The sequence below is a fragment of the Uloborus diversus genome, chromosome 10 (genome assembly GCF_026930045.1).
Source record: "Uloborus diversus isolate 005 chromosome 10, Udiv.v.3.1, whole genome shotgun sequence".
NCBI lineage: Eukaryota > Metazoa > Arthropoda > Arachnida > Araneae > Uloboridae > Uloborus > Uloborus diversus.
In genome coordinates this window covers 881,213-1,003,081 of record NC_072740.1, presented here as the reverse complement: position 1 = coordinate 1,003,081, position 121,869 = coordinate 881,213, and the positions used below count along the sequence as shown (strand labels likewise).

The 121,869-nt window shown below is 34.3% G+C and overlaps 1 protein-coding gene across 1 annotated transcript; it reads right to left on the bottom strand.

The window, feature by feature from the left end:
- Positions 1–29,951: 29,951 nt before the first annotated feature.
- Positions 29,952–120,829, bottom strand: LOC129230985 (cyclin-dependent kinase-like 4). Its single transcript, XM_054865229.1, has 9 exons — positions 120,626–120,829; positions 115,708–115,829; positions 114,013–114,085; positions 108,577–108,667; positions 96,952–97,149; positions 47,893–47,975; positions 43,202–43,261; positions 37,241–37,375; positions 29,952–30,201 (listed from the first exon to the last, which is right to left on the bottom strand). Exons 1-9 carry the CDS (start codon positions 120,794–120,796, stop codon positions 30,073–30,075), a joined length of 1,062 nt encoding a protein of 353 aa, XP_054721204.1. The 5' UTR covers positions 120,797–120,829; the 3' UTR covers positions 29,952–30,072.
- Between the last annotated feature and the right edge of the window lie 1,040 nt (positions 120,830–121,869).

Here is a 121,869-nt window from a genome sequence, read left to right as displayed (position 1 = left end):
TTGTTTTAAGATTTGGACAGCAGCCAAAAAATCTCTTTTAAAACATTTATTAGAATTTTTCTTGCTAGCGCATATGCCAAAATGGCAACAGGAAAGAAATAAAAATTCCTGAATAACGTTATGTTAATTAACGTCTTAATTAATATCTCTACTAATTAAAGTCGCACAATTACGAGATTGGTCCTATTGTTTTTCTTTGGAAAATTTCGAATTGATCGGTATCTCGTTTGACTCCAGATTCAACAGTGGTTCTAGAGAAGATAGATTTTCAGACAGACAGACAGACGGACGCGAACAGATTTTAATATTATAGTGGAAGTGGATATTGTTAAGGTATTGTCTCGCTGAAGAGTTTCCTTTAAAAAAAAATAACCACAAGCGGGAACAGCCTCTTGATAATCTGAATTTTAAAAAGCACATGTTGTCTTTGTTTTATTAGCATTATAAGCAATTTTTTCCTTAAAATAGAAACCTCGTTAATATGAATCTATACATATAATAAAATAAGATGTTTGTGTGTGTGTGTGTGTGGCGCGCTTCCCGGCAAAACGGTAAGGGCCTAGAAAGATGAAATTTGGTATACAGGTGCAATTTTTGCCGAAAATGTGCACCTCGGGCTTCGATTTTTGATATTTTAATTAGAAAAAAAGTTATTTAATGTTTCATGTGTTTTTTTGCGCTTTTTAGTACTTTTTACCTCACAGACCCCGAACCAATTGCACCAGACAATATTTTTTGTACTATAGTGTAGAAAATTTAATTTTAAATATGATGAATGAAAAAAGTTTGAAGATAGAACATTTTTTGTATTTTTGATGAATTTTTGAAAAAAACCTTTAATTTGCATTTTTTCTTGGGTTTTATTTTTTTTCTAATATCCTGCAAGAAGTATCAAAGCCTGATTTCTAAAATTTAACTTGGTAATAGTAAAAAACATTTCGTCCTCTTCAGAAGAAAAAAAGTTCTTAAAAATACCCAATAGTTTTTTTTTTTTTTTTACAATTTTTTTAATGCTGAACACATCATGTCTTTCCACGCATCGGTTGAAAAAAAAACGTTCTTCAATCTTTTATGCCTCTGAACGTCACTCCTTGGATTTCAATTCGATATTTACGATGGAAATCTTAATCGCAAACAATGTTAATCTTTTTTTTTTCTTACTATATAGCTTATTTCTACATTTTATGACGTGATGACCACATGTTTTTCCGGCAGCGCTTCCTTTTTTTCTTTTTTTTTTGTTTTATTTGGGGGATTGCATTTATTTCTTTTTCCATCCCCCCCCCCCCCAAGCTGGATGTTTTGCTGTATTACGTTACATTTCATAGTTGTGCGCATTTAATTGCAATAAAAACATTTTTTTTTTTCTTTGTCAAACGCTACTTTTTGCACACTACAAGGAATTTTGGAGATAACTTTTTTTTGTTCAACTTAAATTTAAAAAAATAAGCGGTTTTTTGAGTGATCTTTGTTTTTATTAGGAAATGGGCTGGGAGGTTAAAATAAATAGAGATGGATAAGACAATTTAGAGATAGATCGTAAAGGTAGATAGCCGCCGAAGTCGGCAATCTTGGCGTAAAATGTGAATGGCACAAAAAAAGATAAAGATGGATTAATACTGCTGCCAAGTTTATTTAAACAGCTGCCGAAGGCGGCAAACTTGAAGTAAAAAGGTAAATGACAAGTTAGCCAAACAGCCCGCGTAGGTGGTTGCTTGCATAGAAAGCGAATGGCGTAAGAAGGCGAACCAGCTGGTCGCCGCAGGCGGCTAGTAGTCCAATATAATAATCTTTTCTTCGGATTATCGTGTAATCTTAAGATCTTGAGGCATCGAAAATTATATTACACTGGTAGTTCAGTGCAGATATGTCAAAACACGTAAAACACTACTGATAATTTCGTATTCACACAGATGTATTTAGGGGCACCCCAAATACCGATGAGTGGTCATCTGGACCTTCCAAAATCGGCAAATTTGACTAACGATGCAGCGAATTAGGGACAACTTTGCAACTTTTATATAGGTATTTTTTATTCCAAAAACGGTTTTTATCCTTCGGTAAAAGGGAAATTTCGTTCGGCAAATTAAAAATTTCCCTCCATCATAATAATTTTTGTTCGAGGCGCCCCCTGAATGTATTGCTCAAAAGCATTATTTCCATATTTTGAATATCTATACAGACCCGTCATTTGGACGATCGAGAGTGGGAGTCAATGGACCACGGATTTCAGAAATATAATGAAACTGAATTTTGCTTGTAATTTGGAGCTTTTTTCCTTTTAAATACATTGATTGTATACCCTTGCCTTTGCCCCTTCCACCCTCCCTCCCTGGAAACTTTGAGCCGACGGGCCTGCATCTAGATAGACAAAAAGTAGTTCCGCTTTCGTTTAGAGGAACTAGCAAAGTCGTAAACAAGGGGAGCGTTTTAGGTTTGCAGTGTACCGCATACTGATCGAAAGAAGCCGCAAAATGAATAGACATAGCTCTCACCTAGCACAGTCAGAATTTAAAAGGAGGGTTCATCATAAGTCCTTTATTATATGCATATAAAATACCATACTAAGATTATTAATATTTTAAAAACCAAAGGTTCTGGAGCAAGTTTGATTTTTCAATGCCCCTACCCCCCTCGCTGCGTCACTGATTACGGTCATTATTGAGGCCCATGCCCAGATTTTCACAAACGGAGGGGTTTTTAATGCTTCTACTGTCTTACCTGAAGGAAGGGGGGTGTGCCGATCCCAGAATGGCATTTTTCACCTGGAAGGACTGCTCTACACCCCCTTCTTCCCAAAGATTGATTCTGGCTGCTCAAAAGTGACCGTAGTATTTTTTTTTTCATTCCACTTATTCTTTTTAATCCAACTTGTTCGTTAATTTTTAATCAAATCTGTTTACTATGCGGTATATTGCAATAAATACCAAAATCGGTCTGAAAATTCTTTTAAAATAAAGCATTATATCAGTTTCAATACTCTGAAATAATGCGTAATAAGCTAAACAAGAGCCTCTGTTGCAGATTCAATAGACAGTACCCAAAACAATCATGTATGCTTCTTCTTCATAGCTGCAACATATGCAAAATTCTTCATAAATCATTACGATAAGCAATAATACTTTATGTTGAAAGATCATTCAGCGGTTAAGAGTCTTAGGTTGCAGAAAAAGTTCAGAAATACTTTTTTTTTAAAGCGCTGCACACAAACTTTCATAATACATTTTCTTCTTTGGCTTATTATTTTACTCCTTAATGGGAGGAATTTACCCCTTAAAACCCTCCCCTTTGGATACGACCCTCAAGGAATTATTAAACACACCCTGCATGTTTTCTGAAAATGAGATGCAGAAATGGAAACTTATAACCCTTCCCTTTTCGAAATCATAGGCACGGTCCACGGTCATGTATACTAACGCCATCTATTACTTTTCAAATAAGTTAAAAACTCTCCATACGTCGTTTCTTCCTGTATGATTCTTGATAAGGTTAACGATTTAAAATTTTTCGAACTTTAGGTATACATTATGAATTTACACAATAACTAACTAGTTATGAGTCAGTTTTTATAAGAACCGGGCAAAATGAGATGGTCGGATATACACCATTTCTAATTTTGCTCAAATTTTTATGGTGTATTCTTTTCAAGATTTTAGAAGACACGTATTCTTTCTTTACGTCCTAAAAACGTTTTTCGGGACCTGTAAAATTTCGTAAAGTGGGAGCCTGACGTAGAGGGTTTTTCAATGTTTTTTTCAAATTCAATTATTTCTGTGTATTGAGCATCAGCCAAACAAATTCTTGTGTTGACAAAATGACGTTTAATACCTAAATTGATGAATATCGTAAATTTTGTGACAGACTTTTAGTACAGCCTTTCATGGGTCGCCAAACCTTTTCAAAAAAAAAAGTGCCATGTTTGAGGCCCTCTGGTTCCCTGCATTGAGGCTCAACCATGGTTTTTGTACGTAATTTGTGTAATAATATGTATAAATTATTTAATACCCTCATTAGTTGCATAGCTTACCCTCTGCACTCCCAAAAAGGGCAGTTTTTTGTATTGGAAAATGCTCAAAAGTGCAGTTCTCATAAGCCATTAACTCAGTGCACTGAGGGTCAGTGTAGAACTGGATAGCTGCAGTTCAAACTAAAGTATGTGTATTTTCACAAAAAAGTGACAGAATGATAGGCAAATTCTTTTTAAGAATATCATATGTATTTCAAAACAGTAAAATTAACTATTCAGTTAGAGATGTAAAATTTCCAGAAATTTTGAAGTGGTGGAAAAAACCGGGTTTTTTACCAGTTTTTTTTTCGGGGAAAAATTGGAAAAAATGGAAAATTTGATTTTTTTTATGAATAAAATTAGAATTTCTTAATAGCTCTGTGTTTCTTGGAATATATGAAGGGTTAAACATTAAGAAATGTATACTATCCTCACATCTTCTTTTTCTTCTTGTCAGAAATACACATAAAGATAAAATTAATTAGAAACAAAAAAAACCTTTTTGTTTTATAACTGAGAGCTTTCATGGTCGTCACCAGAAATAAGTCAAGGTCGTCATTCAACTAATAATATTGGGTAATTTGTGTCTAATCATAACAATTAGATTTTTTATTTTAGAATGCCTTTGAAACTTGAAATATTAACTGACATTTTCGACTTTCAAACATGTTTGATTTTTTTTTTTTTTTGAAAGAAAAATAATACAATGTAACTTTACTGTATGAAAATGAAAGCTATTGAGTTCTGGTTTTTTCCAATCCAGTCTAAGGTCCAAATCAAAACTAATCTGGTTTTTCTTCAGCTGAACCAAAACTTAAACTGAAGTTTCAGTTTATTCATACGGCCGTGCTAAGCACAGTAGTAAAAGTAGTCATACCAGCACTTTTGAACAAAACTGAATTATTATAACCAAGTTGTTCTCTGTTTCGTATTTTAATTAATAAAATGTTTTAGAGTCATTTTATCAAAAGCTATTTTTTTGAAAAATTCTAAAAAAAAAGAAAGAAAGAAAGAAAAAAAAAAAGGAATGTGAATCAAATATGTGGAAGAGCCAAACTGCAGATTACACTTTTTTGCTTAGCACGGCAGTATACAGGGTGCGGCAAAAAAAAAAAAAAAAAAATCGTACAAAAATTGTATTATCGAATGGAAGAAAGGTAATTTCATTTTAATGAGTGCCTTATTTATTTTTGGGGTTTGCAAAATCAAACTAAAAGTAATAAAAAATTAGTTTAAAACAACTTTTTTTATTAACTTATTATAAAACCATGAGACGAGAACTTTACGAAAACTTTTCTACTACTTTTTCGGGACAAACGGGAATATCCCGAAATACACTTAATAAAGTGAGCCCCGTCAATCACTCTTCTTTCGTCGCATTTCTCGTAGCTGTTTTCAGTCGTAAAGTAAAGTTGCATTTAAAATGCTTGTTTTAAATGAATGTATTGATAATTCTTGCACCAAAAATGTACTTGAAGTACCCCCCAAAAATATATCTACAGATCAACTACATACCTGATTAAGTACTTTTAAATATGTATCAACGTGAAATTTATCAGTAGTCAACTATATATATGCGTTATCCTAAGAACATGAAAGATAGCTTGCAAAGCTATGTTGACAATGAGTAAAGAGTCAGCATTTACCAAACGCACAAAACGATGATACCAAATGCTAAAGCGCTATTTTTTAGGGGGTGTTTAGGCGGTGAAATCAATGAAACATTCAACCCACCACGAACCTTGATGGTCCATCAGAGGACAGAGCGATTTTGGGAGGGCCATCAAGAAATCAGCCATGAATCCCGGCCTGGAAGTAAACTACCAGTTTTTATGCTAGCTGGAGGTACATATGTTTTTTAAAGCTCCAATCAACAATCACGGCGCAGGGCACCATCATCTGCATCTATTATTTCTCAAATAGGTTCCTGAATCCAAATCACTCTTTTATATGCGCCTACACATTAAAAAAAAAAATGTTATTTTTAGATTCCATCAAAGAAGAATTAGTGGACGAATAGCGATATTACGGTCCCTTGAATTCGAAACCAGTGAGTTAAATGTATTCTGAAACTCTGGATCTCTGACTCCAGTAATACTTCTTTAGCAAACAAACATGCTTTTCTTCAAAATATGCAGTGTGTGTTTTCTGTTCTTTTTAATTAACTACGTAAAAAAATGCAAAAGAAAGGTCAATTAAAAAGTAATAATTAAAATAGCAAAGTGAATTAATCCCTTAGGGGGGGCACGGGCCCCCTGTGCCTCCTAAAATCCGCTACTCGGGCAGAATTCACTAAAATAAGTGCTACTAAAATTTCGTGAACTGACTCGAACTACCAAACATTTTAAAGAGAGCTAAAAATCCCAAGTGGTATTAGATTTAACTTTGAACTATGCTGTCTGTGAAAAACGTGTTAATGCTTTTGTGTGTAGCGGATGGTGCTCATCATTTTTTCGGGAGAAAAGGGGTTAGCATATCATCTTACACATATGGGGGCGTGGGTATTTTGTTTTCCGATTAAATTTTCCTTGACTACTCACCCTTTGCCTCCCCCTCCCCTTTAAAATTTGAATTGACAGGACTTGATAGGCACTGTAAATATAAAAAAAAAAACTCCCCGGCTTTCGAGGCGAACGAGGGGGGGGGGGGTTCAATGGTCCAATCCTCTTTTTGGATCTCAAAACACATAACATAATTTGGCATTTTATCAATTTTTTCTCCCAAAAATTACATTAAACATCATGTGCCCTTTGTCTCCCCCCCCCCCCCACAACCTTGAACTTTTTAAAAAGAGGGGTCTGCTTTAGAGGCCTTGGTTTAAACACTATTTTTAATTCTAATACCGCAGTTTATATGTACTTGTAAAAGCACAGTTTTTATTAATAATCCTCCTGTAAGATAATTCTAGCCGTACTAGTGATGAAGTTAAAACTAAACTGACATTTCTAGAGGATCATACAGTTCCGATGCTAGAGAACGAATTCGAAAGAAATTTAAAATCCGTGTTTTGCAGGTCATGAGGCTTATTACTGTCACAGGGACGCTCGTTTTGTGCCCGAATAATTACACTTATGCCCCTAGATTGACTCATAACGATCCCTTCCAAAATAAGAAGTTGAATCGATCCTTGCTCTTAATGCTTCATTCTTTTCCCTACGTATTAAAACATTTTCTTAAGAGTTATTTTTTCATGCAAGCATCTTTGTTCTTCTCATTCTATAAAGACATGCTTTATTCAAAACATCAGTTGTTACACCCCAAAAATTCCGTTACTGGGCATTTTTAAAGGGTTCAATCGATTTTGGAAGGGGCCGTCAAGAAATTAGTGATGAAACCAAGCTTGGAAGTTAACTACCAGCTTTTATGCAAGCTGGAGGTAAATAAGTTACTAAAGTTCCGTTCATCGAGCACGGCGCAAGGTACCACCATCATTCGAACAATTATTAAGTAATTGCTGAATCGCACTCTCTGTGTGCGATTCAGCTCAAAAATCAAATTCTGCTTTTGCCGTTTATACTTTTTGCGACGGCATTTTTTGCTGTAGTTCTGAAACTATTCAAATATCTGATTACGAATTGAATACAAACTGCTTTTGAATACTTTCATTAGATGTCCATCTTAAACGAAGCAGCATTTTTGTTTTGTAATTTATTGTAAATTTTAAGAAGAGAGAAAAAAAAAAAGAATTTGTTACAGGGGGGAATAAATTTTGCATAATGCAAGAGTAAATTTTGAAACAGAATGAGCACCGAAAAAGTTAACCGATAATCTGTCCGAAATGTGCTCAACAGCAAAATTTTCTCATTGTTTCATGCTTAACAATAAAATGATATTACTAATATTACTGTTTGAACCCACGTACACAATTTAAAGTATACTCTCTTGTCACACATGAAGCAACCATTAACCTGGAGTTAAATTGTTTCTGTAATGCCAAAGAAATTTCATCTTCAGATTCGTCCTAAATAAAATGTGAAATTTATTTTTCAACTACTCTTGGAGCATAAAACAATAGAGAACTGTTCAGAGTGATTCATGATAAACTTATCATAACAACAAACTTTAACCCGATCTATTTATTAAGGTGAATAAAACGACCGTTGACTTCTCGTTGATCGAAGGTAAATACTAGTTCACTGTACAAAATCACGAAATGTCTTATTACTTGAACGACGCTATAGATAGCAATATTGCAGCACAGCCATTCCTTACACAAAGCGAATCATCCATGAAAGGTACAATGGTAAAGCCAATCAGAACAGGGAATCTCTACACAAGACGCCCCATCGCAGGTATCAAGGCATTATTGAAGAGAAGATATGTTAAGCATATTAGTGCCATCTAGTGACAGGCGAAAAAGTTAGTTTTCATTTTTAATTGTTGATTGCTAACTAATAAGCGAAAAAGGAAAATTGATTGAAATTTGTTGTCACTATTTTTTAATACGAAAATGTTCAACAATAAATTATTTTTTTTCTTTTCTCAACCTATTCACTTACTTTTGCAATAACCAATAATATAAAAATACAAGAGACCCCCCCCCCCCCGTATTAAGAGTAAAGGCGCCCCCCCCCCCCAAATATTGCGAAGACTCCCCCCCCCCCCCCAAAAAAAAGTAAAAAATATCCCTCAAAACCCATTCCTAAAAATTTCAATGGCGCAATCTTTGCCATGACCCCCCCCCCCCTACCCCTCAGGTGGGCACCCCTGAGAAATATGTTTTTAATGCTGCTTGTGAGTGTCGATTATAAGATTTTCGTCCGAATAAAGTTTTCAAAGTGTTCATCAGTGAGTCTATTTCTCTAGTTATTTTTGAAGAATTTCGTCTTAAAAAAAGAAATCTCATAGGATATATACTGAAGGATTCGTTTATTTAGACACTTTAGTTCATGAAGTCACATCTCTATTTTTTTACAACATTGCTTTTCGAAAGCAGAGGATATCTTTTCACAGTCTATACGTATACGTTTGAATGGAGCAAAGATAGGCAGAATCAGGGGAAGATACAGAAACATCTTTTGGAGCGGGCACGGGAAATTGTATAGCCCCGCCCCGACTATTTCCATGTTTAGTAACAAAGTTTTAATGAGTTTATTTTAAAATATGCGTGTTTTTTATTAATTTTTTATTATTTATTTATTTATTTATTTATTTTTTAGGATTCTTTCAGGTCAATGAATCTACTAAGTACATGAATTACGACTGACAAATTAGTACAGTCAGACGCAGCAAGAACTAGTGCTTGGCATGAGAGAAAACGTACGAGTGAAATGACAGTTTTGAATGTAAAAAAGAAGAAAAGATAAGTTTTACTTCTATCGTGAGTCTCTACCAACACACTTTTTTTTTTCTTAATCACTCACAAGCGGAAATTCGTTTTTCAGAAAACTATCAACAAATATAATCTTCTTTACGAGAACAAAATCAATTGTAAGGATCGTTTTTTCAAGAAGGCTTCTTCCAGGAACTTTTTGACTTTCATTTCTGTCACAGTAATTCCAAAATTATAATTATTATTTAGCAAGATAACATATAAGAGCCAATTTTTTTCCTGGGACTACTTGGAAGAGCATGCATTTTGAATCTTTTCGTACACTTCGCATGTTGAGAAAGGTGAAGTTGCATTATTTTTCGTATAACTCTATACACAAAGTTAGCTAACTAGCTTCCCTGCAATTGATTCTCATCTCTTGACCTCATTTTTGATTCCACAATATTCATGATTTTTTTTTATCGTTTATTTATTTAGTTATTTGTTTAAGTATTTATTTATTATTTTTTGATTCTTTGCCATAATATTCGCATACTCTCTACTCTTTTTTTCTTGTCATTTTCTTTTTGTTTACCTGCCATTCTTGCTCTGCTTTAACTATTTTTTTAGCTGCCGTTTTTCTTCAAAATACAACCCAAGAAAATTCCAGAGCTGTTGTGAGTCCTAGTTGTTGTGAAAATTACAAAATATTATGCAATGACATTTAAAAAATTAAATTATTTCAAAATATACATTTCATTTATTTGTTATGGAACTAAACGTTCGAAAGAGTTCGTTCCAAGCGTCTACGTTCGTCACAATCAATTTGTTACGTTCGTCACTTCGATAACTAATTGTTTAAATAATTTAATAAAAAATTAACATTTTAAATCCTTTCTAGCTAGCTCTTGGGAAGAGAATAAAGCATTTTTTTTTCTTTTTTTTAAATATAGTTCTATAAAAGGTGTGTAAGTGCGACGTTTCGTGACGAACGTAACAGGCCTTCGACACAGAATTCAAATTAGGCTCAACGAGAAAAAAATAAAGATTCGAGGAAAGAAATTAAGGAAACTAAAGTCTTAAAATAAAAGCAATGACTGAAAAAAAAAAAAAAAAAAACATAAAATGTATGTTAAAAAAATTACAGGTCGCGTTTCTTAAATGCTTTAAAGTTTAAATTTACATCTTGTTGTTGAGGAACTTCATCATCATCATTATCATCGTCAAGGATAAGGTATATTGCCTGTCAGGGGCGGATCCAGAAATATTTGGAAGGGGGATCAAGTTTTAATGACCAGCGTTATATATCCTACGTAAAAAAGCTTCTCTTATGTGCAGGGGCGTCCATCCCCCCCCCCCCCCGCCAATGAGATGAAAACTCATTCAAATACCTCCTCCCTACAATTTTTCAATGGTTAACTGATTAGAGATAATTGTGCTTTCGAAAATGAACAAAATAACTGAAAATAGCAGTAGCCCATTCAAACGAAACCAGTCAATTCTTTGAACTGTGACGCGCTGAAGAAGAAACATCTGACCGAACGAAGTAAAAAAAAAGTTAACATTGATTCCATGTACTATTTTTTCGAATCTAAAAATGTGAAAATTGGTAATATAATCATAACAAAATTCTTGTCACAGGGGGGTCAGCTGACCCTTTGACCCTCCCCTGAATCCGCCCCTGTTGCCTGTTCCTGCTTCTTGGTCGCCACACAGTTTCCTGGGCCTTCCACGGTCTCGTTTGCCCCTTGGTCTGTAATAAAAGGTAGCTCTTGGAAGTTTCCCTCGTGTCATACGTCGAACATAGTTTTTCAAATCTACGATATTCTGTAATTTTTCATTGAGGCAGAATATCTGCACTTCCCTTCAAATAGATTCATTCCTTATTTTGTCTAGGATAGTGCAGTTCTTCAGTGATCGCAAATACTTCATCTCTGCTGCTTGAATTCTACTAACTTCTTGAGTCTTCAAAGTCCATGTTTCGAAGTCATATAGTAAGGTTGGCACAGCCATAACCATATAGAACTTCAGTTGTATTTCCTTTCTCGCTTTTAACTTTAGGGTTCTTGTAAGGGTTCCACATAAGTGTTTAAACCAATGTAATTTGTTTCGAACATCATTGTCGTGGTCAAAGGTAATGTCACATCCAAGGCAGTTGAAGTGCTTCACCTGTTCAATAATTCCATTATCAATAACTATTTTATTTCTAATTGGATCTTTAACTCTAAATGTATTGTTTTAGTTTTCTGGATGGAGATATTCATATTATATTCTTGGCATATCTTGTGTAGTATGTTGGTGGATCTTTGAAGGGTCTTCATTTAAAAGGAAAATAATCTGGTGGACAGCAAAGAGTAATGTATTAACATAAGTTTACATATTGAGGTTTAATACCAGCATTAAATAGTGCTTTCCAAGTACGCATGACATCATTGAAAAGGGTTGGGGATAAACCGCAGCCTTGACGTACTCCTTGATTAGTCTTGATTTTCTCTGTATCAATCAGTATGTCTATATTTTGATAGAGAGACTGACAGGACTGTATAAGATGTCTAGGGATGCCTCTTTTTTTTTCATTATAGACCACAGTTATCTCTATCTACGTGATCAAAAGCCTTTTCATGGTGGATAAAAACCATATGCGTTTCTAGATTAAATTCTAAATTATTTGTTCTACTACAAACACATCATCCATACATGATCTGCCTTGCCTGAATCCAGATTGTTCGTCTGGAAGTAATGGATCCATAATCGTCCGTAGTCTATTATTAATTATTTTACTGCTTAATTTATAGGTGCTATTAAGTACGCTAATCCCTCTGTAGTTCTCACAGCAATTTCTACCTCCTTTTTTGAAGATAGATATAATTTTACTAGTTTTCCAATCCGTGGGAATCTCACAATTTTTCCAGCAAATATTAAACAGATAGAGCAGTAATTATTCTACGCATGGCATCTCATCTTGAAAAATGTTTTACCAGATTCGAAAATGTGGAATGTTATCTCTAAAATGATGTATAACACATTAATATAGATTAAGTTTGAAATTCTAGCCTACAGGTTGGCATTTTTGTGGAATGAACCAGCTGTAAAACTGATATTCGTAACTCTCATCTAACACAATTAGAATTTATACGGAGGGTTTATCATAAGTCCTTTTTTACATGCATGTAAAATATAACACTAGGATTAGTAATATTACATTAAACCATAGGTTCTGGAGCAAGTTTGATTCTTCAATGCCCATCCCCCTCGCTGCGTCATTGTTTATCGTCATTTTACTGAAAAGAATTATTAGACAAAATTGTATATTTTCTGAAAATGAGGTGCAGGAGCAGGGATAACAAATATCAAAACCCCTCCCTTTACGAAATCCTAGGCACGATCCTGGATACTAGCGCCATCTGTTACTATTCAATCGAATTAAAAGCTATTATCCCAACGTCAGTTGTTAATGTACGCTCCTTCATAAAATTGAAAGAGTGCTCACACAAGTGTGATGCCCAAACCAGATTTTGTATACTCAATCCAGAAAGGAATAAAAAAAAAGGACTGCTACGGCATTTGGTCGCGTGTAACGGAAAGCGGCTTTTTGGAAAACCTACACTAATTTGGCTCAGCTTTCACCCTCGCACACGGAGCAAGAGTGAGTGTTTAAATAAGTGCTCAATCGCTTTCCAATGCAAATGAAGAGCGGAGCTTTGAAAAAATATATTGGAGGACTGTTGAATAAAAACTGGTAGAGAAAAAATTTATTTACTAGTCAATGAAAACTGATTCAGACAGGTCGTTTGATTTCTAGTTTTAAGCAAGACTCATTTATTGAGCCAAAGATAACTGTAACTGATTTTTCTATAAAAACCAAAAACCATATTAGTAATGGGAATAAGATCATTAGAGGAAGTAACAGATTTTTTTTTGGTGGGAGGGGGAACAAAAAACATGCCTCTAACTTGCATTAAAAAAAAAAATAACGTATGTTAAATTCAAAATGTTTTCGAGACTATGAAAGAAGAGTATATGAAATAATTCTTCAGGAGGGGGGGGGAGTGCAAAGATCGAGGGTGGACACATAGCGAAAAACCACCTACAATAGTCAAAAAAAGAACGAAAACCAAATTAGACAACTGAATGTGCAAAGCCAGTCTGAAAGAGGACATATGAATTGCTCAATCGGCAGATTTATTGTACTGCAATGGGGAAAATGAAAAAGGAAAAAAAGGGTTTACAGGATATGTCTTCGAATATTATTGACGGACTCAATGGCGATCCAGAGGGGCTGATTTTGTGGGTAAATTTTGTGGGGGTGGAGGGGGGGTTGTGGTAATAAACAGGAGGGGGTGAGTTGACTGCCCCTTAAATTTTTCAAATATATACATATATATATATACAGTGAAACCCCTCTATTACGGACACTAACGGGACAAACTTTTTTGTCCGTAAGAGAGGGGTGTCCGCTTTACAAAGGTTTTTTTAATTTAATTAACTTTAGTTATTTGTTTATGTTTTTTGAAATCTTAAATGAAATATGTGTGAATTCTACTCTTTCATATGCATAGATTTTTTTTAATTTACTAGTTTTTACCAACATATATATAATAAACAATTATTTTATCAGGTTAAATTCAAATATTACAGTTTTGCACACTCAAAGAGATTTAAATAACAGGTTCGCATAAAAATTACATACCTAATTTGTACTTTTAAAGAATTGTTCGATTGATGTCTGTTGATATGTTTTGATCGATGAAAGTCTTTCATTTTCGAAATGTATCTTAAGTTCTTGTACCAAGTCTAGTCCTTTAGGATCGTTGTGTTTAATTGAAAATTCCCTGAGTCCATCTAATACGCTTAAAGCTTCGTTAACATTTTTAATTGTTTTAACGTCTTCTTTTACGGACAGTTCATCTTCATCGTCATCCTCAACTGTATGATCTTCGTTAATTTCGCGCACTATGCTTGCAATTTCTGTTTCGCTTTCTTCAGTGAAAACTTGGTCGTCGATGGGAGCATAGTCTTCAGCGGTCACATTTGTGAACCCTGCTTGTTGCATTAACCACTGCAAATCGGATCCATCATTGTCACAATCAACTTCGTTGTCAATTTCCTCTGTGGCAGATCCTTTTTTGAATCCAACGCGATTAAAGCAACTTACTATTGTTTCTTTTTTAACTTCCTTCCATGCGTGCTTAACCCAGCTGATTGCATCTAACACATCAATTGTTTTGGACAATTCGCTACTTGTTTTAGTTTCTTCCATTTTATTGATTAAATGCTTCATAACTAGTTGTCTGTATTGAATTTTAAATGCTTGAATTATCCCAGCATCCATAGGTTGGCATTTCGATGTTGTGTTTGCTGGCAAGAAGACTATTTCTATATTTTTCAAGTGAAAGTCTTTGGGATGGGAGGGCGCGTTGTCCATAAAAATAACAATATGCCTTTTTTCTCTCCCCAACTTCTTATCAAAAGTTACAAGCCAATCAGATATGACACTTGTTGTCATCCACGCTCTTCTATTTGAATACCAGTCTACAGGTAATTTTTTTATATCCAGTCCTTTAAAACACCGAGGTCTGGCTGCTTTTCCGATGACAACTGGTTTTAATTTTGTACCATCCATGCTGGCATCCAACAAAACTGTTAAGCGTTCTTTGGAGATTTTGCCACCAGAGCAGTTTTCTTTCCGTAAAGTTAAGGTTTTATCTGGCAGAGCTCTATAAAACAAACCGGTCTCATCAATGTTATAAATGTCACATGGCTCGTAATTTTCAATCAAACTAGGCACTTTCTCAAACCATTTCTCGCAAACGTCCGCATCCACATCCATGGATTCACCACATATTTTTTTAAAAACGATATCATGTCTCGTTCGAAAACGATCTAACCATCCATTGGAAGCTTTGAAATTTTCTACACCCATTTCAGTAGCTGCTTCTTTCGCCTTTTCTTGTAAAATAGGGCCAGAAATCGGAATATTTTTGCTTCTTGCGGACACAAACCATTTAAACACAATTTCATCCACTGCAAGGGCATTACTTTTAGGAAAATCTTTTTTCTTCTCTTGGTTTCCATTTATGAACCATTCTTTCTTAAACTTCTCTTTTCCTTTTAATATACAGCAAATTTGTGTGCGTCCCACACCAAACTTTTCAGCAATGTTCCGTATTCCAATTTTATTTTTTTCTGCGAAATCTATAACTTCAATTTTTTCTTTAAGAGAAAGAGTACGACGCTGACGATGAGTATTCAGAGCCATTTCAATGAGAACGATGAAACAACTGAATGCTTTTACCCTTAAGTTTACTTTATGATATTGCATTGGCTTTACTTTTACTCTCTATAAAATATTTTTGTTAGATGGCGCGTCAACTCGGCTCCACTTAGACACAACACGCCTGCTTGTTAGTCATCTGAAAAGGAACAAGGCAACGGGGGAGGGTGGGGGTATACAGACAGAAACTTGCAGAATAATCATTTTCTCTTTTCTTTTCTTTTATTTTTGACGATTTGATGATGTTTTTTGGAATGAAAAATGCATTTCAGTGTCAAGCTGAAAATTTTTTGCTACGCAGTAGATGCAAAGTAAAACTGCAAAGAAATATTTTTTTATCTCCGTATAAGCTGGTCGACTTTGCATTAAATGAAGCCTTTCAATGGAGTAGCTATTTAATTCTCAAGTTTTAAATACTATCCGCAAAAAAGGATATATCAATGTAAATGACTTCGAAAAGGGTGTCCGTGTCCGTATTTGAGGGTGTCCGTACGAGAGAGGTTCCTTATACATTAGGTTTAATGTCTCTCTGCCGGGGAATTAAAAACTGTCCGCATAAGAGGGGTGTCCGCATTAAAGGGGTGTCCGTTAGGAGGGGTTTCACTGTATATATATATATATATACACGCAGAGAGAGAGACATTTATAGAGGGCTTGCTACAAAAATGTTATCTCTCTGCAATGATGTTGTTTTGGAGAGAGTCATTACTAGATCCAAGTTTTATCAACACAAATTTAATCGAAAGTATAATAGCCATGGAGAAATTGCAGTTCTGGGGGAAGGGGTTCAAATCTAGTGATCTTAGGTACAGTTAGAAGGAGGAAGCGTTCAGCGGCACTTTCCTGATAGCTGTTTGAAATTGAAACTCCGAAAACGCAATTGGCGATTATTATTTTTTATTCGTCGCTTGGAGTTCTTTGAAACTGGATTTTAAAACGCAGTTTCAGGCGATCTTTACTGAGGCTAAGGTGGAGAGATTCGAGGATTTCTCCAGGAAATTTATAGAAATTGAAGTCTTAAAAACCAATTGTAGAATGCATACCATCTTTGGAAACATGGGCGGGCTCGGTAATTTTTAGAAATTGGAGCTCTAGGAACGTAATTTTAGCAGACTTTCGATACTTCGACATTGCAGCTCTAAAGACAAAATTTAATACGATTGTTGGCAAGAAGGGGAGGGGTTCTTCCCCAGAAAACTGTCGTTGCAACTTTAAACGCATTTATAGACTTTCTTTGGTAATGTAAGTGAGAAACATGATCGAATTTAGACAACGAGGCCCTAAACTAGTTCAGGTGTACCTTTTATAGTTCGGACAACTTCGTCGGAGGCAAAACAGGTTCCTTTCCTTCACTTTGTATGTTTTACTGATGTGACCCCATGTTTTTACTATTTTGTGTTGTACAATGCGTGTGATTTTTTTTTTTTTTTTTATTGTTCTTCGAGCGGAAAGGGTATCAATATAGTGGTGCAGCGTTTTCGGAAACAGTTGTGGCTCATAGCAATTTCCATGTCTTAAAAACTTTAACGTTTTTAATGTCGCACATTAACCTGTAGGGGTTCAAAGAAACGGAATTACTCAATTTAAAAAAAAATGGATTTAATCTTTTACGGGGGTAGGGTTTTTCAGTTTCAAAAATTTGATTTTCTTCTTTCTTGCTTCGTCTTGTAGTTAAACATTTCAAAAATATGTTCCCAAAATTTGAAGTCGTTTCGAGCAAAACTCTAAAAGTTGTCAAGTATTCAGTCTCGGCTCATTGAAACAGTAGCTCCGACAGCTGCCAAAGACTGCAGCAGTTCTGATAGCTGCGGACGCTCAGAATGTATATGCTACATGCTTAGAGTTAGTTAAATATAATATAATATAAATATATAACGAAAAAAGAAGAGGCTAAGGAGATCGAATCTACTGCAGGAACTGATGTTTTTTTACTTCTAAAACTTTAAACGCGTTTTTCTCAAAACCACTTTTTCAAAGTCTGTTTACTCCCATTTTAAAACCAAAAGACCGATTAATTTCAAATTTAGTACACACATTCTGCGTATAGAAAACCTCCCCCCTCCGTTGAGTTTGAGCTTCTTTTTAAAATTTTTTAATATGTATTTTACTATCAAAATAAGGGGAATTTTTTGTGAAAAATAGCACTTTTAAATTCAAATGGCCGCCAAAAATTTTACAGTCAAACAAAGGTTTGAGAACTTAGGGGGAAGAAGTAATTAATACTTTGACACTAGGTTAGATGTTCTACGTCATTGTCATGCTCATGTAACCGTGTTTGATCACAGTTTCTCTTGTGAATAGGGACGTTCTCATCTTGGAACACCAGACGTTCTCCTATAAAGAGAGTGTGAAGCGCAGAGGGAAGATATTGCTCCCCACTCCATCACAGAACCCCCTCCATGCTTCACGGTACGAACCAAGCGGTCAATATGATATGCTTTCGCCGGTTTAACACACGTCCAGTAGTCTCAAATAGTGTAAATGACGACTAGTCAGACCATATGGCTTATTCCCATTGCAGTTGTATCCAGTGAGGTGGTTTCTGTACCACTGTAGTCTCTTCAAAGCAAACTGCGTCGAAACTAACGGTTTTGGAATATTTCAATGATTGCGTAGTAACACAATCATGCTAAATTTGGTGGTACCTCATACGTTTAAAAAGTAGAACTGATATAGTATACGATGATTATATAAGATGTGGTTAAACTTTTCCCGTTGCAGTAAAATGGTTAAAAAAAAAAATCCAAATTATCTATGATATAACTTTTAATAGTAAATGCAAACTAAACTTGTAGTGGTTTTGGGATTTCTAAAGAGATGAAATTTTTAAGGAGAATTTTTATCATTAAATTAGAGATATTTTTGAGGAATTTGCAAAAATATCAAGTATAGCATTGTACTCTAGATTCTGAGTGAAATCATTAGTTATTTTTAATTATAAACTAAGGGGATTTTGGGCCTCCCCTGAAATCAAAAAGAAGTGGCCTGTGTCCCACATCCCTCTACGATAATCAGGCTCTGTGTGCAACATATCATTACCCAAACAGCACAAAGGAGTTCAAAGCTCGTTCTATAACACGTTCAGAGCACACCAACCGACACGTTCAAATTACGTTCTTCCAGAACGGTCTAAAAAGCGTCTATGTGTCTCGTCGATCGATGTCGTATAGCACGTCGAAATCTGGTGTTGTACCACCGCTTTTGCACCAATTTTGAACCTGGAATATTACGTTATATTAAAGTGGTAGGATGACGTTTCATTTTGGTGTTAACAAAGCAATACTGAATATTCTGCTTTCACAGGTAAAAAAATTAGAAAAAATGAAGGGTGTACCCCATGAGTGCGTTTTCCACTTACAAATGTGTTTTCGTCAGATCTCTGCTGAATTTCTTACTGAAATGTTTTGATGATCGAAAATTCCTCATAGATAGACCGCCCCCCCCCCCTCAAAGAACACCACAATGAGGATTTTTCTTTACAAAAAAATCCAGTTTTTGTCGGATGTTTGACAAATTTGGCACACTCAATTGCGTCAAGTCATTTGATGATCAAGAAGTCTCATAGGGGAGTGTTCGCCACATTTCTATGGTGTGCAGATGCCCACATACAGGACTTTTCCTTTTACAAATCGAGTTTACCAAATCTGACTCGTAGATACTTTAATGCTCAAGAACTTCCTTGGGGTTTTCGCCCCTGCCGATGGGAAACAATATATAGAGGATTTTTCCTTGTACACATTCAGTTTACGTCGGATCTTTACCAAATTTGGTTCATAGGTCTTTTGATGCTCAATAACTCACATAGAGTGTTTTCCTTCTCACAAAAATCTAGTTTACACTGGACCTTTGACAGATTTTGCACATAGCTTTCCTTGATGCTGAAAAATCCACATAGGGGAGTTTTCGCCTCCCTATGGAGGTGGAAACTCCCCCAAATAATATTTGCCCTTATGAAAAATTCAGTTTATGTTGAATCGTTTAAGAGGTCTTTTGATGTTCAGGAATTCACATAGGGGAGTTTTCTTCCCACCCTGAGGGAGGAAAAACCCCATAGAGCGTTTTCCTTTTTACAAATCGAGTTTATGATATTTGCAAAATTTGGCACATAGTTCCTTCGATGCACAAAAATTTACAAAGGGGGAGGGGGAGTTTGACCTCCCGTCATAAAGGGGTTTTCCTCGGGCAATTCTAGTTTACGATAGATCTTTTCCAAATTTAGTACAGAAGTGTTCTGATGTTCGAAAACTCAATTAGAGGAGTTTTTGCCCCTCTAGTAAAATGTAAAAATATCTTATACAAAAATTCAGGAAAAAAAAAAGCTTAGCCATATTTGGAAAATATAAATTAACGTTTTGCAAAATTTGGCATATTGAGAGGGGTCAAGGTCCTACTACTCCTCCCGTAAATACTACCTTGAATTACAATGCTCAGATTTTGTGCACTTTTTCGTAAACGTAGTTTTTTTTTAACCTTTTGTTTACAATATCTGTTAAACGTGTACAGTTTTTGTAAATTAGAGTTTTATATTTTTTGTTCTGCAGACTTAAATAATAACACAAAGTTTACAAAAATACCGATTAATTTACAGATTTTGATGAAATGAACACTTGTAGAGGCTTAACTGTCCTGAAATGCAACTCCCTAGAGCAGTTAATAGCAGTACGCCTTGCAGTCACACCACAATTTCGAGGTTCGACTCTTGGGCTCATTCAAGGTGTATTACAACATAACTTCAGAAGTAATTTCCCATGAATACATGAACAGGGTTTGAAGAAAAACCGGGGTAGTTTAAAAAACCTTAGCTACCCTAAATTTTTTTTAATCAAGTCCATATGCAGTTTTAATTCCTAAAACTTAAGAAGTTGTTCAGAAAGACAGATGCCAATTTTCGTATACTTGGTATTATTTATTTTAGATCTAATATGCAGTTTGTTTCTGAAATAAATGTTTCAATATGCGGCAAATTTTGAAAAAAAAAAAAAACATCAACTTTATCGAGATAGTCTATTTTTTTTCAAGTGGTCGTGTTAACAAACCCACGAGTTTTTTTTTCCGTACTGGACCCGGTTTGACGAATCCTGCACATTAATAAATTAAAATAGTTCAATAAATAAAATACATATTTTAAGGGGAGTTAGTACCCCCTATACCGTCAATGTTAATTTGCACATGTTCATGTACCTTTCTCTGAAAATCTATTAAAGATACAATTATGAATTTTTTCTGTACCTTAAGTAGACTTTTTTCTTTATACTAAAGAAAAATTTTACAGAAAGAAAGCTTTTTTTAAAAATTCTAATTAGATGTATGGAATTGGTGGCAAAAATTTCAAAGCCTAACACAATTCAGGTTCTGAGAAAAAGGAACATTTAGTTTCAAAAATACCATTTCTCGATATAACAATTTAAAGAAGAAAATCATACCTTATCAAAATATGTTTACATTTTTCAAAAGTTTATTTTAACTTACTTCTCATATGAGCACGATCAAGAAGTTTGTATCATTAAAAAGGTACTGAAATGGAGTATCAAAATATATAGAAATCAAAAAATCGAATTTTTGAAAGTATTTTTGGTACTGACTCCCCTTAAAGTTCTTACAATTTTCAAATGATGCTCTGTAATGGCTAAGATGTGTCTACTACATAATATGGAGAAATAAATTTAAAAATAAAATACAGCAACAGTAGTAAAACTATCACAAATGTAAAAAAACGCAAGGGATTTTTTTTTTTTTTTGAAGTGCCTGCTTCTTTTTAGTTGGTCTGTGATGAATAATATTTGGATGACAAAAAAAATTTACTTTAGTTGAATCATTTTATGATTCTACTTCAAAAGGGTCTCAAATTTTCCATGGACTTCCCTAGTAAAGCCATTTTACGGCATTAAATTTTTGATTGATTAAAGAATTTTATGGTTAAAACCCTGAATTTTCTCTACTTCCCCTTTTCTCTCTCTCTCTCTCAAAAATGCAAGATGTTTCTTAGCCCTCAGAAAAACTCATGTGAATTATATTCTTATATTCTTTAGTTAATTGCAAAAAGAAACACGCAAGTCACACAAAAAATTAATGAAGTAACGCATACAAGTTAATAAAAAATTTAATCACAAAATACCCTTCATTTTACATGATAAACTCTTACACATATTTTGAGTTTAGGAACAACCAATAAGAAATTAAAAAGAAAGGCGTTGATCGTTTTGTCCCATTAATGACCTTGGCTGCCTGAAATGAAAATACAAATAAAAAGACAAAAATTGCAGCTTATAATAAGATTAAGTGCGTAAAAAAATTTGAAGTACAGTCAATAATCATCACCTGACGTAAATATCCTTTTTTTTTTTGCTTAATACAAATTGAACTAAATAAGTTGGGAAAAAAATGTAACCCGAAGTGTTCAAATCTAATAGTACAATACAACCGTTGATCATACCTTGGGAGCCCAGTGGTTCATCATTTTTTAGAAATAGTCATAGAGGGGCAATACATTTTTTTTTAACATAAGAGACAATTTGACTTAGGATTTTCTTTAATGAAAAGTAAAAAATGTATGTAAAAAAAACATAAAATATGATTCTAGTTTTAATCACAGAAAAACCATGCTGCTTTAAAGGAATTTCAAAATCCAACTCGAGTACCCATGTTTGTGACCAGTCTTACATGATATAGACGAACGCGCGAACGGGGTTCGCAGAAAATTTTTGGCTCTGCAGAAATTTTTTTTAAAACTGCTACCGAACTGCTCAAACTGCTACTGTTGATTTAAAAAAATATATATTTTTTAAGAAAATTCCAGAATTTATTTCTGTTAAAGCCTTTCTCCAAAAGCCTTTTAAAGCACATGTGTAAAAAAAATAATGGTTTTGGCAGTTTTCTTCAGTTGGTGAAAAATAAGCAAACTATATGTTATTGTTTAAAAAAAATTAAATGATTTAATGATTTAAAGCACTATTATTTTTGTCTTTTTCATATTTGAATATAAATTTAATTTTTTATTCAAGGGTGAGTTAGGCAAAATAATTATTTGCAGAAAATTTTCCAGTTAGGATTTGTGTTCGCAGAAAGCTTTTCATTTTATCTAAGTCTGTTTGTGACTTTAGTGCTACATATCGAGCAAGACTCTTAATTTCTCCAAGCGAGGAAAAAAATCACTAAGAAAATTGTATGCGTTTTCTATGATAGTACTTTTTTTTCCACCATTTCATACTGCAAAAAACATATTTTCATTATTTTAAAAATAAATTGATGCTCTTTATTTCTGCATTTATGCATCATTTTTGCGTGTTTATTTGTTGTTTGATATGGAACCTGAATTGGTTAGTATTTTTAGTCTAATTGGGTAATAATTTTAAGTGTCATAATTTGATTCTACTTCTACATAGGAAAACCAGTTTGTACACATATAAAACATGACCTGCTGCTTTCAGGAGAAGATGCTAGTTGCATTACTTAAATTATCTATTTTGTGCAGTTCTCAGAGTAAATAATGAAGAAAGGTAAGAATCAATGTACCACACATATATTTAGAGACATTACTAGAATTATTTTCAAGATATGAAAATATTCATTGATATTTTTCCAAAATCGCGTTTATTAAGACTTATACCAAAGGATGAAATGGAAGTTGTCAGACAAAGAAAAGATGTGCACTAATTTGTTTTTTTCATTGTAAAAAAAAAAAAAAAAGCTTATTTCATGTGTTACTGTTTTAATTTCTTTGTGTTCTATTTCGTATTGGGTCACTCACATGTTAAATCAACTAGGCACTCAACCAGACCATTTCAGACAACATAAAACTTTCAGAAACTTTGCTCTTTTATATCATTAAGATGCATATGGTTTTTAAAAAAAATCTTTCATAATTTATCTTACATAATTAAAAACTGAGCGTATGTACCTATCTATCTATGCATTAATCTATCTATCTCTGTCCGAGTTACATCTCCCGAACGCCAGTAAACTGAACATCGAACCAGGTATTGATGTATTCGTATTTTTCCCGTATTTATGTTTGGCTATTCAAAATAATCCCCCGATAATAATTAACGGAGATATCAACTGAAAACAACTAATTATAATACATAGATTTCGACACAAAATCCCTATCTTTCGAGGGCTTTCCTCCATTCAAATTATCAGTGCTTGATCAACTTTCCGTAACAATGCTTTTATTGAAATTTGTAGCATGCAGGACATCATTGAGAAAAAAGATCTGTTGCATTTTTTTTTCTCAAACATGAACAAATAAAATTCTGAGTTTTGCTTTGAGAGTTTTCCTGTGATCGAGATGCTTAAAATGTTCCCTTTTTGGTTATTTTCCCGGAATCTGCCGCAAAATGTTACAGATTTTTTTAGTTTTTTGTTCAAGAGTGATTGCTGAACAATGGTCACTTGACATAACTTTTATTTTCGAGGTAGACCGTGCAAAGCCAGGCGACGCAACTAATGAGTAATTGATGTTTGTTAATATGCCTTCCTGCAGTGCTTTGAAATGATATCTCAAAACTATGGGAGCATCAGGATTGTGTAACGGCTGAAAATTACATGCACTTTAACTTGATCAGTAACTTAAATACGCTTCGAAAAAAATTTTTCACATAACTCAATATTTAGGAAAAAAAGTTCTCATTTTTTTTTTTTTTTTGAGATAATGTCTTTTACAGATTTTGAAAAAAAAAATACTTTCAGGGAGTACTTGAGTCCAAGTGAAGTACTTGAGTCCACCATCACCCACCATCACCAGGGGTGATGGTGGACTCAAGTACTTTGTTCTATAGACAGTGAAATTTATGGAAGTTGCCCCCTTTACATTTGTCATCATTTGAAAGGTACCACTTTAAAATTTTTTTAAAAATACTTTTTTAGTTTTAGATTGCGTCAGCCCAAAATTTTCGGAAATTTGGGATCAAAAACACCCCTGACTAGCACTAATTTTTTGAGATGAAAGACACTATCTCAAGTATTTTTGAAATTTCGTGAGAAACATATTTTTAAAAGGTTTTCAATTTACATATCGAACACGTAATTGTATTTCAAAAGGAGCTATTTTACAAGACTGAAGTTCTCATAGAAATGCACTTAAATATTTGAAAGCACTGCCGACCAGCAAATGCGTTTTAACGAATTTCAAAATCATAAGTTATGAATGATTGATTTTTTTTTCAAAATTATGTACAAATTTAAGAAGTGGAAGAGAAGATTTTTCAAAGTTTCATGAAAATATGAAAAGGTCAGGTTGAGGATTTATTTGCCCCTTGATTCGAAATAAATTCGATCCTATTTAAAAATGGCACAAAACATACTCTGCTCATAATTTAATACAATTTAATTCCACTTATAGTATGACGACTGATGCAAGAGTAAGGCTGGTTTTTCGTTAAAAAGACATTAAAAATTAAAAAGCCGAATCTAAAACTCGAAATAAAGACTTTAAAAAAAAAAATCTGTGTTCAAATAAACACTTTAAAATAAAGCATTTTAAATACATCAAAAACTGAGATTCGGCAAAAACAAAATATATATGTATACTCTATTGCAACTTAAAATTCATAGTCAAAACAAGAATAACTAAAACAACAACTTTAAGGAAAATAAATGTAGCAATCAATTCGAATTCAGATCAGAAATGAAAATTGCACCAAGAAACGTTAGAGAAAAATATATCTGTGATATAGCCATTGATACTAAATTATACAAATGGAACAATTAAGTTTTGCAGAATGTTCGAAGCTAAGAAAAAAAACCCAATTAAGTCAAAATTTAAATGAAATTCGATTTATAAACAAAATTAACATGTGAAAGATTTTAAAGTAATTATAATTTAATTAATCACTTACTTTTGATAAAAGAATAATCCTTTGCTCGGATTGTTTTTCAGCAGTTGCTCCGAAAGTGGTTGAAGTTGGCAAGCAAAGAAAGTTTCTGTAACTATTCCACGGTAAACAGATATAGAGGGCGCTCGGATGCGGTGACAGCTGAACGTCAAATATTACGTTATTTTAACACGGGAATAACAACGTGTCATTAGAACGTTTTTTGAACGTCTAATATGACGTCCCCTCAGAACTAGACTGGCACCGTGATAATATCACTGTTGCTGTACGTCTAATTTTACGTGCAAGTAACACTTAACACCGTCATTCGACCATTAACACGATTTCTGTACCAGATTTGAACGTTCTGGTGCTACTGGGGTAAGTAGTAGGGAAAAAAATAAGATTTGCACGTTGCAAACGAAGCGCGTGGCAGCGATTAGTAAAGAAGCGTTCCGCATTAATGATATTTATTAGAGTTACATTCAGATATGGTTAAGATTAAAAATGAAATTAAGTTTGTTTAGAATATGGCATCAATGGCATGTTTAGATTTCTCCCGTTGCACCGTTGTTTTAGAAGGTCAAAGATAATTATTTATCTGTGATCTTAATATTTTTTTTAAATGTCTAAAATATTTTAGAAAAACATTTTGCCTTTTTTTTTCTTATAAATAAAACAATGAATTAAAATGCGTGCATGTTCCCTATACAAATCCACAGTTTACGTCGGATTTCGACCAAATTTAGCAGGGGGGTACTTGGGCCCCCGAGAAGGAACATAGGGGGGGGGTTCGAACGCCAAAAAAGAACAGAACCGTTCGAATTTTAATTGTAGGACCCGAAAATGGTTCTTTCTACCCAAAATAATTATCCGATCAGTTCGATTTTAACGCCAATCGGAAGCCCGCGAGAAACACCCATAGATTTCAATCACTTCCTTCAAATTTCAAAAAAAAAAAAAAAGTTGCAAAATCACCGGGAAAAAATTAAAAGGCACTTTTAAGCCTAATTGAATTTTTATATCGGAAACTACCGTTTGAGCGATCTCATTTTAAATTAGCTATCAGATTTTTTTTTTTTTTTTTTGACTTTGTTTTGAAGTAAAAATTTCCCCCTTTGATTATTATTTGGCGCTTTATCTTCTTTATTTTTTCTTTTGGATTTTTGGTGTTTCGTTGAATTTTTTCGGGAATTTTTGATTTGCAATTTTCTTTCTTTAAGAATGATTATTTTAAAGGGAAATTTTATTTTCTCTGATTGAAGCCTTATTGTTGAACATGCGTCACTTGACAAAACTTTTATTTTCGAGGTAGACCGTGCAACGCCAGGCAACGCAGCTAGTACATATTATATAACACTAAATTGTTCGCCAACTATTTAGTAGTAAAAATTAATAAAATAAATAAATACAGTGAAGCACCGTTTATACGTTTTTGAAGGGACTATACGAAAAAAGCGTACAAAAGAAAAAACGTATAATAGGTATAAGTTAATGTGTATTAGGCTTTGCAGGGACCAATTTTTAAAACGTATAATTGATAAAAACGTATAGAAGAGAAACATATAAAAGAGAAACGTATAAACGGTGCTTCACTGTAACTATGAATTATAATGTAATAGTTATTAATAATAAATTTACGACCTGATAGTAACAGAATAATAATTATAAATCTTTACTTTTTTAAACAAGTATAATAACTCTACACAAATAATTATTTTAGGGAGATGACATGGGAAATATTCACATGTGCCCCTAGATGCTGTGTTCAAAAGTGCCCCGTTATCTTCCTTAGCATTTATTTTCAAAAATAAAGAATTCTTAATTTAATTTAAGTTTAAAAGTTTTCATAAATTTTCTTGAACGTTCATATAGTGGTTTTCAATCATTAAGTTTAGCTCTTTAGTTAAAAATATGTTTTCGCGTGACATCAATAAAATTACAAACAACAGCTGCTAAACTGAAGAAGTTGTCACCACAGAAATATAAACTTGATCATTGCTCTACAATTTAGGCCAAGAAGTAGGACCGGTACTGCTATTGGGAATTTTTCAAGAGTTTTTGCCTGACGTTATCCTAGTAAAACATACTATATTCACATGTGCCCCCCTTTCCCGTTCAAATAAATATGGAAATGCTGTACATTTGAGTTCATCACAGGAATTTGATAACAGTTGAAGATGAACTTGCTGAACGTAACTAATATATATGTTTCTCAACTTTACACAAAGATTCATCTCACAAAGCACACCAGTTTATTTAAATGCTAACAAGAAACTCAACAAAAATTTAACATTTTTTAACAAAAATGGAATAAAACTCAATAAATATTATATTTCGTTTTATATAATTGCAGACAAAGATCCTTCGGAAGCAACATGGAGTTTCAAACGTTTGTGCGCATTCACAGATCAAAATATTTACAAGTTCATTCTTGATCTCCAGTTCTTTTATCACTAACATTAACAGTTGATTTATGATAATAGGGTCACATAAGTTCGGTCGAGTTGAAGATCTAAAGCATTTCATAGTTCAACTCCTCGTTATTTACTTGGCATTTTAGAACGGACCCTTGCAATCTAATATCTGTAAGGAAGCATCGTTTCCAGACTTTTGTCTGGCTCACAGAAATCAAACCTGTGTAGTGCTATCTAGAACATTTGATGTTTCAGCGTTCTAGAACGCTTATCCTTTCAAGATGATGTTGTTAGTACTTTGATGTGTCCTTGGAAGAAAATGAATAATTTATTATTTCAAGATCAGAGAACTTGGAAGTGCAAACTGCTGTTTCAAACAGCGCTAACAGTTCGTAATACGCGATGTAATCATTTTCCTTCAAATGTTTCTTCAATATTCTCCTGGTATGAAGTTCAATGAATCTTCGAGGGTTTTTTCACCTTCCTATGATAATTTTCGATAATTTCCTTTTACTGTGAAATAGTTGTTTTATTCTGATGTTCTCAATGTTGATTTAACTGCTTAATATTAAACAACCGGATAAAGTATATAAATAAGTAAATGATTTATTTGAAACATCAGAAAGTATTTTCGTTCGTTTCAAATAAATATCATGAAGTTTTTATTTTCAACCAATGGCGTAAATACCCTCGTTATTACTGACTTTTTAATGTCGTCTAATCTGCAAATTTTCAATGCCGGATCCATAAAAATAAACAAATTTTGATGCGAAGTTTCGAGAGATGGAATTCCCAATATCATCCAGGTTTCCAAGTTCTTCTTTTATCACATAACAGTCAGAGTGAAAAAAAAAATCAGACGGAGAGATATCGGGGGATAATGGTGGATAATACAACCCACCGCAATTCACTTTTTTTTTCCAGAGCTCGTTTTGATTAGTGTGGTTAGCTTATTCAAGTCGTAAATCCACGCTTTCTCTGCTGGCAATCGCTGGGATAAACTCGTCCGACATTTCACCACCTGATTTCTCTTCATTCCGGGAGCTATATGAAAAAAAAAAAAAAATTAAAATTCGACTAATATCTAAAACGCCACCGCCTGATATTTGATTAAAAACTTTTGCGTTTTTTATCGATCCGGGACAGAATGTGTTCAAGATGGCAAAAGGTTTTTAACAACGAATGTCATTACATTATTGGTTAAAAATATAAAATGTTAAAAATTTTCGGATTGAAAGAAACGGCATTATGGTCTGATAACTTCTAACAGCAAAGCTCTTTTTGTTTTCTTTTCTTCTCTCTCTTTTTAAAATTTCCAACACAAATATCCTTCATGCATGCTAATTACAAAAATAAAAACGTTTTAACTTTGCTGAAAAATATTTGTAATGGTTTCTACTTCTAGTGTCATCAAAAATGTGGAAGAAACTTAAGAAACAAATGCTTCTGGTCTTCTTCTACCACTTGCTATAAAAAAAATCATTCTTCTTAAGCTCGTATCTTCAACACAAATATCCTATTTATGCAGCTCATTCAATTATCAAAATTTGTTAGCATGTTTTAAGCTAAAGTTTCATTGTATTCCTTTAATGCTCTTGATGTTGGTATCGAGTAGGTGTATAAAACTTTAATAAACAATTGCTTCTGACTTATTACTTTTTTTATTGTAATTTATCTTAGAATTATCTTCGGGTTAACTAGTTTTGGAATACAAAAAAACTGTTGTATTTGGAAGCCATTATATATTATTGATTCTTTATTATTCATTACGTTGATGTTAAGAATGTTTTTTATGCACAAAAGTATTTCTGTTCATTCATACCAATGCAATTAGTTTTCGATTAAAATTATTTTCATTTTGAATTAATTTACTTCTTAACAAATAGACCTGATATTCTTTTGTCATTTGTGTGGTGCCAGTGGAATGCACAGCTGACTTTATTCTCGTAACAGTGTGGTATAAATGTGGTATTTTTATGCAGTTGGTTATATCTAAGGAAGAACATTTGAAATTCTTAATAAAGTATTTTGCTTGTTTATCGTATTTTGACTATGATAACTGGAGCACAAAATGTTAACTTAGTCATGAATATTTAATACCTCTAATATTTGATATTTAAAGTGACACTCACTCGAGGCAAAAATCTGAAAAAAAATCAATATTGCTCATTTCATGAGTTTAGTTCTCATTAATTCAAAGACATATTTGTACGAACACTTGGTGAAGAACTGGTCGGGTGGAATGGAGACATACTTTATAATAGTCTGAATTTTCATTTAAAGTAGTAGGGATTTATTGAAGGGATGAACCGTCAGATATTTGGCAAATGGTCGAATCGATTTGTCGATCGAGATATGGGATAGTTTTTACACTCGGGTGAAGATAAATAGTTGGCTTGATTCGGTAGCTGTGGTAGCAACAGAGACTGATACTGTCCATACTGCAAAGAAAAAAAATATACATATAAGTGAAATTGAGTTTGATAATAGAATGAGCCGAAAAAAATGGAAATTTTCCATAAGCTCAAAAAGTATTAGCACAAAAAAAATTGTTTTGGCTTCCTATATGTGGAAAATAAAATTAAAAAAATAAATACTTATATCTTCGCGCATGATCCTCAAAGTTTAGAAAAAGGGATCAAAATGGCCACATTTCAGAAATTATGAAAGTAAAAATATTTATTCATTTTTTAATAAGAGAGTCGGAAAATAAGTTTCCCCTCTTGAAACCCTGTCGAAATTGAGTCCCTGTCAAAATTGGATTCAGAATTGAACCTTTGAAAAGAATTGAGAACATGGAGAAAACGGTTAAACTTATCAATTCTTGCTTTCTGATGTTCGCTGACAATGGGAATCTACACTCGGTGACGTCAACGCTAAATCATTTTTCAACTCTTGGTTCGAAATTCCCATACCATCCGGCATACAGTCCTGATGTCACACCGAGTGAGTCATCTGTTTGCGGCTTTGAGAAATCTTCTCGGTGGAAGACACTTTGGAAGCAATGCTGAAGTCAAACGAGCCGTTTAATACTTGAATTTTTCCTGGAAGGCCTTTTGAAGCTTATGAAGCGAAATGACAAGTGTCTCAATGTCCTTGTATTTATGTGAAAAAATAAAGTTATGTCTTATCTTTAATGTCTCATTTTATTTTATGACTTTCATACACCACTCTGACCACAGTAAACAGGAGAAACTTTAGGTTCTTCGTATGTTCTAAAAATTATCTACATTTCTCTACATTTTTTTGTCCTAGCATATAACGTAAAGTTTCTTGAAATGAACCAAAACTTGAATTTTTTGGTTATAGTAGCAATTTTTCTTCTACACTAGAGTTTTACATTTTACACAATAAATATGTACTGTTAAGCTCTTAACTGGTAAAACAATAAAATTTTGTTGTTTTAGCAGCCCAGTGTTCACTAAGAGGAGATGGCTGCTCTTCGCGTCTACCTTCCCATCCACTCAGTCAAGAAGGAGATTTATTTAGAACATCTACATATTTACAACATGTTTACAATTAATATGGGATTTTAAACAAGTTTCTACTTTTGGTTCGAGGTTTTAAGTTGAATTTGGATCTCAGCTTTGGATCGCAATAGGAAAATGTTCCTTTAACCATCTCCATACCACTGTGCCTATTCAAGTATCAACTCCATACCCCTTTGACAGCCTGAGTGTGACATGCAGCCATTTTGCGAAGTTGCTGAAAAAGCTTTTATTGCAACAAAAAAGGGGGGAGGGGGAGCGACTATTGTTAACTTCAAAAGCAGAAATCGAAGTTTCAAGAACTGACTTAAATAATGACCAAAAGTATTGAACGGATATTGCCACTGCAACACAAAAAGAAAAATGTGACCCTGATCTCACCCTCAAAAGAACTCAGAACCTTTAAATCATTAATGCTGAAATTGTGTGCCAATCGAGTTTGCAGCTATATACCAGGTGCTTCAGAAGAAAATGTATACATTCTTTGAACTTCCACAGAAAATTTATTTACCGTTCTACAAAGTTAAATTTCAGGATTTCCCGCTCTACAAGGCTAGGCCGCACTATCGAGCTTGCCTGGATCAAAACTTGCCGGGCCAGTCGACGGGACGCAGGGGGCTAATCGAGTTTCCAGCACGCTCTCCAGATTTTACACCACTGGATTTCTTCTTATGGGGCACAATAAAAGATGGGGTGTACAAACGTAAACCACGTAATCTAGACTTTCTTTGGAATGAGATTCACGTCATGTGTAGAGAAATCTCATGTGACGTTTTGATACGATGTACAGAATTAGTGGTAACTCGTACTCGGAATTGTATTAATGCTGCCGGTCACCAATTTGAACAGCATTAACATTTGCTATTTACTTTTTATTTACATTGGACTGTAAATAAATTTTCTATGGTAGTTCAAAATTTGTGTACATTATTTTCAAGCATCCTTAAGTTTTGAAACTGAACTACTTATGAAATGAATATTACTCATAAGTTATAACTCAAAAGAAACATGCTTCAGAATGCAAAAAATCAGTAATCCAACGTCAGAAAGCACAAATATTGCAAGATATTGCAGACACGTGTTTCGGTGTTACAAGGAACACCTTTTTCAATGCAAAGAAATGTAAGCTTCAGGATGAAAAATCCGAGAAAAGATGCTTTTCTCGGATGACTTTTCATCCAGAAGCTCACATTTCTTTGCATTGAAAAAGGTGTTCCTTGTAACACCGAAACACGTGTCTGCAATATCTTGCAATATTTGTGCTTTCTGACGTTGGATTACTGATTTTTTGAATTTTCAGCACAAAGGTATTTATTCGTTATTTATGCTTCAGAATGGTTCGATATTAAACTGAAATCTTCCGTGAAGCACAGACATGTACACTTATTGAAAGTTATAGAGTCTACAAGTCATATGCTTGATGATCTACTAAAAATCGTGGATCCAGTGATTCAAAGAAATGTCTAAAGTTCCTACCCTGTTAACTTGGGATTGGTCGTATAGCAGTAGACGACAGACCACATAAAAAGAATTGGCTTTCAAAAGAATACTGAAGGCAAGATATCAAACATTTAGACTGTAGGCTAAAACTGTATTTCTTCCATCAATTTTAAGTTTCGGAGTAGTAAACGTGTTAATTCTTCCCCTTTCGATGATGTGAAAAACATGGATATTTCTGAATTTCTAGAAACTAAACTATTGCCAAAGTTTGCGTTCTTAAAATTTCAATGTTACATTTTGGCGGTTAAAAGGATTGCAGTTAATGAATCTGTTGAATAGGTATTTGGGAAAGACGTAAGATGTGGATTACTGGGAACAACTTATGACTCAGGTTTGATTTTAATGGTCGTAAGTATAAGTCCAACATCAAATCTCAAAACATAGGATTGAGTAAATCATACAGTAATTGGAACTTTGTAGTAATTGATGTAAACCCTGCAAATAACAATCGTCCTTGCTAGGGTGGATGGGGAAAACAGGGTGGAACACGAAATGTAGACCCCTCGCAGTCAATTCCGTGTTGCTAATGTAATAAAATCTAATTGCATTGCATGGCAAAGAGCTGCACAATGCGCATTTATGACTAAAAACAATGCTGCAAAACTGGATTACAATGGAAAAAATGCTGTTACCTCCAAAAAAAAACCTAAAAAAGTCAGATTATATTTACTTTCAAAAAATGCGTAACCTAAAACTTATGCGTAAACTAAAAACTATAAGTAAATGTAAATAATTGTAAACAAGTAGAAGAAGACGGTTAAAAGAAAGCATTTTCATGGTGTTAAAATATAAAAAAAATGTTTAACTACACTTGTAATTTTTATTTAAAAAAATAATAATGTTGACCATTTTTTACCTTTTTCTCAATTTTTAGGACCATTCGCGATCTAAAACCACAAAAAAAAAAAAAAAAAAAAAAAAAAAACATTGAAAAGCTTTTCCATGATACTTCAAGTGCTAATACACAACTTCTTTTTGCTCTTAAAAGTCGCTTATGGAAAATATCAAATTTTCTGCTCACCCAAGTCAATAATAATATACACATAATTAATAATTCATAATGCTTAACACTTAAGAAATTGAAGCATTGTATATTTACATATAGATTAAAATAAAAACATTCGTACCATAAAAAAAATAACAGAAAAACAGAAAAAAAAAACCATTATTTTTAAAATCTGTATTTGGGGGAAAAGAGCTTTAAGTCACAAAAACAAAATTAGCTACAGGAAAAAAGTAAAAAGTTTTTTTTTTTTTTCTATGATGAAAGAAAAAATAAAAAGGTGATTATCAAAATCTTTGTGCTTTATAGCCCTGAATAGAAAGTTGAGTAAGATGGTACTTATGTCTCGTATTAATAAAAGTACAGAAATAAGTAGAAGCACAGATAGGTAAAACTAAACTAAAATGATATTACACATCAGGCAAGGTGGTAGGTATACGCAATTACTACTGGAGAAAATTTCAAGATAATAAAAAAATTTTGAAAAAAAAAAAAATAGAACCGACTTCAAAATTGCTCTAAATAGTGAAAAATAATTTTATTCTTTAAACACCATCGATAATGCTTTTAAAAATAATTTTTGAAGTTGGCGCAAAAACAAAACATAAAATCCAGTGTAACCATGCTTCGTTCATATTTTTTTCAGAAAAGCATCCAAAGTTACGAACGAAACATTTATATCGTTATTCAAATATGTTGTCATCAATGCATAATTTACGTGATAGTGAAGAAACTGGGCCTGGTTAAATTTAATGTTGTTGATGAGTTATGGCTGTGAATGATTTTATCTATCGTTTTTGCGCCAACTTCAAAAATTATGTTTAAAAGCATTACCGATGGTATTTAAAGAATAAAATTATTTTTCACTTTTTAGAGCAATTTTGAAGTCGGTTCTATTTTTTTTTTTTTTTTCAAAATTTTTTTATTTCATTCTTTTTTGTGTAAATGTAGGTATTTCAGAAAAAGTAAGAAGTTACCTAGTAAAAAGTTCGGCTCTATATCACTGTATTGCTTCAGAGAAGCCTTTATTCAAAATTTGCATTACAATTACTATTAATGTTACTGTTATATGGTACCAAACTTTTATAACAATGGGTTTCATATCATTTTAATCATTTAATAGGGAAATTTTCATAAAATTTACTGTTTTTTGCCCATAACTTTTTTTTCTAAAGAACAAATATGGTCAAACGAAGTGATGGGACCTAAGTTGAGCCATCCCCTATCCATTAAAAAAAAATCATTAAAATCGGTTCACTAGGTGAACATGTTCGTGTATAAACCTGAGGGAAAAAGAATAAAATGATAAAGATAGGATGGATATAGGAAATTATATATTTTATTATTTTACATTAAGATACATACACAATAAAAAAAAATCTAATAGAAAAAAAAATAGTTATAGTCTGGGGACGGCTGCAGCCTCATAGCCGCCCCCCTGGATTCGCCAATGATTACAGCATGTGTTCATTAAATTGCCTTAATCTCACTCCAAAAACTCGTCCCATTATATTGTGTAGTAGGGGAATGTGAGACTACGCGTAGTGGACAAGATAAATTACATTTTCCAAAATGAATCAATAGAAAATTTATCTTGGGAATTGCAGTACGTAAAAGTAGAACACTTTGTTTTGTGTTATAACTTGCATTGAATTCTAATTTTTGTATTTTTGGCCACAAATTTGTACCTTTAAATCAAAATAACTGAAATATTTTTGTGATGAAATATTTCGCATTCGATTGTTAAAATTACTTTCTTTGATTAAATGAATAAACTAATAAATACCAGGAGTAATTAATGAATGAAGGAATAAATAAATAAATTAATTATGATTATCCAAAATATTGAATGAATAAGTGAATGGAATGGCTGTGCAAGAATTAAGTAATTAATTTTTAAGTGACTTGAAAAATAAATGCATTCATAAATAATTAAATGAACTATTTATTTCAGTTTGCCCCACATGCACTCGACAAATTATTAAAATCATGTTTAACAACATTAAACAACTAAAATCAAAACATGTCAGATGTTAAATAAATTACTACATTGAACATCAGTAGGTCTCAATTTATATTTGAAATATTAGTAACAAGAACTTCTCTGATAATAAGAAAAACTATTTTTAATACATGTAGGTGGTTCAAAAAGTAAGGTAGCAAGAGCTCTGATGGGAATACAGATTCTCTGTATGAGTAAAAACACTCTGAAAATAAGGAAGATGATCAAAGCTTTCAAACGGTACCGGTGGATGGGGCACAGTGTCTAGGTACAGGAAAAAATATCAGTTAGAAGATGGCTGCGTTGTTGGGAGCATGGTCTGCCGTTGAACGACTGGGAGGCATTGGACATCCTTGCAGTCCTGACCTTGCACCAATGGATTTCTATATCTTCCGACCTTCAGATTACAAATTTCAATGTAGCAAAGGAACAGAGTTTTCTCCACATAGTCACCAGACTATTTATCGAGGCATTTGTTTGAGCGGTACAAAAACCATCGAAACCGGGCTGGAAGAAATCATTGTCAAGAATGGAACGACACCAAGACGGCTTGCTGAACCGCAACATCGGTTCTGAAATGCTGATCTTCCTAAGTGTTTATCTGAAGGTCGGAAGATTTTTTGTATATCCTGAGTAACTTTTATGCTGCGCCTTACTTTTTGAAACCCCCATTCCACAAAGAATTACGATGTGAACCTCAAATTTTGAAAGTAGTTTGGGTTTATACAAAGGTAGAATCTAAACTGTTGAGAAAAATCGTCTTCGGTGTAATGTGATATGTCATGCATCCGTCCCCCAGTGTCTGGCTTTGTTTTCACGTCATTGCGCTTGTTACCCTCTGTTCCTATGCGATTTTTTATGCTCGTGGCATGACTGATCTGCCATGTCATTTTTCCAGAATTTTTTTAATCATTACATACTTACGTATATATATATATATATATATATATATATATATATATATATATATATATATATATATATATATATATATATATATAGCTCTGATAATTAGATGTGTAAGATTATTCTATGAAGCTTTTAAATCATGTGTCGTAAAACAACACCATAAGTATGTATAACGACGACACGTGTTTGTGAGGTCTTTAGATGTGTGCCAAAATTGCAAAATCAAGTCCTTCAAGTTTTTTCATTTTATTCCTATGTTTCTTTTTACTCATGAATTGAAGGAAATGAGTGAAAAATATGAAAGTATTAAACAAAATTAAGGCTGTCCGTGAATAACGTCACGCTTTGAGTGGGTAAAGTTGTGACAGTATATGACAAAGGGGTAGGGAGGGGGTAAAAAGAGTGTGACATCAAGAATTTTTATAGGAATATGTTTATGAAAAATAGAGGGACATAGAACAAAGAGGGAGAGGGTTAGGTGAAGTGTGACAATGAGGGGGAGAGAAGGCTCAAGGATGTTGAAAAAAAGTGTGAAATCTTTTATGGATATTCCATAGCTGTAATCCCGAATAACCCACCTTTGATTTTTCTCTTTTGTATCTTTGAGGATCATCTATGGTATCTAATTCGGGGATTTTAAAATTGTCGAAATAAGGATGCTTTAAAAGTTGACCACATGTGTACCGCTTCTGTGGATCTTTGTCCAGGCACCTCTGAAAAACAATCTACTGTCAGAAAAAGTGTACATTATTCAAATTGTTTATTATTTAAAACGTAATCATATACAACTTATTATAAACACGTATTTCATAGTAATTTATCAGATAAAGAAACATTTTTAAACAAAATCTTGAAAAACAGTTTAGACGGTTGAAAAATGTCTGTGATTTGTAAAACTATAAATAAAAAAATATGTTTTCAAGAACCAAGACCTTAAAGGTTTAAATCAATGTAGTTAATTGAAAAGATTATAAATGTACAGTTTTTGGTGAATGTATCAACATACTCGTGAGTTATTTAAATCGCAGGAAAAGTTGAACAGTACAGTAAATAAAATGTTTCAAGTGCAAAAGTATAAAGGGTTCTAACAACATAAGATTCTTAACATAATACACTATATGACCAAAAGAATTGGGACACTTTCAAAAATTCACATTTTTACGGATTTCTCGATAGATAAAAGACCAATTGCTCTGTAATATTTTTCACATAAAAGGTATACTCCAGCTGCCACTTTCCAACAAAAATTAAGTCTACCATTAATTTAGGGAAGGGACAACAAATTGAGGAAACAAAAAAAGGTTTTTGATCATTTTTCGTTGTAAATAGCTGGGAGAATAATAATAAATTTCAGAAATAAATTAAATGCCTTCCTTGAATTTGTTTTTATGTTTTCATGAAAGTATCTGTTATACCTACGGAGATATAAGCATTTCTTTCAAAAATGCAAATTTTTTTTAAAGGTTTTCGGCTCGTATCACGCAGAGTCATCTATTAAACGTTACTAAACTTTTAGAATATTTGACAGCATATTTAGGCAGGCGCCAATACCTTTGAAAATGGTAAAAACTTTTTTAAAAAAAGAACAGGATGAAACCCATTGGAAAAGTAAGAAAATATAATAAAATTGATAGGAAACATAATTTACGGACGAGCTGAGTTCGGGAAGGGGGGAGTGGGGGGGGAGTTTAAGGGGGATGGAAACGGTTTATCACGATTAAAGTTCGAATTTGAAAAAAAAAAAATCATCATTACGTAAAATTTTAAGCTACTTATTAAAATTTACACTTTAATTTCTCAAAACATGTAAGTTTCTATGTTAAATTCTTAAATTGAAAAATTAAAAATTCATGGAACATAGAGATTGCAGAAAACACGCGAAAATAGTTATAAAAAGTCGACATACAAGCAGTATGATATTGCGCTTTTAGTGCAACTAAATCAGGCACATCTCAAACGAGCTATAATGTTTTTATCGAAATCATTCTGTGTTCTGTGTGTTTTGTTTTTGAACATATTATAATATATTATCTCTTCTATTGTTATTTTTAACCGATCGTATTTTTTCTTTTGAAATATTACCAAAAAAAAAAAAAAAAACATGCGCACACACACACACACAATGAGATTGGAAATTAAACGTGAGAGCGTCTTTTTTTATTTGGCAAGTTCGTTGAATAAAAGCTGATGTTAAATTCTCAAATTTTTTGTGTTTGTTATCGACACTTTTATTCAATGTGACGTCAGACTGTCAGTGATATTCGCTATTCTATATGTGAGGATAACTTATATACACTGCTTGACAATTGCTAAGGAACAGGGGTGGATTCAGGGGAGGGTCAAAGGGTCAGCTGACCCCCTGTGGCATGAATTTTATTATGATTGTTAATAAACTTCAATTTTCAGATTTGAAAAAATAGTACATGAAATCAATGTTAACCTTTTTTTGTTTGGTTCTATCTGCAAGGAATTTTTTTCTCAGCATGTCATATTTCAGAGGATTGACTCAGTTCGGTTACTAAGCTATTGCTCTTTCGAGATTTTTGTTCATTTTGAAAAGAAAAATATATTCAAAGTTAACGACAACGTGTCCAGCCTGTTTACCTAAAGAAGTATGACATTACTGAAAATTTAAGGCAATTATATTTTAAGGCAACTTGCGCCAAGATCTATGTCGCAAGTTGCACAAAATTTAGGGAAGGAAGGGGTGGGGTGGGAGGCAATTTGAAATAAGAAATTTGATCCCATTTGGGGGGGAGGGGGCTGTATAGCATATGAGGAGGTCTGCCATCCTCCTTGCCCCCCCCCCTTAACTGATACTTTTTCATGTTGGAAGTATAACGCTGGCCATTGAAACTTGACCCCCCTTACAAAAATTTCTGAATCCGCCCCTGCTAAAGAACAAGTGATTTATGCAACTTTGTACCTCAACCACCTGGCCAATGGAAATAAATTCAAGTTCAGATGGCCTGGTAGACCAAGACTCGTTATCTGAGTAAAAGACAGTGCATACCCGCTCAAGATTCTCGTACGAAAATTCACGCTGTTTGGTTTGTAACAAATATAGTGCTGGGTGTTTTAAAAAAGGTTTTTCTCTGAAACTCTGTTTGATTCTTGAAATACTTAGAGTAAAATGTTAGCAAGACATCATTTGAGTGTCTACGATCGTGGACGAGCCGTTGGACAACTAGAAGCAGGTCAAAGTGTCACCACTGTGGCTGCTGCAATGGGTGTATCAAAAAGTGCCATCTCCCGATTCAAGAAGGCCGTTGAAGGTGGAAATGTTTTGCAAAAGCATGCCGGGGGTCGTGGTAGAAGCACCACACCTTCAGAGGATCGCTATGTAGCCCTCATGGCAAAAAGAAACAGAAAGTTCACTCCTGGACAGAAAGCTGCAAATCTAACAACCGCTACCGGTACGCATGTTACTGCAAGAACCATCTCACGGCGAGTAAATAATGTCGGTTTGTATGCACGGAAGCCCGTACGTTGCATCTAAGTTGAACCACGCCATCGTCGAGAGAGATTACGCGGATGTAAAGAACATATTGGTGGGATCGTCAAAATTGGTCTAGAGTGATGCTCTCTGACGAATCTTGTTTCAGTGTGATAAGTGGTTCTGGTCACCAACTACTGTGGAGAGAGCGTGGAACACGTGATGCACAAAAAATTGTTTGCGAACGTGATCGGTACGGCCCAGGCGTCATGGTGTAGGTAGGCATCATGCACAATGGCAGAACACCGCTTCACATTTTTGAATAAAAAAGCGATACGTCGCAAATGTATTGCAGAGATGTTATGCTGGCCCATGTTCGTCTTTTTAGGGGGGGGGGGGGCTGTAGATCTAGACTTTCTCTTTACGGAGACGATACACGGCCACACTGGAGCATTGAAGTGTCAGACACACTGCAAAGTAAAAACAATCAACGTATGCAGTGGCCTGCTTACTTTCCGGACTTAAATCCAATTTGAAGTGCCTGGAAGGCTCTTGGCAGACGTGTTGCGCGAAGAGCCGTTCCTCCCAGAACAGTACAAGAACTCAAATCCGCATTTAGAGAGGAGTAGGAAAACATCCTCCAAGCACTCCTCAATGATCAGTGGGGAGTATGGAAAACAAATGTAAATTGTGCTTCAGTGTCCCTGGTAATCATACATCATATTAAGGTACTCATGTCTCCATCATTCTGACCTTAATCATTTTTTTGTTGTTGTATAAAATCATCTAAGTAGGATTATTTTTTTATTTTTAAGTTTTTACTTCATTGATGCAGTAATATCTAATTATTTTGTACCTATAAAAAAGGCACATCCTCCCTACCAACTATATATTTCATTCTGTTTCTTTAATCATCATCTATTCTTACTTATTCCAAAAAACGTAACTGTTCCTTAGTAATTGTGAAGCAGTGTACTTGTATGGTCATAACATGTGGTCTGAACATTGTAGTCTTCAGAAAATATTTTGTACAGAAGTGGGAAATGGTCTAGAATGGTCCGGGCCTTACTACCTGCTGATTATTTTGCAGCAACACGTTTGAGCAATGAACATTATCATTTATAAACATACAGTGGCTCCCAAAAGTGTTCGTACAGCTTGAAATTTTGAAGTAAAACCAAAATAACGTGAAAATGAATTCGAATATAAAGTGCAATTTTTTTCACATCATTCCCATGCCATTCTAAATAAAGCCTCGTAGTGTTGTCAAAATATTGCTTGATTTTATTTTTGAAATTTGTCAAAAAACGAAGAGACAGAGAAATAATACGCTACAAAAGTCATCGTGCACTGCAATATTTTCGAATAAATTCATGATTAAAATTATCACATGTCATTTTTTTAAATTATTATTTTGCATTGGGTTGACACTGTAAAGTCAAATCGCTATAATGTTTTGTTTATTTATTCCCTAATATTCTGCTTATTATTTTTAAATGGCTGATATTTGTAAAAAAACAACGAACACCATTCGAAATTTGATTTTTGTTTCCTCACAGTAGCGGTAAATTTATTTGAAATGTCTCTTAATTAGTTAATTTATACCCTTCTATAGTAAAGTGCTTGATAAAATGCTTTAAAGAGAAGAATCAGATCGAGAACAAGGTATGAAAAGGGCAAGTGGCAAAGTTAACAGAGCGTGATCGGAGATTTACAGTTAAAAAAATTATGAAAAATACTCATTTGAGCGCTGAAAATGTTTCTGTGGATTTTAATAAATCAGTTTACTTTTAATTTTCACCTGAAACTGTTCGCAAAGTTCTCTCTGATTAGCTGGATTAGATGGGACAACTTCCAGCAGAAATTTTATTGTTCGTGCGATTTTGCGACGGAAAGTTTACGCTTTCCGTCGCAAAATCAATGATAAATAAGCTCAAAACGTTTTAGAATAAAGTCTTACTTACAGATGAAAATAAATTCAACATTTTTGGTTATTGGTGTATAATTGCAAATAGAAGAAAAAATGAGGAATATAAGCTTAAGAACTTGGTTGGATCAGTTCAAGACGGTGAAGGTGTTCTTGTGTGAGGGTGCATATCAGCATCAGGACTTGATATTTTGGATTTTTTCGTATTTAGAGTAATGAATCATGCTGTTCATTTAAATATTTTAAAAACCAATTTTAAACTCTTAGCCAAAAATTTGGTTATTGGACACAACTTAATTACCTCAAATTAAAAAACTCGAATCAGATTACAGGTTGGAGAAGTTCCAATGTTTTCCGAATGTGTGGAAAATATTTTGCTTTGTATGCAGTACATGGAAAGTAGCTCAATATTGGTTATATCGATCCTCATTTTTTGGTAAAAATCAAATTTTGCGAATAAAATATTCACAATAATACACCTTTTCAACGCCAAAATGTCCCCCTAGTTACGATTTTTGGTACTATTATATATATATATATATATATATATATATATATATATATATATATATATATATATGTATATGTATATATATATATTCACACAAACAGTCAAAATACAAATGAAAAAGCAAATGAAAAAAGCGAGAACATCAAAATGGAATGCAAGACTTAAATTGTATCTCTTGTTTTATATATATATATATATATATATATATATATATATATATATAAAAATTTTTTTAAAAGTCTTCCTCAGTCTACACTTTTCCGCAATACTTAATCAAAAAAAAATTTTTTTTTTTCGCAACACCTCTTAACTTCAAAACTATCAATTCTACTCGAATATTGCTTTGTTGAATTATTACACAAACTGCGTTAACAACCTTTGTTTTAACACTCGCGTTCTTAATCTTTAGTTATATCGTTACTATTTCAATTAATGCTGCAGGAGAACAGCATTTGAAAACACTTCCTCTACACGACTTTATCAAGATATAAAAAATATGCGACTAAGGGAAAAATAATCAATAAAAATAAGGTTGGTATGTGTCATGTAATGTTAGATCTTACCTAGTACACCGCTTATTGTTTTATATTTTCAGAAAAGACTGAGCTCTGAAAAATATTGAACTAAAATTTGAAACCCTTTGATGATGAATTGATAATATTTACCTTTATAAAATCAACTCCATGTTCATGGACATGTTTTGGAATTTTGCTGTCTAAGCTCTCCTGTAATGAAAGAAAAAAAATAATGCAAATCATAAAATTTTTATTGGCAACAATCACTAACACAGCAACTCTGTTTAACTCTAGTTGGGTCAAACCTAACCTGGCAGCATTTTGAAGACTACGCAGATCTTAACCGCAGAATTACATCGCTGCCAGGTTAGATTTTCCCTGTAGGAGGAGAAAGGTTGTTCATAACAAACCTTCATATTCTTACAGAGAGTGCTGTCCATAATCGTCTTTACATCTACGTAATTAAATGTAGGAAAATTGGCAATATGGCTTAAAACCAAGGATTCGAGTTCTTAAACTCTCAAATACACTTTTAATCTCAAAAGCAACAATAAACCCTAGGTTTTTATGAGTTAATTTATTTTTTACCAATGGTACGTAAATAACGAAATAGTTTACATCGGAAATTTTTGTGAGTAAAAAGGGCTCTTTCATTGAAGCTGACGTTGCTTCAAAACAACATAAGATGTGAGGAGGAGGAAAATTAGACGTTCGAAATGTTTCAAGTTTGCAAATGAGAAATCTTTATTAACCGGCTTGATGTACAGCAACTTAAACAGTCCAGAAATCTTTTAAATAGAATTTTGTATTCTACATTTTCAAGCCGAGGGATCCATGTTTTCATCTCAAAAATTCGCATAAAAATAAAGCAGGTATTGGAAAAATATATGATATTTTGGCTTCATTAAATACAATACTTGTATTTAGACACGTGCACCAAAATTCAAAGTATCTCATGAGAAAATCATACACTAGAATCAAAAGCATTGTGATAGCTGATTGCTAATTATCATGATATTTAAAAAAGTGATTGTCAATAGTGGCTGCAAGCTTTCAGTTTATTTTCTCTTTTTGATGCTTATTGTTGATTCTCTTGCGGAGTATTTGCTTAGAATGACAATTTAAAAAAATTCATCATATCATACGCTAAATTATTTAAATAACGGTTCACGATTTATCGTTTGAAAAAAAAAATAGCTGAAATGTTTCTTTTGTCATGTTTTTAAAAACAAAATTCAGCTATACTATCTTAGAAACAAATATGGTTAATCTTAAGAAATTAATGGCCGTCAGGCTCGATGCGAAGTAAATTTCCATATTCATAAAGCTTTACTTGCAAGCTGCTTTGCAAACATTGAAACAAAGAAAGAGAAGCTGCTTGATAGTGTTACATTTTTCATTAAGGGGTCACACAGTACCTTTCCAACATTTTTTTTTTAATTTAAGTAAATTTTATATTTCTTTGAAACCATAACATGCATACTTATTTCTTAATCAATAATTTATTTTCAAAATTTAAAAATATTGCCAACTTTTTTTAAAAATTCAAAAAATTGAAAAGAATTTCAATTTTTTGAAATTTCTAAGGCTTTTTTATTTTTGCACTAATTAAATATATTTTTTTTTGACAAACGATCACTATAATCATCTCTAAAGATCTGTGCCTTCATTTGCTTATGAGTTTATTAGAAAATTTTCTGTGATTGATTATGTAAAAAATCAAAGTTTTTTTTTAAAAAAATTGGTTTTTAAAGGTTTAACATGCTCTAAACATTTGAGTAATTTATAAAATGTTTATCCAATGCACAGTTTTGTCAAATATGTTATCCCAATTGCAAAAAGTATTACTTTAAAGCTGTATCTTTAATAGAAAAAAAAAATCTTTAGGGATTCTAATGACGTGAAAACACAAAAATACCATCATCGAGAAAACGCAGTTTAAAGTTTTTCTTTTGCATAAGAACACATAACAAGCACGGCCTAAAACCACTCATAACTTTTTAAATATTTGAACTAAAGCGATGAAACTTTTTCCCTGTGTTCAGAATAGTTTTTACTTTTGAAATAAGCAATAAAGAATTTTTTGATCGTTTCATCATTTTTGAGGTACTGACCCTTAAAAAAAAACAACAATCGTATTGAGTCTTTAAGGGCAGTAACAGACTAACTCACTGATTTTTCATTGCTTTGCAAAACTTTATGTACACGGACCTTAAAATCGAGTAGAAAGAATGTCTTAGCTGCTGCTACTCTTACATTAATTGAATATGGAGACCAAAAAGGTATTTTTTGAGGGGGAGGGGCGTTTTAATCATGGTCTCAAACGTGCAAACAAAATTCTCGATAATTTAACTATGCGAGCGTAACACCGTACAACAGACATTTCAATACTCCTTGCAACACTCGAAAAAGGAGTTTTTCAAGTAACACGAATATCACTTTGAAAAGATTATAGCTATTAAATACTTTTAATAAGAAAGATTTAGACAAGTAGATAAAGTCGTTGAATCCTCTGAATAAATGTACGATATATGTTTTCATTTCTCCATTCTTCTTTTTGAAAAAGAAACTTGCTTCGCTCCATTTTGCTCGAAATTGCTCCTATATTGCACGCCTTTCCAACTTGATTTTCATTCAACTGCTAAAGCACGTACTCACCGTTAATGCAGAAGAAATAATAATTTGTAAGGTTATAATTTTCAACAAAGAAAAACGGTGATATTTGATTACTGAAGCGCTGTAAAAAAAAAAAAAAAAACTTTTGAACTCGAAACTTTGATGCAAGCAAACATCTCTTTTAGGGGTAGGGTTTTTAGCGTCAAAGAAATTGGTTTTTTTATTACTAAATTTTTTTTAGAAAATGATTTGATTAAATTTATGAAAACCTTTTGTGCATTACAATGTATGGTTGGTTTTAAGAATATTCTATGAATTTTTGATCAAAAAATGTCCACAGACAAGCCGGTGACAGAGCGTTTCCCAGAGCACTTTTGGACAAACATGATTTATCGTATTCACTGTATTTCAGCTTACATTTATCAGACATTTATCTGAAATCAAATTCTATTTGAATTAAATCAAAGTAATAATTAATCCTCTCCCTTACGTTCTCAGATTTTTTTTTTTTTTTTTTTTTTTTGTCACTGTACAATTTTTGGTGGCCATTTGAAGTTAAAAGTGCTATTTTTCACGAAAAATAATTAATGTATTAATTTAATCAGTTATTTCATTATGTTCTATAAGCAAATGTGCTGACTTTAAATTAGATGAGTACATTTTATATATATATGGGGGAAGGTCGGGGAGTATCGGACACCTAAGCCATTTCAATCATAACACTTTTTATTTTATTTTTAAAGAATTAGTTTTTACACTAAATTAAGCTGTACTAAGTTACCTAACATAAATTGTAAACTTTGGTTAAAAAAACATGGAATCGTATTTTTTAAATAAATTTTTGTCAAACTCTATTTTTGGCCAATTTTAAATTTTGGAGGGTTGTATCGGACAAAACGTTAAAATGTTGAAATAAAAACAAATAGTTCAGAAGTAACATTTTAATGTGCAAAAAAATGAAACGAACGAAGTAGTTGGTTACTTAGAATAGTATACAAGTCTAAAAATGAAAATAAGTAATAACTTTGTATAAAAGTTGAAAAATATAGTCAACTTTTTCAATGGCTTCTTTAGTATTTGTTTCATCTCATTTATGTCGTGATTTTTCCATTTCAACCTGTTGAACAAAGAAAAACACCGTCAATATTTAATTTTAGTCCCAGTAACTTTGTCCGATACAACCCAAAATTTGTTTGTCCAATACAACCCGACTGTAAAGCTACAGTTGTTTAACTACCACTAGGCTATTACTTAAGCTAGACACTTTTATATCTCATAATACTTGGATTAATATACTATCATTCTAAAGGTATAACAATGAAACAATATAACTTACTCTATGTGTAAATATATGCCCCAGAAGTTAAATTCGTGCACTGCAGTTCTCTCAACAAACAAAAAAACAACTAGCTTTGCACACCAGAACGAACGGTTGATTTGAACCAATATGGTGTCTGTGGCTTTCTTCCCCAATACGGCACACTATGTTGACCCAGTACGTGCTGCCCCTGGCGGTGGAATTAAGAAGCAGCCCTTGTCCAATACTACTCGCTGTCCGATACTAAACGACCTTCCCCTATATATATGTACATTTTATAATGTCAAGTAGCCTGTCAATAATTTTAATCATTTATAACTTCTTATTTGATTGGCAAATATACCAAATCACAAATAGTTATGCTTACCCGCTTTGGACCTTCAGGTTAGGCAAAGTGGGTTTTCCATGTGCTTGTAATGTTGATAATAAATAAATATTGGGCTTGAAATAATATAAAAATCACTTTTTTTTTTAAGTTCAAAAACCCTGCTAGGAAACAAAACCGAAAGTGTTGCGATAAAAATCCAAAAACTATAATTTTCGAGCGTTCTTCGTTAACCTACCTGCTTTGAACCACTCTCCTCTATTGAAGGATTTCAATAACTTGAAATCGATATTCCGAAACACATTCCGAAATGTAAATGCTGAATTCATAGCTTCCTGTGCACAGTTAAGCGATTTTTTTCCTAAAATAAAGAGTACCAGAATTGATTTAACAGCCTCCTCTGCAGATTGCAGCTCTGAGGCTTCCAGACTTTTTTTTTTTTAATTCAAGCTTGAATAATTATAAAAATACTGAATGAAAATACTTAAGTGGCGCAAAGTTAAACAGAATGGCTCACAGCCACCATAAATGACTGTAAGCGTTTTGAAATAGCATCCAATTTAAAACTAAAACTGTACTTACCCGAACATCTGGCTCAGGTATTGTTACTCCAGCAAAAAAATCATTAGCACGAAACACTTGCATATGCCTGGGAATTAAGTCGCCTGAAATGAGCAAAAAAAAAAAAAAAAAAAATTACCTTCAAAATAAAAACAAAAAAAAAAAAAAATAATAATAATAATAAACGCAACAACTAACAAGACCTCAAAGTAATTTATTTTATTTTTGAAAAAAAATTTTTAAAAAAAAAAGAGAGACCCAGTGGCTCAGTGGTAGCATTTCGTGCTCCCACGCCGCAAGCACGGGTTCTCTTCCCGGAACGCTCCTTGTCAACTCAACCGTTCATCCCCTGAGTGGGTCGATAAAATGTGTACCAAGTGTGCTTGGGACTGAATCCTGGGGGTTCCGCGCTCTGCTGAACAGCTAATCGGAACAGATTCCTAGTACCCAAAGTCCTTTATCAGAAAGACTGAGATGGGCAAAGTAGGCCTTGGCTCCCATGGGCTGTCGTGCCACTGGGTTTGGTTTGAAATGAGCAAAAAAAAAAAAATTTTTTTTTTTTTAATTTTTGGCATCTTGAATTCAAATTATGTTTTTCGCAATCACGAGCGTGTGTGTGTATGAATGCGCGTGTGTGTTTGTGTAGGCGCATGTATCTGGGTGCGTGTATATGTGTGTATGTATGCATGTATGTGCGTGTTGTGTATGCAGTGGTGTGTGTGTACGTGCGTGTGTGTGTGTAGGCGTTCGTGTGTGTGTATGTATGTATGCATATGTGTTTGTGTCTGTGTGCAGGCATGTGTGTGTAGGCGTGTGTGTGTAGAATATGGACGCAACCTGGAGACGGTTTTCGCAAGAGAAGCAGCATCGTGAGGAGCCGGTCGACGGGTGATGCTGGCAGAGGGTGCTGGTGGGAAAATAAAATCAGCGTAACATCAAAAACAGTCAAGTGAGAACAATAAGCAATCGTGATTGCTCAAAAAAAATTACCTTCAAAATAAAAACAAATAAATAAATAAAAAAACGCAACAATATACAAAAAATTAAAGTCATTTTTTATTTAAAAAAAAATATTCCGAACCTAAAATATATAGAAATAACAATACTAGTACAATGCGAGCACAAGTATGTATATATAAACCATTATTAAGAGCAAGAATCTGAAAAAGTATCACACGTGTGATTCATGCTGTCTCAAATTTTCTTCAAAAAATTAACAACTGTTACTTATCGTATTAAGAGATCAAATCCAAAATTTTTTGTTCTAAAGTTGAGTTGCTCCGTTTCTTTGGGGTCCTGAAGGTTAATGTGCAGAATCAAAAACTTAGCGGATTTTTTAGACATGAAAATCGCTTTTAGCGGCAACTTTTTTCGAAAACAATTTTCCTCCAAATTCTTATTATGTATGAAGTGTAGAAGGTACGAACTTAGTACCCCGAATAATAATTTTGTGGCAAACTCGTTGCCCCTAGGTCAATGAAGGTCAGAGAATAATGGCATTTTCGGCTTAGTAAGCATTTTCGAGGTTTAAAAACAGCTTACACCTTATAGTTGTGAAGACAAAAGTAGTGTCGTTCGAAAGGCAAGTGTACGTACTTTTAAAATCTGCATAAATTACTGTGGCAAATTAAATGAGCTACCTGTTACATTAGGCCGATATATGGAAAATGTCATATTTGACCGATGTTCAAACAGTCGTAACTTTTTGTGCCAACGACATATTGAAATATTTTTTTTTTACAATTATACTCAATTACTTACTAAAACAGTAAAAATCCATTGTGGCCAAATGCTTTAGAAAATGTGATTTTTTTTTTTTTCTTTCGGCTTAGCCTATCTCTGTAGTCTTGACACTACCCGTCTGACTTACTGTTATTTTAATCATATAGCTTGCAATAATAAATAGTTTAATGTATTAGATATGTCTTAATGAAAGGGCAGCAAATAGAGGTACCACTCCGTGTGGCAGAGACTGTAGCTACGCCACTGGTTGGACACTGTTATGTTTATTACACTACCGTCATGGATCGCCGCTATTTTATACTCTTTTTATTCATCAAATATAAAATGCATAATAGAGCAGGAAAATAAACAATATTTCATCAATCATTTTTACTTGTCTACCAGTAAGTAGAACATCTAAGCAGGTAAAATGTATTTAATGGTTACCACCCTAGTTGTCCATGGTGATTGTACAGGAAAACATCCATATCCTGAATTTTGTCTTTCCTAGAAGTGGAATGACAACAAAATTTAAAAAAAAGAAAAGTTTCGTGTACGTGTTTATAAGTAAAAAACGAGACTACATGAAATAATATTGTAGCTACATAGCAGGAAGGGTGCTATTTGTCTTTCTCAGTGATCCATCCTCAGTCTCTGTAATAATCTAAAAACATAAGGATTGCTGTATGTGTGTGTGAGTGTATGTTCCTCTTGGTCAGCAATTCACATCGGCGATTTTCCGTAATTTAAAAAAAAATCCAAATAGGTCTAAATTTTAATTTTGAATCATACTGTACAATGTACATACAACCATCTACTAGCCAGTTTCGAAGGATTATATCTTGGAAAAAATAATAATAGGTTTGCGTCGGATCTTTACCGAATTGACACATAGGTCCAAATACGTTCAGGAATTCCCGTAGGGTGGGCGAAGGAGGGTTGGAAATTTAAGAAAGTCTAAAAGAGATCTAAAATGAAATTTTGAGTCATAAAATTTATTTTTTCTACACGTGGACGGTAAATTTCAGGCTACTTTTTTAATTCTATTTAAGTCTGATTGTTGAATATTTATTTTGCTCAGTTCAACGAGTTTATTTCACTGATGCTTGAATTTTTTTAAAACTTGACAACGTTTTTTCTTTTTCTTTCTTTTTTTTACTGAATAAAGACGCATTGTGTAATAATCATTACTGCGATTATCGAACATTATATTTCAATTTTTTTTATGAATAAATGTAGTAATTATTGCTTGTACTAACAATTAACTCTAGTTTTAACTTTTACATTGTGCCTAAAACGCATATTACCACAATGAGGAACATGAATGTGTCGGGTAATCGTGAAACGTGGATTAATTTGAACAGTCTGCAACATAAAACTCCCAAAAACCAACTCAGTTTTCAAAAAATTCACCTGGATTTCGAAAAATTACACCTTAAAATTAGCTTAAAACGAAACCAAGTTAACATTACATGAAGAAAAGGAGTGTGCATCGACATCAAGATTCAGTCAATGGGTTACCGGTTCGAAAAGAGTCGAAACGTAGGAAGCGTGTTTCCCGTTGTTTATTGAAAACAAAGGTTTATTTTAATCTTCTGAAGAGAGGTGTATAAACCTCGCTAAGTAGGTCACACTCAACCTCCGAAATTCCGACAAGAAAATTGAATTTGAAATGTACATCAATATTTTATTCACAAAACTTCAACTTCAAAGCGCAATTGTGGACATGAAATATAAATACTGGCAGCGTTTATTGAGCACCTCTATGTCGTAGCGTGGTGTTTATTGAGATCCTCCCCCCCCCCCTCTAAAAATCCTAAACCCGGAAAATTCATTTCGAGCTGTACATCATTAATGGCAATCATTTTAAAGAAAAATTTTTAAAGAATAAAAGAAACAAAAATAAAAGATTTATTACTATATTTATAGATTTCACTCAGAATTTTGCGAACTATACCAGTGCCAGTGACAATTTGCGAAAGACGTTGACGCTCATTAAAACGTATTTGTGTTCATCAGTGAGTAAAAGCAAATGAACACTCCTTATCATTTTAGCCATGAAAAAGAATGAAGCTGAAAAAATAAATTATGAAGATATAAAAAAAATCCTAGTGCTAAAGCTTGGAAAATAGCTCTCTCAGCTTGGAGTATGGGAGAAAAACCTTCTGAATTTAATTTTACCGATTTATATCTCTGTTTGTCAAATTTACGCTTTTTTTTTTTTTTTTGCTTAATTATCTTCCTATGCTTTTTTCATGGGTGGGGAGGGGGGGGGCAGTTCAACTTGCTATTATTAATCAGAAAAATAATAAGTAATGTATTAGGTTAATTAATATTCATTATTTTGGGGCTTTTAAATGCATATACATGTTTTCAGATTGATTTAAATGCAGACTGAATTCATTATCAAGTGTTATCAGAAATGTTTTTCTTAATTATTTTTTTTTCCTTCGCGAATGTACTACACTGTAAATTACTGGTTATTCAAACTAAACATAATTCCTTTCAAAAAATTATGCTTGCAGATCGTAAAATGCTTTTTTTCCTCAGCTGTAAAACGTTTAATAGTTTTGATACCTAAAGCCTTACTAATTCTGCAATTTGCGGTTGGTAGAACAGCGCTAATTTTAACCACCAGTTTTTAATTTCAGATACATTGACATGCTTTATATATGTGTCTTTTAATTTCACCCGCTGCTCTGTTTTTGCGCTCTCCTCCGAAGGAAGATCCACTTTTTCTCCCAACCGGCCTTGCGCCTGATTTCATTCTCTTCGTCCTCGACGGGTTAGAGTTCCCGTTCCCCTTAGTAGCCGGTTGGTTTGCCGTGGCCTATTGAGATAGGTCCGGACAAGCGTCTAGGGGCAGGACAAATCTTTATGTTAAAGACTTAGTCGTTTCTCCTCATCGCCGGGTAGGGAAAACGGATTTCTGGCTCTTGGTAGAAAAGGGAAAAGCTCCATGATGTGCAGAACAAGTTCTGCCACTGCGTGATGGGAACGATGCTGACTGGGGGTTTGCCCGGTTTTGATGAGAGTGCGCGCTTTCGTTTCATTAAATAGGCAATTATGCGAAATTGCGACATGCGTTAATTATAAGACGTCTAACTGGCTTGATTGGTCTTTAGGCCTCTCATTTCTTGTTGGATTTTTCTCTCTCATATTTTATCACTTTTTAAGTCTTCAAAAACAAAACGAACATATTAATATATAGGGGCGCCGCTATGGTGAAAGGGGGAGGGGGGAATCTAACTGCTTCATTTCAAAAAGGTTCCCCAAAAGTTGAAAATTACAGGAACTCTGTTAAACGCAGTTTACATCCACACGGGAGAGGGAGGGGGGGTGCGTTTGCGCTGGGAGACACCCTCTGAAGGTGGGCTGGTACCAAATTGGATTTTAGAGTTTATGAAAAATATAGATTCTTTAGTTCTAAAAAATGTCTCCAACATTTTAAATTATATTCAATCTCTCAAACGCGGGAGAGGGGGGGGGACATTTGTGCCAGCTGACAGCCTGCTGGAGAGTGACACCCAAAATATATTTTAGAATTTCTGAAAAATATAAATGCTGAAATCCAACAATTCCATTTTCCTCCTCACTTTGCTGCCATCGGCCCTACACGCGTCAAAAAGGCGAGTTAGATAAAAAGCTTACAAAACTTTTATTTATTTTTTGTGCATTAGCCAAACTTAAAATTTCGTAAAACACAAATGTAGTTGTTTCTGAAAATTTTATAAAATCCATGATCACATAGAACATTGAAACCTTTTTTTTTTCTGCGTTTGCGGGGGAGGGTTATTTCATAAATTACCCTCCTGGTGTCACAAATGCTAGGTACGCCACTGGTGTACATATGTAAAATACGGGCGATGCCCATGCCCCCCCCCCCCCCCCATGGTATTATACCCACTCTTTCCAAAAAAGAAAATAATATCCCTTCAAATACTCGCAAAGCAAGTTGATGGCACAATCTGCACCATTGACCTCCCCTCTCTCCAATAGGCGGCTCGTATCAAGGAGGAGGGCATCTGTTCCCACACTTTTCAAAGTTAAAAATTAATGACTAATTGAAAATTAGATCTCATACAGGGTCGATTGAGTTTTTTTTTTTTTCAATTGATAATTCAAAATAAGTAGACTTTTTTAAATGTCATTCATGTGAATTAAACTTTGAATTTTTGGAGGGTCTAGAGGTGCCTATCTCCTCTAAGAGCAACTGTGAACTCCCCTCCCCCACCCCCAAATACCACAATGACCTCAACAGACGAATGAGAGCGAGAGCTCCCCAAAAAAGAAAAATATACTCCTATTAAAAGCACCCCCTAAAAATTTCAATAGTAGTCTGCTCCATGCCCCCCCCCCCCGGATGGGCACCCCTGAGAGTGTCTACGGTCGCCATGCGTCCCAATTTTTGAGGTCAATTAATCAGTAATGTTAAAATCTTATTATGTCTCCAAATATTTTTTTTTAATGGGGGCGCTCCCCTATACTCCCATTTTTTGTTCCCCTATTGTGACCACCTCTAATGATATCCATGATGATATATTTTCAATCTTAGATAAAGATGCTTCACAGAATTATTTCCAGTGATTAGCATAAAACCCCAAAATACGCATACATTGTGTTGTAGTAACTAAAGGCCACCCGAGTTTTGTCGGATCACTTTTCATCAAACAAAATGAACCACGTGTCGACAATTTTTAGCATATTTATATTTTTGACATTGTTTATATTTTTTAATGGCAAAGATTTTAAAACAAAATGCGCAAGTATTTTGCTGAGCAGGCCCGTTTGGTGAGAGGAGGGGGGAAGAGCAAGCGTTGGAACGTTGTAGTACATGCAATCAGGATCGTCATTCCAGCTTCTTTCTTGGGGGCAGGGGGGGGGACAAAGGATGTGCACTCAATGCGACAATGCGAATTTTATCGGATAACAGCAAAAACCACTCCCACTTTTAGTACATCATTTTAACTTTTCAAAGCCACAGAGCGGAGGGTCAATTGACGCCCCTAAATAACGGACCTGCATACAATGATGAAAGTTAGGGTTTTAAATAAATGTCTCACAAAGGTATTAGCCCTTTTTTTGCATGAAACCCACTGATAGATGTAAGCCAGAGTTAGGTTTTGAAGATTCACTCACCCTCTTCTTTCTCTCTCCCCCCCCCCCGCCCCAAAAAGTGCGTTTTTTTTTGGGGGGGGGGAGTGTTTGTGAAGTTTTAATCTCTTATTTGATGTGAAAATAATCTTTGTTGTCGCCTGGTTTTGTTTCGTAATTTAGCAAAACTTTACATTTCATTTAATCAGTGGCGCACACAAGGGAAGGGTCCAGGGGTTCAAACCCCTCCCACGGCCCTTGAAGTTTTTTAATCGACTATAATCCTATGTACGTAAAATAATTCCAAACAAGGGAAACAATAATATTTCAGACTTAATAGATGGAAGAAGCAAAATTTATTCTCTCTTTCTTCCCCTACAAAATCGAACTGTATGTGAACATAATTTTTTCTAGAATAATGATTTTGCTTCGCTGTTTTTATTTTTAACTATGAGAAAAGTACATTTACTCTTGTACTTTCTGGTACTTTAATCAATTATTAGTTATTCATAAATTAATTTTATTAACAAATGAAAGTAAATTATTCGATGAGTGGTTTTTTTTAATTGTTTTTTGTTTTCGACAATCGATTAAATCAAAAGAATATAATAAACAAAGAATATAATAAAAGAATATAATATAACATTGTATAACATGTTTTTGTTCATTATATATAATAATTGGATTCATAAGCAATGCTTCATTACATTAACGTTGAGTTTAAAATATATTAAAGTACAAATAAATTAAAAATAATATGTGATAAGTGTTTACCAGTTTCATGTCTGCAATGTTATTTAGTTGAAAAAAAAGGACATTCAACTTTCTAACCATTACTTATTAACTTAGGAAGTGAATGTACATTTTATTCACTTCCATTCATTTTATCCACTTTATAATTCTGTTATAACCTGCGTTCTCCAATAATGTAATGTAAATAAATTAAAAATGTATCTGCTTCCTAATGTACTGCATTAACTACACTTATCAGTAGTTAGTCACGATTTACGCATATAATGTGTTTCTGTTTTCCAGAAGATAAAATGTATCAGAATTATTAGATCAATAATAATACTAATTTTATAAATTAGCTAAAATGATGTAAAAAAATATTTGTTTCAAAATAATTAGTCATTTCAAACATTTTCTCTTTAGTATTTTGATTTGAAAATGAAGCACATATTAATATTTGCTGCTCTGTGCTGGTTTCATTGTCAGTGTAAAAAAGAATATACCCATCTTATTTTGATTATATACGAACTTTTATTTTAGTATGAAATTGAAAAGCATGTTTTTCCTTTGTATATATATATGGACTTTATAAGCAATGCTTCAATCTGTAAATATTGTGACTTAAATCTATTTTTAACTACAGATAAATTTGCAAATATGTTATGGTACTTTTTATGACTTTAGCTTTGTGGACAACATTTATCTTATCAAACAATATGTTTTGAATTAAGATTACAAATATTCATGTTGGTAATGATAATTATTTGCTATGACATAGGTTCTTCAACAATCTAAATAAAATTATGTGAAATATTTCATGATTTAACTACAGTACACTCGTATGACTTCAGTCACGAGTTACATATATGTGTTTCTTATACATATATGTTTCATTTAAGAAAATAGAGTCAGTTCATCCATTTCTTTAAATAATACTTTTAAAAAACTTTCATTTTGAAATAAGTATTGAAAAATTTCCACTGCCTTTGTCTTGAAGTAAAAATTATATGATAGTAAATGTTGCATTTCAATGTAAATTCTTTGGTCTCAGTTTAAAAAGTGGATTCATGTTTACTATTTAAGTCGGAAAATTTTCGTTTTTTTATCAATATGTTTTGAAGGCAATGTATTAGTGTGTTGCCTCTAGTTGTTTAATACTAAAAACAAAAGCTCTTCTATTAATAATAATTATTTTATTTACTCGACATTTCAGCACTGCAGCAAGTTGTTCTGAAATGACTATTACTTTTTATTTGAATAAAGTTATCGGTTTATTAAGTTTGTTTTGATGAGAATAATTAAAAACTGATTTACTCAAATGTTTTTTTAAAAAATGCTCAAAAGGCTGTATGTATGTGAATGTATGATTAAAAAGTTAGACATTGATTTCCTTTTATGATTTATTTAAAGAGTCATGAATGTTGGAGTTATTGATTATCTTAAAAAGAAAAAGGACATAATTAATGTATTGAAAATAATTGTAACTTATATGTGAAGTTGTGAGGAGCTGAAATAACTGATAGAAATGTGCAAAGGACTTCTTCATGAAACATTTGAAAATAAAGTTTCAATTTTCAAAAAAAAAATAGTAACTTATTGTAATAATACTTATCAGCCATCCATAACTTTATTGAAGATCAACTACAATAAAAATTAAATCAAAAATGATCAGAGGTGCTTTGTAGTAAAAAAAAAGATTAAAATGAAAAACAGTGAAATAAAGCACGCAATTTTCAAATCCTTCATGACAAACATCAATTCTTTGACAATTTGTGATTCATTAACGTTGTTTTTAGTTTTAATCATATAAAAGAAATTGCTATGGAATAGTATGCCTTACTGCCGCCCCCCTTCCCCCCACACAAAAATTGTAGTTAGATATAGTTAAAATGTGTGTTTTAACGTAATGTTATTTACTTGGTTGAAAAAAAAGAAAGAAACGATAAGGAAAACTAAGAAATGTTAGTTGACAAAAGTTTTTCCAACTTATCCAGGTCATTAATTGATTATATCTTTTAACTTGAATGAAAGGATATGATTAAAATTTGCATAGTTGCTGAGGTTGAATTTTCTTCAATTTAGTAATATCAATAGTTTGTCCTTTCTAATGCAATACAATTTTTTAGAAGGACATTGTGGGTGACCAAGAAAGATTGTTTTATGAAAAAAGAAATTTAAAATTGCCTTACTTTATGAACTGGAAAAAATCATATCAATACATCTCATATGACTTTTAAATTTAAATTTGTTTTCACCCATTGCCAACAATATTTAATAAGAAATTTAAAAATTGCAAAAATAACTGTGACTTTATAGGTAGGTACAAAAATAAAATGAGCTAAACCTTTAGAAAAACCTTTTTGCTTATATATCGACACCTCAGAGCAACAGTAAGATATCTTAGTGTTGTTTTCTGGGATTAGATATCTTACTGTTGCTCAGAGGTGACAATATAATTGGTTTATCATCAGTAACATGTTTACAAGTGTATCTTCCTGTGCATTTAAAAATTTTCATCATTTCGAATAAACAAACTAATTAAAATGTGCCGAAAAAAAATGGTCTAGTGACATAGACTTCTCAACAAAAACTATTTTATGGATATTTTTGGCTCAAGAAAAAAAAAAAAGCTTAAAAGAGTGGTCTTGCAGACCATACAGCTAATAACTGCCTCCCCCCCATTTTTACAAACATAAAATACTTAATCTTTATCAAACATGTGTGTTTTTGACATAAAATATCTTATTATTTGATCTATTTTTGCAGAATACTTATTCAATATTAATAAGAAAGTTAAGTTAGATTAAAACTTCACCAATATTTAAAATAGGGTGGAGGGGGGCGCAAGGACATGCACTCCAAAATATCGGTGACTGAAATTATTATTTTTTTTTTTTTATATGTAACAAAGTCTATGAATTGCTGCATAATAGCACATAAATTAATTTTCATTCATTTTAACAAAATTCGAGACGTGAAAATGTCTAAATCCATATAGGTTTCTAAAAAATATCCAATCATGTGGTTAAAGAATGTTATAACTTTGTTTTTCACCTCAAATTTACATTTAGTAACTTGAATTATCATTTATTGCTCAGTGTTTTTTTTTTTTTTTTTTTTTGGAAAGTACATAAAAAGCTAAAATCATCAGCCTTACTTGAATGTAAACAATCATTATATTATTTGCTACACGGAACTGACCTTAATTTTCAGCGAAATGAGATTTGTTGATATTTGAGTGAGTAATTGATTTATCTAGTGAAGTTCAAACCAGTTTATGAACGTTTCTGTTATTAAATTAGTGAAACAAACATTTAAATTTGTTCTACAAGCGTGCACGAACAGTGAGGCAGTGAGTTGACTTCGTCGTACCATAAGGAAGGAAGGCTTCATTTCCAGTGTTGCGCGCAGACACAAAACAATCCCTTTTCCCTTACGGAAGAGAGTGACTACCGTAGATTTTCCCTACCCGCTGAAGTCGAGAAATGGCTAAGTTTTTAACATTAAGGATTTGTCCTGCCCCTAGACGCTTGTTAGGTCCGGCACATCCTTCCGGCCAAACCGGGTCGATTCCCGCTCGGCCCTTTTAAGGGCCAGTTTTGAGCACCTCCACTTAGGAGTTCCCCCATTTCTTCTTGATGTCACAGCCTTCCCCGCCTCATTCTGATGCCGGACAACAGATACAGACAGACGCTCCAAAGGATTGGGAACCACATGAGCTGAGATGTTTTGGAGTTGACTATCCCCTTCCCCCCCCCCCCCCCCACCTTCCTGTAAAAAGTGTCGAGGAGCTGATCTCCAAAATCAATCTGTACACACTTCAAACGAGCGATGTTTTTGAACTCGCGACCTGTGATGATAACTTGCGCATTATATGCGACTTCTATGTCAAAAAAATTGCCACTACTGATGACATAAACAAAAAATTCACCCATGTCATGGCCAAACAAAAGGCTTTGAATGTAAGAGTTTCTCTGGCACATCACCTAAATGAAAATGAGACGAATCGATTATTTGAGGAAAATCAATTGCTGAGAGATCAGAATGCTAACCTCAACACTTGGCTAACTGCCCTTGAAAATAAGTCATTAAAAAAATCTGTTAACAGCAAAAATATGACTCCCATCAAAAGTCAGTATCCCTGTCGGGAACCAGTACCAAGTTCTCACTAATACCAAACTGGTCAAAAAAATGAAAAAGCTAAATTTGCAGCTCCCAAGAGCAATATCGATAAAAAGGGTCTTAAGAATAAACCCAAACTAATTCACGACCACCGTAACTTGGACTTTGACTACATTGCTCAGACTATCGAAGACGTAGTCAAAGGCTCGGCTAGTACAGCCCTTAGCCCTATTATGGAATGCCCATCATCTACTCGGGCATACTCTGTTGGTCTTACCTAAATTAATGAGGAGTCTGACTACGAAGATATCGATATTCACTCAACCAATGAAAATGACACTCCCAACAATGACAATATTAACTTCCAATCACAGAAACTGAAACGAAATAACAAAATTCCCCCAATTATCATCGATGAAATTAATAACTCGGTAAAATTCATCGAAACTCACCAACACCAAGATTATTGTTAAATATACGGGCACCAAATATATTGTGAAACCACCCACTGATGACGCTTACCGTACTATCGTAAGACACGTAATGCAAAACAATATATCTTACCGTACATACACTCTCAATGGGGACAAGTGTTTGAAAGTAGTTATTAGGGGTCTCCTCCGTGACACTGACATCTCCTTTATCAAAGATAAACTTGCTGAACGCGGGTTTCACCCTGATAACATTTCCCAGATGCACGGGAAAGATCGCACTGTACTTTAATATCTTGTGCATTAACCATTTTATAAGTTGTCATCTTTATTTATAGCAGCATCTTTATCATGTAATTTTTTTTTTCATTTACGAATCAACAATTTTAATAGTTTCCTCTGTTATTACGTTCACTAACTTGTGTTCTTACTACTCCTCACTGTTCGATAGTATTTCATTAGTAAATTGTAACTGGATTATTTTGCAAAGAGTCCAAAGTTTCCGCTTTTGAAAACTGCCCATTTGAAAAGAAAAAAAAAATATATCACGTTTAAAATTTTTTTGAAAACTCATTTTTGCTCTTCGGTTTTTAATTTAGCATGTGTCCTTTATTTAAAACCATTCAGTCTTTTTCGCTCGTCACTCATTTTCATTTGCCTCGGAGACTTTTTATTACCGAAAAACGTTTTTTAAATATTAATAATGTAAAAAAAAATGTCAATCACTCAAGAAACCAGTACTGAATAAACTTCAGTATAGCACTAAAAACCTTAGTGAAATTCTAATCTTATTGCGAATTCTGAATAAACGCAACGACACTTTCTGAAATTGAAACCCTCTTTTACGCTAATCCATTACAGTGAGTGAAAAACATTTGATTTTCATAAGATGCGTGAAAGTAATAATTATTAAATTACACGAAAAAGTTGTTTCTCCGAAAAATGAAAGAATGCTAATATTTTAATTTTATCAAACAATTTTTTAAATGACCTTTTTTTTAATGAATTATTTTAAGAATAAATAATTCATTTAAAAAATGCGTAGTTAAAGCAAAATCAGCCGCCCCTGAAAACTTTGCCGCCCTAGACAGCTGCCTACTCTGCCTATTGGGAAATTGGGCCCTGAGAAGATGTATACATGGACGTAAACATTACTCAGAAATTCTAATATTTTTTGAAACAAACCAAAATATCTCTTAAAGGGGGCAGCGCTGTGTGAAAGACAGCGCCATCTCTTGAGAATCAAAGAAATGACAAGATGGAAGGGAAAACATAATACATCGATAATATATTGAGTCGTTGGGAGTGTAAAGCAACGCTCTTGAAAGTAAACACGCACCAAATTTCGAAACAGGTACGCATAACTCAAAAATATTAACTTTGAAAATGAAACTAATGAACTCTTGAAGGATCAAAATTTAAAACAACGACGTTTGTTGGAGGTAAAGGCAGAATGCAATGTGAAGAAAAAAAATAAACATGCATAATATACACGCAAGCGGAGAAGAAAAGGACTCTTGAAAGAAATTGTGAAGATGAATACATATATGCATTACTGAGAAATATTAGTTTTATCAACTAAACAAAAATATATCTTGATTTTGTCCCCAAAAGGATATTGTGAATGACTATGCATACACGCGAGTGACTGGCAGTAGAACGACTTAAAAAGACTATTAAAGAGAACATACGATGTGACCTATTCCCTTTTGGAAGTAGCTTCAATCCCCCCCCCCCCCCAAAAAAAACTCATTCAATAATAAGCAGAAATTCAATCAGCTTAATTTTCCGCAGATCCGACGATGGTAACATTTATCCGCTGCTGCAACTGTTAAAAACCAGCCCAATCGGGAGGGAAAACTGCCATGAGAAAAAGTATGTTCTTATCTTTTCTAATCCAAAAGCGAATTCATAGTTCATTTAAACTAGTTGGTTGAAATAGTTCACAAGGCTGAGATGAACTAAATGAATTAGTTCACTCAACTGAAGTATTACCTTTTCGTTGACAGCTCTTCGACAGAATTGGAAGAGCCCGTATTACATGAGGGGAATGGAATATAAAGGAGTTAACATTAAGAATTACGATGAAATAGCTAAATATGCGATTTGAATTTTATTTAACTGGTAGGAACCGCATATCGTACTTTAAACTATTGCATTTGTTATTGCAAAAAGTAAATCTCTTATTTAAACTGTACTGATCAAAGGTTTCAGGAATTCAGGATAGAATCAACACGCAGGGCAGTTCTTTAGAGGGGTCAGATGGTTATTTCATTGTGGGCGTGGTTTTTGTCCATTTTCGAAAAGATAAGAGTGTCCCATTTTTATGAAAAAATCTCCCTTTACCCAATAGATGGCGCAAAAATTTTGCACCCTGGTTGTGACGAAAGCATCATGCTCGTTGTACGTTTAGCCGCAAACTAGTTTTACAACTGACAGGATTTACCAGGGAGGCTGGGATTTACGCGACATCCAGAAAAGGGGATCTCTAAACCGGAATTTGTGTGGAGTTGTTCTTCAGAGGAGTCAGTGAGGAATGTCTTCCATTGTTCGAAACAAGTGCCTTCAGGCATTGACAGCGCGATGGAATCGGAAAAGCAAACAAAACCGCTGCAGAGAAATGAGATGAGAGCATTTTTACTTCGATTTGAAGTTTAGATCAGAAATGATTTCGTTATACCAAGGGTTCATCTTTTTAACCGCGGAAACTTCGGTAAATTTATCGCAACATATTTTAGAAATGTCTTCTTTTCGGCTATTAAATCTACTAATAAAAGTTGTCAATCTAATGTAGTTTTTTTGTTTTTTTTTTAAATATTAATCTTTAGAAGCTTTGTTTCCTTCATGCTGCATTTATAGAAATTGCTAAATAGTAATAGAAAAGACTGGAAAGTTTGTTAAATCAGACTTGGACAGTTTAAAAGAAAATTGTCTTTGAAAGGTCACATTTTTTTAATCTTTACGAGGAATTTTACCTTTTGTTCATGACAAAGGTCCACAAAAATTACCATGGAATTACAGAGAAAACTTGGTGGTACGAATCTTTTAAAATTTTGAAGAAGAAAACATAGTTTTTTACGGCATTTAACAGGGCCCAGTCGTGGTAAAGAGGGGGAGGAACAGCTCCCCCCCCCCCCCGAGATCGATCTTAGTTTTCGCCTAACTTGGAAATAATCGGGGGGGCTACGGGGAAGAAACTGCAAATTGTGATAAAATTATGAAACTCGGCATGCTTGTAGACATTGTATAAACAAAAATTTTATAAGGGGGAGGCATTCCAAAATCCCCCCCTGGCGGCCATTTTTGGTCCAGAACCAAAAACGGCGATTCTTTTTAAATTTTCGTTATTATAATTTTTTTAATCATTGATTGTGTCATTCCATGGATGTTTATTACATTTTTTTACTATTTAAAACTCCAAAAAAATCTAATTTCAGAAATAACTGGACAAAAAGTGGGTTTTTTAAAAATAAAATCAATATTTTTTAAATTATGAGTTCTCTGAAGTGAATTTTTCCCCCCATAACAGAATTACAGGTTTCTGAATTTGAAGATACATTACATTTGTGTTATATCAAAGTAGGATTCCAGTTATCCAAACTCTAATTGCCCGAACTGTCCAATTATCCGGTCATGATGCCCCTCGTTTTAAATGACTGAGCACGCATAATTGGAACTATTTGCGAAGGGTATAATAGAATAAGGACTTGAAGAAAAAAGAGAGAAAAATTAATTTTAAGACAACATAATTCTAATAGAAAGAAATTTAAAGTTGAATTTTAAATTTCTGTTCATTATTATTATCACTATTGTTGCTGTTTTTAATTCTCCGTTATCCAATTGATCACCAGTAAGCATTTTCTTATTTTATAATTAAAAAAAAAAAAAACATATATATATATAAACAAATTCAAGTTTTGGAGCACCGTATCAAAGCCGGTGCTTTTAAAATGAAAGTTTATTAGATCATAGATTTCAACTAACTTTAGTATCTTTACTGAAACTTTGAAGGAGTTGATTTTGTGTGTGTGTGTGTGTGTGTGTTATATACGAATATACATGTACAATATACGAATTTTGAATTAACTTATCCAATTATTTAAGACATTTTTAAACACCCTTTAAACTGTTCCAGACCATTTCTTAGCAATATATTACGTTTCTTGCATAAACAGCTGAATTTTTACTGTATTTTTAAAAAAACAGCAGTATTCAAACGATGCACAATATCAATTATCAATGGGAGAGAGAGACATGAAAAAAAAACAGTACGGTACATACAGTATGCAGTAATAATAAAGCACTACACTGTAATAGTACTATACAGTATTGCTGCGTTATCTTCGATCAGTGGCGGATTTACATTCTTTTCAAGGGGGGTGGCGGTTGAAAAACGTGAAAGCCATATTCCTCCCCTCAACCCACTATGTAGGGGGGAGGGAATCAATTGCCCCCTTTTAGCCTGTATTTTAAATTTTAATCACCCCTATCGCCCCTCACAAACTTATCGCCCCCCTCAAGAGTTAAATCTCCCTTTTGGGGGCTATCACCCCCAGGGTTAGAAACCACTGTTCTAAGTCATAGCAAAATGTATCATCATAACAGTATAGTGTAGTCCATGGAAGAAAAAGGTTGGAAGATACATATAGAAATATAAAAATTATTAATGTTCAAAAAAGAGGGGAGGGGCGAGCTTCGGTTTCAAATTAAAAAGTGGGCAATGCTGTCCATCTTCGACTACACTGTCTCAACTTAATTTAAAGCAAATTTGTGGAATGTACTTGATTGAAATTAATAGCGAAAGCTAGTAATTCCTTTAATTCTATATTATTGGTTTTCGAAAATGACAGTTACGGAGGGGGCGGTCGTCCCCACCACCCCCCTGGTAAATTCGCCACTGCCTTCGAACCATTTTTTAGAGTTTCAAGCGTTCAAGAATTCGTTATCTTGTCACAAATTTTCACTTTTCCTTCTATCTTCACAAACATAGCATGAAACAGCGTGCTTTGGTGCAGAATATTTCATCACCTTTCATATTTAGAATTTAAAATATTAAAAGAAAATTGTGGAGTTGTTATTTATACACACTAACAAAGCGATGTTTTGACTAGTGCTGGGTGGGAACTAGAGCAGTAAGTGATGCTAAAAGGATGAAAGTATATTCACGAAACTAATATTTAGTAGTAAATAGCGAAGCCGTCATTTTGCGCCACGATTCCTTTCCAAAAGTTTTCGTGTTGTGGGTGAGAAATTAGCGTTAGCTCTAACATTCGTTACTCGAGAAAAACTCGCGTTATAGGCATTTGGCGTAAGTTGAATCGCTTTGGAGCGGAAGCAGAGATATAAATGTTCAATTTTGACTGGGGAAAATGTAAATTTATCATACATTTCACGACAGTATATTTTTGAGTATTATAGTTTAAAGTTGGTTGTATTCAAAACGTTGATCAAAATAAAACATGCGTCTTGTTTTGCCACAATGACTTGAGCAGAAAGCGGACAACCAAGTTAGAAAAGTTACTTATTGGATTTAGTTCAAGCACTTTTCTGCTTCCCAAACGTGATGAAATTTTAACTAAATATTTTTTTTTTTCCTTTTGTTTTAGCAAGATTAGTGAACTCCCCCCCTCCTTCGATGATGAGTAGTCATTTGATCGCCATCATTTTTATTTGGAGGAGAATGGAATATATACTATGACTACGAGCATTCTTCTGAAGGGCTAGAGAGGTGAAAACCAGGAAAATATGTAGCAAAAAGGGAGATCCAATGGGGTATTCCCCAAAAATATTTTAAAAATCAATAAAACGATCTATCCTTCCTGGATTTCGTTTCAAAGTTTATTTCAGGTCCGTCATTTGGGAAATCAGGGTGAGGAGGGGCCATTGGAACCCCCTGGATTTTAGAAATATTTTTTAAAAAAATAGTCTTTTTGTTCGTATTTTTTGTTTGTTCCTTTAAATATTAGGCAAATGTTTGGATAGGTAGCCTCTCCTTAGGGGCGGCATTTCACCATTTCATTTGGGGGGTCGAGTTTTTTAAATATGTATAACACAAAGCGAAACCAAACACACATTAGCTGACAAGAAGTTGTCATAAAATCGGTTTAGTATGAATAAAATTAGTGTTTAGAAACAATTAAAATTTTGATTCATTGACTAAAAATTTATCATACAAAACATCTCGTTGCTAAAGATTTTATACCTTTTGGAACAATTATAATGCATGATTTTTCGAATTCAGAAGAGCAGGGAATCGTGTTACTAATCTATCAGTGCCCAATGTCGTGCTGTTTTGCCAGTTCAGCTAAATAGAAAAGGTATTTTTTCCCGCTTTGTGCCTCGAAAATATTTCTCTAACCTCCTGAGACACAAAAAAAATATTTCTCTACTAGCTGAACCGATTGTAATAGTTAAAAAATAATTGAAGTAACACAAAGTTATGTATAAAAGCACTTTTTATATCTTGCTCTTCAAAATCACCCATGCTACTTCTAAAACTGTGAGGGGCTTAAACTTTTCATCATTGAATAATCTAGTCATGTCGGTGCTCGCAGCTTCAATGAGATATCATCTGCCTCCAGCTCTGTTATTCACTATTCCAGACTGATGAGCCCATAATAAGGACGAAACTGCAGTCTCTGTATGTGAAAACCATTCTGTCGGTATATTGCTTGTAATTGTTCTTTCCTCATGCTAAAAATTTTACTCACAGTTGAAACATTTTATTTTTCGTTTTCAAAATCCAATCCAAATAACCATAATCCCAGCCAACCATACAGAAAAATAATTATCATCAAATTTTGTGTTAATTTCATTCGAAACTGAATGTATTAATTCATACAAAATATTCAAAAATCAATGTTTGACTTCACATCATCATGTGGATTTTTGTCACTTTTTTTTTTTTGCGCCTCTTTAAAATTGGCTAGGAAGAAGAATTTTTTTTTTATTTTTTGAAAAATTTCACGATTGATTGAAATGTTTACACAGATCGATTGTAGACTGAACTATGGTTTGAATAGTCGAGTAGCGGATTGAAGATATAGATTTTGATAGAGTAAAGCATTTTTCAAAAACCTTTTCCCGATACAAACAAATTGGATAAAAATTCAAACGAAGTCATACATGCTAAAGGGCATGAGCTTTTTCATCATTGAAAGAATCGTTTTGCAATAATTCTTCCAGTCGTCAAATCACTGCTTTGAAGTTAGAGAAATGGTTTTATCGTTTTAACTCTTGAAGATTATCTTGTGTCACTCCGCGATTGCATAATTATAGAGCCCCATAAAAGGTATTTGGTTAATATGTCTTTTTTTTTTTTCAAAAATCACATACATTTTGAAGAAGTTTCTATGAAAACATTATAGTGTATTGAGCAGCTGAAACGTGTTTCTAGCAGAAGAAAGCAATGAACACTCATTAAATAAACATACACTTAAAAAATGAGCGTAAAAGTGAATGTGAAATATCAAGGAAATTTCTTGTGAAAACCATGCTGCCACACCACTTTTCACGAGCCTCTCGTATTGGACATACCATCGTAACACTGGGCACACAAGTGTGAAATATTTAGCCTATATGAGGCAATGTCGTCTTTAGTTAAAATTAACCATGATTTTCTATCAGTTTTCTATGTTCTGAAAAAGCCGAAAATACTTCATGAATTTCTAAGTCATCATCCAAATACGAAAAACACTTCTTCTAGTCTGAGAATGTGTCGAGTTTCATCAAATAGTTGCTGAGCACCAGCGAGATTTCCTTTAGTGAACATTTATTTCCGACTTAAGTAAATTGAATTCACCCATTTTCTATCATTCTGCTCAAAAAATTTGGGGGTGCAACCGCCCCCTCTTGACCCCTTTATTTGCCGCCCCTGCCTCTCCCCCGCATTTTTTCCGGAATTGAAGTCTCCAAAACGTAATTTAATCAAGTTTTAGTGATTGGGGGGGGGGAGAAATGATTGGGGGTAATATGAAGGAAACTTTGGAAATTTAAGTTTCAGAAATAGAATAGTAGATTATCTTTGATGGCAAGGCGAAACGATCGGAGACCCTCACCCGGATTTTTTTTTAAATTTAAATCCTAAAAAGGAATGTTTGTACGGTCTTTAATTATGCAAAAGGAATAGAAGGCACTCCTGTGAAATTTTTCCGAAATTGAAAGCTTAAAAATCCATTTCTTTGCTATTTTTAGGGAATGGGATAGGGTTCTAGGAACTTCTCGAAATATTTCCAAAATTAAGTCCTGAAAACGCAATTACATGACATCTTTCAGGATGAGGGTTGGGGTTAAGAGACTGTCTCACAAAAAAATTCGATATTGAAGTTCCAAAAACGAACTTTCAGACAATTTTAGATAATGTTATAGGGAGGTTTTTCTCGACTCTTTCGCGGCAATTTGTAGGGATGCAAGTCCGGAAACCAAAATGTAATAATGCTGAGGGATCATCAGGCTCTTTCAATTCGCCACTACGCTCAAGTATTGATGCTTCTCTAAAATGATTTTTTTCCTCTACATATTTTAGTTTTTAAACTGTTTAATGATATGTTTTTGAATGTGTTTGTTCCCTTATAAGAAATTCTTCGCGCCTCCCTTGGAAGTCACAACATGCTGGTTGGGAACCGCTGATCTGGAGCATTAGTAATTAACCAAGCTAGTCAATTAAGGGTTAAAATATTTTTTTCTCAATAGAAGTTGTACTATACACATTCATGTCTTTAGCATAAAAATGTTTGTAATTACTTTGGTATAAAGAAAAAAGCTTTAAAACTACCATTTAACTATGTCATTATCATTACTACAGGTAGATCGTGTTTGTCAATTACTGGCGTTGAAGGCATTTTAGATCAATGCATGTAATCGACCAACCTTCAATAACAAACAGCATAAATGGATAGTTATTAAATGCATTTTTTTTTCCTTCACTGAGAATAAGCATCGATCAGCATATCTCAGTAAATGAACCTGTAAAATTAAATTTAACCTAGAAAAAGGCGATTCAACATTTTATCTGATAACAATTTGCACCAGTAAGAAAAGTGACTTCCTTGAAAACTTCTAGATGTCTCTGTAAGTATATCGTACGTAACCTTCATAATGGTCTAATCAAAACCTTTGTTACAAGTTAGTTCAACTTACTGGCTGATGGTCAGTAACTCGCGGATCACACTATAATACTCCCTGTGCAATTTAAATAAACGCTTATCAATATAATGTTTACTTAATCTGTTACTTTTCCAAGTCTAAAACTTTAAAGTATAAAATTGAGATGAAGATTTACTTAATCCATTTGCACAAATTTGACATTTTTATGCTTGTATTTGCAATTTATTCCCAGAATTTTAAGCTTTGTCTTAAAATTTTGATACATTCAAATATAAAAACCATTAAACGTTACATAATATACGAAGTACCTACTTTCTAAAAAAGTTTCGTGTCTACAAGGTAATGATTTGAGCCTATTACGCGTACGCACACAATATGTAAAAATCTTTACTTTTCAAGTTCAATTTTTTTTTTTTTTTTTGAAAGTTCATATATTATCATACATAATACTTTGCTCTTTGTTATAAAGGGCAAATATATGCACAAAGATGTCACACCTGCGCAAATGGATTGAGCAAGGTTTTTTTATTAAATAAGAACTATTTTCAGATCATCTTTGTCCTTCGTTAACATTAGAAAATATTAATTACTTCTTGAAAAATAGTTAAAATCGTTGTTGAAATAAAATATCACGAAATTTTAATGAGCTCTGTTGCGTCAATTTAGAAAGATATTAATTGCGGATTAGGAAATATTCTGTGGCGAGCACTCGTAGGCCAACCCTCCACTTCTTGTTCACCCACCTGTTTCTAACAACACGGAAAATAAACACGGAGACGTCCTCCCTCCCCCCTTTCTCTTTCCTTGACTACAATCACTGCCGCCTCGAGCACAAGCTACAAGCACTGACATCCGATACCACTGGCCATCACTTCAGGCACACGCATGGAAAGCCTCACTTTTTCGCAAAAATCTAGTTCATCTGCAAAACTCACTGATGGCGATATTTGACCGGCGGGATCCCCATGCGATCACGAACAATTGGTTTTAGAGAAAAAAAAAATCTAGACTGATTTATGAAGAATATGAAGGAATGAAACTTGTTACAGAAAGTTTATGGTCCATATGAAATCATTTATTAGCATAAAAATGAGAAAAAAGCCGAACTATTAATAAAATAGACCTTAATTTCACGTATCCTTACTTAGTCGAGTTTTTGACGCCATCTATTAGCACTTTAGGCAACTATAAGATTAGTGGACAGAATCGAGTAAGTTTCAATACACGTGAGCATTGAAAAATTTTTTAATGATATTTACAAAATATTTCAATTGCAATGCGTCTACATTGTTTCTATGGTTCAGAGAAAAAAATCTCGAATCTCTGTGTTTAGATGATTTTTCATGAATGTGTTTAAGAGAAATATTTCATATTTGACAAAAAGTACTTTTTAATATCATTTTGTGATAAATGTAGGTAACTCAGCAGCAATTTACTTCATGCACGTTGTTTTGTACACATTCATCTGATATAGTAAAAAGTTTCATTGCAATCCGGCGATCAGATTTTTTTTGTCGCTGTTCCCAAAGAGTCAAGAAAGTGAATAATATAATATTAACAGAAAGAAATTTGTTTTTTAAACATTTAAACTCATTTGTTTTTGTTCGTTTCCTTTAATTTAGTACTTGCATACTCTTTTAAACGTTTGCGTGTTTTATTCATATACATGAAATCAAGGTTGCGTTATTTAGACTAACTATTTATTTAACGTCAATAATAAACATAAATAATGAAAAAAAAAATGAATCTTTAATGTTGAAAAGGGAATTGTATGATAACTCAGCAATTTAAAAGTGATAATACTAAATGCAAATAAAGAAATATTTTAGATTTTCATAGTAAGTTTTATGCTAAATTTTTAGTGCTATAATTAGGTGTGTGTATATAAAAAAATGACTCTTGAAAGCAATTGTAAAGAACTATCTATGCATACGCGATTTTTAACTACGAAGTAACTAGTTTAAATAACCGGATAAAAAAAATGCATAATATGCTTACTCGGCAATGCATAACTTCGGAATGTGTACATTGTAACGTACACTTTCCGAGTTAGAAAATAAGAAGTAAAAAAAAAATGTAGTAAGTTACCAATTTTAATGAACACCCAGACTCCAATCATGATTTATCAAATATCCTCAAATAATTTTAAAAACAATTGCGAGAAAAAACAATGTCAAAAAAAAAAAATGGATAAAATGTATTCAAGAATATAAATAACACAATTTTATTACATAGACGACCCCCGCTCATCGCGTCAGAATTTAACTGCAAACAGCAATGCAACGCGCGGAACGTTGCGTACGAAAAACGAAGATTCTTCTCAATCCCTAAGATTCTGTGCTTGGCAAAGAAAAAAGCGCTAAAGTGCCAACTATAGCAACCGTCACACTTCCGTCGCCCGTGCCAAATGCTGATTTTCGTTACTTACTGCCACGGGCTTTCCGTGTCAATAGGCGCAACCCCCATAAATCCTCCCATACCACCGTTACATGGCTTCTTTAGTTCAATATATCCTCCAGAGCTTATCATCTCCAGAGGAACCCACGATCATTGTCATCGTTTGACTGAATTGTATTAGAGAACTGGTTTCCAAACGCTTATAGGTATCCACTCAAAACATTTACTGGTGGATAGGAAATTTATTTTATTTTTTATTTTATTTTAATTATTTATTTTTTTTACTATTATTTATATTTTTTTTAATTTAATTTTTTTTCTGTACGAGGAAACTCATTAGAATCTTTAATACGAACATACTCACCTTCTTGGTTTATTAGATGTCAGTCAGCTAACCAACTGCCGATATTTATATTTATATTATTTTTCTTTAAGGAAGAATAATCTTATTATTTTTCGAAATACTGCATATTTTAAAATTATTTTCTTGCAAAATGACCTGGGGAGGGGATGTACTCTTTTTGTTATAGTGCTGCGTACTTTGATTGAACTTTTTTTTTCTTCAGAGAGGGGAGATTTTTCCCGTTATTGTAATTAAATGTGTAGTGTAATTAAATGCTATGTTCTTTCGGGTCAAAGAGGAGGACATTTACATTTTTCGAAGTATAACGGTAAGTAATTTTTAGTCTTAAAAATGCATTTCATCTTTATAGTTATCAAAAACTTGCAATTTGACTTTGGATTTCAATCCTCAGACGGCTGACCCCCGGGGCGGACCGCCCCCTGCCCCCCGTATCGATGCCACTCCATATATATATATATATATATATATATATATATATATATATATATATATATATATATATATATATATATATATAGATATATATCTATATATATATATATAGATGTGTGTGTGTGTGTGTATTTGAGACTCCAGAAATCACACGGGGGTCTTTTATGGGGAGAAACACCACCATTGATGAGTAGTGGTTTGTCAGAAAGTTCATGAAATCAAATGGTTTAAGTCTAGTAATAACAATGATTGCATTTTAAAATCCAAAAATGTGTATGTTTAAATTTTAAAGCATAAAAGTGTTCTTTTCTACACGATGGCGGAAAATTTTAGTGCTTTTTTTTTTTTTTCCCTGCTATATTTAACTGAAGAAAGAAGTTATTCTCTTCGATCTAGTTCCATTTTTCAAATAGGTATTTGTGCAAATGCTGCATTCGAAATCAGTCCTAAAATATGCACAACTTCTTGTCCCATTCTGGTTGAATTTTTAACTCTATTGTATTGCGGTCGCAAGCGAATTCAAATTTTTCCCATCTGAGAGAGGAGACTTATAAAATACATTACTTATATAATTTTCAAATCCTAGTATGATAATTTTTGTAATTCGTTAATGTATAAAATACCATATTAGGATAGGTAATATGATTTAAAATCAATGCAACTAGGGGTTTTTAACCACTCTCTTTTGTCCCATTGTGTGACATGAATGAATAATTGAAACATTGGTATGTTTTCCTGACAATTCCCTAAGAATTAAAAAAAACCTTAAAACCCCTCCACTCCCTTTACGAAATCATGGACACGGCCTGTGTCCAATATCTTAATTATGTTATCTTTTAGAAATGATTGAGTCCATTCTTTTATGGAATGGAACAGAAACACAATTGAACAGTTGTTAACGTTTAATGTGCCATAATGTTACCGGTTACCCATTTTTTTTTTTTTTTTTTCAATGTGTTTGCTCTCAACAAGAAAGCTCAATCCACTATCGGACGGGTGAGAAGCTGGTAACTTTTTTTGGTTGCGTGTGCTGCCATCTACTGACGTTCTCAGTAATGTAATCTTATCCGTCTTATTTCTCCCCTCTGAGATAAATGATACATGTTCGAGGTAAGTACACTAGGAGAACCCACCGCTAGAGGGAGTGATCGTCGACGCATGCTCCGCAGTAACTATGTTTCAGTCTCTGTGTAGATCTCGTTAAGATAACCTAATGTAAATACTCGTGTGTGTAAATATAGTCGTTTATGTTTCTTACTTGTTCAATTATTGTGCCCACACCCCGCATGTCACCGTACATGTTTCTGGTCCGTCGAGCCGGAGCAATAAATTAGTGGAAGAAGCACAATTCAATTGTCAACGAGTAGAACATTCAAACACTATGGATAACCTAAAGAAGAAACGGAGCTACCTCAAAGGTAGGACGACTCGATTAATTAATATTCTTAACGACAAAATTAATTCAGATGCAATTACTATTGATGAACTCGAAATATATGGCTCTGATTCTCGGGATTTATGGCATGAATTGCATGAGTTAAACACGGAAATTATCCTAGCTCAAAAGGATACAGAAATCGAGGCAAACGACAAAGAATATGATGAAATCGCATCCAAAATTGAAAGTTTAAAGGTAACAATTTCTAAAGAAATTAAAACCAAAACAGCAGGTGAGACCAGTACGAATAATACTTCTCACGTATCAAACCAGTTTAATTCAGAACATCATTTGAACTCTGTTAAATTACCCAAAATAGAACTACCAACATTTTCAGGCAATTTTTGTGAATGGCTAAGTTTTCGTGACTTATTCATTGCAACCATTCATAACAATTCATCTCTTTCTGATGCTCAACGTTTGCAATATCTCAAGCTTTCGATTAAAGGCCAAGCATCTGTTCTAATTCAAGCTCTGCAAATTACGAATGAAAATTACGATAAAGCATGGAAATTAATTAGTGATAGATATGAAAACGTTTCGGAAATAATTAATGCAACCCTAGACCGATTATTTTCGCAACCAAATTTAAATTCTGAGTCATCTCATGGATTAAGAAAGTTATTAGATATTACTAATCAGTGTATTGACACTTTAGAAATACTAAAACAACCAGTATATCATTGGGATACCATTCTAGTTTATTTCTTGAAAAAGAAACTGGATTCTGAAACATTACGTCAGTTTACATTGAGTTTGAACAGATCGGAAGTTCCAACATTCAAATCATTTCGCGAATTCATTGAAAAACGCGCTGCAGCTTTAGCGTGTCTGATACATAACACACATGGCGCCGGATCATTTTCGTCAAGGACACCGAACGAAAAATCTTTCTCATCAAAAAACAAAATAGAGTCAAAACATATCGCGCTCACGAACACTTGTTTATACTGTAAGGATAATTCTCATGTAATTTATCAGTGCGATAAATTTAAAGAAATGCCAATTAGTGCGAGAAGGGAATTTGTAATGCAAATGAAAATTTGTTTGAATTGTTTAAGACCAAATCATTTTGCCAATACTTGTAAGAGTTCAAAGTGCAAAAAATGCGATCGCAAGCATAACACTTTGCTCCACGAAACGACACATGTCAAAAATGAGGAACATAAAAGTGATACGTTAGTATCAAATCATTATTCGGAATCTAATTTGAATGCGCAAAATGTTTTGCTTCCAACTGCTATTATTAATGTGCATGACAAGTATGGAAATGCGCATGTTTGTAAAGCTCTAATTGATTGTGCATCTCAAGCAAGCTTTTTTAGAGAGGATTGTTTACAGCGGTTAGGTATTCCACGGCAGCGGGTTAGTGTTACTGTTGCAGGGTTAGGTTCTAATGAATCGAATAAAATTTCGGGTGCAGCTCAAATTAAAATATCGCCAGTCTCAGATACTGATTTGACACTCACTGTTGATGCATTAACCATCCCTAAAATTACAAATAATCTTCCCCAGAATAAAATTGATGATGCGAAATTAAAATATTTTAAGCATTTGATACTTGCAGATAAAAATTGTAATCAACCTAGCACCATTGATGTCCTACTGGGTGCTGACGTGCTAGCAAACATAATGCTGAGTGGGCATATTGTTATTCCAGGAGAGAATTTGATGGCGCAGGAAACAATTTTTGGATGGATTATCTTGGGAAAAGTGGGAAAAACTCAAAGCAACTCGAATCGCGTTTATACTCACTTCACTCGTTGCGAGGAGTTCGAAGTTCAGAAGTTGTGGGAATTAGAAGAAATTCCAAACAAAAAAATACTCTCCCCTTCAGAACAGGCATGTGAAAACCATTTTCACTCCACATTTACACGTAATGATGAGGGTAGGTTTATCGTAAGGTTACCTTTTCACAATGATAATCTAAAATTGGGTTCATCTCGTGAAGTCGCAGAAAAGAGGTTGATTCAAAATGAGAAGAGTTTTGTCAAAAAACCCGAAAAAATGAAATTATACAGAGAATTCATGCTCGAATATGAAATGTTAGGTCACATGGAACTGTGTTCAGAAAATGATAATTCAGGAGAACATTTCTATCTTCCGCATCATGCTGTTATGAAATCATCTCAGTCTTCTTCTAAGTTTCGCGTTGTCTTCGATGCGTCTGCTAAATCGTCAAGTGGAGCATCTCTCAACGACAAGCTTATGGTAGGTCCAACTTTACAGGACGACATAGCAACCCTATTATTGAGATTTCGCAAACATAGAATCGCTATGACAAGTGACATTGTTAAAATGTATAGGCAAATTTTGATTCAACCGGACGACACACAATACCAAAAAATACTCTGGAGACAATCGTCAGACGAGGAAGTTAAGGAATTCCGCTTGCTGACAGTCACATATGGCACAGCTTCAGCTCCATATTTGGCCACGAAATGTCTGCAACAACTTGCAGTAGAAGAAAGTGAGAAATTTCCGCACGCGTCTCAAGTAGTTAAATCAGATTTTTATGTAGACGATCTCATGACTGGAGCCGAATCCGTTGAAGAAGCAATTCAACTGCAACAAGAAATAATTGAAATGTTGAAGCGTGGAGGATTTGAAATCAAAAAATGGTCATCGAATGAAGAATTGGTACTTGAAAATATTCCCCCAGAAAGTCGTGCAACATCTTTGCCTCTGGAAATTAGAGATGATGTTAAGACCCTTGGAGTTCTGTGGAACCCAGCAACAGACACTTTTTCTTTTAGGTGGAACTTACCTCCTGTGTCAGAATTTTGCAGCAAACGTATCGTGCTATCCTTCATATCTACAATTTTCGATCCTTCTGGATGGATTTCTCCCGTTGTTCTTAAATTCAAGTTGCTTATTCAACACCTCTGGAAATTGAAGCTCAGCTGGGACGAAAATCTTCCACCAGATTTACAGCTAGAATGGAAATCTCTAGTCGAAGACTTATCTCAACTAAAAGAAATTAAAGTACCCAGGTACATTCTTCAACCTTACAGCAACATCATAGAACTTCACGGATTTTGTGATGCCTCCGAAAAAGCATACGCGGCTGCAGTATACATACGAACGATTTCGATGAATGGCAACATTAATGTGCAACTGGTTACTAGCAAGACCAGAGTATCACCTATAAAATTTGTTTCTCTTCCTCGACTTGAACTTTGTGGTGCCTTCTTGTTAGCTAAACTTGTTCGCTTTACGTCTCGAGCGCTACAACTCGATGCAGTTAAGACATTATGCTGGACCGATTCCACAATTGTTTTGGGCTGGCTAGCATCACACTCTAGCCGGTGGAAAACTTTTGTTGCGCATAGAGTAGAAAAGATTCATGAGCTTGTTCCTGAAGCTCTTTGGAACCACGTAGACGGCAAATTAAATCCAGCAGACTGTGCCTCACGGGGAATGACCCTTGAACAATTGCAGAACTTTCCGCTGTGGTGGCGAGGCCCTGATTTCTTGTATTCGCAAGAAGATATCTCGCACGAACCATTTCAGTACATTGAAACTGATGAAATTCGTGCAGAAGAAAAGAAAACCGTACCTGCAACCCACGTCGCAACAGCGACAGCAGAAAAGAGTGACATTCTAGAATTATTGCATAAATTTTCTTCGCTCTCCAAATTGAAGCGAGTTACAGCTTATTGTTTCAGGTTTATTTACAATTGCAAACGTTCAAAGGAAAAAAGAAATTTAGGACTACTGTCGTCACAAGAACTTGATCATGCACTTAAATTTTGGATCAAACAAGTTCAACAACAGAATTTTCACCCAGAAATATACTGTTTGAAACATTCTCGCACACTACCTACAAAGAGTAAGATCTTGTCTCTAAATCCTTTCCTTGATGATGACGGTTTGCTCAGGGTGGGCGGTCGTCTTCGCCATGCAAACCTACCGGAAAATCAAAAATATCCTGTTTTGTTACCTAAACGCAGCTTTTTCACAGACCTGTTGATTTCTTCATTACATGTAACAAACTTACATGCTGGACCTCAGTTACTTCAAGCGTGCATTCAACGTGAATACTGGATACTATCTGCTAGAGATACTATTCGACAATGCATTAGGAAATGCATGACATGTGCTAAGATTAAAGCTCAAACCGCTCAGCAAATGTTAGGCGATTTGCCAGCTGCACGAGTAACTCCAACCCGACCATTTCTTAAATGTGGCGTTGACTATGGTGGCCCTTTCTCCATACGGATGTCAAAGAGCTCCAGAGCAAAAACCTGCAAGGCATATCTATGTCTGTTTGTGTGCTTTTCAACTAGAGCAATTCACTGTGAACTAGTTAGTGATTTGTCAACAAATGCCTTCATAGCTGCTTTTAAACGTTTTATTTCACGTCGCGGTAAATGTTCTGACATTTACAGTGACTGCGGCACTAATTTTATTGGTGCAAAGAAGGAACTTGACGAACTTAATGCATTGTTCAAAACACCAAACCATAATGAAAAAATCGCTCATTACTTATCTGATGAAGGTATCAACTGGCACTTCAACCCACCAGCTGCTCCTCACATGGGAGGCATTTGGGAAGCGGGCATCAAATCTGTGAAATTCCATCTTAAGCGCATCATATCAAACGTGATATTAACTTACGAAGAGTTATACACGATCATAGTGCAAGTTGAGGCCTGTCTCAACTCTCGTCCTCTCTCACCTCTGTCCAGTGATCCAAATGACCTTTCAGTGCTCACACCAGGACACTTTCTTATTGGTGGTCCTCTAAACGCTGTTCCAGAAACAGATTTTACATCTTCTAAACTCAACCATCTGACACGCTGGCAGCTGACGCAACGTCTATTGCAGCACTTCTGGAAGCGTTGGAGTTCCGAGTACGTGACCCGTTTACAACAACGACCAAAGTGGTTTTCCAGAAAACCCAATTTGAAAGTTGGAGACCTTGTGCTGGTTAAAAATGAAAACTTACCCCCGCTAAAGTGGCGTCTGGGACGCATCTCAGAGGTTTTTCCAGGAAAGGACGGTTGTGTTAGAGTGGCAGCAGTAAAAACTTCTGACGGACTGCTTAAGAGACCCATTGTTAAGTTATGCAAACTGCCAATGGACAGTGATTGACTTTTGAACTTTATTTTACATTTCATTTTGTTTAAATTGCAAATTTTTGTATTCATAATTGCATTATTCATATTTTAATTGCTTTTTGTATTTATAGTAACACTTAAATATTTCATGTTGAAACAGCAGTGTTTCAAGGTGGGCGGAATGTTCGAGGTAAGTACACTAGGAGAACCCACCGCTAGAGGGAGTGATCGTCGACGCATGCTCCGCAGTAACTATGTTTCAGTCTCTGTGTAGATCTCGTTAAGATAACCTAATGTAAATACTCGTGTGTGTAAATATAGTCGTTTATGTTTCTTACTTGTTCAATTATTGTGCCCACACCCCGCATGTCACCGTACAATACATTTCTTTTCTAATTTGCAAAATAATATTGTATTAAGGCTTAAGGATGTTAAAATACTCTTCTTGATGATGTCTAAATGTGCTGGAGGAGTATGAACCAAAGGGATATCTTTAGTTTGAGATACCCGCAAAACTTATGGCGTGGGGCAGGAGTGGGTACAGAAAGTTTTTGAATTGGGAACCAAAAGGATTTGAACTTTCCATCCTCTTAAACATGTTTTGTTAAGAACAGAGGCGGCGAATGGGACTGTAAAGGGAGGGCGGGGGGACGACAACTAAAAGCCATAGGATTTTTAGCGGCTACCAAAAAAGAAAAACAAAAAGTGAAAAATTTTGCTAAGGCTGGTTTTTAGAGCATATGAGTGGTAATTGATACAAATTTATAACAGCTTAACCGTTATTCTATCTTAAGATTTTGAAGAATTATGTACACAATAACTTTCCTCAAAGAAACATATAGCCATGAATTAGACTTTCATTATTTACCCAAAAGTATTTTGAAGTGTAACAAAAGACTTGGTAATGATTTCATTACGCAAGTATGACTTAATTTAGTTAAACAATTGATTTAGCAATACCTAAACAATGAATACAAAAACTAAAAGTTACTGCTTTTGCTAAATAATGTTTCGTAAAGATACATAAAGTGAAACAAATACGGTCTGAAAATTTTGACGCTTCTGCTTTTTTTTATAATTTCTAGCCCAGGTTCCTAAATTGGAAAATAAAATAAATAAATGAATCATGAAAAATGAGGGCTTTTTTGGGCGTGGGATTTTAAAAAAATTATTAAAAATCAGTCGTCCTGTTTTAAAATACGGCATTGGTAAATTTCTGAGTTTTGAGGGTCTGTTAACAATATCTAATATTCAAAATTGGAATTTTAAATAGGCTGATACTACCATATTTTTACAATAAACTTATGAAAAGTAACGGGACGCATGATATTGATTTGACAAAAATAGTTTTTTTCACATTTGGTAAGTTTTAAGCATTCATAATTTTCTGTAGTTATCATTGTTTATATTTAAAATAACAAATTCATACTAAAACTTGTTTTCTTTATAAAAATCATCAAAAGATTTCTTCCAAAAACCCGCTCTGCCCGATGATCAAAGCGAGCAGTCAAATTGTCTAAATCAATTAGTCAAATTAAACTAACGCTATCCAAATCACTGAAGATACAAGTCCCTCAAATTCTTACTAACGTTAAAAGGGCGCCAATGCAAATGCCTACCCGATTTGCGCTTACTTCCCCTACGCCTTCAGAATTTGTTTTAAGAATTGTTTATAAGATTTTTTTCCTTCTTCCTGATATATTATGCAATTGTGTTTTTTTTTTTTTTTTCCTCCCTTGGTATTGCACTCCCTTCACTTTCAACAGATGGCGCTAACGTGTTTGACCCATCTTTAAGAGATTCCGTGGTTTAATTATCAAAACTAATGCTTCTGACTAAAGCATACAAGCCAAGCTTGCTGTAATTTACTGAAAATTGTAATGCTCTCAATGAGTTATCGGTGTATTATTTTCCTTTAAATTTCCATTCCTTTGAGAAGTTATATAGTTGACGTTATCTTCCATATTAAACTCCTTCCGGAGATCCTTTGGTTTAAATAATTAAAACTAATATTTTTGAGCAACGTTTTTGCTTCTGCTTTTGAGAGTTGTTCCTAATGTTGTATCATTATTAATAAACAAATGCAGTTATTAGTCATTCATAAGTTATTCCTAAAACAATAATATTCCACACTAATAACTAAGCAACCAATTTAACGAAGCCTAAAAATGCAACGCCACGTGCTGCTCCTCTAAACCGACTGAATCGAAGGTCGAAGGAGGAAGATGTGCCAGCAATGCGAGGGACGCTGGGTAGAAAGAACTGTGCGCATGCGCAAGTATCAACGAAGGTCCACCTGTTCTATTGTGTGCTAATTACCTTGACGGCGACAGCATGAAATAAATATCATCTTGACGGCGTCAACATGTATGCAATGTTGTTATTGTAAGGTAATATCAATATTGATATTTTAAGATGAATGCAATGTTGCATACGTGTTGTTATTGTAATATTGCTTTTTAATCTTTATGCAAGCTTTATGCAGTATGAAACACGTCAATATTGACACCGTCAGTATAATATCAAGATCTGTCAAGGTTGATGCAAGAAATTTTGCTAGTAGGGATTGTTGCATAAGCATTACGTACCCGTAACTTTTCGCTTGACCCCGAAATAACGTGTAACAAGCACATTGATTGGATTGTAACTAAAACAAGAAAGAGACTTAATAATACTAAAGTTCATCTTCGGTAGCGATTGGGGTGCTGACGACAGAACATTGAAAAATACTTATATTGCCTTAGTTAGACCTATTCTTGAATATGTATATCAAATATATCATGTCGCATCAGATGCATATCTTACGGTGTGACTAATCATAACAATTACACTTTCAATTTTAGATTGCCTTTGAAACTTGAAATAATAATTGTAATTTTTAACTTTCAAACATGATTGATATTGTTTGAAAGAAAAATAAGCATGATTTCCCTTCATTACAATGTAACTTTACTGTCTGAAAATGAAAATTATTGAGTTTTTTGATTTTTTACAATCCAGTCTGAGTCCAAATCAAAACTAAATTGGTTTTTCTTTTTCTTTCGAACAGAAACCCCAAATCCAAATTACGTAATTGTTTCTAAAGCTGAACCTAAACTTAAAATGGAGTTTATGTTTATTTATACGGCCGTGCTAAGCACAAAAGTAGTCATACTGCAGTTTTGAAAAAACCTGAGTTATTATAACCAAATTTTTCTGTATTTCGCATTTTAATTAATAAATAAAATGTTTTAGGGTCATTTGATCAGGAACTATTTTCTTTTTTTAAATTCTGAAAAAAAAAAAAAGACATTTGAATCAAATATATGGAAGAGCATAACTTTAAAACACAATATCTCAGCTTGAGCTCAATTTCAAATTCCACTTTTAGCTTGGTATGGCATTATACGGGGTGCAGCAAAAAAAAAAAAAAAAAACTTGGACAAAAATTGCATCATCGACTGGAAGTAAAGTAATTTCATTTCAATGAGTGTGTTACTTATTTTTGTCTCTCACTTTATTAGAAAATAATTTACAAAAAAATCTCCTAGTTTATGTATTGTTTTTCGGTTTTTTACAATTTTAAGCAAAAGATTTGCCTTTTTAAATTTGTTTAACAAAGTAGAACGACAGTTCGTTTGCTTGTTGTGCCTTGGCATACAGTATTTGATGCGGTATGCCGCTTCAAATAGCTTAGAAATGATAGTCGATGTTCGGAAAGTGTACAAAAAAAAAAAAAAAAAAAAACCAATGGAAACAAAATTTATTTTTTCATTTATTTCATTTATTTTTTCAATTTTTCCGGAGTGGAAAAAAAAACCCCTTCAGAACAAAAAAAGGGGCTTTTTTCCCGTTTTTTCCGAAATTTTCCGGGTTTTTTCCGACTGTACTCATCTCCAGCCCTGCCTGAATGACGATAGTGTTGAAAGTTGTGAAATTGATCTTACATTTTTTTTATTGTGTTTTATGCATAATTTATTTTTTTGTCAGAAACTAGGTTAATTTAAACTAGTTTTTTAAAACATATCTTTTTCGGAGATTGAGTTATTGTTCTGCAAAGATTAAAAAGAAATGAGTTGGTCTTACGTAAGAACATGTGTCAGAGCAAATGACCATTTTATTACCTCTTTTCTAGTAATGCATACACTAATATTTGGCTCTTAATAATAGTAGTTAGCCATAAGTGTAAATGAATGGCTCTTAAACTCTAGAAACGTTATTACTCCTGTCGACGCATAACAAAATTACTACCAGTGCTGAAAATGACTAGAAGCACTATATATAAAAAATTTTTATTTCTCTGATATAAGGTGAGTTTGGATTGTAAATTAAAAACAATGTCCTTCCAATGAGCGGTAGGATGTAAGAAAAATGAATTTGGCTTGAGTGAGGGTGTGTGAGGTTTGCCGAAAATAGCACGTTAAAACGCTCTGATAGTAAGAGAAAATAAAACATCGAAATTTCATTGGGAGCTTAAAACACTTTTTTGAAAGTTAAAGACAGGAAGTATGGCACATACATGCCTCAATCTGAAACATTAGTTTTAATAATAACACCACGGAATCTCTTAAAGGTGGCTCGAAAATCCTAGCGCCATCTGTTGAAAGTAAATGAAGAATGCAATGATTCGGGTCTGGCGGGGAAGATGGGGGGCGGATGGTAATTGGACAGAGACTGATCTCATTTGGGAAGGGTTTTGTTCTAGGGTTTGATCCACACCCTTTGAGGGGGCACTGGCGTATCCAGGGTTGGCATTCGCCCCCCCCCCCTCCCGCGAAATTTCTTTCATCGATGTCGTAATATTCTATATAAAAATTGCATTTTTTTACGTCTTTGTGCGTGTGTGTGTAACAGCAGTGGCATTGTCAGGGAGCGTGGCACGAAATTTTTGTTATCAATATAACACTTCATGTGGAAATTAGGGTTTTTTTTTTAAATTTTTACTCTTTGTGTGAGTGTGACGGTGTTGGCGTAACCAAGCGAGAGGCATGAAGTCTTCGTTATCGATGTAGTAATAATACTTCATGTGGAAATAACGTTTAATTTATTAAATGTGTGTTTCCAAGTTTTACGCCTACTTATCACAATCGCAAAGGAGACCAAAGCACGATATATTTTCAAAATATAAATTTAAAAAATAATAAACTAATAGCAGGCACTTACAAAAGTGAATTATATTTCTGTAAGTCTAACCAAAGAACCACACGACTTCAGTAATCATGAAAAAAGTTTAAAATAGTCGCATTCGAAAGAGCAAATTTAGACATTTTTTTTGACCCGTGAACTGTGTTCCCTCGTCTCCCCGTTTTTGATATATGGGGTCTTAAAGTGTGCCGAAATCTTAAGAAAGGTCGCAAACTTTAATATTAATTATACCTTATTTTTATTGTCAGTTGACACAGCCATATTTATTACATTCGTCATTCGGGCGTAGAAAACGCTTCTAAAATTTGAAAAAAATAATAATTACTGAAATGTAGAAAAACATGTAACTGTAAATATGATAAATTATTATTAAATTAGTAAATTACGGCCTAGGCTAAAAATGTATAGAAATGAAAGTGCTTTTAGCCTGCAACTTAGAAATTAAACGTAATGAATAACCCATCAGTGTTGGTGAATATAGAGTAATTCATTAAAAAAAATAAAACTGAAGGATTTCTTCCAAAGATTCAATTTTTAAAGTGCGCTATCATATAGCGATAATCTGTGTGATGTAAAAGGTAGAATGGAATAGTATGAGAAAATATATATATAGATAGCACATAAGGGTAATAACGGAACTCTTGAAAGTAAAAGAGAGCTTATGCACCATAAATGCAAAACTCAAAAACTCGTTTTCTTTATTGAAACCAAAGAATTTTATAAAGGCTCAAAAGTAATAATAGCGTCATCTGTTGATATTAACTGCAGAACGAAATACGAAGGAATAAAAAACATACATAATATATTGAGAGAAGGAAACGCCCACCTTGAAAATACGCTACCAGTTTATCATATGTTGAAAAGCAAAAGATCAAAGTATTCGACTTTTCGTCGATCAACCTCTCACTAGGATCTGGGAATGCCTCCGTCAAATCACCAAGGAGTCAAGCGTCTAGGGACAGGACAAATCTCCAATGTTAAAAACTTAGTCGTTTCCCTCATCGCCGGGTAGATAAAATTGGTTTCTGGCTCTTGGTAGGAAAGGGAAAATTCTTGTGAAGTGCAGAAGAAATCCTTCCTTTGTAATGGCGATGGCGTGATGGAAACGATGCGCAGTAGGGGGCCTGCTGGTTTTGATGGGAGTGCTTGGTGCTTGTATTCCCTTTTATTAAATGGGCAACCATGTGTTAGTCATGTAAGAAATTCAATTGGCTTGATTGGTCTTTAGGTCTCCTTCTTTTTTTGTTGGATTTTTTTTATTTCCTCTTTTCTCCCCTTTTTAGTCTTCAATATATATATAGTAAAAAGATGGATATTTAGAAAGATAGAAAGGGGGTGGGTGCCCATCCCCCTCCCCCCCCCAAAAAAAAATAATTCGCTTAAAAAACATCCTAAAAAATTTTGAAGACGCAGTCTGCGTCATTGACATTCCGCCCCCCAAATAGAAAGCTCGTATGGAGGGGAAAGCATTCGTCCCCTCACTTTTAAAAATTAAAAACTCATGACTGATTGAAAAAAATGCTTTCTTACAGGGTGGTTTAATTTTCTTTTTAATTAAAAGTTCGAAATAAAAACTTTTTTACGTCATTTCATAAAAATGGAACTTTGAATTGAAAGGAGACCTAGAGTGTACATCTCTCCCGAAGGAGCTGGAGCACTCCCCCCCCCCCCCCCAACCCAAACAACACGATAATCTCCCCAGAAGAATGAGAGTCCCTAAAAAGAAAAAAAATACTCCTGAAAACAAATCCTCAAAGACATAAAAACTCTAAACATAAAATACACATAAAACACAACTCGTCATAAAAACACTCAATTTGTACTTTATAATCGTTGTCATATTTTATTCACAAATCCTTAAAGATTTCAATGGTACAGTCTGCACCACGCCCCCCCCCCCCCCTCCCCGTTCTGTTGAACGCCTTCGTTTTGTTTTTTGCTACCTCAAGCCTGTGCGAGTTTTTTTCCTGCACTCTCAAACCTGACCACCATCTTTTTTTTTTTTTTCAAGTCCTCGAATCTGTGCAACTTTTTTTTTTTTTTTTTTTTGCGCTCTCGAAAATTATCATTTTTATTTTGTTATATTTACACCCTCCAAAACTTTCATTTTATTTTGCTAAAATTGTGCGCTTTCGTTTTTTTTTTTTTTTTTTTTTTTTGCTCTTTTAAAACAGCGATTTCGTCCCCCCCCCCCCCCGCGCCTTTTTTTTTGTACCCTGCACACCTGCACGAACGTTTTCTCTTTTGCACCTTTAAACCTGAGCTCCTTTAGGCTTTCTTTTGCACATGCACCCTCAACCGTGTGCGGCTTGTCCCCCACTCCTCCCGCTCTTGAGCCTATTTCTTTTTTTTTTCTTTTTTGATAAAACTTCTATGTATTTCACTTTTTCTTGTGTGTCCTAGAACGTGTGCTCCTTTTTTTTTTTTTATTTTTTTTTTTTTTTTTTTTTTTTTTTTGTCGACCTCAAACCTGTGCGCTTTCGGTTTTATTTCATTTTTTCTTTGCGCTTTCAAACTGACGCCTTTTGTGTCGTTTTTTTTTTTTTTTGGCACCTTCGGGTTTTTTTTTTAAATAGTAAAACAAAATCAAAATATTATCTGTTTTTATTAATATAGCTTTCGGCTTTTTTTTCTTTTTTGTGCCTTCGGTTTTTTCTTTTTTGTGACTTCGGTTTTTTTTTCTTTTTTGTTCCTTCGGGTTTTTTTTCTGCTCCCTTTTGGAGTCAAGGTTGGCGCCCGCTTGAGAAGCCCAGTCTGCCATGTTCACCCACCCCTCTTTTTCTCTCCCCGAAATACAGAAGGGGATTATGGGGTAAAGTGAAATAATTATGTTTACGTACTTATTTCAAAGTAAACAAATTGAAAATTGGCCCTGAAAATTACAGTACATGAAGAAAGAGCAATGTATTTTTAATAAAACTTGCATTGAAACGTTTTTCTTATTTTTGACCAAATTTATACCTTCCGAAAAAGGTGGAAAATTTTCATTTCTTTTTTTCATGAGGCAAAGGAAAAAAATAAAGATTTTCTTAAATGAAACATTTTCTTTTCGATTGTTAAAGATATTTTTAATCAAATAAATGATTTAATAAAAAATGAGTTAATAAATGAAAATGAAAAGAAAGAATAAACGAATAAATTTACAAATAATAAGTTAATATGTGAAGAAAGTAAATGGATGAATATATATATGGGAATTATTAAACGAACGAATGTAAATGAAATAATTTATGAATGAATACGTAAGTGATATGATAGAGGATTGAATACGTAAATGAAATGAACTATTTCACTTGGCCCCACCCGCTTTGTCCCGCATGCACTTGACAAAGCGTTTAAAATACGAATAAGCTTAATATTAAACTAATAAATACCTGAATATTAGTAGGTTTCATTTAATATTTCAAATCTTAAAAACAATAACTTTATGACTTAATAATGACACAAATAATTTTTGATTCTAAACAAAATATCACAATATGAATATCAATTTTTGAAAATTGTGTTATCATATTCCTTGGTTTTCAGAGGTAATTTTTCCGTGAATTGAAAAGGCTACACGCCTTATAACATAGTTAAATCACAACTAGGTAGCTGGCTCTAAAAGAAGAGTAACTATTTCACTTTACCTCACTCTTTCATTTTATCCCGCTCTTTCACTTCGCCCCGCACTCCCCAACTATAAAATTTTCATCTTATTTGATATTAAAATAATGTTTGTTGTCGCCAAGTTTTATTTCGCATTAGAAAAATTTACATTACATTTAATATATTGTCTATAGATGACTTACTTTGAAGATGGAAATTATAGTGTTTCAGATTATTGCAACGTACAATACATTTAGATTTTGGTGCGGGGGGGGGATGAAAAAAAAACTACCCGAAAATATCTTCTGACTATGGACTTGACTTGCCATTTGTTACATTGTTTGTCTAGAGCTGGAGACAATAAAAAAGCATCGTTTGCGAAATTGCGATATGTTTGAAGTCATAAATCTTATTAAATCATAATGTACAAGTAAATGAGAAGTATTCGCTTTCGAAAATGTAAGTTGCAAACAATATATTTATTTAAAAATGAAAAAAAAAAAAAAAAACTGCACGTTTACTTATTATTCTGTTTTTATGTTTTAGAAAGAAATAATATCCCCCAAATGAAAAATAATCCAAAGTTGTTAACTTTTCTTTCTTCCTTAGAATTTGTTATCTGTTTGTGGTCAACAACCGTATTTTATTTCTTCTTTTTTTTTTCTTTTTCAAATTTGTGAGAGATGATAGTTTTTTTACCACCATGATGTCCAAAAACTGAAAACATGAATTAATTTTCTACTTATTTTCTTTTATTATTATTATTTCTTCGTTTTTTATATGTTATACATGAGAGACGCAAAAGGAAGGTGAAAGGATAATCTTACGTTTTTTGAAAGCTGTTGATGTAAATTTTCTGTAAAATGAACGTATTTTTATTATCATAATCGTATTTCACTTGAAATAAAAGCAAACAAGACTGAGGCGGAATTAAATCGGACGCATTTTTGACAGTTCATCAATGAAATCAATTAGTAGCATTTTCTCCTGCTTGTACGTTCCTGAATACAAACGACCACTGATGACAGAGAGCACACGCACATTACCATAAACCGATTCTTTATCTTTCTGTACAGCGGCAGACACAAATGTTCCCTTTCCCCTACAGAGGAAAGGGAACTCCGTAGATTTTCCCTTACCTAGTGAAATTGAGAAACGGGTAAGTTTTTAACATTAGGATTCGTCCTGCCCCTAGACGCTTGTACCAAATGGTGAAATACATGAGAAGCAAAATAGTATATGGAAGATGGGACTACGTTCTGGCTGTCCCTTGGAATATTAGATTACTAATAAATTCAAAGTTGTGGGAGAGCAGTACTTCACAATGCATGGAACACTTGCAATCAAGTCAGGACAACTAAATGCATTTGCTCCCAAAAATGTGTTAAAGCTCATCTCAGTCGTCCCCCTGCATTGTAATATGTTATCTAGGGCGAAAATTTATCTCGAATGTTGGAGGGAATCCAGAGCATACTCAAAAAATTGAACTATTCAACACATAATATTTTCTGTCTTAAAATAAAGTGGTGATTAGATGAAATTTTGAAAATTCGGCTACGATATTCTTATTGCACTTTTATGCGATTATCACTCGATTTTTTTTTTCATACTAGAACTGATTTTCTGCTCTTATCTGAAGAAGTCTGGTTTCCTTAGTCAATTCAAATGTTTACTTTTTTTTTCTTAAAATTTTTAGTGTTCTTATAGAACTCGTTTTGCATTTTTGCTCTTTGAACTAACACAAGAGTGCTCTTTCTCCCGAATTTAACGTATCATTTTCTCTCATTTAATTTTTTTTTCGCTGTGCCCAAATTTCTTCAATGTTGTTAATGCTACTTCTTCCCGCTTATTACGTTTCTCTATTCACTACACTCCTGCTTTTAACGTTTTACCACTAAAAAATATGCCCCAACTAGATCAAGATGATCAGTACATTTCTTTCGGAACCAGAAACCCGGTTTTAGCTGTTTTTCTCAACTTACTGCGAAGATTGACTGACATTGTGTCTTTTAGGCTGTTCGCTATTTCAGTAGAAATTCGTGATAAAATTGGCTCTTGGGACCAGCTCCAAAAAAATAAAAAAATAAAAAAATTTCGTCACATTGTAATAGCAAATAATGAATGCTAAAGCAATAAATTGCATACTTTAGCAGATGAATGTGTATAGAAGCACTTGCATTAAGTAAGTTGGAGCTAAGTTACATATATTTATGAAAAAGTATTTTTCGTCAAAGATGAAAATATTGCTCTTCCGCACATTCACGAGAAATCAACTGAACACAGAAATTCGAGATTGTTTCCTCCTGAATAGGGGAAGGCGGGGGCAATTTGAAAGGGTTTTAATCTTATTTGAGAGGGGGAACCCCGTAGCATAAGAAGTGGTGAGCCATCCCACTTTCGGGCAATAGGCATCCCTACTTCACTGATACTTTTTTTTTTTTTTTGAGTTATAACGCTGGCCATTGAAACTTGACCCCCCTTACAAACATTTCTGGACCCGCCCCTGCTTAAGAGCTATTCAAATTCAGCTTATTAGAACGCTGATAACGTTTTGAATTTTTGAGATATTGAACTGAAATTTTATTATGAGTTGGAAAATCTAGTTGGGGCTTTGATAATGAAAGTTATAAATTGATATGTTTCGCCAATGCGCAGAGAAAAATTAATTGCTTTAAACGTTCATATTTCATCAAATTTTCAACATGTTACCTTCAAATTTTCATATTATACTTCTCTTGTCAAGTTTTCTGAAAGTTGGTAAAGCTTTGATGGAAAACTTTACGCGTTATGAGCCAAAAACCTTCATTATTTGAAGGTTCGTTTGATTGAATTCGTAGTTCCGAAAGAAATGCTTATATCTTCATGAATATCAGTGATACTTTCTCGAAAGAACGTAAAATAATTGTACATAATAAGGTTTTTGAAATTCACAGATTATTATCAGCTATTAACGATGAACGACGATCAAAAGACATTTTTGTTTGCCTCAATTTGTTGCTGGTACCTTAAATACATGGGTGATATGACTTTTAATGGAAATGGCCTCTTATGTGACAAAAGTTATAAAACAATTGGTCTTTTACTTCTCGAGAAATCCTTTGAAATGTGAATTTTTGAAAGTGTCGCAATACTTTTGGTCATATACACTGTAAAAACGATTCAGAAACGTTCCTGGAAAATAATGGGCAGTTGATGTGCCCAATTTCTGTCAGTAACATATCTTGCACAATCCAGGAACGTTTTCCGCTAAAAATCAGCAACCTTCCTGACATTATTTTGGAAGCATACTGAAAAATTTAGAAATCTTCCCGTTAAAAGGCAGTCGTGTGTCTGAAAATTTAGAACGATCTTAAAAAGTCATATTATAACAGATTGGCATCTTCCTGATTTATCAAAGAAATTCCAAAAGTATTATTGCAAACATGGCCAAAGCTGAGCCAGAATTGCTTGTAAGTAACGAGAATTTTACTCGCCTGCAATTCTCGCAAAGCTACGTTGTCCATACTTATTCGCTTCCTTTGGAAGTTTAAATTAGCATGGAAGAACCGTTACTGAACGAAAGCCGATACACTTCATAAATACACTCAGTCAATCTTTAAACTGGGAGCTAAAAATATTTTTCACAACAGTGAAAAATCTGCATTCGTACAATTTGTAGCAATTCAGGAAACTTTTTTGACGGTGAAACTTGATTTTTCCAGGAAGTGGATAAAACCATTAAAATACCGAAATGTGACACGGAAATACCCAGTAACGTTTCGGAATTTTTTTACATTGTAGTGTACTAGTGTCTTCAAAATAGGTAAGCTAATATTCTTATTTAAAAATACATAAAAAAAAACATTTTTTGTAGTCTCAACTGTAATAAGTTATAACTAAAAGCCTCGGTTAATGGTTACGTTAAAAAAAAATTAGATAGAACCTCGATAACTCGACACTTAGCTCGAGCATCCCGGTAACCCTACGCAGTTGTTTCCCGCGCTAGTATAAAGCTGTGTTTATACGGGTTGAAAAAACAAATGTTGCTCTATACAATTTTTACAGAAATTCACTAAGTCGACTACTATTTAAACCAGAGTCTACAACTTAAGGCACGCGACCCGAATGCGGTCCCCATTGTAAAAACATCCGGCCTTTAAAAAGGGATTTCAAAGTGGTGTAAATCAGAAGCGGAGATTAGGACTGAAAAGAGGGGGGGGGGGGGGCAAAAAAAACGACTTCTGAAAACCGTAGGATTTTTAGCGGCAGCGAAAAAATGAAAGTAAAAAAGGAGAAAAAGATACAAAATTTAGCTAAGGCTGGTTTCGAATGAGTAGTAGTTGATATAATAAATCTAACAGCTTAACTTATGCTTTTTAAAGATTTTTATGAATTATGTACACAACAACTTTCCCCAAAGATGCACTTTGACATGAATTAGACTTATATTATTTACTCCAAAGTATTTTGAGATGTCACAAACACTTGGTAATAATTTCAATAATCAAGTATTGCCTCTTTAAGTAAAACATTTGATTTACTAATATATAAACAATGAATACATAAACTAAAAGTTACTGCTCGCGTTAAATAATGTTTCGTAAGCAGATATACAAAGTAAAACAAATAATTATGATCTGAAAATGTTGACACTTCTGTTTTTTTTTTTTTATTTTATTTTTTTTAAAAATAATTTCTACATTTGGTTTCTAAATTAGAAAATAAAATAAATAAATAAACCATAAAAAGTGCCCTCCCCCCCCCCCCCCTTCAAATCGCCACCACGGGTGTAAATGCTTATCTCGAAATACGAATAATAAAAATTACTTTATGCTTTTCTATTAATACTATATTTTCCAAATATGAAATTAAAATGTCTTTAAAAAGCAAAAAAGCTTCTATTATTTGCAAATTACTCATTTTCATCACCGCCATCCTACTCATGATAGTATATAATGCTTTGATTTTCAGTCATTGATTTGACATGCTAAACAAGCTGTAGAGCAGTACAGTCCATTAAGTTTCTGCTCGCATCGTAATGTAGCACATTTTGTTTTGCAGGAACAGCGAATCATGTTTAATAGATGGTTTAGGGAAGTTTTAAGAACACAAAGTATTGGATAGTACGAGTTATTTTTAACGTACCAGCCCCAATAATCTGGTTTGAGTTTGCCTTCACAAGTTTTCCAGATATTTATCTGTAAGTATGTTCGGTAGCTATGGTATTTCGTGGACGAATCAGAGGGCCGATTGGACCTTATTCACGGTTTGGCAACGGTCCCATCAGCTGTCCGTCTGCGGGTATTTTGACCAATTACGTAGTGTCAGTAGTGCTAAAAAAACTCGTTTTATTTAAGGATTATTAGACTTCATGCGCATAATGAACATGTTTAGGGCTTAAAAAGACTTACGAATGCATGGAAAATGCTGAGAAACGGGAAAAATAAAAAGAGAATTCGAGTTTTCACCATGTTTGTGATAAGGAACCAAAGAGGCTTAAACCCATGAAAATACGATAATAAAGAGAGTATTTCGTATCAAATAAATCGTTCATCATTCTTTTACAGCGTTTCTTAGTTAAAAACGTAAAAAGCCTCCCATTTTTAAATAGAAAGAAGAGTTTATAAGCCACACAAAAGCAAGTGTTATTATACGCTGTATGTGCCGAATTTTCGTCTGCTACAGTTCCCACAATGCTCTGCAGTGAGGGGTTTTACCCGCAGTGACGTCAGGTGAATACTGTCCTTTTAAATGCTCCACCTTTTGAAGTCCCCTGCCGCAGTTTGAAGTCCCTTGAGTAAGATATTAACAGACATTAGTACAAGAGAGTAACTACAATTTACAAAAGAACTTGGAGGACATGTTTAATGTTACTTTAAATGTACTTTTTTTTTTAATATAAGTATATTATATACTGAAAAATTTCTTTCGTTTAGCACCGGCACATAATGCACTTTTCCTGCATTTCCGCAAGAGTTATTTCGCGCTCGTTTAAAATAACTCATAATATCTACTTATTTCATTGGTTCTTTTGAGAAGTTCAAAAGAACTTTGCGAGAATACAGCGTATACAACGAGATTTGAATAACATTCGAGACATCATTGAATTTATATATATAAGTAGTTAATTATTACTAAAACTGGCAGTTGCTTCAAATCATTACCTTAAGACTAAAATTGATTTAATGCTTGTTAGAAATGATGGATTGCGGCTCAAATTTTATTTCACTAAATTTGCAATAGTTGCTTATAGCCCCAATACTGAAATTACTCTCAAATAATGGTGCTAATGTCATAAAAGCACAAGCTTTCTAGTTACATCTATTGCGCATACAGTCAATCATAGGCTGATGTTTCTTTAGAATTATAATTGCTTCTTCTACGCGTAATTAATTTCAATTTATTCAAAAATATTTTATGGTAACTTTCATAACTTATTATGTTTTTTTAAATAATATTCGTGGCATGTATGTGTACTCTGATTCTGCCTTTGTGCCTTTGAAATAGATATTAACTATTGTTTTATATATTCTTCTACTAGATGTCATTACTATACCATACCACACCTGCAATTTAGTGTCATTCATTCGAAATAACATCAGTCAATGAGTCAATACTATATCTGTATTAAAGTTTTCAAAGACAGTTAACGCCGTGCTATCGCTTTCCCACGGCATTCGTTAATCGCGAGGATTTAAAGCGCCATCTAGTGTACACTAGACTAAATTTTTTCTTTTATGTGCTACGGAACCAACATTTGAAATCACATACGAATGCGAGTTTTTACGAAATGGAGCTGATTTCTAAAATGAAAATGGAGGCTCATTAGTTCAGTTAGAGCGTCGTTTCCCAACCGGTGGTTCGCGAACCCCTGAGGGTTCACGAGAGGTACGAAGGGGGTTGGCGAAAATAATATTGTTATGGCGGAAATTTAACTTTTTTGTTTGAGATGAAGTTTAAGTTCAAGCGTTTTCCCTTCGTCATTTATTCATTTGTCTCTTGCACATTCGATACTTTTTGGATACAAATGTTAGAACATAAGCTGAGACTCTATTTTGTAAATTAAAAGAATTAAGTCTGTCATTTCAAGGAACATGTTTTCATTCTTTCCGCTGAGCATGATAGAATTAAGCCCGTGCCGAAAAAATTCAAAATTTGAACGCAATGTATTTAGATGACAGCAGCAGTTTTCTCCGTCGATAGAAGAGTTCAATCGAACTTGATGGAGACATTAAATGGAGCATATGCGAGCGTTTGAACTATTTTTACTTAGTTTTCTATGTTTACTTTCTTTATCATTTGAGTGCGACGAAGAGTTGTCGCTCTTCTCTTGTGCTTCACCTGAAATTCAAGTGATACAAAAGTGCAATGGCGCTGTTGTCAGTTGCTGCAGTGAGATACGTCGTGTCGTAAAATATTTTACGGAATTAAAACATGAAAATTTGCGTTCCATGTAAAAAAAGAACTCACGAAATTTGAGCAGGAAAACTCTCTTTTAATAAGTGAGCACACAAATATGTTTGTTGGTAAAATTTACCGTTTTTGAAAAAGTTATAGTTAATTGCAGACGTTTCTCCTATTTTTAAAAAATAATATAAAATAAAAATAACCATGCATTTTTTTCCGCATTTTACCATAAGGAAAAGAAAATTCTTCAGTACTAAAACGATTAATGTACACATTGTATTCCTATCAAACAACTAGATTTTTCTGAAAGAAAAACGACCATTTTGTTAATCTGAGACATTTTCTCTAAAAGATTTTTTCAAATCATTCTTTGATTGACTAATTTAGCGTTACGAATAAACGCACTGTTGTGGTACAAAAAAACATTTTAAATTTTATCACCTATTTGGGCAAAGTTTCCGTGGGAAAAATGAATTTCAGGATGTAGAGATAAAGGCAGGAGGAAATTAAATGCCGAACCCCTAATGTAAGACTGAGACTGTCAGACGAGACATTTGAGGCAAACTTTGAAATTCTTTTTCCACAACCATTCCATTAAGGATTTTTTCTAAGTGAACTGAAAGAAATCTCAAAGAATTTATCACTTTGTTTGTTTCGTTGTATTTGTTTTGTAATAATGTTTTAGCTATCATTTCAGCTTGTTGCAATGTTTGTTGTTCTATATTTTGCGATTTTTTTTTGTTTTTTTGTTTTTAAAATAAATAAATAAATAATTACTGTGTGGGGGGAGGGGGAGTGCTTGTCACTTAGTACTTACTGCGCAAGTAGTTCGCTAAACTTGTACAGATTTTGACGAAAAAAAATGTCGTTTTAATGATTTAACATGCAATCTAAACTTATTGCCGTATTCTGAACTATAGTTCTGTTGCCATTAAAACTAGGGAATATATTTATTTTTAAATGATAAAGGCATATATCTGTACTCAAAGCCAGAAGGACGCAAGTCACATTATGATAATTTTACAGGAGAGGGAGAAAAACATTTTTCTGGCGCACGCAAAGGGTAGAACGCGCACCCCTTTACCCCTGGTAAAATATTGAAAATGATTTATTTTCAAGAATTACGTTCACATGGCTCGATGCGGTATGGACTTCTACATACAATGTACTAATAAACTAAAAATCGCAATGTTTGGACTTACGTCCTTCTGGCTCTGAGGTACAGATATTTCATTGTAGTTCGATATTTTATTAGGCATTGCTTTTGTGTATAGCATCACAAGATGGATGCCCGTTACTTCAGCTCGTGCTAACAACGGGAGGGCGTGGGATCAATTCCCCCATGAGCCAAAAATGGTCGTTTTTGAATTCGAACCTAACCTATTTCTCAGAACAACGAGCAAAACCCGTAGACTGAATAGGAGTCGAAAAGAAATAGAGAAAGGCGAATTAATGCTAGTGTCCAGTGGTGTACCCATTGGTAGTAGAATCGTTTTTTTTTTCACTGTAAAGTTACAGTATTTTTATCTGTAATGTAAAAACTCAAATTTACAGTAAAATTTACCTTAAAATTTTCATGAATTCTTGACAATTTATGAAAAGGACTTACCCCTGCTCTCGGAAACACTATTTATCAACGCTGAAAGGGAAGTAAAACTATTGAGAAAGGGTAAAAGGGAGAGAGAGTGAAGCTTTAAAATTTTGATCTTTAGTCACGTGACATATTCTAAAGCAAAGTATTAAAATAAATCTGTTTTCTTTCACTCGGGGGTTTCACGTGAAACGTGTCTCTTATTCGTCGTAGTTGAACCATGTGATTTGAGAACTTTGCCTCAGAGTTTCCTAAGCCAATGACTGGACTTGCTCCCTCCAGTTACGAATTCCTGCTCTAAGAGTAAAGTCGATCACTTTTGTAAGTTGACCATGTGTCTAAGTTGACCGCCTTTGTCAGGAAAAATTAGTCATACATCACACATATCCACCTCTGTAAGTTGACCACCTGTCAACGTGGAGCACTAAAGTAAGCACTTCAAGTGGTCAACTTACACAGGTTTCACTATATTAAGTTATTATTACACTTACCAAGAGTTTTTCGAATGAGATACAGCTGGTCTACGTCCGACTTTCCGGGCCAGAGTGCTTCTCCTCTCATAAGCTCGCCAGTGACACACCCAATCGCCCACACGTCCACAGCAGGACCGTATTGAGTCTCTCCAACCAGAAGCTCTGGTGCCCTGTACCATCGCGTCGCAACGTAGTCCGTATAGTTATCCCCAGGACCTAAAAGGTATCAAACAGTCTCAAAAGCGTTTCATCTGCATTTGAGTAAGTCTCCAAAGTGAGATACAGTTGAAAACCAGTGCAACATGGAGACATACTTTTTTAAAAATTTACAGAATTCATAAAAAAAAACTCTTTAAAAATTCTTTTTAAAGATTTTGTATTTATATTTATTTATTTATTTATTTATTTATTTATTTTTTGTCTCTATAACATCAATTTCAGTGACATTTTAATAAAATATAACAGGACTTATGTATATTGAATTGTTACGTATTGTAGCTGTCACGTTCCTGCTCTAAAGCACATACAAAAATTGGTACAAATTCTAGATTCTTAATAACAATTCAGTCAATATTTGGTTTTCGTAAGAAAACAATGCTAGTCTTGTGATAAAAAACACTTTTGGTTTTAAAATAATAGAGCAAAGGAGGTGATGTTTCTCCACTTTCTCCTGCAACATAGTTTGCTTCAGCTCCTTTTTACTTCCTTTTACAAAAAAGGAAGTATTGCAATCGCCAAAAAAATTTTCACTCAAAAATCGACCTTAATTTCCATTTTGCTAGCCTCCGAATGAATGTTGAGTTTTCTCTACTCGACCACACGACCTTAGAACGTATAGACGCCCCAAATATCCGTTTTGAAGATTCCCGAGTTAATTACAACGAGTTTTCTCGTGACGTCTGTATGTACGTATGTATGTGCGTATGTGTGTTTGTGAATATGTATGTCGCATAACTCAAGAACGGTATGTCCTAGAAAGTTGAAATTTGGTACGTAGACTCCTAGTGGTGTCTAGTTGTGCACCTTCTCTTTTGGTTGCATTCAGATGTTTCTGCAGGGGTCTTTCGCACCTTTTTGCTGGGAAATCATTGTTAATTTCGATAGAATTTGGCGAACACTTGGCGATGTATCGCCAGTCTTTTGGTCGCCAAATTTTGTCGCCAACTTGGCGATGTTTTTTTAAAAATCTGGTTTCGATTTGGCCACTGATGGTGACATTTAGATATTTATCACATTAAAATTGCAAATAATGGGGAAATAACATTAAATTGGTGCAAAAGAAAGTCAGCTCGTTATAATATCTTATGCAATATTGGTTGGAGATGCCTATGCCTTATGCATCATGAAAGATAATATATTTCTTCATATATTTCTATGCAGAACACGTAACCGGCAAAAAGAGGAGCTCCCCCCTCCTCTTGCACCGTGGTCTTCAATTATGCTAATATCATATCTTTTATCACGTTTAGTATAAAATACTTAACAGGTCTTACTCTCATTACAGTATTATCTCATAACTGTATAAAGTATTTACTTAACGAATCAAGCAAGCTAGGGTCGTAGCTCCCTAGGGTAATGACACTAGGCTGCTCTGACCCCTGCTCGCTTCGTTCTCCAATCCCCATTTGCCACCTACGGTCGCTCAATGCCCGGCGGGCGAAAATTGATGATTTTACTGCCTTTTTCCCCTGGATGTCCTGTACTGCCGTGCTAAGCACAAATGTCGTATTTGCACTTTTTATCGAAATTAAGCCCATCAGGTCGTGTGTGTCACCCTTTGTACAGTCTCTCAAAGAAGTAAACAAACAATAAGACAAATCGAAAATTTTAAAATTTACACTTTCTCGCCGATATTAATTTCCAAAACATCCGTTCCAAAAATTTCTATGAAAATAAATCCCAGGGGAACCTTTAGAACACTGTGGACTCCGAAAGTGGCCCCCAAGTTACAGTTTTGAAATTTTGTAATAAAAAAAATGAAATTTATTTCACAAAGAAAATTTGAACTACACTGCTCAAAACAATTAGGGGAGCACATGGTTTTAACAAAATTACGCAAAGATGCATACTAATAAATAACATAAAATGTATGTACATATAAACATCCATAGTTTTAAGCCTACCAGGAAACGGAAAAAGAAAACTTTATATGCCAATCAGTGTTCATGACGTCAAAAACCAGAAAAAGGAGATAAGAGCAGAAATCGAGATGTTGCAGAAACGTCCGTTTTATTGCCGTAACTGTGAAATTCGATTGCACAGTATTTTTTCTTGAGACAAGGTTACTTGAGAATGTCTTAACAGAGTGATTTACCGGAATCCATGACATGACATCTTATAGGCAGACTGGAATCCGCGCAAACATAACGTAGTGTCGCGGACGCTGTTTGAGTCTCCAGAAGTGTTGTTGCAAGGCTTTGGAATCAATTCCAAGAGACAGGAAATGTTAGACGTCGACCAGGGCAAGGTCGGCCACATGCCACTGAAGCAACTGATAACCAGTATATACTGTTAATAGCCCGTCGAAACAGAACAGAGAATGCTACGCAGCTGCAAAGACAGTTACTCTTGGCAACAGGACGAAGGATGTCCAGCCAAACAGTACGTAATCGGCTTCATGAGGGAGAGCTCTATGCACGTAGGCCAATGGTCCTCATTCCGTTGACCCCACGCCACCGTGCTGCCCGAAGATGATGGGATGCTGAACATCGAGATTGGGAGCAACATGATTGGAGCCAAGTGTTGTTTACAGATGAGTCCCAAATCAGCCTAGAGTGTGACATCCGACGCTTTCTGGTATGGAGGGACAGGGGCACTCGAAATAACCTCGCATTCATTCGTGAAAAGTCACAATACAGATGAGTTGGTTGGATGGTATGGGGTGGAATCAGCATAGGCGGACGTACGGACCTGCATATCATTCGGAATGGCACTTTGACTGGCCGAAGGTATGCATACGAGATACTGCGACCTCATGTCATCCCTTACTCTGGAGCCATTGGAGATTCCGTTGTTTTCCAGAATGATATTGCCCGACCGCATAGAGCTCGTCTGGTAGAGAACATGCTTGAAGCTGAAACAATACAGCGTATGGAATGACCAGCGTGCTCTCCTGACCTGAATCTAGTCGAGCATGTTTGGGACATGCTCGGACGACGCATTGCTGCGCGATCAAGGCCGCCTGTTACTGTTCGAGACTTGGAAATTGCACTTCTTGGGGAGTGGAACAGTATTCCCCAAAGTCAGATAGATAACCTCATCGCATCCATGGCAAACAGGTGTGCAGCAGTCTTAGGTGTTCGAGGAGCCCACACGCCTTATTAAAACTTATGCATCATGTCTAAACAGTGTCTTTTTTCATCATTTACATGTAACCAAATTGTTGCCCTAAATCATCTTTTAGCGTTTTTTCCATACTTTCAAAGCATTAAAACTTAATTCCAATTATTTTACGTCTTTTTTTCTGTATTGCGCATTGATACGCGTGTACTATCCATTGTATGCCAATACATGGCCGTCTCGCCCGGTTTTCTTCACGTTTTTGGTTGCTCCCCTAATTGTTTTGAGCAGTGTAGATAAGGGCGAAAATTTGCGTAATAGAATTCAGCAAAACAGAAAATCGTCAAAACTGAACTATGGTCGCCTTTGACCGTTTTCTCACCAACCGTTTACAATAAGCACTATTTTCTCAATGAAAATTATCTTTATTGCACCAAGGACACGCTTTTGCTTTTAATGGTTTGAAGCAAACAACATATGGTTCTGTAAAAAAGTATACAGTCGATAGCCCAAAATGTTTACAAATGTAAAAAAATAATGAAATTTTCGATAACGCAAATTAAATTCTCATTTGATTGATCAATATCAAAATAATATGCATAAACTTTGTTTAGAAAAACCGAAGAGGGATCATAAATAATGATAATTTCTTATTTCCAATGAAAAACAACATGGAAAACTTATAAAGCTGAAGATTCTTGCCTCCCTTAGCATAAAGCCAGACATGCGAAAGCTAGTCGCCATTAAGTTTAGTTAAACGGTATTAGGTGCATTCACTTTGTATTTTGTGTGTTTAGTATAATGGCAGGATGAAAAAAAGTTAAGCGATGGCCAACAAATAAAAATATTAACATTAAATGAAGTTGGAATGTCTGACTCCAATAATACAAAAAAAAAGAAAGAAAAAAGGAAGGTCCAAGGCTACAGTAAACAGTTTCTTCAGAAATCCCAAAGATAACGTAAGTAAGCTGCGTACTGGACTCAATATCCTTAATTGAAAGGCAATAAAGACAGTCGAAATCTAAGGACAAATAAGGTCGTCTGCTCTAATTCAAGAGCAGTTTCAATGGCTATGTTCAATCCGAAAGATAAGAGATGATTTAAGCAGCAATCCCACATTTCGAGTTTAGCAGCAATCCCTCAGATCAATTTAAAGAAAAAAAGAAAATCCCCTGTTTATAAGCACCACAAAAATGCTCGCTTAGACTTTGCCTGAAACCATTTAACTGAAGACACAAATTGGGAGAGATATTGCCTTTTCCGATGAAAGTAAATTTAATTTCGATGTACCCGATGGTTATGACTATTTTTGACATGATTTACGGCAATAACCTCATATATTATTTAAAGTGTCAATATGAAGGTGGCACGGTAAACATTCGGGTTGCATTCGCTGCCTGTGGAAACATTCCAATTATTTTCATTTACAATAAAAGGGATTCAATTATTAGCAAGGTATCTTTGGAGATAATTTATTACCCATTGGTCCTCTTATAACTTCAGGAGACTTGAGATTTCAGTTGGAAGACACTTCCGTCCATGTTTCGAAGTCAACTAAATTTTGGCTGGAAGCTAACCAGGTGAAATGCCTTCAGTGACCAGCTCTTAGCCCGGTCTGAATTTAATCGAAAATCTTTGGGGAGTTTAGCCCAAAATTTTTACATAAACGGAAGATTTGATGAATGCTATTAAAAATTTCCTAATGCAAGTACTTTGTGTGAGATTCGATGAACAAGACACTAGTTACTTACAGTCGTCCAAAAAGGATCTTACATTGATTACTGATGAAATACATGAAAAATTTTATAATTGTTTCCAACTTTCTTTGCAGATAATTTTTTTTAAGTCTATTCACCTTTGGTCAAAGGAGTTATGAATGAATTTATGCTTTTCTCTACTTCTTGTAACATAAAATATGTTTGTAGGAAATTTTATATCTTTTTATCTTTTGTTTTTTTATTATGTCAATTTTTCAAGTGGCTTCACAAATTGTTCCAAAATTGCATACCGAATTCTTAGTTTTTTCCTATTTGGAAACAGGTTGTCCTTTTACACAAGACACAGCAAGAAGTATTTTGAATTTTTTTTTTTTTTTTTTTTTTTTTTTTCGCCGATCAGTGTCAATTTTGAAAATTGAACAACGTGACTAGTGGCAGACAGGGAGTCTGTTACTGGTCCAAAAGAGTGTCTGTTACTCATGCCACATTTTTTTTGGAACCTTAGAATAGTGAAAACACCTCATTTTTTCAGCTCAGGGTGCCCCCCCCCCTGCCAGAAAATTCTGTTACAGTGAAGAACAGGTACAAACAGCGTTATTGGATGTAAAAAGTAATGGTATAAGTCTTGCCGCTTCAGCAAGGAAAAATAGGAGTACCACGAGTTACACTTTTGAAGAAAGTGAAAGGGGTTTACCCTAGCAATAGCAGAATGGATCCAAACCCAGTGCTTTCAAAGGACGAGGAGTACTGGTACACTGGTTACCCTCATAATCTAAAGCAGGGTTTCCGATATTAAGAGAAGAATTTTTAGACAGTGTGCAGCTGCTGAGAAGAACCTCTTCAGATGGACCTATTGTTAAAAAAATTCATTTTCCTGGCCTGTTGGAACAGACAATAAGTACTCTAAGACCACTGATAAATATAGGAGGATTTGAACATAGTGGACTCAGTCCTTGGAATCCTAAAAAAATTAACAGATCCTTCAGTTGTAAGAAAAGCAGTACATTGGAGAAGGATATTAAACTTGAACAAAGCCAGTGCCGCCTGCCTTGTCTATAGTGGTCAGTGAAGTCTGAGTGCGACAGGAAGGTCCAGGTTCGAATCCCGGCTCGGGCATGGACGTACTTTCCCTCTCCTGTCCTTGTCCTTTCTTTCTGTGAATGTGTTGTTATGCTGTGAATGGTTGCCTGCCCTGTAAACGAGTCCTTATGGCATGTGTGTACTGTAGAAGTCGGACTTCACACCAAATTACGGTACAGTTGGAAAAGTGAAGCAGCGCACCCTAAATTGCCAGCATCGCTGGCACACGACAACAACAACAACAAAGCCAGTTAAAAACTATTGTAAACATTATGGAGAAGTACATTCCTTCAAAAAAAGTAGCGCTGTTTAAAGCCTTCCATTCTAGGGAAATTGAAGATAAGTCCCTTTTAAACTGTGGAAATTAATTGGATCAGCATGCAAAAAATCATGGGAGGAAATAAGTAGTAAAGAGTCAAGTGCTGAAACAAGCGATTCAGGAGAAGATGCTAAAATTATGGAAACCACAACGAATGCAACTGAAACGGGAAACGTTGATTCTGTTCAAGAACATCTACCATCAAACCCAACTCAAGATCAGTTACTTCTAAGAGTTACCTTAGATCCGCACCCCCTAATCATCCAGTAATTGGTCAGAACATCCAACAACCTGGAACACCCAAATCCTGTGAGACTGGAGATAGTGATAAGATCATTAGTAGTGTCTTGGGCGGTATTCTCAGCCCCTTCAAGAAGAAGAAGAGTGCCATCCAGCTTGGAGTTCAGAAGGGGGTGAAGAATTATGAAGAATACCGATTACCTAGATATTTTTATTTTTACATTTGCATAGTTTAGTAAACAGGCTGTTAGTCAAGTTGCCTTCCTACTTATATTACAAGTAAAATGTTTCCAATTTGGAAGTTTAAATCCAGATAATTGCACGAGCTTAAATCTATTTTTTTTTTTTTTTGTAAAAACCTCGCTGTCGTCTTAAATTCTATGTTTTTTGTGTGTTTTATGTTTATATGTTTTTTTTTTTTTTTAATGAAAATTTTCTAGTTGAGTAGGTACTCAATAATTGTTTGTTTGAATTTAAAAGCTTTTGTACTAGAAATAAAGAAAGTTTGCAAATTTTTAAGAGAAAAAGGGAATTTTGTCTATTACTCATCCCGTCTGTTACTCATCCTTTTAGCCTGTCTGTTAGTGGGTATCATCAGAGTTTTTGGTTATGTTACTGAGGTTTGGAGCTTTTTTCGAAATTCTGCAAATAAAAATAGATTGACTCATTCAGAGGATCCAGAAGTAGCCAAACGTTAGATGAGACGTTGTTGCATGGGAGAAAAATAGTTTTAAAAATCTAAATACACGTAAAGGTTCAGAAAATTGGGTTAACCTGAGACCGATGTCTTAAGCGTGTCTGTTACTGGTGCCGTTATCCTATGTTCTTAAGTTTTTTTACGTGGTTTTTACCCTCACAAAAATTGAAAATAGTATTTTTCTGAAAACGAATTTTAACATTTTAAGCACCATAAATATTTTCAGCATGACCGCGGATTCGGAGGGAAAATGACCGACATCAACTTTTTTACCATAAAATACATCCGACTCCATGACTCTCTCCTCCTCCGCATCCATGACAGAACTACAGACTAGGAAGGAAATGGACAAACTCCAGCTTGGTTTCTAGTAGCCTAGTATGATATTGTATGCTACATATCGTCGCCTCAGAGCAACAATAAGATGTCTTAGCGTTATTTCTGGGATTAGATATCTTACTGTTGCTCTGAGGCGACGATTAATGATACACTCTATAATTGTCGAATTTTCAATCACATCCGTTTACGTTTTTTCAATTAAATTCAGCCAAAAACGAATTATACCTCCCCCTTCCCCCCTTTCTTACACATGTAAGACGCATTATGAGTGCCCATGTGCAAAATTGTAAGGGGGTTCAGATTTTTTCACATGGTTTAGCAGGATATTTTTCCCCATGGAAATTGATTTCAGTACAGATTAGAGTTCCTAAAATTTGACATTTTCAATGACTTATTCATTAATGGCTGGATAAGAAATGTTTTTACATCTTTTGTAAAGAAAAAAGTACTAAAAGCAAGGAACTTCAAATTTCTAAGGGGGGGGGGGCTTGAGCCCCCACTTGCCCCCTATATGGGCGCCCTTGAGACGCATGGTTTCCAACAGGGTTGCAGAGTCGGAATTGGAGTAGTGGTCGGATTCATTTTTGGGAGAAGTTGAGAGTCAGAGGCTTTGCAGTTCCAGAAGTCAAATGAGTCATTTTTCCTCCAAGTCCGTAAGTCTCGCAGCCTTGCCAAAGAAGGCTTAGAAGTCGGAGTCGAACTGTTTTAGGGGTAAAGGAATCTGAGTCAGACGCTTCAAAATTCGGAGTCTGAGTTGGAGTCTGTCATTTTAAATTTAAGTCCTTAGTCCTTCTTTGCATCTCACAAGAAAATTTGCTCAAAAATAAAATAAATACGACACAAAATGCAGAAAACGGATAAGAAAAAGGAATTTGCCAAGCTCAATTTTACATCGAGTTCATCATAAGCTGAAGTTAAGTAGCACTTTCCGACATAGTAAACGACTGATTATATGCCAAATCAGGTGTCACGGGTAATTGAAATCTCAAATAATTCGAAAAAAAAACCCCTAAAATGAGGGCGGCCCATTGAAATAAAAGTTTTTTTTGCCTAAAACCTCAATAAATTTGATAGATTAAGCATTGTACAAGCAGTGAAAATACGTACAATACAGTAAACAAAAATTACTTTTTAATTTAGGATCCCGTTAGAGACGTCCTTTTAAGTGAACGAAAATTATGTAGAAATTTAAAAAACGTGTTGGATACTGCCCGCAATAGGACTAGGATCCTAACGACAAATTTATAACCATAAACTTTAGATTTGACGCTTTTTGAAAAACAACTAACAAGAAACGCATTTTCTTGCCAACAGTTTTTCAGTCACCATTTTTCTTCAAAAATACTGTAGCGGTTCATTGAGTCCTTTCGCGACTTACAAAGTGTTTTGTTGTGATTCCCTGAATAAATGAAGTATATACTCCTTGGACTTCTCACGAATAAACTGCTCACGGATAGCTCTGAACATGATAAAAATTGATTGTCTAGTTTGCTTGTAGCAATACGAAGTTCCTAGACTCGTAGAAGACAGGCTACAATGCATGACACTTGAAAACTGGAATCCTTTCAAATGTACCAAAAAAAAACAAACGTAAATTTATTTGCATTAACAGCACATCGGATGTTAAAACAAGCAATATGATGAGTGATTATAAAAATATGTACTCTTGTAAGATATGGGCCTACACATTACGGTGGGCCGAAAAAAGGAAATGTTTGCTAAGCGACTTCTAATTGTAACTAAACATTGTGGATCTGGTGATCCAGAGAAATGCTTACTTTGTTATTTTTGAGATATTGTTATTGGTCATGGCAATGCACTAAAAAGGAAATATAATGGATGTCGATTACAGTAAGGGGTATCTATACAACGCAAAAGACTACTAATCAAGAAACACTTCTATAGTAATAAGAGAATTTCTTCCATCAATGTTAAAATTTGAAGCTTCGAACTACAGCAGTTAGTTGACAGGTCAACGTGTTTACTTTCTCCGTTTCAGTGATGATGTGTAGAACAAGGATATTTTATCATTTCTAGAAACTATATATACATTTTCTTAAGTATGTATTCTTAAAATTCCCATATCACAAACGGGCAGTGGAATGGATTGTGAAACTGTTCAGTGAATCTGCAGAAATTCAGTTGAGGTATTAGACGGAAAAGATGGATTTATATGAAAACCTTTATATTTTTCAAACATCAGTGCCCAAAACTGAGTCTTAAGTCCAACTTCTCACCTTGGTAGAAACGTAGAAACTTGTTTAAAACGATATAGTTATGAAAGTTACTTTACAAATGTATAAGTCTTGTCAATAAGTCCAGTTTTCTTGGAAATTGCAGGGTGGAGTACAAAGTGCAACCACCTACTTGGAGTGGGTTCTGGGTTGTTAATGCGACGCAATATGATTGCAGTTCCAGCAAAGAGCTGTATAGTGCACATTTGCTGTAAAAAATACACAACTGGGATCTAAATGAAGAAATACTGCAATATACAAAATAGGCTAAAAACGTTGAATTTTGGTTGATTTTGCTTAACTTTGCGGCTTATGCGCGAACTAAAAACTGTAAAGAAATGTACATATTTACAAAGATATATTGAAACACTATTAAAAGGAAGCATTTAAACGGGATTAGAACAAAAATTTTGAACATTTTGATTTTTATAAAAATATTTGAAAATTGATCATTTTTTACCTTTTTTGAAATTTTGCTGCCAATGCGCGATCTAATGATATAAATATTATTCTTTTTAAATTATTTTTCCCATGTTAAGGATGGCAATATACAACATTTTTTTGCTATTGGAAGTTGTTTCTCGAAAATATCCTGTTTTCGGAACACTTTACTATACATTGTAATGAGTCAAAGATTAAGATGGCCAAACATTAGTGTTGGTCTACGTTTCATCTTTCTTATTAACAGTTTTTTAAATGTGTCTCTAAAAACAATTTTGGAATTTTAATAATTTAACAACTTTAGTTTCATTTCATTTAAATTGTTATTGAAAACACGAAGGTGTTTTTTTATTTTTTGTGTGTTAAGAGCAGTTTAAATGAATAATTTTTCATTCTTAACTTAAAATATCTCATTCAATTGTGTTCCTTACATGATTTGTACATATTACAACGTATTTGTGCGCATTTTTTGCGTGTCACAATGTGCCTCAAGCATGCCATTACTAGCCCCGCTATGGGGCAAGTTGAGACTAACTTAGAGGATACGCAAATTTGTATTTTATGCCATGAAAAACGTTTGAAATGTTGATAATTGTTTTATAAATATATTGCCCAGGATTTACTCTAATGATATGATGCACTAAATGTTTCACATATCAATTCAAATCTTACGGTAATATCAAAAATGACAAAAATGTCACTACTAGCCCCGGTCTTCCCTACTGGGTAAGTCAATGAAGTCTGTACTATGGTACGTATGTCAAAAGGCACACCCACCTCTTTTACTATCTTAGTAATTTTTATAGCATAGAGCTTTTCCTCAAAGGGTAGTGTTAACTACCATCCAAAATCATACTAATATATTGTAACAGTTTAATTGAAAAGTTGTGTGTCTCAATACAATGGGTACTTCTCACTTTAATGCAATACAGAACGACATCTAGGTCGAAGTTATTTTTTTTTCCTTCGTAGAAAAAGGCCTAATTAGCAAAGAAAAAAAAAATATCGATGAGAATGGTTTGCTCAATACCTAACAAAAACTTTCCCTTATAAGCGTTGAAGTCTTCTGTATTTTGCTATCGGTCTCAATTTCACTCTTGATAACATTAACTTGAAAGCTCAGTATAATCATTTTTTGTAGAATTTCTTTGAATCACCAAAAACTAAGCTTTACTGACCTTAGGAACAATTACTTTATGAGTTAGTTTGATTTCACTTTAAAAATACTTTCATTATATGTAACAAATGAGACATAGCACTGGTTAAAAGCATAATATTTAACAACTTAAGACATACTTAGCGTTCTAGCGAAACCGAAGTCACATAGCTTCACAATCCCGTCTTTAGTAATCAAAATATTTTCTGGCTTTACATCTCTGTGAATGCACTGAAATATACAAGTATCATAAATGATTTTAAAGTACAGAATAATAATCGATTGAAATAACACTATTTCACGATACTAGCTGAACAACAAAGCTAATCATTAAAAAATATAAAGTGGACATTCCAAATTAGTCCAAGTAGACCAATAAGATCATCCCTCATTTTATAACGTAGTATAATAAAAATTCGCTACATCAGGACTTCATCGTTCTCAGATAGCCTACACTAAGATAAAGCGTTACCAACAAGCAGTTTGATATCACCCAGCGACATTGCTCCTACAGAGGACTACCTTGTCTTATTTTGCAGTAAGCTTTGTTTCTTCATGATTTATTGTAGTTTACTTGTATGTAAAATGGTTATTGTTCTTGAAGCAAAATTTATGTAGTGAACCAATTAAAAAAGAAAAATGTCGTTGTGCACCATCATTTCTTCCTGCGCTACCCGTCCTGTTCTTTCTACCCGTCGTTGCCCAGGTGCTGGATACCACATAGGGTAAGGTCATCAGTAACAGGGGATCCAGTAACAGACAGTCATTATTCAGTAAATTACCAACCATTAGCCAGGGCTAAAGCAGAAATACATGAAATACACCGCCAGCTCAATCATTTCCAGCCGAGGACTGCAGTTTCGTGCTTATTACCACTCCTCGGCCCGGCATAGAAAAGTGACTGAGCTGGAGATGGAAAACCTCACAAGGAAGCCAAGAGTGCCAAACAAACTGGTAGTTAAATAGAATTTGCACAGAGGTTTTCCATCTCCAGCTCAGTCACTTTTCTATGCCGGGCTGATGAGTACTAATAAGCACGAAACTGCAATCCTCGGCTGGAAATGACTGAGCTGGCGGTGTATTTCATGTAGACAGTCATTAGTTTGGATTTAAATAATAAGCCTTTTAGGTGGATGAAACTGATGTTGCTGTGGCCCATAAATATGGTGCAGCCATCTTGTGTTATAAGAGTGAATTTTATGAGCCAGTTAGTATTTACAAGGCAGTGGTGGAAGGTTGTGAACAGCCTAATCGAGGTCAGCTGGTGTTTCATGTTCATTTGAATTTAATAAGGCTTTAGTTCTAAAAATTCAGAACTTTTGCACATTTTGAAAAGAAAAGGGAAATTTCGTCAATTACTCATCCTTTTAGCCTGTCTTACTCATCAGATTTTTCAGTGTCTGTTACTGGGGGGGTCGGATCTTTTTTCGAAACTGAGCAAATAAAAATAGACTTAACTCAGAGGATCCAGAAGCAGCCAATCGTTAGATGAGAGGTTGTTGCATGAGGGAAACATTGTTTAAAAAGTCTAAATACATTAAAAGGCTCAGAAAATTGCGTTAACCTGAAAGCGATGTCTTAAGTATGTCTGTGACTCGTGCCATTACCCTATATCTTAGATAAATTAAATATAAATTCCCACATATATCTTAGACAAATTATGGTTTATCTTAGATAAACCTCACATGTGTCTCTCGTGTAAATAGTCTTTTTTTTCCTAAGACTGTGCATAAAAGTGACGCTGCAAGCCCAAATGATTATTTTTTGCGCATGTTATTTGAATTAAAAGAAGATTAGCAAGTTTCGCAGAACCTTGAGTGACCTCAATGAAACCCTGAAAAGTTTCGCAGAACGAAATTTAAGGAAACGGTGAACTGCAACATGTCTTATAATTAGAGCTCTCTTCTAAAAAATGCTGAAAGCATGTCGCTGATAAACATAAATAAATTTTCATACTTTCTCTGCCGATTTTTTTCGTAAAAAATACTTCCCGGTGGTTACAAGTTCTAACCAAACTATTCGTTTGCTTGCAACATAGGTTCATAAAGTTAACGATTATAGTTAATCTTGGAGGAGACTTCATCTAGAGCAGTTTTTTACGGATTGTCATTCAGACTTGATTCGGATTTATGCAGAAGTCCGTTTGAATAGAAAATAATTTTATGAATAAAATTTAAATTTAGATTTCCTTGTGTGTTTTTTTTTTTTTAAATTACAAAATTACCTCTGCGGCAAATTTGGCAAAAATCCTACGTTAACTGTGGATTTGAATAAGGAACATACAAACACAACCACATACATTCATTTATATATATACATAAATGCATGGATGAGTCAGCTGATGAATGAATGTGTACAAGTTGGAGCTAATTGAAAAATAATTTTAGGGAAATTAATCCATGAACCTCAGGGTGGCCCGATTTTTCTCACTTATTGCGCAAGTTAATCAATGTGGAAATTGGCATGGAACATTAAATGTTGAAAAAACGCTTTCAAACTTAACTGTAGGTCCCCCTCTCCCTTTTTTCCTAGAGTTCGTTCTTATGAGGAAACGTCAGTAGAATAGAATAAGGAAAAGTATTTGAGCAAGAAATACAAGAGCAGATTGGTAATTTCATCTCTCAAAAAAAGTATTCCAGGAGGCTATTCGTTTTTGGAATCGGCCGACAAGATCCGCAACGACCTGTTCATCATTGTCATGTGACAGTTAAAAAAGTTTAATGATAATAAAAGGTAAACAGCATTTTAACTCCATTGACATTCGGCGTCGCAACGGAACGTCATGTGATAACCAAACAAAAAACTGCTTCATATTGTCGACTGAACAGCAATCCTGTACTATTGATATCAGATCTTTCATACGAGTTTCCCTCAGACAAAAAGGATTCAACTAGAAGTCAATACTAATGCAGAAGAGTCCCGAAACCTCGTTCTCTTGTGGACCGAATAGTGATCTTGTTTAAAATTTCCGAGTTATCGGAAATACGCTAGCAGCAGGGTTTTTTTTTTTTTTGATCCTGCCAGATTGTGTCCGAGTTTTCCGGGACTAAAGAGAAAAAAAGCAAAATGAGTAGATCGTATTTCGTGTTTGATGTAGAACATACTAATTATGAAAATGCGTAAGTTGTTAATTTATTTTTAATCGCAAATGACAGGCTGAACCAAGTATAAACTAATTGAAAACAAAGAAAACACTAGAAAAGTATTATATGGGTCTCCAAGGGCTCAGTGCTGCTGTTCATTATTTGAAACTTTTCAATTTTGTTCATTTTAATGGAATAAATGATATTCTTCTTAAGCAGAAATTACCGCTCTAAAGCGAGAGCTAAGGCAGAACTTCTTGCAATGTACCAACAGCCCGCTTATTACATCCAGAGACTGCAGTTTCGTCCATATCGGGGTGGTCACATACGCATCACATTTTGGTCACTGTGTTATTAGGGGTTAAAGTGTGACGTCACCGCGAGAGGACAGTGACGTGAAGATAACGTCGCGCAACAGTCTCAGATAGGTCAAATTGTGTCATTGTTTTGCTGGAAAGTTATTAGAACACTTAAATTTTTGGTTTTGAATGACTGTGTTAATGAGAAAATGATCAATTCACAGTCTTCAATCAGTAAAAAAAAAATTCATCAAGGCACATTAAGGTCATAACGCAACTTCTCCACAACGTTACATAGTGACCGGTCACACTTCAGTTCTTACAATGACAGTGTAATGAAGTCACATGAAAATTGTTGCAAATGTGTCACAATGTGACTTCTTTTGTCGTCACAGTTCTGTCACTCTGTGACTGTGACGTTTGTGACTCACAGTGGAGTCACTGTGACTAAGCTCACTCTGACTGTGACGTTTGTGACTCACAATGGAGTCACTGTGACTAAGCTCACTCTGTGACTGTGAAGTTTGTGATTCACAGTGACTAAGCCGTGGCTCGTTGTGCTATTAGGGATGTTATGGACTTATCCGTCTGGAATCGACAAGCTGGTGGAAGATGATGGTGAAAGCTGAGCGTGTCAACAAACTGGTAGTTAAATCAAAATTAGCACACCAGAGAGATTACAAAGCAATGGTGCGGTTTAACTCGTCAATGGAAGCCAAAGAATAGGTATTAAGCATTATGTTTCTGCCCTTAAATTGACAAAAACTAACCTGTTGAAAAGTGTCCTCTCATTGAAGCTGATAGTGACAACACACTAACTAGTAGCTAAAATGAATTTAGCATGCTAGTGAGTCTGCTGCAATGGTACGGTTCAACTCGTCAATAGAAGGCAAAGCTTGGGTATTATGCAATAAGTTATTGTCTATAAGCCAGGTGTATTAACGAATTACTTGCAATAGACTGCGCTCGTTGGTGACTGTCGGTATATTTGACTCTTGCTGGCGTGCTACATTTACTTTAGCTACCAGCTTGTTGGCACCCTTAGCTTCAATGAGATCACATCTTCCTCCAACTCAGTTATTTCCCTAATACAGACTGGAAAGTCAAGAATAAAAGGACAAAAATCAGTCTGTAGATGGCGCTACCGGGCGGTCGGTATATTGCAATATATTTTTTAAATATACAGGGTGTTCCGTTTTAACCTGCAAGACCATTATTTTCGCAACCGTTAGTCCTAGATGTATATTTCCAATTGCAAAAATGTTCAAAATCAGATGCAGAGTTAAGATATGGAAAGTTTGAAGCAAATATAAAAAAGAGTTAAAAAATTCAAAATTTAACTTTTTTTTACGGGCCCTAGGTCCTCTAACTAATATTTAGGGAAATAATCTCCATTGAAAACTATTACTGACAAAAAAAATTGACAGTTGTGCGAAGAAAACTTAAGAAGATATTCCAGTTCAAAGTTTTTCGGGACCATACAGAAGATGAGATTGGAACTTATCGCCCTTTCAGAAGAATGACAGGTCGTCAAAGTAAGTAAAACCAAGTATTTATATTTTTCATTGCTATTCAAAAAGAAATGCAAATGTTATCTCGTGATACGCAAAAACACACTACAAAACCTCGAAGAATTAGAAAAACCACACTCTGTGCACACATATCATTTTAAACACTTTTTAACCGCTATACTTTTCCCCAAAAGGTGTTATTGACGGCGAGTGTAAAGTGGTGTAAGTCACAAAACGCTGCTTTTCATATCTCGGTGAATATTGGTCGTACCTCAATGCCAAACTCTTTGTGTTGAAAAAATATTTCAATGGAGATTATTTCTCTAAATATCAGTTGGAGGACCTGGAGCTATAAAAGACTAAATTTTGCATTTTTTGACTTATTTTTATTTTTAATTCAAACTTTCAATATCTTAACTCTGTATCTGATTTTAAACATTTCTGCAATTGAAAGCATACATCTAGGACTAACGGTTGCGAAAATAAAGGTCTTGTAGGTTAAAACGGAACACCCTGTATACAGACTACTATAGGTTTTCTGAATAGAGCTAAAACATGGAAATACAATTTGAGAAAGGCATTTTGATTTAGAAAAGCAAGAAATTTCAACTTTCAATCTGAGAAATATGCTATGCAAAGATATTTCAATAATAATAATAATAATAATAATAATAAACACTTACATTATGTTCATGGCAGAAATTGACAGACTGCAGTGTTTGCCAGATTATTCTTTTGGTTAACATGTCTGGAACCCTGATAAATATATGACAAGTGTAGAAGAGAAGGAAAAAATATATACTCATAGGAAGAAAACAAAGCACTTTTCACTGTTTGGCATAAAGTCTTCGTTAAAACAGCGCAATTTTTATAATTGATATATCATGTAAAATGAGCACGAAGTCTGAATAATTGATCGGGAACCCTAATTTGAATACTACATGAATGAGTTTTCACTTAGTGAAAACGAGTTTCATTTAGTTCTCGAGTCAAAGTTGACCGATCAGTACAAAAGAATCTAGCGCCATATCAATTTATTTTATAACTGAAACTACGGCGAAGCACCATTTATACGTTTTTGAAGGTACTGTATGAAAGAAACGTATATAGGACAAAAAATATAATAGAAAAACATTTATATGTAATGTACTGTGCAGAGACCAATTTTAAAAAAAATTATAAATGATAAAAACGTATAAAAGAGAAACGTATAAATGGGGATTCACTGTATTTGACAGACTGCAGGAAGTGAAACGTGTTCTAACCAAATTAGTTTATCAGTTAAGATATAGTACTGCATATTACCCCTTCAGAGTTTTCCCTCTTTGGGTTCAGGTTTAGGGGCTGGTTTAAATATACAGGTAAAAGTCGTTCTCACCTTCATAAAAAGTATAATGTTTCGCAGTCCAACGAAAAAAGGACCAGCCCCAGAACGATTCGTTTATCTCATAAATACAAATTTCAGAAATGATCCGATATTCAGTTTCGTCAAATGAAACGAGAGATAAAAGAGATATGAAAGGGGTATGAACCTAATCGTTAATCTTTCCACTAAGAGTTCGGTTTTTAACAGTGTGTCAAGTTAGATCTCATTTCCCACGGTGAGATCTAACTTGTCACTCTCGTCAGAGCGAATAGCTTTCGCAGTTTTCTCTGATTTCACATTCTCTAATGTAAGAGCTCTAGCTTGCATATCCTAAGATAGTGATATGGAGCTGACCTTTTGCTTGAAAACTGAGCTTTCAGAGAATCCAGACTTTCAGGAAGTTCTACAATGTGAAAAACGCGTGTAGATATATGTGGCTTTAGGTCTGGGGAGCTTTGTGGCCACGGAAGAAGGCGAATGTCGTCGTCATGACCTCTTCCATTCGAACGACCAAGAAGCTTGGTATCGAGGAAAGGGCGAACTTTTGTCAGATAACGGATGGATGCCCTACCTTGATAGAAAATGAACGACCATTGATCTTGCTTCATTTCAGCGAATGAAGCAAGAATTCGACTATAAACTTGATTATCTGCCGCAACACGAAAGCTGCATATATCGAACATTTTTGGAACAGAACTTGTAGAGTTTCTCCGGTAAATTCAACGTTGTTGCTGTGTTAGTGTTCATAATGTGTGCATTTTAATAAGCTTTCCAATCCTGGAGGGAATCGTGACACAACCTCGTACATTGAAAATCCTCGCACTTTAGTGGGTGTTCGAGCTGTAGTTAGTACCGTTGTTGTAAGCAAGAAATCTTTAAGTAGTGCTCTGCAAAGGAAAGGCAGATAACTGACTTAAAGAAGAAATGCATAACCAGTTGTTAAAGAGGGAAAACAAAAATCAGTAAATGACAAGCTTTTTTAGATCTAAGTCTCTTGAAGGAGATGTCTTACCCTTTCGGATGCTTCTCAAGAATATCCAATACCGTATGCTCGCAGTATTCGAACACCAAATGCAACTTGCGTTTCCGCCGGAAGACTTCGATTAAATTAACTAGATTCGGATGCTTCAGTTGCTGAAACAGAAAAAACGGCATTAGTTAGAAAATATTTCGACTTCATAAGTATTAATATATAGGGTGCTTTAAAACCGGAAGGGTGTTTCGAAAGCACCACAGGGTGCTTTAAATTGGCTGTAGGGAACATCAGAATGGCATAAAGGTGCATACGTCCTGTCAAACATTTCTATTACTGGACACTCACACACCTACATGTATACGCAAATATATTCCATATTGTAAATTTAAGTGAGACATTAAAAATTTTGAAATGTGTCACAACAATCTCTCTGATTATTACATTCTTTTCAACTTCAAACAGGCAATTAACTGAAAAAATTTGCCATTTTGATATCATCTCCCCAGAGCAAAATAAGGATATCTTACTGTTATTCTTGGGTTTCAATTTCTTACTGTTGCTTTGAGGCGACGCACAGTGGGGCGAAAACGCCAAAAAGCGCTTATAAATGGAGTATTTTTCCTATACTAAACCACTTGAGAATTAATAAATTTGCACAGGCCTGCCTCTTAGGCAATCAGAACTGGAATTTTAGAGCCCTTCGTCCACTACAAAGCTGAAGGGAGTCTTTAGAAAGTAGAAGAACCATAAGTACGGGGATTTACAAACATTTCTTTTAAGCAGTCTATATTTTTTTTTCTTATTAAAGGCGGGTATATTTAATTTCTCTCTTGTCCAACGATAGTAATAGGACGGAAAAAATGAGTAATCGAATTCTCAAACCAAAAATCGGTTTTGATCAGCACCAAAAACTTCGGAATTCAATGTTATTTTTTTTCAAATCACTACAAAAAAATGTCCTCTTATGTCCTCTTAGAAATTAATATTAATTAGTCATAAATGGTCTGTAGAAAGACCCTGAAAAAGAATTAGCTGCGTAAACCTGCGAACTTTGGACCCTGAGCCCAAACAAATCGAGAAAACACCATTATAACATGCCTGTGAAACAAACAAGCGAGAGAGGTTTTAAAACACTTATAAGCGCTTTTTGGCGTTTTCGCCCCACTGTGCGACGATGTACATTCTACACTACAGAAGACAGGATGTATCAGTACAGCGTTTACAGACTTTCAGGGCAGATAGACTACATCTAGTTGATGGGAAATCACATAGCAATGCATGGTCGGAACCGCTTTCCACAAGCGACAGTGACGACACAAAGCACAAGAAAGACAGGACAGAAAACAGAAGATTAAGAGGAGAAAACATGTTTATTATTTTTAATAAAGCAAAAATGCCGGTTTTGTTGGGTGTACACGATAGATGTTGTTACGTAAACATCTTACGTTAGCATCAGATGACGGACGTGACTTTTGTTACAGCGGGAAGTCCGGAACACACCCGGTATTTACGTTAACGTTCAATATTCAATGCGCCGGAGATGAAGGCACGCATCAAGGCCCGGGGTAGTCGTAATTTAGAACACCTACTTCGATGACAATCGTTGACTCCTTAATGTTCTTTGTTTTTTAGTTTTTTGCTGTACTAAGGATAATCAACATGTTTTCTTCTCTTACTCGTGTCGTGTCTTTTTGGCGATTTGTGTCGTCACTACCGCACCAGGAAAGCGTTTCTGACCATGCATTGCTATGTGATTTCCCATCATCGAGGTGTACTCTAAAAGCCCTCAAAGTCTGTAAACGCTGTACTGATACACCCTGTATTAGATACTTTAAATATAATATGAGTAAACATATAGATTTGATATGCTCTCAAGTAATCCCAAAATTTTCAAGTCATCCCTAAATTTGGTAAAACCTGTCACCAAATTGATGTTTGAAAATGGAGTCACATTACCTAGTTTATTGGAATCAGCTAGTTATAGCCACTTATTTTCAATCGCATCTGCAATGGGTTTAAAGACACGCGCTTCCAATAACAATGCCTTCAACTATGGTATCTAAAAATAAAAAAAAAAGGAGTGACAAAAAAAAACTTTTTTTTTCCTCCACTCTTTTGAACGGAGAAGGAGTTTCTTTCCACCTTCAAGCAAATGCCTAAAATATTTATTTCAAAACTGGACTTTAAACACATGTTTCCAGTTAAAAACTCCAGTCTCATTGTCCCTAAAGCTAATAGGAGTTTGTAAAAAAATATTATAAACGCAAAATTTAAAAAAAAGAAAAGAAATTGCTTTGCTATGAGTGAAGAAGCCATTAGCTTGAAACGAAATTCCACTTCATCAATAGCTAGCGAATGTGTTCAGTGCTATAAAAGTTTAAAATGTAACACATCAAAAGAGACAAAACAAATATTATAGACTAAGACCAAAACGATCTAAAGTATAGAAGCATGAATCAAAGAAAATTAATCGATAGAGGGGAAAAAATGCGTTTCTAGTTCTTTAAATTTTATAAGTACACAGGGTGAACAACTTAGCACGAATTGTAACCCATAGGAGAATTTTTCTACTTAAGAAAATTCAAAGAATTTTACTTATTTTTCCTGACAAGAAATTTGTGTATAAAAACATCCTGCTCTAAGTTATAAGACTTAACATTTTGAAATATATAAAAATTCGTTTAGAAAAATGGGGATGATAAAAGGTTTTTTTTTTTTTTGAGATTCTGTTCTACTCAAAGTTGTCCTAATAAAAATATACACTGTTAAACGGGAGAGTTTTTGCTTTTCAGGACAAAACTTTCAACAGTGAGAAAAATTTTGTTTTTTCAAATAATCCCAATCTCACTTAATATAAGCCAACAAAGCAGGCATTAACTGAAAATATGTCTAATTCATCTTTTATGGAGTGGTTTTATCGCACAGATCGTCTGTAAATACTTGAAATGCAGATATGCCCTGGACTATATTTCGTTAGAAATAACTATTATTCCAATTGTTATAGATATTACAAAAACTTGGAACAAATTTATTCCGGAAATATTTTTAAAATGGTACAAAAATTGAAAGAGTTTCTTTTTTTTGTTAAAAGATAAGTATAATTTTTCGGTTCTAAAATTACTAGGGGAATTGATTTTCGAAAAACTCACCTATGACAATTCCCCGCCCCTAGGTACAAAACTTTTAAGATGAATTATGATTTTGCTAAGGATGATTTTTTTGTTTTATTTCTTCAGATTGCAAACACCTATGAATACAGAGTAACCTACAGGTCATTCAATCCAGACTGAAACTAAACTCCTTAAAAGAAATGAAAGCATTGTAATGCAGCTAAATACAGATTTTGGGAATCCGCCAATCCATGTCCAGGGAAATAAGTTAAAATGAGGGATTCAAGCAACAACTGGCAGCAGTTATTTCACTAAAAAGCATTGTGGTTATTTTTAATAAAAACAACGTGTAATTAAAAGGCGAGTTTTTGGACTTCGAAACTTGTGTCTCATTTTCATACGGCATTTTTGACTTTTTTTTTCAAACTTAATACAGGGTGTGGCGCGGGAACTATCCTTTTTTAATTTGGAGCGCAAAAAGTGTGGAGCATCACAGAGTAGTGGGGAGAGGATCAATGGAAAGATCTGAATAGGAAGTTTTGTTGCATCATGTTTTCAGTAGTCATCATGCTTTGTTCGAGACAGTATCGATCTGAGTTAATCTGAGGGTTTCAAGCATCAACTGGCAGCAGTTATTTCACTAAAAAGCATTGTGGTTATTTATAATAAAAACAACGTGTAATTAAAAGGCGAATTTTTGGACTTCGAAACATGTGTCTCATTTTCATACGGCATTTTTGATTTTTTTTTTTTTTCAAACTTAATCCATGGTGTGGCGGGGGTACTATCCTTTTTTTAATTTGGAGCGCAAAAAGTGTGGAGCACCACAGAGAAGTGGGGAGAGGATCAATGGAAAGATCTGAATGGGAAATTTTGTTGCATCATGTTTTCAGTAGTCATCATGCTTTGGTCGAGACAGGATCGATCTGAGTTAATCTGAGGGATTCAAGCATCAACTGGCAGCAGTTATTTCACTAAAAAGCATTGTGGTTATTTTTAATAAAAACAACCTGTAATTAAAAGGCGAATTTTTGGACTTCGAAACTTATGTCTCATTTTCATACGGCATTTTTGATTTTTTTTTTCAAACTTAATCCATGGTGTGGCGGGGGTACTATCCTTTTTTAATTTGGAGCGCAAAAAGTGTGGAGCACCACAGAGAAGTGGGGAGAGGATCAATGGAAAGATCTGAATGGGCAGTTTTGTTGCATCATGTTTTCATCCTCATGTTTTGGTCGAGACAGTATCGCGCATTTTTCTAACAGTCGCTCGATCGAAATGGGGACTTAAACTGGCCCGCACGTTCGCCTAATTTAGCCTTTGTGACTGATTCCTGTGAGGTGATCTGAAGTCGCGGGTTCATAACGATCGTCCACGAGCCCTGGAGGACGTGAAGAACCGTATCCGGGCCGAAATTGCCAATACACCTGTCGACATGCTCCAAAAAGTTGACCAAAACTTCCGAGTTCGATTGAATCAATGTATTGGCAATGGAGGGCAACACTTACAAGATATTGTTTTCAAAACAGTGTAAAGCATAACCTTCAATTATGTGTAATATGAAAAATATAATAATAAAGAATTTTTCAGTAAGTATTTTTTTTTCATTTAAAAAAAAGGAAGTTCCCGCGGCCCACCCTGTACAAGCGTTTTACCATGCTCCACACGGTACCGATAGCACAGGTCAGAATGCAATTCCTATCTGAAAGACGAGAATATAACACCCAACTAATGGCACCGGTGGGTGCCTTCGACTGATTTTGATTCCCATATGATTAAACATATGTAACTCTAACATTGGCAAAACAAAAACTTTTCAACATCACAAAAACTTTTCAACTCACTTTAAGCATTCTGATTTCTCGCAGTGCAATCTTTTTGATCAGTGGATCATCTTCGGTTTCCATGTATTTCTTTACAGCAACTATTTGGCCATTTTCTCTATTTCGACACTTAAAAACTACGCCGTACGAGCCTTCTCCAATCTTGGACAACTTTTCATACTTTTCCATCATTGGAGTCAGGTGCCGTCGTTCCTTCCTTGAAAAAAGGAGACAATTTAGAAATCATTTGAGGGGTTAGAACACTTTTGTCGACCAATGGATCGATAACTGACTTAGTTTTTGCAATATGAACAAAAGTTTCTTTATATTTATTTATCCTTTTTTTGAACGTAACGATTTCGATTTTAACTGCTTCGTTGCTCGTCTTACAAAAGGGCTAAGTATTAGGTACACGCGTTTCGCTAATTTAGTGCATTCTCCAAAATTCATCTATTATCTAATTTATAGAGTAATAGCCATTAACACGAGAGTTTTGTTACCCAGTTTCCCCACCAGGTGGTGGCGACTGGGATCTTACCATGCAAAACTTCCCAAAGAATTTAATTTCGCCGAGATTATTCTAAGTCAAATGAACACTAAAAAATTATTTCAGGTGGCGCATAGTCATACAGCATGAACGCTGACGATTTTCTAAATGCTTTGCTATTCTTAGTAACTATACCCCCCCCCCCCAAATAAATAAAACACAGTTAATATTTATAATTTACAATTTTCAAATGCAGTCAAGCCCGTAATTAGAACATCGGCTAAAAGATTATCCCGCTTAATGTAATACATTTTCAATATACCAAACCATTGATATCTATTATACACAAGCCAGTAATGGAAAACGGGAGCACAAAAATTTAAAAACAGGGAAGAAGTTAAATAACAAAAATCTGAAAAAAAATTAATTTGAATTTTGACATCTTGAATTCAAATGATGTTTGTCGCAATCACGAGTGTGTGTATGTAGGCGTGTGTTTGTGTGTGGGGTGTATGTGTGTTTGTGTGTGGGGTGTATGTGTGTTTGTGTGTGGGGTGTATGTGTGTTTGTGTGTAGGGTGTGTGTGTGTGTTGGCATGTGTGTTTGTGTCTGTGTGCTGGCATAAGTGTGTGGGTAGTTGTGTGTATGAATGTGTGGGGGGGGGGGTATGTGTGTGTAGGCATGCGTTTGTGTGCAGGCATGAATGTGTGTGTATGTGTGCGTGTGTGTGTAGTTGTGTATGTATGCGCGTGTGTGTGTAGGACATGGATGCAACCTG

What these genes read in the sequence shown, in the direction of transcription:
- LOC129230985 (XM_054865229.1), bottom strand. Translation starts at nt 120,796, where the DNA reads ATGATGGAAAAGTATGAAAAGTTGTCCAAGATTGGAGAAGGCTCGTAC. An exon ending in GAGAAATCAGAATGCTTAAA is followed by an intron (nt 115,830 to 120,625) that starts GTGAGTTGAAAA and finishes TTTCTGTTTCAG; the next exon opens with CAACTGAAGCATCCGAATCT. An exon ending in ATTTCTGCCATGAACATAAT is followed by an intron (nt 108,668 to 114,012) that starts GTAAGTGTTTAT and finishes TGTATATTTCAG; the next exon opens with TGCATTCACAGAGATGTAAA.